This window comes from Mustelus asterias, unplaced genomic scaffold (assembly GCF_964213995.1).
Source record: "Mustelus asterias unplaced genomic scaffold, sMusAst1.hap1.1 HAP1_SCAFFOLD_129, whole genome shotgun sequence".
In the NCBI taxonomy this organism is placed as follows: Eukaryota; Metazoa; Chordata; class Chondrichthyes; order Carcharhiniformes; family Triakidae; genus Mustelus; species Mustelus asterias.
The window spans coordinates 652,500-782,995 of NW_027590163.1; the positions used below are offsets into that span (position 1 = coordinate 652,500).

The 130,496-nt window shown below is 46.5% G+C and overlaps 5 protein-coding genes and 2 pseudogenes across 6 annotated transcripts; 3 read left to right on the forward strand and 4 right to left on the reverse strand.

The window, feature by feature from the left end:
* Positions 1 to 1,593: 1,593 nt before the first annotated feature.
* LOC144484835 (uncharacterized) lies at positions 1,594 to 4,563 on the reverse strand (annotated as a pseudogene). The gene is made up of 2 exons (XR_013496117.1): positions 4,544 to 4,563; positions 1,594 to 3,050 (listed from the first exon to the last, which is right to left on the reverse strand). The product of XR_013496117.1 is annotated as an uncharacterized LOC144484835 (transcript).
* A 191-nt stretch (positions 4,564 to 4,754) lies between these two features.
* On the forward strand, positions 4,755 to 19,105 carry LOC144484827 (uncharacterized). Its single transcript, XM_078203187.1, has 4 exons — positions 4,755 to 4,873; positions 6,308 to 7,471; positions 18,197 to 18,415; positions 18,500 to 19,105. The coding sequence occupies exons 2-4, from the start codon at positions 6,497 to 6,499 to the stop codon at positions 19,103 to 19,105; spliced, it is 1,800 nt and encodes a 599-aa protein (XP_078059313.1). The 5' UTR covers positions 4,755 to 4,873; positions 6,308 to 6,496.
* Positions 19,106 to 20,384: 1,279 nt separating this feature from the next.
* On the reverse strand, positions 20,385 to 60,975 carry LOC144484828 (uncharacterized). Its single transcript, XM_078203188.1, is given in 8 exon segments — positions 20,385 to 20,478; positions 26,652 to 26,888; positions 26,890 to 27,882; positions 30,710 to 31,183; positions 49,945 to 50,039; positions 50,458 to 50,622; positions 57,010 to 58,445; positions 60,757 to 60,975. Coding segments are annotated over 7 exon segments (2,829 nt in total). The 5' UTR covers positions 57,781 to 58,445; positions 60,757 to 60,975.
* On the forward strand, positions 31,525 to 43,567 carry LOC144484816 (uncharacterized; annotated as a pseudogene).
* Positions 60,976 to 81,986: 21,011 nt separating the features above from the next.
* Positions 81,987 to 85,272, reverse strand: LOC144484840 (uncharacterized). The gene is made up of 2 exons (XM_078203206.1): positions 85,068 to 85,272; positions 81,987 to 83,793 (listed from the first exon to the last, which is right to left on the reverse strand). Exon 2 carries the CDS (start codon positions 83,427 to 83,429, stop codon positions 82,533 to 82,535), a length of 897 nt encoding a protein of 298 aa, XP_078059332.1. The 5' UTR covers positions 83,430 to 83,793; positions 85,068 to 85,272; the 3' UTR covers positions 81,987 to 82,532.
* A 12,143-nt stretch (positions 85,273 to 97,415) lies between these two features.
* LOC144484836 (uncharacterized) lies at positions 97,416 to 106,419 on the forward strand. The gene is made up of 2 exons (XM_078203198.1): positions 97,416 to 98,242; positions 104,314 to 106,419. Exon 2 carries the CDS (start codon positions 104,664 to 104,666, stop codon positions 105,756 to 105,758), a length of 1,095 nt encoding a protein of 364 aa, XP_078059324.1. The 5' UTR covers positions 97,416 to 98,242; positions 104,314 to 104,663; the 3' UTR covers positions 105,759 to 106,419.
* Positions 106,420 to 123,471: 17,052 nt separating this feature from the next.
* Positions 123,472 to 127,121, reverse strand: LOC144484833 (uncharacterized). Its single transcript, XM_078203194.1, has one exon. It carries the CDS (start codon positions 127,040 to 127,042, stop codon positions 124,937 to 124,939), a length of 2,106 nt encoding a protein of 701 aa, XP_078059320.1. The 5' UTR covers positions 127,043 to 127,121; the 3' UTR covers positions 123,472 to 124,936.
* Positions 127,122 to 130,496: the final 3,375 nt, after the last annotated feature.

Here is a 130,496-nt window from a genome sequence, read left to right on the forward strand (position 1 = left end):
ATCCCTCTGCCTATCAATACTCTGCAGGGTTCTGCCATTTACTGTATATTTCCTATCTGTATTAGACCTTCCAAAATGCATCACCTCACATTTGTCCGGATTAAACTCCATCTGCCATCTCTCCGCCCAAGTCTCCAACTGATCTATATCCTGCTGTATCCTCTGATGGTCCTCATTGCTATCCGCAAATCCACCAACCTTTGTGTCGTTCGCAAACTTACTAATCAATCCAGTTACATTTTCCTCCAAATCATTTACATATATTAGAAACAGCAAAGGTCCCAGCACTGATCCCTGAGGAACGCCACTTGTCACAGCTCTCCATTCAGAAATGCACCCTTCCACTGATACCCTCTGTCTTCTTTGACCAAGCCAGTTTTGTATCCACCTTGCCAGCTCACCTCTGATATCATGCGACTTCCCTTCTGCATCAGTCTGCCATGAGGGACCTTGTCAAAGGCCTTACTGAAGTCCATGTCGACAACATCCACTGCCCTACTCTCATCAATCATCTTCGTCACTTCCTCGAAAAACTCAATCAAGTTCGTGAGACACAACCTCCTCATCACAAACCATGTTGCCACTCACTTATAGGTCCACTTATTTCCAAGTGGGAATAAATCCTGTCGCGAAGAAGCCTCTCCAATAATTTCCCTATCACTGATGTAAGGCTCACCGGCCTGTAATTACCTGGATTATTCTTGCTACCCTTCTTAAACAAAGGAACAACATTGGCTATTCTCCAATCCTCTGGGACCTCCCCGGTAGCCAATGAGGATACAAAGATTTCTAATTTACTATCCATCTTTATCTTTCTAGCTGCCTTTCTCTCGTACTCCAATTCTTCTCCTTATTTAATCTTTTTATCATTCTTTGCTGTTTATATTCTGTCTAGTTTTCTGACCTGCCACCCATCTTTGTGCAATTGTTTACTTTTTTCTTTAAGTTTTATACTATCTTTAACTTTTTTCGTGAACCACGGATGGTGGGTTGTCCCCTTGGAATTTTTCTTCCTCATTGGAATGTACCTGTTCTGGGTTTTCTGAAATAACCCTTTCAAATCTGCCACTGCACCTCTATTGACCAGTTCCTTAACCTCATTTGCCAGTTCACTTACATTGAACACAGTTCGGTCCTCGATGTGATTGACAGAAAAGTCCAATCACTGTGGTTAGTTGTAAACTCGCTGGTGACTCAGCAGTGTGGATGGCCGAGTGAATCTCTTCCAAAACTCAGGGCAGTTAAATGGTTTCTCCCCAGTGTAATCAGCTCAGAAGACTGAGTAAATCCCTTCCCACACTCAGAGTGAGTGAATGGCCTTCCCCCAGTGTGAGTGCACCACTGAGTTTCCAGCTCTGACGGGTAACTGAGTCTCTCCTCACAGTCTCACATTTCCATGGTCTCTTCCTAATGTGACTGTGGTTGTAAATGGTGCTGTTTCCTTCCAGGTTCAAAAATCTCTGCTTTTCATGTTACGATAAATTGTGTGGCTCCATCCAATCCTGATCTGATGTTTGTGTGAGTTTCCTGACCCCAAATCCTCCCATTCTCAGACCAACAATATTAACACCTATACCAGGGCTGGAGTCACTTTTCAATTCAGCAGAAACAGACCCAAATGAACATGGTTCAGTCTGAATATGATTCACAGCAAAATTCAATCACAATAGTTCCTTGTGAATTCGCTGGTGTTTCAGCAGATTTGATGACTGACTGAATCCCTTCCCACACACAGAGCAAGTGAACGGCTTCTCCCCAGTGTGAACTCGTTGGTGAACCTGCAGCGTGTGTGAGTGAGCAAAGCCCTTCCCACATTGGGAACAAGTGAACATCCTCTCCCCAGTGTGAATCCGTTGGTGTATTGCTAGGTTGGATGATTGACTGAATCCCTTCCCACACTGGGAACAGATGAACGGTCTCTCCCCAGTGTGAACCCGCTGGTGTGTCCACAGATTGCCTGAGTGTGCAAATCCCTTCCCACACTGGGAGCAGCTGAAAGGCTTCTCCCCAGTGTGAGTTCGCTGGTGTGCCAGCAGGTGAGATGAGTCAGTGAATCGCTTCCCACACTGGGAGCAAGTTAACGGCCTCTCCCCAGTGTGAACTCGCAGGTGTATCAGGAGGTTGGATGAGCGAGCAAATCCCTTCCCACACTGGGAGCAAGTGAATGGCTTTTCCCCAGTGTGAACTTGCTGGTGTAATGTGAGGTTTGATGACTGACTGAATGCCTTCCCACAAACAGAACAGCTGAATGGTCTCTCCCCAGTGTGGGTCCTCTGGTGTATGTGTAAGCTGGATGACTGAGTGAATCCCTTCCCACACTGGGAGCAGATGAACGGCCTCTCCCCAGTGTGAATTCGCTGGTGTGTCAGGAGGTTGGCTGACAGCGCGAATCTCTTCCCACATTGAGAACAGCTGAATGGCCTCTCCCCATTGTGAACACGCTGGTGTTTTGTTAGCCCTTCCCACACACAGAGCAAGTGAATGGTCTGTCCTCACTGTGAATTCGCTGGTGTTTTGCTAGGTTTGATGACTGATTGAATCCCTTCCCACACACAGAGCAGGTGAATGGTTTCTCCCCCGTGTGAGTTCGCTTGTGCAATGCTAGGCTGAATGACCGATTGAATGCCTTCCCACACAGAGAGCAGGTGAATGGCCTCTCCTCAGTGTGAGTCCTCTGGTGTATATGTAAACTGGATGACTGAGTGAATCCTTTCCCACAGTGGGAGCAGGTGAATGGCCTCTCCCCTGTGTGACTACGTTGATGAATTTCCAGCAAGGATGGGGATTTGAATCCCTTCTCACAGTCCCCACATTTCCACAGTTTCTCTCTGTTGTGACTACAATTATGTTCCGAAAGGTCAGATGATTGGTTGAAGTCTTGTCCACACACAGAACATGTGTACAGTTTCTCTCCACTGTGAACGGTGCTATTTTCTTCCATGTTCAAAATACAATGATATTCAGGTTACAATAAATTGGCCGACTCCATAAGGTGCTGATACCAGGCTTGGTTTCAGTTTCCAAACTGCAAATCCTCCTCTTCTAATACCCTGTGAAATTGAATTAAAACAGAAAAAGGGAGTGAGAGAGAACCCACAAAAACACAAAGGCAGGTTGTGAAATTGAGCTGAATGAACCTGGTAATTTGTGGGGACAGCACTGGGAAAAAATGACCATGAAAACTGCTGGATTGTCAAAAAACCCAATTGATTTCCTAATGTCCTTCAGGGAAGGGAACCTGCCATCCAGCCTGGGCACTATGGGAAAAGACAGAGAGAAATAGGAGAGATCGGGAATGAAGGAGAGGGATTTTATACATTTACAACTCAATGAGAACATTGATAGAATCTCCCAAACCCTCAACCTCCACTACCTCGAAGGACCAAGATAGCAGGTAAATGTGAACATCATCAACTCCAAGTTCCCCTCCAACTCATATCTTGACTTGTCTGATATCCAGTACTAAAAAACAGAAATTTCTTTCAAAAAATACTGGGAAGTCTGAACCCATTGTGTTCAGTCCCCACTACAAACTGCACTCCCTCACCAGCAACTCTATCCCTCTTCCTGGCAATTGGCTGAAGCTGAATCGGCTGTTCACAACCCTGGTGAAATATTTCACTCTAGGATGAGCTTCCAGCCACATATCCACATCATCATCAAGACTGCTTATTTCCACCTTCTTTCATAGAAATCCTACAGTGTGAGGAGGCCATTCAGACCATCGAGCCTGACAACAATCCCACCCAGGCCCAATCATCCCCATTTATCCTACGTATTTACCCTGTTAATCCTGCTGATGCCAAGGGTTAATTTATCACGGCCAATCCATCTAACCTGCACATCTTTGGACTGTGGAAGGAAACCGGAACACCCGGAGGAAACCCACACAGACACGGGGGGAATGTAGAAACTCTGCACAGACAGCGACCTGAGGCTGGAATTGAACCCGGGTCCCTGGCGCTGTTAGGCAGCTGCACTAACCACTGTGCCACCGGGCCACATGTCAGAGCCATCGCCCGACTCCAGCCCAGTCTCAGCTCATCTGGAACTCTCACCCATTCCATTGTGATGTCACACCCTCACCCATTCCATTGTGACATCACACTCTCACCCATTCCATTGTGATGTCACACACTCACCCATTCCATTGTGATGTCACACTCTCACCCATTCCATTGTGATGTCACACACTCACCCATTCCATTTTGACCTCACACTCCGACCCATTCCATTGTGACGTCACACCCTCACCCATTCCATTGTGACGTCACACCCTCACCCATTCCATTGTGACATCACACTCTCACCCATTCCATGGTGACGTCAGGGCTTCACTCTCCGATCACAATCCCTGCCGGCCTCCCACATGCAGCCTCAATGGCGGCAGTCAGCCCGGGTCTAACACTACAAGCTACCGCTCCATTTGGTACAAAGGGGGGGACCGGGAAGTTCATTTCCGGGGTTTGGGTTTGAACAACATGTTTACAAAGTCTCTCCACCCACCCGCCATATTTATCATTCCCCGCGCGCCGCCCTCTACCTCGTATTGATCTCGCTTCCAAATTAAAACCGTCCGTCGCCATTACCCGCACTGCGCATGCTTCAGGTCCCGCCCCTCAGTCACTCCGATTGGTTGGAGGACCAGCTGCTCCCGCACTGTCCTCCAGCCCCGCCCCCTCTTCCTATTGGCCCGGAGCTGCCGTCAATCAGCCCCCGGGTATTGTGATGTGGAGCATGCGCAGTGTGTGTATGCAGCCAGTGAGTAAGTGCCGGGTGAGCGGGAAGGATGGCGTCGGAGGGAAAGGTTTAGAAATCAGTGGTGTCGGCCACAAAAACCAGAACAGAGGCGGTCGTGTTAAATATCAAGCGGGTGAGTAACGTCTGAGTGCGGAAGGGTGCTGGAGCCGGTGGGTGTGTGCCGATGTTTCAGATAATCCTCGATAGAGGCCTCAATCCCGGAATGAGAAGCAGCCGGTTCCACGGTTGAAAGACCCGGATACCGACCGCCATCTTTGTAGGGGGCAATGTGTAGAAAAGCGCATGCGTAGCGCCATCTTTATCAGTAGCAGTGCACCAGCGCGCGTGCGCAGTGCTCCCTTCAGCAGGAGGACTGAGTGATGGATTTTGGAAACTCTTTTACAAGGGGATGGTTTACACACAGCAAACTCAAATCAAGAGAATTATTTGTCTCTTCTGAATGGAATTAGCAGTTAGAATGTTTATTGATCTGTCTAATACTGGGAGCCATGAACACACAAACTTCTTATTGTTCTGTTCTCTACCTGAAGGCAGGTCTGACCCACAATGTCAGGATCTCTGCTATGGGTTGGGCAAAGAGGCAGAACCCAAATCCACCCCAGCCAGAATGGGGATTGAACCCCGTGCTGTTGGCACCAATCTCATCCACACCGGCCAGCTAGACCCCACAAGGAACCAGGCTACAGTGGCAACAGAAACTTTTATATCCGCTACCCGTGGAGCCATGGATAGTGATGGGAGAGGCTCCAAATTGTTTCCATCATATGACTGACCAGGAATCTCTCCTGCTCTTATTGTCTATCATTGGTGTATGTTCGAAGGGCAGCATGGTGGCACAGTGGTTAGCACTGCTGCCTCACAGCGCCAGGGATCCAGGTTCGATTCCTGGCCCGGGTCACTGTCTGTGTGGAGTTTGCACATTCTCAGTGTGTCTGCGTGGCTTTCCTCTGGGTGCTCTGGTTTCCTCCCACAGTCCAAAGATGTGCAAGTTAGGTGCATTGGCCATGCTAAATTGCCCTTTAGTATCAGGGGGACTAGTCTGGGTCAATGCCTGGGGATAGGGCAAGGGCGGGATTGTGGTCGGTGCAGACACGATGGGCCGAATGGCCTCTTTCTGCACTGTAGTGATTCTATGAATGATTTACAGTTTGGCCACATTATGAACACACCTTCCTCGGCCATGTACTCTGAGTGGGACTGGAAACCAGAGCTTCTGACTCAGAAGAAGGGTCACTCCCCACTGCACCACATCTTCACAGTGCACAATCCAGACTAATAAATCTAACAGGAAAACAGGAGACATTTCTTTTCACAAACAGTTGTTAAAATGTGGAACTGACTGGAAGTAGTTGAGACAGATAACTTAGATTTTTTCAAAAGGAAACTAGATGAGAATGAGAGAAAAGAGAAGCTGAAAAGCTGAGATGAGGTTAGCAGAATGGGAGGAGACTCGTGTGGAGTAGAAACTCCGTACAGACTAGATTGCCCGAATGGCCTGTTTGTGTATTATATAGTCTATGTAATTCTTTGTGAAATTATTTTGCAGGGTAATGGAAGAGGAGGATTTGCAGTCAGGAAAAACAAACCAAACTTTGTGTCACAATTGGAAAGTCAATTCATCAGGATGTGAAGATTTGTACACCTGAAGGGACTTAATTGACTGTCTCAGCAGGAAGCTGGTGAGAGTCTGTAAACCTGCTCTTCCTGTGGGAAGGGATTGATACAGTTGGTAAACATGCTGACACGACAGCGAACTCGCCATAGTGAGAGTCCGTTCATCTGCTCCGTGTGTGGAAAGAAGTTCATGTGTTCGTCCAACCTGCTGGCTCACCAACTCGATCACATTGATGAGGACCCTCTTCAAAGCTCTGACTCTGGGGACAGCGTTGAGACGCCTGAGGAACAGGCCCAACACCAGCTCCTTCACACTGACGAGAGACCGTTCAGTTGCTCCCACTGCGGGAAGAGGTTCAGCCAGTCCTCCCGCCTTGCAGAGCACCAGCTCCTTCACACACACGAGAGACCGTTCAGCTGCTCTCACTGTGGGGAGTCATTCAGCGACTCAGTGCATCTCACTGAGCACCAACAAGTTCACACCAAGGACAGGCCATTCAGCTGCGCCCAGTGTGGGAAGAGATTCACTCAGTCCTCCCACTGCACTGAGCACCAGCTCATTCATTCTGATGAGAGAAGTTTTAAATGCTCAGAGTGTGAGAAGACCTTTAAAACGAACAATAGTCTCCTGAGACACCAGTGCACTCACACTGGGGAGAGGCCGTTCCCGTGCTCTGTGTGTGGGAAGAGATTCAATTATTCATTCCATCTTCTGAGGCACAAACTTGTTCACACGGGGGAGAAACCATTCACCTGCTCCGAGTGTGGGAATGGATACACTCGCTCATCTCACCTTGTGATTCACCAACGAATTCACACCGGAGAAAGGCCGTTCACCTGCTCCGAGTGTGGGAGGGGATTCACTCGTTCAACGCACCTTGTGATGCACAAGCGGATTCACATTGGGGAGAGGCCATTCTCTTGCTCTGTGTGTGGGAAGAGATTCACTCAGTCATCCGCCCTGCGCACACACAAGCGAGTTCACACCGGGGAGAGGCCGTTCACCTGCTTCGTGTGTGGGAAGAGTTTCCCTCGTTTGTCCCATGTTGTGATACATGAGCGGGTTCACACCGGGGAGAGGCCGTACATTTGTCATGTGTGCGGGAGGGCCTTTACTTGTTTACACCACGTGCAGAAACACCAGCTTGTTCACACCGGGGAGAAGGCCTTCATCTGCTCCGTGTGTGGGAAGCGTTTCCCTGAGTCCTCCAGCCTCCAGAGACACGAACGCATCCACACTGGGGAGAAGCCCTTCACCTGCTGTGTGTGTGGGAAGGGATTTGTTCAGTCGTTCGACCTGGTTAAACACCGGCGAGTTCACACCAGGAAGAAGCTGCTCACCTGCTCTGTGTGTGAGAAGAGATTTACTCGGACATCCCGCCTGCTGAAACACCAGAAACTTCACATCTTACCGACAAAGCTGGACTCTGCTGTTGCTGCTGAGAATCACACCCAGAACTGAACCTTTTCTCCTTTCTAACTCGAGATCATTTCAGTCTCAAACCTTCCGTTACTCTCATGGACAAGTCCCAGCTCCCCATCCCTACCAGAGTGTCTCTCCCAGCCTCGAGATCCAGGGAAGGTTTCGGTAACATTCCTGGGATCAATGAACACAAAACACAGTTTGTGAATCACTTTCAGCTACTGGGCTCAGTGTGTGTCTCACAGGATCTCACTCACCTTCTGTATGTGAATGGAATGTCATGTCTGCAAACCGGGTTTAAACTGAATTTGATGTGATTTATTATAGTCACATGTATTAGTATTGTTTCTTGAACGCTATACAGACAAAGCATACCGTACATAGAGTACATAGGGGGAAAGGAATGATTTGATTTATTGTCACATGTATTGGGATACAGTGAAAAGTATTGTTTCTTGTGAACTATGCAGACAAAACATCCTGTTCATAAAGTACAAAGGGGAGACGGAAAGAAGATGTAGAATGTAATATTACAGTCATAGCTCGGGTGTAGAGAAAGATCAGCTTAATATGTGATAGGACCATTCAAAAGTCTGATGGCAGCAGGGAAAAAGCTGTTCTTGACTCGGTTGGTCCATGACCTCAGACTTTTATATCTTTTTCCTGGTGGAAGAGAGAATGTTCAGGGTGCGTGGGGTCCTTGATTATGCTGGCTGCTTTTCTGAGGCAGCGGGAAGTGTAGACAGAATCAATGGATGGGAGGCTGGTTTGCGTGATGGACTGGGCTACATTCCCAACTCTTTGTGGTTTCTTGCGGTCTTGGGAAGAGCAGGAGCCATACCAAGCTGTGATATAACCAGGAAGGATGCTTTCTATGGTGCATCTGTAAAAGTTGATGAGAGTCGTAGCCTTTTAGATCACAGCTGAGGAGAAGGGAGTTCTGAATCGACTGTATTATCTCTGTTCTCCAGATCGAATGACTATTTTAAAAATGTAATGGTATTTTATTCAAGAAATACACTCACAGCCCAAAGACTTAACTGCTGTGTAACTTACGTCAAAGATTCATAAAATTAAAGATACAAACAATGGAAATATGTGACAATCCTATAATAACAATAAACAAATTGATCAGGTAACAGGAAAGTGGTGGACATGATATTAAAAGAAGGAACATTGAATTAAAGTTACAGACCAATACACCATTCCTATGTTACAGGCTCTGAAATGCATATAAATGTTATCATTTCAGTACTTCGTTGAGCACTGGAACCATGTGAGGAATTACTCTGTCTGTATTATTGCAGCGCAGTTAATAAAGTCAGTAAAAGACAATCTGTTGTTGGGAATTTGATTATCTGGTGTTTGAAACCACAAGGTTCAATATTTAGAGTCAACAAGATGAACAAGGAAATACATCAGGGCCCAAAACTCCAGCTGGATATTCACAGGAGAAAGTCTGTTATTTAACACCAAGTGGACAGAAGAAAGATCTCAACTAAAAACCCTCCAATCATTTGTAAACATGTTTCAAATGCTGAGAGATTTCAACAGTGAGTTTCCATCACGTTGAAGTCAATGGAAGGTGAGAGATGGTTCAAGGTTCCAGACAGAAATGTAACTTGATGTTTCCATTGCCTTACATTGGTAGATTCAGGAATTCACACTAACGTTTTAAATCTCTACTTTTTTCAGACTGGAAACTTAAACCTGCCGTTTCACTCAGTCAGGAACAGATCCCAGTTTTACACCAATCTCTGAGTTGACAGCACGTTTCCAGCATTCACCATTGTTCTTCCTGACTCTAAACACAGTTGTAAAGGAGCTTTTGTTCCGTGTCCAGGAGCTCTGAACCATGGAAGAGAGCGGCTGGGACACATTTCTTACACACCTCAGGATTCACCCACACGTCCAATCCTAACTGCAGCATTCGCCAAATCCAACTCCTGCACTCATTTGTGAACTCACTGGTGTCTCAGTAGGTTGGATGATGGAGTGAGTCCCTTTCCCCCACACAGAGCAGGCGAATGCACCCTCCTCAGTGTGAACTTGCTCATACGTCAGCAGCTCAGATCAGTCAGCAAATTCCTTCCCTCACCTGGAGCATCTGAACAGCCTCTCCCCGAATGAACTTGCTGGTGTGCCGACAGACTGGATAACTGAGTAAATCCATCTCCACACATGGAGAAGGTGAAAGTTCTCTCCTCAGTGTGACTGTGTTGATCATTTCCCAGTTGAAACGGGTAAATGAATCACATCCCTCAATCCCCATATGTCCATGCTTTCTCCATGGTGCTGGTGTCCTTGTGTCTCTCCAGGTTGGATGATCAGTCAAAGGTTCATCCACACACACAACACGTATACAGTCTCTCCTCGCTGTGAATGCTGCGATGTATTTTCAGGCTGTGTAACTGGTTAAAGCTCTTTCCACACTCAGTTCACTGGAACACTCTCACTCGGGTGTGTCTCGGTGCTTTTCCAGTCACACTGATATTTGAAATAGGGCGGCACGGTAGCACAGTGGTTAGCACTGCTGCTTCACAGCTCCAGGGACCTGGGTTCGATTCCCAGCTTGGGTCACTGTCTGTGTGGAGTTTGCACATTCTCCTCGTGTCTGCGTGGGTTTCCTCCGGGTGTTCCGGTTTCCTCCCACAGTCCAAAAAACTGCGGGTTAGGTTGATTGGCCAGGTTAAAAATTGCTCCTTAGAGCCCTGAGATGTGTAGGTTAGAGGGATTAGCGGGTAAATATGTGGGGGTAGGGCCTGGGTGGGATTGTGGTCGGTGCAGAGTCGATGGGCCGAATGGCCTCCTTCTGCACTGTAGGGTTTCTATGAAATCTTTTCCCACAGACAGAACAAACAAACATTTCTCCTTCCACATTGAAAGGTTAATGATATTCAGGTCCTGATGAATCGAGTGATTCTGTTAGATCTCAATGTGATGTTTGGCTATAAGTTCCCTCCCTGTAAATTATTCCCTGCTAATACCCTGGGAATAATGTTCACAAGAATCATCAATAACCAGCCTCTTGTGCTGTTTGGGTTTCTGTTTCTCTTCCTGTACAATGTAACCCTGCCCTCATGTTCTACAGACATCCATTTCCCAAACACTGATCTGCTCGAGGGGGTTCCACCAACCCAAATGTCTGCCTCTGTACCAGGGTTAAATTCACGGCTGGGTGGCCTTGGAAAGGGAGCACGTGGTGTCCACTGCCACTGCCAGGCCTTCCATGACTGGTGGGTTCTTGTGGGGTCTGGGCTGCATCATCAATCCCGGCCCCCCAGTAATGACATTTTAGTCTCATTAGTTCCCTTTCACCCTGATTCTGTTTCATGTCACAGAATCATAGAATCCGTACAGTGCAGGAGGCCATCGGCCCATCGAGCTGCACCGACCACAATCCCACCCAAGCCCTATTCCCGTAACCCCACATATTTACTCTCCTAATCCCCCTGACACTAGGGTCAATTTAGCACAGCTGATCAACCTAACCTGCACATCTTTGGACTGTGGGAGGAAACCAGAGCACGTGGAGGAAACCCACACAGACACGGGGAGAACATGCAAACTCCACACAGACAGTGACCCAAGGCCAGAACTGAACCCAGGTCCCTGGCGCTGTGAGGCAGCAGTGCTAACCACTGTGCTGCCCATTCACTTTTGGTTTATATTAAACAACATTTTAATTAATTTTCATACATTTTCTTTGAAGTTCTGTCTTTTTGTTACAATGATGTTTTGAGGAGATTTCACTTGTTAATTAGTTTATTTGTTTACCTGGTATAAAAAACAGAACACAGATCAGAGACCTCACTGACTTCAGCCCAAAGTGGAACCACAGGAAGAGGAGACTCCACAAACATCCCTATTCTCAATGATGGGTCCAGCACATCAAGACTGGGTTTTGCTTTGACTGAGGCCGAGTGTGTTATCACTACCTTCACTGATTCCCCAGGTGAGGAGAGACGTTCTGGAAGGTCTGGGTCCAAGAGAATAGCTGAAGGTCCACAACTGAAATGATCCAGACAGTGAGAAAGGAGAAACACATACTCACAAATGGAGCAGCCAGTAACAGGATATCGAATAATCTCCTCTTATCCTGGAGAAATAAGAACATAAGAAATAGGAGCAGGAGTAGGCCATCTAGCCCCTCGAGCCTGCCCCGCCATTCAATAAGATCATGGCTGATCTGACGTGGATCAGTACCACTTACCCGCCTGATCCCCATAACCCTTAATTCCCTTACCGATCAGGAATCCATCCATCCGCGCTTTAAACATATTCAGCGAGGTAGCCTCCACCACCTCAGTGGGCAGAGAATTCCAGAGATTCACCACCCTCTGGGAAAAGAAGTTCCTCCTCAACTCTGTCTTAAACCGACCCCCCTTTATTTTGAGGCTGTGTCCTCTAGTTTTAACTTCCTTACTAAGTGGAAAGAATCTCTCCGCCTCCACCCTATCCAGCCCCCGCATTATCTTATAAGTCTCCATAAGATCCCCCCTCATCCTTCTAAACTCCAACGAGTACAAACCCAATCTCCTCAGCCTCTCCTCATAATCCAAACCCCTCATCTCCGGTATCAACCTGGTGAACCTTCTCTGCACTCCCTCCAATGCCAATATATCCTTCCTCATATAAGGGGACCAATACTGCACACAGTATTCCAGCTGCGGCCTCACCAATGCCCTGTACAGGTGCATCAAGACATTCCTGCTTTTATATTCTATCCCCCTCGCAATATAGGCCAACATCCCATTTGCCTTCTTGATCACCTGTTGTACCTGCAGACTGGGCTTTTGCGTCTCATGCACAAGGACCCCCAGGTCCCTTTGCACGGTAGCATGTTTTAATTTGTTTCCATTGAGATAGTAATCCCATTTGTTATTATTTCCTCCAAAGTGTATAACCTCGCATTTCTCAACGTTATACTCCATTTGCCATATCCTCGCCCACTCACTCAGCCTGTCCAAATCTCTCTGCAGATCTTCTCCATCCTCCACACGATTCACTTTTCCACTTATCTTTGTGTCGTCTGCAAACTTCGTTACCCTACACTCCGTCCCCTCCTCCAGATCATCTATATAAATGGTAAACAGTTGCGGCCCGAGTACCGATCCCTGCGGCACGCCACTAGTTACCTTCCTCCAACCGGAAAAACACCCATTTATTCCGACTCTTTGCTTCCTGTCGGATAGCCAGTCCCCAATCCACTTTAACACACTTTAACACACTACCCCCAAATAAAGGACCCGACTGTGTGTCTGAAATAATATTAGTTCATTTGACACGCATCGGAATACTAAACTGCAGCAAGTTATGAAGATTATTAACATCAGCATGAAGAAACTCCAGCTCTCAGGCTGAACATGTTTCAGGCTTGGATGTGATTAATCTGGAATTAAAAGTCAACTGATGACCATGACAATTGTCGGAAAAACCCATCTGGTTCACTAATGTCCTTTAGGGAAGGAAATCTGCCGCCCTTACCTGGTCTGGCCTACATGTGATCCCAGAGCTACAGCAATGTGGTTGACTCTTAGATGGCCTCTGAAATGGAGGGTAATTAGGGATGGGCGATAAATGCTCGGCCCAGTCAGCGACCCTCACGTCCTGTAAAATGAATTTTTAAAGATAACAGCAGAATCCAAATCCTTCTGTCATTTGTGAACTTTCTGGTGCCTCAAAAGATGGGATGAGTGGATGAATGTCTTCCCACAGTCGGAGCAAAGGAATGGCCTCTCCCCAGTGTGAACTCGCTGGTGTGTCAGAAGATTGGCTGAATGAATGAATCCTTTTCCACACGTGGAGCAGGTGAACGACCTCTCCCCAGTGTGAACTCGCTGGTGTTTCTGGAGGCTGGACGACAGAGTGAATCCTGTCCCACACACTGTACATCTGAATGGCCTCTCCCCATTGTGAACTCGCTGGTGTGTCAGCAGGTCAGTTGTGGTTCTGTAAGTCTTCTCACACTCAGAGCATTTGAAAAGTCTTTTATCCGTGTGAACCAGTTGGTGTTTAGCGAGGTGGGATGACCGTGCAAATGCCTTCTCACACACAGCGCAGATGAAGGGCCTCTCCCCAGTGTGAACCCGCTGGTGTATCAGCAATTCACTTGTGGTTTTATAACTCTTCTCACATTCAGTACACTTGAAAGGTCTGTTATCAGTGTGAACCAGACGATGTGTAGTGAGGTAGGATAATCGCGTGAATCCCTTCCCACACACAGAGCAGGTGAATGGCCTCTCCCCAGTGTGAGTGCGTTCATGTTCGATGAGGTTCTGTGATCGTATGAACCCCCTCCCACAGTGAGAGCAACTGAACTGTCTCTCAGTGTGAACAACCTGGTGCGTAACCAGGTCCTCCGAGATTTTAAAGTTGCTTTCACAGTCCGAGCGGTTTAACAGCTTCTCATCAAGGTGAACTTGCTGGTGTGAAAGCAGGTGGGATGACTGAATGAATCCCTTCCCACACATGGAGCAGGTGAATGGTCTCTCCCCAGTGTGACTGCGTTGATGATTTTTAAGCTGGGAAGGGTAACTGAACCCCTTAGCGCAATATGCACATTTCCACTGTTTCTCCATGGTGCTGGTGTCCTTGTGTATCTCCAGCTTGGATGATCAGTTGAAGCCTCATCCACACACAGAACACGTCATGTTTTCTCTTGGCTGTGAATGTTGTGATGTTTTTTTCAGGCTGTGTAACTGGTTAAAGCTCTTTCCACACTCAGTTCACTGGAACACTCTCACTCGGGTGTGTGTGTGTGTGTCTCGGTGCTTTTCCAGTCACACTGATGTTTGCAAAACATTTCTGCTTCCACATTCAAAGGTCGATGATAATCAGGTTCTGATGAATGGAACAATTTTGTTTTTTTTGTGTGATGTTGTGTTTGAGTTTCACATTTGCAAAACTTCCTCTTCTAATACCCTGTAAAAGGAGTTTACAAAAATTATCATTGTAACATGATAGAAATTCAGAACAGATATTTCATTTTTTATTGAATATTCTTTTCCCTTGTTTGTTTCCTCAAATATGTAGTCCAAACAAACTAAAAGAAGAAAAAGATCAGCAACAAAGTACCAACAAGAAGAAAGGTTAGCTTCCTAATGAACCAGAATGTTGTTTCCAATGTCTTGAAGTTACTTTGTACCCTGCGATGCTCATCAGTTGTGGAAGGTAGCAAGTGTATCAGTGGACACCACATGCTCCCTCTCCAGGAGAGACTGCAAGGATATGCGACATCCACCCAATTGCTATGGACACTGCTCATTCAGCTTCAACAAATTGTTGTTTGAATCTGGCCCAAGAGCAGGTCCAGGAGAAGATACTCTGATCTTGGTTAAGCTACATTTGGAGTATTGCATGCATTCCTGGCCACCATACTACCAGAAGGACCTGGAAGCTTTGGAGAGAGTGCAAAGAAGGTTCACCACGATGTTGCCTGGTCTCGAGGATGTTGGCGAGGAGAGGTTGAATAGGATTTTTCGCTGGAAAGACAGAGGCTGACGGGAGACCTGATAGAGGTCTACAAAGTTATGAGAGGCATTGACAGGGTGGATAGTCGGAGGTTTTTTTCTTAGGGTGGAATTATCAATTATAAGGTTCAAGATGAGAAGGGGAATGTTTAAGGGAGATGTGCAGTGAAAGTTTTTCACACAGAGTGGTGGGTGCCTGGAACATGCTGCCAAATAGGTGGTGGAAGCAGGCAGATTAGCAAAATTTAACAGGAATCTGGATGGGTACTTGAATAGGGAGGAATTAGAAATTATCGCTCGACTATTAATCCAGAAACTCAGCTAATGTTCTGGGGACCCGCGTTCAAATCCTGCCACGGCAGGTGGTGGAATTTGAATTCAACAAAAAATATCTGGAATTAAGAATCTACTGATGACCATGAAACCATTGTCGATTGTCGGAAAAATCCATCTGGTTCACTGATGTCTTTTAGGGAAGGAAATCTGCCGTCCTTTTCTGGTCAGGCCTACATGTGACTCCAGAGCCACAGCAATGTGGTTGACTCTCAACTGCCCTCTGAACAAGGGCAACTAGGGATGGGCAATAAATGCTGGCCAGCCAGTGACACCCATGTCCCACAAATTAATTTTTAAAAATCCCACCCAGGGCCAATTCCCGTAACCGCACACATTTACTTTACTAATTCTCCTGACACTCGGGTCAATTTATCATGGCCAATCAACCTAACCCGCACATCTTTGGACTGTGGGAGGAAACTGGAGCACCCGGAGGAAACCCACACAGACATGGAGAGAATGTGCAAACTCCACACAGAAAGTGACCCAAGGCCAGAATTAAACCTGGGACCCTGGAGCTCCAAGGCAGCAGTGCTAACCACTGTGCCACCGTGCTGCCCAAAGGGATACAGACCGAGCAAAGGCAGAAGGTTTTTTGTAAATTAGGGTATCATGATTGGCATAGACTTGGAGGACCAAAGGGTTTGTTCCTGTGCTGTACTTTTCTTTGTTCTCCCTAACTTCCCCCCACACAGCCAAAGACTAGGAGGTTGGGGCGAAAGTGTTAACAAAGGTTGCGGAGCAGCTCCTTCAGGTAACTATACAGGGCTGCAACATCTCACACTGAATATAGAATCCCTGCAGTGCAGAATGTGCCATTTGACCCATTGAGTATGCAATGACTCTCTGACAGAGCATCTTATCCAGGTGTTCTTCCTCACCCTATCCTGGTAACCTCACAATTTCCCATTTAACCTGCACGTCTTGGGACACTAAGAGGCAATTTAACATGGGCAATCCACATCTTTGGGCTATAATATAATATTAATATAATGTAAACATGGCCCATGGACTCCTTTGGGCTGCAAACATCAGCTGCAGCCTGGGAGTGGGTGAAGCTGTTTAAAATCTGTTAACACAGTAAGAAGTTTAACAACACCAGGTTAAAGTCCAACAGGTTTATTTGGTAGCAAAAGCCACACAAGCTTTCAGAGCTCCGAAAGCTTGTGTGGCTTTTGCTACCAAATAAACCTGTTGGACTTTAACCTGGTGTTGTTAAACTTCTTACTGTGTTTACCCCAGTCCAACGCCGGCATCTCCACATCATAAAATCTGTTAACTCAGCTATGTATCACCGGGCACTAGGACCCAGTTGGGAACAGAGACCCTGAGGCCCCGTCCACTCTGTTACGTCACCTGAACGAAGAGGCATGCGCACTCCTCGGCTTTGAACCAAGATGGCGGCCAGTAACCGGGGCCTCGTTTCGGTAAAAAGACCCGGAGCTGCAAACGCGGCACCTTCAGGTTCGTATAGGGGGTGAGAGCATTCACCCGGTGTTTACAAACTCTCCCCAACCAGAATCGCCTCCGTTACTCACTCCAGGTTTCCGCATCCTTACCGACTGCCTGTTAACCAAAGAAACGTCTTTGTCTCAGGAGACATCACTCATACTGCGCATGCTCCAACTGGATGAGCATTGGGCCTGCGCACTACTCTCCTGCAGTGTAGAAAGGGGACTTTCAGCACCGCGGGGAATGCTGGGTATAAAGCCCGCCATTGACAATCCCAATGAGTGAGTAGTGATTATTTTTGCTGTGTTGTGGAGATTGTGGCGGGTGGGGAAACCGATAAAATTAGGAACAAAATCATAAATTACACCAAGTGTACAGACCCTTAATTATCAACCAGAAAGAAGGAAAATGGGGATTGCTGAAAGACTGTCCTTTTAGGTATTGAAAATATATTTATAATGAGAAGAAAATCAATCTGTGTAGCTTTAGTGAACATCGATATGCAAAGAGTAAGATGAAAGACTTTTAATCACCTCAAACACTTGGCATAGAACTGTCTGAAACTCAAAACAGAAGCTTCAGGAAATCAATGATAAAATGAGCATTTATAAATATGTAAATATATATATATATATATATATAGATATATATAAATGAGCATTTACACCGTTGACAGAAGACATTTTTAAATGTAAATTATTTACACTCAATCATTTTTGTATTCATTTGTGGGACATGGGCGTCGCTGGTTGGACAGCATTTCTTGCCCATCTCTAGTTGCCCTTGGTGGGCACTTAAGATTCAACCACATTGCTGTGGCTTTGGTATCACATGTTTTAATGACAATGTTACAATCCATAATTATCCATGTGGCAGAATGTATCCCATCAGTGACTGGTTCTCTATTCTGAATTTCTGAGCTGAACTGACAGTGATGACATTTGCAAACTTCTTTTACAGGATATTAAAAGGGAAAAACTTGCCATAAGAAATCTCAAACCAAACTTCACACCAAGATCTGACAGAGTCACTCAATTTTATAGGATGGGGTAAACCATCACCCATTTTACCATCCCTGTGACTGGAAAAGCACCGAGACACAGACACCGACACCATGGGGAAACCGTGGAAATGTGAGGATTGTGGAAAGGGATTCAAGTCCCCATCTGAGTTGGAAATTCATCGACGCAGTCACACCGGGGAAAAACCATTCACCTGCTCTCAGTGTGGGAAGAGATTTACTAATGCATCCGACCTGCTTACACACCAGCGAGTTCACAGCGGAGAGAGGCCATTCACCTGCTCTGTGTGTGGGAAGAAATTCAGCATTTCATCCAACCTAGTGAGACATCATCGAGTTCACACAGGGATGAGACCATTCAGCTGCTCAGTGTGTGGAAAAAGATGCAGAGATTCATCCACCCTGCTGGCACACCAGCAGGTTCACACCAAGGAGAGGCAATTCATCTGCTCTGACTGTGGGAAGAGATTCACTCGGTCCTCCAGTCTGCAGAGGCACCATCGAGTTCACACTGGGGAGAGACCACTCACCTGCTCAGAGTGTGGGAAAGGATTCAGAGATTCACCTGACCTGCTGGCACATCAGCGAGTTCACACTGGAGAGAGGCCGTTCATCTGCTCCGTGTGTGGAAAAGGATTCGGAGATTCCTCCACCCTGCTGACACACCAGCGAGTTCACACTGGGGAGAGGCCGTTCACCTGCTCCAATTGTGGGAAGGGATTCACTCAGTTAGCCAACCTGCTGAGACACCAACAAATTCACAGCGGGGACAGGGAGAGGCCTTTCACCTGCTCAGAGTGTGAGATGGGATTCTGTGATTTACCTACCCTGCTGACACACCAGCGGGTTCACACTGGGGAGAAGCCATTTACCTGCTCCCAGTGTGGGAAGGGATTCAATCGGTCATCCAACCTGCTGACACACCAGCGAGTTCACACTGGGGAGAGACCATTTACCTGCTCTGTGTGTGGGAAGGGATTCACTCAGTCATCCCACCTGCTGAGACACCAGCGGGTTCACAAGTGATGACTGGGGTTGGATTCTGCTGTTATTGCTGCTGTTAATCACATCCAGGACTGAACCATGTTCATTCTGACAGTTGGTGAAGTGGGAGGGTCGGAGGGTTTCTTGCTGTTGGACTGGCCGGTCTCAATTTTCATTCCAGTGGCTGATTCTCTTTGAGTGAGGGCACATTTCCACTGAAATGATCCACAAAGGCAGATGTCAGATGAGACTGAGATGATGAAAAAAATCTTAACTCAAAGGACAGTGAACTTGTGGAATTCTCTACCACAGAAGGCTGTGGAATCCGAGTCACTGAATATGTTCAAGGAAGAGATAGATTTTATTTTAGATTTTAATGGCTTCAAGCGGTGTGGGGAGAATATGGCATTGAGATAGAGGATCAGCCGTGATCATATTGAATGGTGGAGCAGACTCAAATGGCCTGCTCTTAATTTCTTACAGTACATTGATTTTATCCTGAATAGTAAATAGTCTTTTTCCTCTCACTACAGGTCCCTTATCGCTCATCCATCCTCGTTCTGAGGATTGGCCGCGCTCTGAACAATCTTTCTCCACTGATTTCTCAGCTGCTCTCACTGCCTGTCCCATCGAGAGGCCGGTCCACATTCTGATATTATCCACACATCTCGGGCCTTCCTTGCACACATTTTCCAGGTGTTCTGTCTCACACGACCTCTTTTTCCAAACACTCCCTCCCTATTCACAACACATCTTATAGAGACATATTAGATAATGAAGGGGCTCGACAGGGTAGAGGCAGAGAGACTCTTTCCACTTAGAAAGGAAGCTAGAACTAGAGGACTCAGCCTCAAAATAAAGGGGAGTCAGTTTAGGACAGAGTTGAGGAGGAACTTCTTCTCTCAGAGAGTAGTGAATCTCTGGAATTCTCTGCCCATTGAAGCAGTGGAGGCTTCCTCGTTGAATATGTTTAAGTCACAGGTAGATAGATTTCTGATCAATAAGGGAATTAAGGGTTATGGGGAGCAGGCGGGTAAGTGGAACTGATTCACTTCAGATCAGCCATGATCTTATTGAATGGCGGGGCAGGCTCGAGGGGCTAGATGGCCTACTCCTGCTCCTATTTCTTATGTTCTTATGTCCAAAGTAAGTGAGCTTCCGGGGTGTCAGAGCCTCAAACAGGTTCCGGTGAACACCAGCTTTCTCCAGCACCCACTCATTCATCCACTTTGCCGTCCGTGACACACAGAATATCCGTCTGAGTCCTTTCATTTCAAACACTTTTATTGGAGCCTCGTCACTCTTATTGATGGTCCAGCTTTCACGGACACACATTGGCACCGGCCACACAAGGGCTTTCAGAAGATGAATATTCATTGTAACCGAGATGTTGTGGCTGCTCCACACTGTTTTCACTGAGATCACAACACCATGATCCTTAAGACTGGCCTGAGTTTGTTTGATCGATCCTGCTGTCAGATCTCAGATAAATACATGAGTCTCTGTTCCATTGAGTCTCCAGCACAGGGCCGGGCCAGCCGGCTCAATCGGTCTGTCAGTAATTTGCTCCACATCAGCCTCCACCTCCCCCACTGCATCTCCTCCCGATCAGCATATCCTTCTGTTACTGTGTCCCTCATGTGTGTATCTAACTTTCCTTTCAATGTATTCATGCTATTCACCTCAACCACTCACCATGGACCAAGTTCCATATTCTCTGTGATTTGGGGTCAATAATGAATTCCCCTTCTCTTTTTAACATTGAAATTTGGATCAAATTATCAAATTAAACAATCAAATGAATGGGAAGGCGGGCGGCGGGGGGAGGGGGGGTGGGGGAGGGGCGGGGGTGGGGGAGGGGTGGGGGGGGAGGGGTGGGGGTGGGGGGGTGGGGGGGGGGAGGGGTGGGGGTGGGGGGGGAGGGGTGGGGGTGGGGGGGGAGGGGCGGGGGGTGGGGGTGGGGGGGGGAGGGAGAATCCTTCAAAGGGACAGCCAAAAACTAAACCCTGAATGAAAAGTTCCAAACGTAAAACGATGATGTGGTTCTGGGGAGAAATGAAGCTCTCCAGCCCCCACAGTGCCCACTGAAGACCTTGTGTTGGTCGGCACCACATGCTTCCTTTCCAGGGACACCTGGTCGCAAACATGGGCTGACATGGTGGTTCGCACTGCTGTCTCACAGCTCCAGGGAGCCGAGTTCAATTCCAGCCTTGGGTGATTGTCTGGATGGAGTTTGCATGTTCTCCCCATGTCTGCATGGGCTTCCTCCGGTTAGTGTCACAAGTAGGTTTGCATTAACACTGCAATGAAGTCACTGTGAAAATCCCCTAGTCGCCACACTCCTGCACCTGTTCGGTGACACTGAGGGAGAATTTGGCACAGCCAATGCACCGAACCAGCACGTCTTTCAGACTGTGGGAGGTAACTGGAGCACCCGGAGGAAACCCACACAGACACGGGGAGAACACAGACAAGTGACCCAAGCTGGGAATCAAACTCAGGTCCCTGGCGCTGTGAGGCAGCTAACTGCTGTGCCACCGTGCCACCAATGATCCAGGTGAATGTTAAATAAGAGACAGAGCAGAATTATAATCTCTCAACTATTAGAATGGTTTATTCAAAAAGAGTAAATAATACGAGAGAAATTAAAACAATGAGTCTCACTGCCTTCTGCCTGTCGGGGACCCTTCTAACGACGCTGGTCTGGAGCTCGAGAGGTCCTGGCAACGTTCGTGATCCCGGTCCAAGGTGAAGACCAACGTACCCGGGTCGAAGCCCCGCCCCCCGTGTTTTACAGTGTGGCACAAACAACCTGACAGGAGATTTGGTCAATTCCCAGGCTTGGGAAACAATATACAAATACAGCACTGGAAGGTCAGCTTGTTTCTGTAGCACAGCTGCTTCTTTAGGTTCTCACAGCATGAATAAATGCTGAGTTGACTGGTGAATATCTTAACTCTTTACTTTCTATACATTCCACCCTGAGCTTCAGCAGCCAACGCAGCAATCCCATCTGTACCTGTATACGTTCCTTCACAACAATGACCTGTGTGAACAATGCACGCACTCTGTGCCACAAGACAATTAAAATGAACAAAAGGGTACAAAGTAGCAGTATGACAACAGGATGTAACATTAAAGTAAAAACAGCGGATGCTTTGGGTGACCATCCATTAAAAACACCCCACCAAAGATGAAAACTGAGGCAATTAAGTTCATCCGATGTTTGGTGAAGTTTGCCTTAAGCGTAGGTCGTTTCCACACTCTGCCTAAGAAAATGTTGCCTGTCTTGACTTAGATGTGTAGAAACGTGTGTATTTTGTTCAATAAGCCTGCATAATTTATTAAGTTCTATTAGTATGTACATCAAATATGTCCCATGCAGCTTTCCAACATTGGTTTACAGGGGGTTCAAGCTATCTGGCATTCAGATGCACATTGTGAGTGCTGGTAATGCAGACATAGTTTTTTTTAATTATTCGTGGAGTCACATGTGGGCTAGACCAGTTAAGGACGGCAGATTTCCTTCCCGAAAGGACATTGTGAATCAGATGTTTTTTTTCTGACAATCGACAATGGTTTCATGGTCATCAGTAGATTCTTATTTCCAGATCTTTTTCATTAAATTTCACTATCTGCTGTGGTGGGATTTGAACCTGGGTCCCCAGAACATTAGCTGAGTTCTGAATTAGTAATCTAGCGATAATATCACGAGGCCATCACCTCCCCACCAAACTTGCCCAATTTCATGCATAATAGTATCATTAACTGGCGATAATTCCTATTGACATTGGCCATGACTCAGGTGTAAGGTACAAGCTTCATGTATGAGGAGTTATGTAGAGGACATACCATTACAAAAGGCGATTGGCTACAATCCGCCACACTGAGCACGGATGCCTGGACAGTGATGTTATACAAATAATATTTCTGTCCTTCTCCACAAGTACATTTGTTTTGAGTGCATATTTTACTGGATGCCTTCCATCCCCCATGCATCGGGAGTGAACGCAGCTTAGGAGGTACAAGCCAAGCATGTCCAGCAGCAATTATTTCCCCTTTTCTGTGGGGTTTGGTTTGAGATATGTACCCACACCTTGCCACCCTTACATACAGGTGTGTCATATTCCCTGTCTGGAGGAAGAATTGAAGGGACAGGTTGTTTTATCATCTGACTCACGGGGTTTCATAGAATCCCTACAGTGCAGAAGGAGGCCATTCGGCCCATTGAATCTGCACCGACCACAATCCCATCCAGGCCCTATCCCCATAACCATACTTATTTACCCTATAACACCCTGACACTAAGAGGCAATTTAGCATGGCCAATCAACCTAACCCGCATCTTTGGAGTGTGGAAGGAAACCAGAGCACTTGGATGAAACCCACGCAGACACGGGGAGAATGTGCAAACTCCACACAGACGGTGACACAAGCCAGGAGTCAAACCCAGGTCCTTGGTGCTGTGAGGCTGCAGTGCTAACCACTGTGCCGCCGTGCCACCCCTCCTTTTTGTGGCCTATTATTCAAATTATATAAGGCCTGTGCCACTCTTTGAGTGTGTGGTCACTGGTCAAAAGTTTGATTTGTTGTTTCAATAGCCCATTCATGTGTTCAATCAGGCCAGGCTAGGGGATGTGCAATACCCAATGTATTCCATTCATTGACTCCTATGTGATACAAATGTCATCCCAACTTGATTTTTACACGGTGAGATCTTATTCCTTCGCACCTTATCACATTATTATTCTTGATCACTCGAGCTCTGATTTTTCACTGGCCATGCTAGGGTAGGATTATAACCATTCATTAGAATCTACTCTCGCTTTTCAGTCCAGTGCTACTTGGAGTATACCATCACTTCAGTGACCATCTGGTCATAGTCCCTCACAGTTCTCATCACAAATTTATGATAAAATAATTTAAACAATGCCTGAGAACGCTTCTGAACTTCTTAATCAACTACCTACCACTGTTTGTTGATTGGTCAGACCCTCTTTTCACAGATTCGGGTATCTCAGCCACTGAACACCAGCCAGTCCTGGAATAAGTTTAATTCTAACTCAATGAGGAAATATTCTCACCAGGTCCTCTGTCAGGGCACTGCTAAGCAGCTTTAATGGTCCATGATTGCAGAAACTGAGCTGTGGTCAAATTTGATTGAGTTTTTTGAAGGGGTAACTAAGTAGATGAGGGCAGTGCAGTTGATGTTGTCAACATGAACTTTAGCAAGATCTCTGACAAAGTACCGCATGGTAGGTTGTTGCATAAGGTTAAAATCTCATGGGATCCAGGGTGAGGTATCTAAATGGATACAAAATTGGCTTCTTGACAGAAGCCAGAGGGTGGCTGTAGGGGGTTGTTTTTCAAACTGGAGGACTGTGACCAGAAGTGTGCTTCAGGGATCAGTACTGGGTCCACTGTTATTTGTCATTTATATTAATGATTGGGACGAGAATATCAGAGGCATGGTTAGAAAGTTTGCAGATGACACCAAGATTGGTGGCATAGTGGACAGTGAAGAAAGTTATCTCCGATTGCAACGGGATCTTGATCAATTGTGCCAGTGGGCTGATGAATGGCAGATGGAGTTTAATTGAGACAAACGTGAGGTGATGCATTTTGGTAGATTGAGCTAGGGCAGGACTTACTCAGTTAATGGTAGGGCGTTGGGGAGTAACAGAACAAAGAGATCGAGGGGTACATGTTCATTGCTCCTTGAAAGTGGAGTCACAGGTGGACAGAATGCTGAAGAAGGCATTCGGCATGCTTGGTTTCATCGGTCAGAACATTGAATACAGGAGTTGGGATGTCTTGTTGAAGTTGTACAAGACATTGGTAAGGCCACACTTGGAATAGTGTGTGCAGTTCTGGTCATCCTATTATAGAAAGGGTATTATTAAACTAGAAATAGTGCAGAAAAGATTTACTAGGATGCAACTGGGACTGGATGATTTGAGTTATAAGGAGAGGCTGGATAGACTGAGACTTTTTTCTCTGGAGCGTATGAGGCTGAGGGGTGACCTTATAGAGCTCTATAAAATAATGAGGGGCATAGATCAGCTAGATAGTCAATCTATTTTCCCAAAAGTAGGGGAGTCTAAAACTAGAAGGCATAGGTTTAAGGTGAGAGGGGAGAGATACAAAAGTGTCGAAAGGGGTAATTTTTTCACACAGAGGGTGGTGAGTGTCTGGAACAAGCTGCCAGAGATAGCAGTAGAGGCGGGTACAATTTTGTCTTTTAAAAAGCTTTTAGATAGTTACATGGATAAGATGGGTATAGAGGGATATGGGCCAAATGCAGGCAATTGGGATTAGCTAAGGGATTTTTAAAAAAAGGCAGCATGGACACGTTGGGCCGATGGGTCTATTTCCATGCTGTAAACCTCTATGCCTCACATTCAAACTACAGTCCTTCAATTATAACAGAATATGTGGCTGTATGTAGCTGCCTCGGCCGTGGTCAACCCCAACACTGCCTTCTTGAACTGCTGCAATGCCTGAGGTATAGGTGACCCAAAGTGCTGTTAGGGAGGGATTTCCAGCTACACATTCCTGACTTTCATTAGAATGTAAGTGGGTTCCAGATTGATATATTCCATTCAACCACACCCAAGGTGAGTTATTCCAATTCCTTTATTGTCCAGGACAATATATTCACAATATCTTTAAAACAGAAATTAAACATTCCCATTTGATTTCAGGTACTAACATATTCTGTTCGATTGATCTTTATTGTCAATGTCAGGCTGGGGTTGTTCCCCTTGGAGCAAAGGAGGTTGAGGGGAGATTTGATAGAGGTGGACAAGATTCTGACAGGTTTAGATAAGGTGGACAAAGAAAATCTGTTCCTATTAGCTGATGGGACAAGGATGACAAGCAAATTTAAAGTTTTGGGTGGGATCACAGAATCAGAGAAACCCTACAGTGCAGAAAGAGGCCATTTGGCCCATCGGGTCTGCACCGACCACAATCCCACCCAGGCCCTACCCCCATATCCCTACACATTTACCCGCTAATCCCTCTAACCTACGCATCTCAGGACTCTAAGGGGCAATTTTTAGCATGCCCAATCAAACTAACCCGCACATCTTTGGACTGTGGGAGGAAACCAGAGCACCCGGAGGAAACCCACGCAGACACGAGGAGAATGTGCAAACTCCACACAGACTGTGACCCAAGCCGGGAATCGAATCCAGGTCCCTGGAGCTGTGAAGCAGCAGTGCTAACCACTGTGCTACCGTGCTGCCCATGTGAGGAATAATATTTTGATGCAGTGAATGGTAATGACCTGGAACTCGCTGCCTACGAGGGTGGAGGAAGTGGAGACAATAAACAATTACAAAGGAAATTGGATGGGCATTTGGGAGGTTTCAAACAGAAATGCTGACTAAATATCTCTGAACTTCCTCACACCCTGTCACTCTGTGATCCTTGTGAAATTTGAAACCAGGTATTCGCAACAAGACAAGAGCATCAGCCATTGGAGGCAAAGTTGTGAGACCGGTCAGTCCAGCAGAAACAAACCCTCCGACCCTCCCCATTGACCAATATAATTGAAAACAGAAACAATAACAGCAGAATCGACCACTGGAACCACTCGTGAACTCGCTGGTGTACCAATAGCTGAGATGAAAGACTGAATCTCTTCTCACACACAGAACAGCTGAACGGTCTCTCCCCAGTGTGAATTCCCTGGTGTGTCTGCAGGCAGAATAACCGAGAGAACCCCTTTCCACACACAGAGCAGGTGAACGGTTTCCACCCAGTGTGAACTCGCTGGTGTGTTTGCTGGCTGGATGAATCACTGAACCGCTTCCCACACAGAGTAGGTGAAAGGCCTCTCCCCAGTGTGAACTCGCTGGTGCCTCCGCAGGTGGGATGACTGAGTGAATCCCTTCCCACACAGAGAGCAGGTGAATGGTTTCTCCCCAGTGTGAACTCGCTGGTGTGTCCGCAGGCTGGATGAAGTTATGAATGCCTTCCCACACTGAGAGCAGGTGAACGGTCTCTCCCCAGTGTGAACTTGCTGGTGTGTCCGCAGGCTGGATGACCGAGTGAATCCCTTTCCACACTGAGAGCAGGTGAACGGTCTCTCCCCAGTGTGAACTCGCTGGTGTGTCCGCAGGCTGGATGAAGCTCTGAATCCCTCCCCACACTGAGAGCAGGTGAAGGGCCTCTCCCCGGTGTGAACTCGCTGGTGTCTCCACAGGTTGGAGGACCGAGTGAATTCCTTCCCACACAGAGAGCAGGCGATCGGCCTCTCCCCAGTGTGAACTTGCTGGTGTGTCCGCAGGTTGGATGAAGCTCTGAATCCCTTCCCACACTGAGAGCAGGTGAACGGCCTCTCCCCAGTATGAACCCGCTGGTGTGTCTGCAGGCTGGAAAACTGACTGAATCCCTTCCCACACTGAGAGCAGGTGAATGGCCTCTCCCCAGTGTGAACTCGCTGGTGTCTCCACATGTTCGATAACCGAGTGAAACCCTTCCCACACTGAGAGCAGGTGAATGGCCTCATCCCAGTGTGAACTCGCTGGTGTGTCCGCAGGCTGGACAACTGACTGAATCCTTTCCCACACTGAGAGCAGGTGAACGGCCTCTCCCCAGTGTGAACTCGCTGGTGTGTCTGCAGGCTGGATAACTGAGTGAATTTGTTCCCACACTGAGAGCAGGCGAATGGCCTCTCTCCAGTGTGAACTCGCTGGTGTGTCTGCAGGCTGGATGACAGAGTGAATCCCTTCCCACACTGAGAGCAGATGAACGGCCTCTCCCCAGTGTGACTGCGCCGATGAGCGCCCAGCTGAGATGGGGCGCTGTATCTCTTCCCACAATCCGCACATTTCCATGGTTTCTCCATGGTGCAGGTGTCCTTGCCACTCTCTTGGGTGGACAATCAGTTGAAACCTCGTCCAGGCACAACACCAGTACGGTCTGTCCTCACTGTGAATGGTGTGACATTTATTCAGGCTGTGTAACTGGTTAAAGCTCTTTAGTCAGTTCATTGGAATACTCTCACTCAAGTGTGGCAGTGTGTTGGTGCTTTTCCAGTCACACTGATGCTTGAATTTTTTTTCAAATCGACAGACTGGACAAACATTTCCCCTTCCAGATTCAAAGGCCAATGATATTTCACTCCCAAGGAATATGACTGCCAGATCTAGACGTGACATTTGAGATTTCAGCCTGTAATTCCTCTTTCAATATCCTGTAAAATGAGTTAGAAATAGAAATAGAAATTCAGAACAGACCATTCTAGTTTCTATGGAACATTCTTTCCTCTCTCATTGTGCAAAAGCTGTAAATCTCCATCCCACACACTCTCCCTCCATTCTCACTCTGCTGTATCTAATATTCACCCTCCCAATTTTCCTGAAGATGCTGATTGAGGCTGATTGACAGATCCATGCTCACTGCTTCCTGTCCAGCACAGAAATCATAACAAATTGGAGCTGTAGTTGGCCATTCAGCCCATCGAACTGCTTCAACCATTGATTGAGAATTGGCTGATCTACCTCACACTATTTCCATAGGACCAATATTTCCCAAACTATCCCCTAGGTTGCTCAATGCCTCAAAAGTTACCAATCTCTCTCTTGAAAATATTTGATGACTGAGGCTCCACAGCCCTCTGGAGCGCAGAATTCAAACACTTTACTCACAGACAATGGACCAAGCTCCGCGCAGCCATTGACATCAGGCCCGGACTCTGATTGGCTGGAGGACCAGCGCCCATCCGGTCCTCCACGCGTTGCCATTGGTTAATCTCCCGCATGTGGACAATGAGGGGGCGGAACCCGAGCCCACATGGGGGTGGGCGGTGCTTTGACCGCCGGCCGCGCTGAGCTGGTGTCCAATCCGCAGTGTGCTGCTTCTGTAACCAGTGATATTGCTGCCAATGGGACACTGTGTGCTGGGAACGCCCCTCTGAGTCATTGTGACGGCACAATGAGCCCTGCCTCAATCAGCCAATAGCAATCACTCTGCTCCGCGGTGACGTCTCCGGGTTCAGGCGCGCGGACCCGGGAGCCCCGCCCCCACCCATTGTTCCCCCAGTCTGTACATTCCACACATTGTTCGTCCAGTCAGATAGACATATATCTGTCTGGGAGCCTGCATGGAGATTTCCAGCTGTGTCCAGGACACAGAGAGCTGAAAGTGTCCAATACACATCTCTTTAGAAACTTACAAACCCTACAGTGCAGAAAGAGGCCATCTGGCCCACCGACCACAATCCCACCCAGACCCTACCCCCATATCCCTACATATTTACCCGCTGATCCCTCTAACCTACGCATCTCAGGACACTAAGGGGCAATTTTAGCATGGCCAATCAACCTAACCCGCACATCTTTGGACTGTGGGAGGAAACCGGAGCACCCGGAGGAAACCCACGCAGACACGAGGAGAATGTGCAAACTCAACACAGGCAGTGACCCAAGCCGGGAATCGAACCCAGGTCCCTGGAGCTGTGAAGCAGCAGTGCTAACCACTGTGCTACCGTGCCGCCTGTCTTGATGCTCTCTCCACTCACATTGTTTGTATCTTAAAGCCTTGATTAGTTGTAAGTATTCGCATTCCAAGCATTATTCTGTAAATTGTGTCTTTATACGCCCTGTTTGTGAACAGAATTCCCACTCACCTGAAGAAGGGGCTTAAGGCTCCGAAAGCTTGTGTGGCTTTTGCTACCAAATAAACCTGTTGGACTTTAACCTGGTGTTGTTAAACTTCTTACTGTGTTTACCCCAGTCCAACGCCGGCATCTCCACATTGTGTAAGTACATCCACAGTGATATTAGGGAAAGATTTCCAGCTACACATTCCAGACTTTCCCTAGACTGTAGGTGGATACCAGATTGATATATTCCATTCAACCACACCCAAGGTGAGTTATTCCAATTCCTTTATTGTCCAGGACAATATATTCACAATATCTTTAAAACAGAATTTAAACATTCCCATTTGATTTCAGGTACGAACATATTCTGTTAGTTTGTTCTTTATTGTCAATGTCAGGCTGGGGTTGTTCTCCTTGCAGCAAAGGACAAGATTCTGCCAGATTTAGATAAGGTGGACAAAGAAAAACTGTTCCCATTAGCTGATGGGAGAAGGAGAGGGGGACACAGAGTTAAAGTTTTGGGTCAGAGATGTAGGGGGGATGTGAGGAAGAATATTTTAATGCAGCGAATGGTAATGACCTGGAACTCGCTGCCTACGAGGGTGGAGGAAACGGAGACAATAACCAATTACAAAGGAAATTGGATGAGCATTGGGGGGTTTCAGACAGAAATGCTGACTAAATATCTCTGAACTTCCTCACACCCGGTCACTCTGTGATCCTTGAGAAATTTGAAACCATGTATTCGCAACAAGACACAAAGAGCATCAGCCCATTGGAGGCAAAGTTGTGAGACCGGCCAGTCCAGCAGAAAGAAACCCTCCGACCTTCCCCATTGACTAACTGTGAGAATGAACAAAATGCAGTCCTGGATGTACTTGAGAGCGGAAACAATAACAGCAGAATCCAACCCTGTGAACTTGTTGGTGTCTCAGCAGCTGGGATGAAATTCTGAACACTTTTTATACACTCAGCAGGTGAACGGTTTCTCCCCAGTGTAACCTCACTGATGTCTCAGCAGGTGGGATAACTGAGTGAATTCCTTCCCACACTGAGAGCAGGTAAACGGCCTCTCCCCGCTGTGAATGCGCTGATGTGTCCGCAGGACGGATGACCGAGTGAATCCCTTCCCACACTGAGAGCAGGTGAACGGCCTCTCCCCAGTGTGAACTCGCTGGTGTCTCTGCAGGTCGGATGACCAAGTGAATCTCTTCCCACACTGAGAGCAGGTGAATGGCCTCTCCCCAGTGTGAACTCGCTGGTGTCTCTGCAAGGCGGATGACACAGTGAATCCCTTTCCACACTGAGAGCAGGTGAATGGCCTCTCCCCAGTGTGAACGCGCTGATGTGTCTGCAGGTCAGATGACCGAGTGAATCCCTTCCCACACTGAGAGCAGATGAATGGCCTCTCCCCAGTGTGAATTCGCTGGTGTGTCCATAGATTGGATAGCTGGTTGAATCCCTTCCCACACTGAGGGCAGATGAATGGCCTCTCCCCAGTGTGGCTGCGCCGATGAGCATCAAGCAGAGAGGGGGCTCTGTATCTCTTCCCACAGTCCGCACATTTCCATGGTTTCTCCATGATGCAGGTGTCCTTGCCTCTACCTTGGGTGGACAATCAGCTGAAGCCTCATCCACACACACAACACGTGTACAGTGTCTCCCCGCTGTGAATGGTGTGATATTTATTCAGGCTGTGTAACTGGTTAAAGCTCTTCAGTCAGTGCACTGGAACACTCTCACTTGAATGTGGAAGTGTGTTGGTGCTTTTTCAGTCAGATTGATGTTTGAAATCTTTTCAAATTTTCCAGATTCAATGGCCGATGATATTCAGGTCCCAAGGAATATGACTCTGCCAGATCTCAACGTGACATTCGATATTTTAGCCTGTGATTCCTCTTTCAATATCCTGTAAAACAAGTTGACACAAGTCATCACTGTCAGTACAGGATCGAAAATCAGAACAGACAATTCCAGTTTCTATGGAACATTCTTTCTCTCTCATTCCCCAAAAGCTGTAAATCTCCATCCCACACACTCTCCCTCCATTCTCACTCTGCTGTATCTAATATTCACCCTCCCAATTCTCCTGAAGGTGCTGATTGAGGCTGATTGACAGATCCGTGCTCACTGCTTCCTGTCCTGGACACAGAGAGCTGAAAATCTCAATGCAGGCGGCCAGACAGATATATGCCCATATGACTGGACTAAAAATGTGTGGAATATACAGACTGGATTCACGACCTTACCCTTCAGTTGCTGCAAGTCCCCAATTTCCCCCAGAATGAGAAAAGAAACGGAAAGGGGGAAACATTGATTTCCTCCCAGATGTTGCAGAGGCGGAAGGTTTAATCTGAAGCTCATTGGCCAACTTCCGCATTGTGGCGTCACAATAGAGCCCTGCCTGAATCAGCCAATAGGAATCTCGCTGCTCTCCGGTGACGTCACTGCGGTTCCAATGCGCAGGCCCGGCCGTCCCCACCCTCTGTTGCCCCTCCCCCTCCTCCAGCCAAGGTTTCCAGGCAACCGGCTGACAGCTCCGGCCAGAGCGAGAAGCCGCTCGGTGATCTCCTCCCGCCGGCCCGGACTGCGCATGTTCAAGGGAGAGGGAAGCTGCACATGTGCGGGGGAGGTGCCCACCCGCTGACGAAGATACTGAGGTTTTGACCAATGGGAAGAGTTGGAGGACCGCAAGGAGTCTGGTCCTCCAGCCAATCAGAGCTCCCCATTGTCTGAATGCGGAAGTTGGTTGGCCAATGAGCTTCAGACCAAACCTCCTCCTCTGTTCTGTCAGTTTATTTTACTATTTATTGCCAATTTATGTACATCTGTGCTTTAAATCCTTGATGGATACAGCATCACACGAATCCTGTGCCCAATAGCCTTAGCGGGCAGGTTACTCCTGAACTTGGCACGCTTAAGAGCAGGAGGTATCGCTTCTCGGCCTTTTGGCGAAGATCAAGTGTAGTATTGACATGCTGTGCTTGGTTGAAGTCATTTGGTTACATTTTAGCTTCAATTGAAGCAGTTTTTAAAAGCGGCATCTCGGAATGCACAATGAATAGTCAGAGCCTCGGAGGTACAGAGGATCAGAGGGACCTTGGTGCGTATGTTCATAGATCTCTGAAGACAGTAGGACAGCGACATAAGGTGGTTCAGAAGGCACATGGGATACTTGCCTTCATTAACCGCGGCATTGAATATAAGAGCAGGGAGGTTATAATGGAGCTATACAAAACGCTGGTTGGCCACACTATGGTGGAGTACTGTGTGCAGTTCTGGTTGCCACACTATAGGAAGGATGTAATTGCACTGTAGAAGGTGCAGAGGAAATTCCCCAGGGTGTTGCCTGGGCTGGAGTGTTTCAGCTATCAAGAGAAACTGGATAGGCTGGCGTTGTTTTTCTTGGAGCAGAGAAGGGTGAGAGGGACCTTATTGAGGTGTATAAAATTCTGAGGGGCACAGATGGAGGGGGACAGGAAGGAACTTTTCTCTTTAGTCGAGGGGGCAATAACCAAAGGCATGGATTTAAGTTCAGGGGCAGTAGGTTTATAGGAGATGTGAGGAAAAACCTTTTCACTCAGACGGTGGTGGGAATCTGGAACTCACTGCCTGAAACATTTAAGAAGTATTTAGATGAGCTCTTGAAATGCCGTAGCATACAAGGTTACGCACCAAGAGTGGAAAATGGGATTAGAATAGAAAGGTGTTTGATGGTCGGCGCAAACACGATAGGCTGAAGGGCCTCTTTCCATGCTGTCAAACTCTATGACCACCCTCACAGGCAGCAAGTTCAAGACTATCATCAATCACAACCCCCTGTATCTTCACTAACTGAAACAATCCATTTAAAACATTCTTAGTCGAGGAATATCATCATATTTCTGTTCGGCCGGAAGCCTGCATGGAGATTTTCAGCTCTCTGTGTCCAGGACAGGAAGCAGTGGGCATGGATCTGTCAATCAGCCTCAATCAGCACCTTCAGGAGAATTGGGAGGGCGAATATTAGATACAGCAGAGTGAGAATGGAGGGAGAGTGTGTGGGATGAAGATTTACAGCTTTTGGGGAATGAGAGAAGAAAGAATGTTCCATAGAAACTAGAATTGTCCGTTCTGAATTTCTATGCTGTACTGACACTGATTAATTTTTCAAACTCGTTTTACAGGATATCAGAAGGTGAGGATTTACAGACAAAAACTCAAAACAAACATCACGTCAGCATTCAATTTATCGGGACCTGAATATCACTGACCTTTGATTCTAGAAGGTGAAATGTTTCTCTGTTCTTTCTGCTTCAGAAGATTCTCAACATCAGTGTGACTGGAAAAGCACCGAGACACACAGACACACCCGAGTGAGAGTGTTCCAGTGAACTGAGTGTGGAAAGAGCTTTAACCAGTTACACAGCCTGAAAATACATCGCAGCATTCACAGCGGGGAGAGACTGTACCCGTGTTCTGCGTGAGATTTAACTGATTGTTTAACCTGGAGAGTCACAAGGACACCCGCATCAGGGGAAAACCGTGGAAATGTGGGGACTGTGGAAAGGGATTCAATGTCCCATCAGAGCTGGAAATTCATCGACGCAGTCACACTGGAGAGAGACCGTTCAGCTGCTCTGATTGTGGGAAGGGATTCACTCAGTCATCCAGCCTGCAGAGACACCAGCGAGTTCACACCGGGGAGAGACCGTTCACCTGCTCTCAGTGTGGGAAGCGATTCACTCGCATTTCCCACCTGCTGAGTCACAAAGTCACTCACACCAATGAGAGACCCTTTAAATGTACTGACTGTGGGAGTGGATTTAAAAGTTCTCGAGAACTCATGTCCCACCAACGCACTCACACTGTGGAGAGACCGTTCTCCTGCTCTGACTGCACAAAAAAGTTTAGAACGTCATTCCACCTGCGGGAACACCAGCGAGTTCATACTGGGGAGAGGCCATTCACCTGCTCTGTGTGTGGGAACGGGTTCACTCAGCTATCCATCCTGCTGAGACACAATCTCATTCACACCAATGAGAGACCCTTTAAATGTTCTGACTGTGGGAGCAGATTCAAAAGCTCACGGGATCTGGTGTCCCACCAGCGCATTCACACTGAGGAGCGACCATTCAGTTGCACTCACTGCACAATGAGATTTAAATGGTCATCTGCACTGCAGACACACCAGCGAGTTCACACTGGGGAGAGACCGTTCGCCTGCTCTGTGTGTGGGAAGGGATTCACTCGGTCATCCAACCTGCAGAGACACCAACGGATTCACCAATGATTATCGAGTTGGTTTCTGCTGTTATTGCTGCTGTTAATCACATCCAGGACTGAACCACGTTCATTCTGACAGTTGGTGAAGTGGAACGTTGAAGGGTTTTCTTTCTGCTGGACTGGCCGGTATCACCCCTCTGCTTCCAATGAGCTGATGCTCTTTGAGCCTGGGAGAGCACATTTCCAATGAAATAAGAACAAAGAAAATTACAGCACAAGAACAGGCCCTCCAAGCCTGCACTGATCATGCTGCCTGACTTAACTAAAACCCCCTACCCTTCCGGGGACCATATTCCTCTATTCCCATCCTATTCATGTATTTGTCCAGATGCCCCTTAAAAGTCACTACCATATCCGCTTCCACTACCACCCCCGGCAGCGAGTTCCAGGCACCCACCACCCTCTGTGTACAAAATCTGCCTTATACATCTCCTTTAAACCTTGCCCCTCGCTCCTTAAAGCTGTGACTCTTCCACCCTGGGAAAAAGCGTTTGACTATCCATTCTGTCCATGCCCCTCATAATATTGTAGACTTCTATCAGGTCGCTCCTCAACCTCTGTTGTTCCAGTGAGAACAAACCAAGTTTCTCCAACCTCTCATCATAGCGAAACAAACAAATAAACAAAATGATCCACAAAAACTGACGAAAGACATTTATTTTATCCTGGATAGTAAATAGTGTTTTTCCTCCACTGCAAGTAGATCTAAAATAAATACAGAAAGAACTGGAAAAACACAGGTCTGGCAGCATCTGTGGGGAGGGAAACTGAGTTAATGTTTCACGTCCAATGTAACTCTACTTCAGAACTAGAGGGAGAAATGTGATGGGTTTGATACCGGTGAGAAAGAGGGGAGGGTCAGGTCGAACAAAAGGGAAAGTCGGGGATTGGTTAGAGGGCGACGAGATTAAATGTCAAAAATGTCCTGGAACAAAAGGCAAAGGGAGAGGTAATGGTTGTAGTGAAGAAAGAAAGCAGTTTTGTCACTGGATTAATTGTATCCTCAATTACTTGCCCCATTTTCTGTCATTATCAGGAATACAATAGAATAATTTCACACCATCCCTTTATCTGATTCTATACAATCCCTGTACAAATGTTGAGGCTAATCAGAGCTGGAAGGTCTCTCTCGCCAGTACATTTATCTTCACTGCACATTCTTTACATACACAGCAATTAAGCTTTTACATTTGACTGCAAATAAAACTCAATCTTTCATTACAACTACTGACTTATTATTGATTCATTAACTTTAACTCAATTATGGCTCACTACTTATTCACCCATCTGTTACTGACTGGTAGCTAATTGTTAGAGTAATCTTTAATTAATACATTTGATTAATACAAGATACAATGGTTCAAAAATATACTTTGTGAAAGACACAAAGCTTTCTTACTAATCTTGATCAGGTTGAACAATCAGCCTCATTCTTGAACCAGACTTTAGCAGAATATAATGTCTTCTAGCTTATCAAAATGATTGAAGAATTCCTTAATTGCTTGCTCAGCCGTGTCTAGAGGCTTTTAGCTTTATGATATAAAGTTCTCATCACATGTTCGAGTTTAACATGGCTTCCTTGACCAAGTTATATTTAACTGTTAATACAGATGAAAGTGATCATTTTCATTTCTGAGGCACCCCTACAGTTTCCCACATCATAACAGTGACCACACTTCAAAATAACTTGACCGTAAAACACTTTCCAAGATCTTGTGGTCATGCAAGAAGCTGCAGAAATGTAATTTCCTTTTTAGAAATAGTCCCCAACTTGGATACATCACACTCAGTCCGCTCATTGAGATCATTAATAAAGACTGAGTCTCAATTTTGAGAAACAACCATGTCTTTCACTCCGTTTCCAAATCCCCTGTGAAAATCCAAACACAATATATCGTGAAATTATTTGGTTTAAAACAGAATGAGTTGTTGTGATTTGGAATGCACTGTCTGAAAATGGTGCAGGAAGCAAATTAAACTGGATCTTTCAAAAGGGAATTGGACAGATTCGAAATGAAATATGGGATTAATGGAGGATCTTGTTCAAAGGGATATCATGGGTACAATGGCTGGAATGGCCTCCTTCTCTGCTCTCAGATTCATTTGCATCTGATGAAAGTGGTAAATATCTGGAACCCACTTCCGGCAAAGGGGAGAAGCAGAGATGATGGAATCTTTCCAAAAGGAAATTGGATGGGCAATTGAGGGAAATAAACCGACAGGGGTACGGGGATAGAACGGGGCAATGGTTTGATTCACAGGGAACCAGCATGGACTTAATGGGGCGGATGGCTGCATTCTCGACCCTAATTCCTGACTGATCTAAAGAGAGTATAACCTGATGTGTGACCATAAAGCAAATGAAGACAACAGCAAAGGCTGATGGTTAGAAGAGCTAACTCTGTATCAGGCTGAGTACAGTGCGAGGATCAGGCTGAAGGAGTTCTGCACTGAGGAATGGACACAGGAGCTCATTGATTGGGGGCAGTCGCTCTGCCTCGAACAGACATTGAGTGAACATAGACCCTTGTGTGTTGTGCTCCTGAGAGAAATGCCACCCCCTGAGAGAGGCATGACTCCCTCAGCCTTTGTGACTAAAAGACAGTGATCCATATGACCATAAGATATCAGAGCAGAATTAGACCATTTGGCCCATCGAGTCTGCTTTGCCATTCAATCATGGCTGATATGATTCTCATCCCCATTCTCCTTCCTTCTCCCCGTAACCTTTGATCCCCTTATTGATCAAGAACCTATCCATCTCTGTCTTAAAGACACTTAATGACCTGGCCTCCACAGCCCACTGTGGCAATGAGTTTCACATTCGCCACCCTCCTCTCAAGAAATTCCACCTCATCTCAGTTTTAAAGGAGCGTCCCTTCACTCTGAGGTTGTGACCTCGAGTTCTAGTCTGTCCCACTAGTGGAAACATCCTCTCCACGTCCATTCTATCTCGGTCTCTCAGTACTCTGTAAGTTTCAATTAGATCCCCTCTCATCCTTCTGAACTCCATCGACGATAGACCCAGACTCCTCAACTGCTCCTCATATGACAAACCCTTCATTCCTGGGATCATTCCTGTGAACCTCCTCTGGACCCCCTCCAAGGCCAGCACATCCTTCCTTAGGATGGGGCCCAAAACTGCTCACAATATTCCAAATGGGGTCTGACCAGAGCCTGATACCGCCTCAGCAGTACATCACTGCTCTTGTATTCTAGCCCTCTAGAAGTGAATGCTAGCATTGAATTTGCCTTCGTAACTGCCAACTGAACCTGCATGTTAACCTTAAGAGAGTCCAGAACCAGGACTCCCAAGTCCCTTTCTGCTTGAGATTTCCGAAGCCTTTCACCATTTGGAAAATAGTCTACGCCTTTATTCTTCCGACCAAAGTGCATAACCTCACACTTCCCCACGTTATATTCCATCTGGCACTTCTTTGCCCATTTGCCTAGCCTGTCCAAGTCATTCTGCAGCCTCCCGACTTCCTCAACACTACCAGTCCCTCTACATATCTTTGTATCATCCGCAAATTTAGAAAGGGTCAAGACCTTCAAGTTTTTAGGTGTCCAGATCACCAACAATCTGTCCTGGTCCCCCCATGCTGACACTATAGTTAAGAAAGCCCACAAATGCCTCTACTTTCTCAGAAGATTGAGGAAATTTGGCACGTCAGCTATGACTCTCACCAATTTTTACAGATGCACCACAGAAAGCATTCTTTCTGGTTGTATCACTTCTTGATATGGCTCCTGCTCTGCCCAAGGTCACAAGGAACTACAAAAGGTCGTAGTGTAGCCCAATCCATCATGCAAACTAAGCTGCCATCCATTGACTGTCTACATTTCCCGCTGCCTCGGCAAAGCAGCCAGCATAATTCAGGACCCCACGCACCCCAGATATTCTCTCTTCCACCTTCTTCCATTGGGAAAATGATGCAAAAGCCTGAGGTCACGTACCAACTGACTCAACAAAAGCTTCTTCCCTGCTGCCATCAGACTTTTGAATGGACTTACCTTGCATTAAGTTGCTCTTTCTCTATACCCAAGCTATGACTGTAACACTACATTCTGCACTCTCTCATTTCTTTCTCTATGTACGGTATGCTTTGTGTGTATAGCGCGCAAGAAACAGTACTTTTCACTGTATGCTAATACATGTGACAATAATAAATCAAAACAAAATCAAATCAAATCAAATTAAATTTAGCAATTATGCCCTCATTCCATCTTCCAGATCATTAATGTGTAACAGTGCATGTTCTGTGAATATGTGACTGAAAGCACATCTCAGCCAGCGAGACCCCGAGCAGAAGAAGATAAAGGAGATTTGCCAGTGTTGACCTGCAGGAACAACCAAAGCACAAAGAAAGGTCCCCAAGTCAGGAACTCAGAAATATTGGAACAAAAGCCTATCGGCAGGGAGCCTGATCAATTTGCCTTTTTGGTTTGATTTGATTTACTATTGTCACATGTATTAACATACAGTGAAAAGTTTTGTTTCTTGTGCGCTAAACAGACAAAACATACCATTCATAGAGAAGGAAATGAGAGAGTGCAGAATGTAGTGTTACAGTCACAGCTTGGGTGTAGAGAAAGATCAACTTAATGCAAGGGAAGTCCATTCAAAAGTCTGACAGCAGCAGGGAAAACTCTGTTCTGTTGGTACGTGACCTCAGACTTTTGTATCTTTTTCCCAACGGAAGAAAGGGGAAGAGAGAATGTCCGGGGTGCGTGGGGTGCTTAATTATGCTGGCTGCTTTGCCGAGGCAGCGGGAAGTGTAGACAGAGTCAATGGATGGGAGGCTGGTTTGCGTGATGTATTGGGCTACATTCAGTACCTTTGGTAGTTCCTTGCGGTCTTGGGCAGAGCAGGAGCCAGACCAAGCTGTGATATGGGACATCTGTAAAAGTTGGTGAGAGTCGTAGCTGACATGCCAAATTTCCTTAGTCTTCTGACAAAGTAGACGAGTTCCTTGCACTGGGTAGTATTTGAGTCCAAGCTGTGAGTTTTGTGTTTTTTAATCAGTATTTTAGCAAGTGCTGAGTAAAAAGGCAGTTTCAATGGTTTTTGAATGTTCGAAGACAATCGGCTTCCAGAAAGTTAAGAAAGGAATAGTTCATTGGTGAACCCTTCAGCATGCAGGTCAGCGGGAGCACCCCCGCACATGCGCAGCTTCCCCTCTCCCTTGGACATGCGCCGTCCCGGGCCGGGGGAAGGGGGCGATCACCGAGCGGCTTCTCGCTCTGTCCGGAGCCGCCAGCCGGTTGCCTGGAAACCTTGGCTCGAGGAGGTGCAGGGGGAGGGGAACAATTGGTGGGGGCGGGGCTCCCGGGTCCGCCCGGCGGAGATCCCACCCCCTGACCTTGATGCTGAGGGGCTGACCAATGGGAAGAATTGGAGGACCGGAAGGACACTGGTCCTCCAGCTGATCAGAGCGCTGGCTTTGCGTGAATGAAGATTGAGCTTCAGACAGACTGAAACTTCCTCCTGTCGCTAATATCTGTGAGTAAAACACTTTCTTTTCTCCCCCTTTCCATTTCTTTTCTCATTCTGGGGGAAATTGGGGACTTGCAGCAACTGAAGGGAAAGGAAGTGAATCCAGGGAGGCTGCAGACTCTGGAAAGGTTGGCCCAGGTTTCTCTCTCTCTCTCAAACCAGAAAATGATCCATTTCTGCCCACTGTTTGCTGTTAGCCAATTTTCTATCCACGCCAATATGTTATCCCCACAGCATGAATTTTTATTTGCTGCAATAATCTTTAATGTTTCACCTCATCAAATGTCTTCTGGAAATCTGAGTACAGCACATCCACCGGTTTCCCTTTATCCAATTCCCGATGGGGAATTTTAGAAAATTGAACAACACATCAACTATCTCACTCTGTTAAGACCCGAGAATGAAGCCCAGCAGGACCCGAGGACTCATCAGCCCACAGCTCCAACAGTTTGCTGAGGACCACTTCCCTGGTCATTGTGCTTTTTCAGAGTTCATCCCACACTTCTGTTTTCTGATTTCCAGCTGTTTCTGAGTTTTAACTGTATCCTCTATTGTGAACACCGAGGCAAAATACTTGTTCAATTAATTTCCCAGCTCCTTATTTTTCATTTTTAATTGCTGGACTCACTTTCTATAAGACTCTTAAGAAATGAAGTAGGGCAAGTGAATGAAGTGACAGTCGGAGAGCACTTTGTGTCCAGTGACCAGAACACTATTAGTTTTAAAATAGTTCTGGAAAAAGATAGGAGTGATCCACAGGTTAAGGCCCTAAACTGGAGCAGGGCCAATGTTGTGGGCATTAGGCAGGATCTAGCAGATGTTGATTATGTGAGTCTGTTTGAAGAGAAAAGAAGGACTGGCTAATGGGAGGCTTTTAAAAGTGTGATATCAAGAGTCCAGGAGAAGTATATTCCTGTTCAGATGAAGGGAAGGAATGGTAAACACACAGCCATGGAGCATTAAACTTGCCTCGCAGGGCCTCTCACATCAGCGCAAAGGCAGCTGCTTTGTGAGACTGCTGGCAGCACAGACAAGTCAGAGATAAGCGTGTCCTGAGAAGAGAGATTCATTGTGAAGGCTCAGGGACGGTTGATAAGATATAAGAATTCTATTATGTTAATGAACATTCTTTCCTCTCTCGTTCCCCAAAAGCTGCAAATCTCCATCCCACACACTCTCCCTCCATTCTCACTCTGCTGTATCTAATATTCACCCTCCCAATTCTCCTGAAGGTGCTGATTGAGGCTGATTGACAGATCCATGCTCACTGCTTCCTGTCCAGCAGTCAAAAATCCTAAGAATTCGGAGCTGCAGTTGGCCATTCAGCCCATCGAACTGCCTCAACCATTCATTGAGAATTGGCTGATCTACCACAGCATCATTTCCCACGCTATCCCCTAGATAGAGAGAGAATAGAGTCAACGTTTCGAGTCTGCAGAGAGGAAGGAATGTTCAATAGAAACTTGAATTGTCTGTTCTAAATTTCTATCCTGCACTGACACTGATGACTTCTGTAAACTCATTTTACAGGGTATCGAAAGAGGAATCACAGGCTGAAATCTCAAACATCATGGGCGGCACGGTAGCACAGTGGTTAGCACTGCTGCTTCACAGCTCCAGGGTCCCGGGTTCGATTCCCGGCTCGGGTCACTGTCTGTGTGGAGTTTGCACATTCTCCTCGTGTTTGCGTGGGTTTCCTCCGGGTGCTCCGGTTTCCTCCCACAGTCCAAAGATGTGCGGGTTAGGTTGATTGGCCAGGTTAAAATTGCCCCTGAGATGTGTAGGTTAGAGGGATTAGCGGGTAAATATGTGGGGGTAGGGCCTGGGTGGGATTGTGGTCGGTGCAGACTCGATGGGCCGAATGGCCTCCTTCTGCACTGTAGGGTTTCTATGATTTCTTTCTATGTCTAGATCTGACAGAGTCATATTCCTTGGGACCTGAATATCATCGGCCTTTGAATCTAGGAAAAATGGTTGTCCGGTCTGGTGACTTGAAAAGATTTCAAACATCAGTGTGACTGGAAAAGCGCCAACACATTGCCACACTGGAGTGAGTGTGTTCCAGTGCACTGAGCTTGAACCAGTTACACAGCCTGAATAAATATCACACCATTCACAGCGGTGGGGGAGGGGCGGGGGGGGGACTGTTCTGTGTGTGGACGAGTCTTCAACTGAAGAGAGAGGCAAGGACACCTGCACCATGGAGAAACCATGGAAATGTGGGGACTGTGGGAAGAGATACAGATACCCATCCCTGCTGGAAGCTCATCGGCGCAGCCACACTGGGGAGAGGCCATTCACCTGCTCTCACTGTGGGGCGGGATTCACTCGATTGTCCCAGCTGCAGACACACCAGCGAGTTCACACTGGAGAGAGGCCCTTCACCTGCTCTCAGTGTGGGGAGGGATTCAGTCAGTTATCCAGCCTGCAGGCACACCAGCGAGTTCACACTGGAGAGAGGCCCTTCACCTGCTCTCAGTGTGGGGAGGGATTCAGTCAGTTATCCAGCCTGCAGGCACACCAGCGAGTTCACACTGGAGAGAGACCGTTCACCTGCTCTCAGTGTGAGAAGGGGTTCAGTCAGTTATCTAACCTGCAGACACACCAGCGAGTTCACACTGGGGAGAAACCGTTCACCTGCTCTCAGTGTGAGAAGGGATTCACTCATTTATCCAGCCTCCAGACGCACCTGCGTGTTCACACTGGGGAGCGGCCGTTCACCTGCTCTCAGTGTGGGAAGGGATTCACTGATTTATCCACCCTGCGGAGACACCAGCGAGTTCACACTGGGGAGAGACCATTTATCTGCTCTCAGTGTGAGAAGGGGTTCAGCCAGTTATCCAACCTGCAGGCACACCAGCGAGTTCACACTGGGGAGAGGCCATTCATCTGCCCTCAGTGTGGGGAAGGATTCACTCGGTCATCCAACCTGCAGACACACCAGCGAGTTCACACTGGGGAGAAACCATTCACCTGCTCTCAGTGTGGGAAGGGATTCACTCGGTTATCCAACCTGGGGACACACCAGTGAGTTCACACTGGGGAGAGACTGTTCAGCTGCTCTCAGTGTGGGAAGGGATTCAAAGTTTCATCCCACCTGCTGAGACACCAAAAAGTTCATGAGTGATTCCAGGGGTTTGGATTCTGCTGTCATTGTTTCTGCTCTCAATTACATCCAGGACTGCATTTTGTTCATTCTCACAGTTGGTCAATGGGGAGGGTCGGAGGGTTTCTTTCTGCTGGACTGGCCGGTCTCACCACTTTGCCTCCAGTGGGCTGATGCTCTTTGAGTCTTGTTGCGAATACCTGGTTTCAAATTTCACACGGATCACAGAGTGACAGGGTGTGAGGAAGTTAAGAGTCACTATTTCTGTTTGAAACTTCCCAAATGCTCATCCAATTTCCTTTGTAATTGTTTATTGTCTCCACTTCCTCCACCCTCGTAGGCAGCGAGTTCCAGGTCATTACCATTCACTGCATCAAAATATTCTTCCTCACATCCGCCCCTGCATCTCTGACCCAAACCTTAAACCTGTGTCCCCCTCGTCCTTGTCCCATCAGCGAATGGGAACAGCTTTTCTTTGTCCACCTTATCTAAACCTGTCAGAATCTTGTCCACCTCCATCAAATCTCCCCTCAACCTCCTTTGCTCCAAGGGGAACAACCCCAGCCTGACATCGACAATAAAGAACAAACTAACAGAACATGTTAATACCTGAAATCAAATTGGAATGTTTAATATCTGTTTTAAAGATATTGTGAATATATTGTCCTGGACAATAAAGGAATTGGAATAACTCACCTTGGGTGTGGTTGAATGGAATATATCAATCTGGAACTACCTACAGTCTTGTGAAAGTCTGGAATGTGTAGCTGGAAATCCCTCCCTAACAGCACTGTGGGTGTACCTACACCCCAGGCATTGTAACAGTTCAAGAAGGCAGTGTTAGGGTTGACCACGGCCGAGGCAGCTACATACAGCCACATATTCTGTTATAATTGAAGGACTGCAGATTGAATGTGAGGCATTATAGGACTGGACTATCTTGACCACATTCCTGTGACTGCTCAGTTTCTGCAATCACGGACCATTAAAGCTGCTTAGCAGGGCCCCGACAGAGGACCTGCTGAGAATATTTACTCAGAATGAGTTAGAATTAAACTTATTTCAGGACCGGCTGGTGTTCAGCGACTGAGATATCCAAACCTGTAAAACGGGGTGTGACCAATCAACAAACAGCGGTAGGTAGTTGGTTAAGAAGCATTCTCAGGTATTGCTTCAATTATTTTATCATAAATTTGTGATAAGAACTGTGAGGGACTTGTGCCCCAATAGTCGGCAAAGCAGAGCCTCAAGGAACTTGGAATAACTGCGAGAATTCTATTGTGTTGTCATCTCAACCCCAGATAATGAACAAAGATTTTGCAGGTGGTAACGTGTTTGGGATTTTAAATCAACAAAGACCAATAAAATCAGGCCTTGGAAGTTGGCTTTAAAAAGGTTAAGTTAGAATGAAGGGGAATTAATAATCTTGTATCTTATTTCAATCAAGGTGTTGTGATCTTGTAGTGCTCTGTTGCTTTAAGCTGCGAGAGAGAATGCTGAGGATTCATTGTTTGAAATTTACAAGCTGTGAGAACCTGTGTTTCGTTTGTTTTATGTGGATGTTTGTAGATGTGTTTATCATTGTTTTGGGCGACATTTGTTAAGGTTTATCTTCCTCGAGAATTAACTTTATCTTTAATTAAAGGCATTTTTGAAAGTTTAACAACAGAACCACAAGAACGCTTAAGGAATTCATTCTGGTTATTGTTGTTGTAAAGCACATGCTATGTTTCTCTGCTTGTGTGTGGATGATATTTGTGGGTTGCTTCAAGCTTTGAGGTTTTCTGTCTGTGATTTAAATCAAACAGATTTTTTTAAAGTAAGTGTAATTGATAAAGTTTTTTTTTCAAAAGTTATGAACCTGGAACAATAATTACAGGATTCCAGGATATTTTACTAAACATGCAGGAATTTTAATCCGGATACAATTCACACATGTGAGAATGAGAGTTTTAATTTGTAATGGTTATTTAAAATTTGGGACATGTGAAATGATTCTGACCAATCCTATGTTGGATTAAACTTCCTGTCAGGTCCAAAGATTTATTGCTGACATAAGAATGGTTAAAATGCTGTGGGAATTATAAGTTTAAAAGGAGAGATTATTAAATAGAAATGATTCCCAGACCGTGTGGTCGTTAGACTAAAACAAAGGAAGGGTGCTGACGTCCATTTGAGAACTTTTAATCCACCCCTTTTCAAACTAAGGGAGTCTATGTACAAAGAAAACCCCAAGGATGGTAGATAAGGGTGTCTGGAAAACATCATGATGGGGGCACCGATCTGTTCACAAGATGCTCACAAAGCCCCATGATGCCCAGATACTAATTTAATTGCACCTATATATAATGTATGTAATCTATAACCATTCTGATTGGATTGTGTCCAGCCGGGATGGGCTGAGTAACTGGATAAGAATTGATGATTTTCTTTGTTGGGTGGAGTTGCACATGGTCAGCCCCTGTGGCTTCTCCCCGCTGGCCTCGCTCAATAAACTGTCTGTCGATTGAATCAGGTTTGAGTGTTGAATGATTCTTCTGAGTTCATTCCCCCCAACACACTGGGTACATTGCAAATTCATCCTTGGGAGTGGCCTGATAGGCCGTTGTCCAGACTACATGTGGCCCTTGGGGGGCCTTTCATGAATCACATGTTTGCTTGTTGTAGATGCACATTCAAAATGCTTGGAAGCACAGATCATGAGTAATATTACAGGGCAATTAGGACTAGCTTAGTGGTAAAAACTGTGCGACATGGACAAGTTGGGCTGAAGGGCCTGTTTCCATGCTGTAAACCTCTATGACTCTAACTACCTTTTTTGTGGCCTGAAGTTCCCACAATTGGAAAGCAGCCAGATTAGTTAAATAGACAGCCTTAATTGTGAGACAATTTAAATAATAAATGATTCATTAATATATATGTTATAAAGGCTGGAAATGTAAATTTGTTAGTTTATAACTTTTAGAATTATAAACACATTAAGAATGGTTAAAGTGCTGTGGGAATTATAAGATGTTCCCTTCTCATGCTGACAGAATAAAAAAAGCTGAAAGGACTTGTTAACCTTGACTGAAGGGAATGAATCGGCTCCTGTTCAAGATGTCTCAACATTGAATGACTGATGTGAACCAATTATCGGTCGACACTTTCTTTTCTCCCTCTTTCCATTTCTTTTCTCATTCTGGAGTTGAATTTTTAACTTCCAGGTCACCACTCGCTGCCTCAACAAAAATCCTCCTCACATTCTTCATGTCTCTCTAACCAGGTAATACAGTGCATTACACACATCATCAGTCTGCTTATTTATGTCCAAATGTAAAGCTTTAACGTGGCCGTCAGCTTGAAGATTTTCAGCTTTTTGTGTCCAGGACAGGAAGCAGTGAACATGGATCTGTCAATCAGCCTCAATCAGCACCTTCAGGAGAACTGGGAGGGTGAATATTAGATACAGCAGAGTGAGAATGGAGGGAGAGTGTGTGGGACGGAGATTTATGATTTTTGGGGAATGAGAGAGGAAAGAATGTTCCATAGAAACTGGAATTGTCAGTTCTGAATTTCTATCCTGTACTGACACTGATGACTTTTGTAAACTCCTTTTACAGGATATGAGAGGGTGAGGATTTACAGACAGTGTTCCAGTGTGCTGAGTGTGGAAAGAGCTTTAACCAGTTACACAGCCTGAAAAAAACATCTCAGCATTCACAGTGGGGAGAGACTGTACCCGTGTTCTGTGTGAGATTTAACTGATTGTTTAACCTGGAGAGTCACAAGGACACCCGCATCATGGAGAAACCATGGAAATGTGGGGACTGTGGGAAGGGATGCAGGTTCCCATCTCAGCTTGAAATTCATCGACACATTCGACTCCGTGAACAAAGTGATTGGATGTCTTTGAGGCTCTTGTCCTTTTGTCAAAAATGCCAGAATCCTCAGACACAATAAGGTCTTGCATCAATTGGAGGAGTATGCACACACACATCATTTTAAAGTTATTTCAGGACCCCCAATAAGAATGGCTAATAAAACAACTGTATAAACCCGATCTGGAATGGGAAAGAAGTTGCGGCTGTTGATATCACAACAAGAATTGAAGATAACAATAATTCCCTGGAAAGAGCATGGGATGAAAAGGTTAAGAAGTATCAACATCCAACTAAAGAGATTAAACAACGGACAGGTGAAGTTTTTTGGGTTTATTATAGGCGCCAGGGAAAATGATATACACAAAATGACCTGATGTTGAAATTCCTCAATATCCATTAATTTAAATTGTTTGTGGAACGAATCTGCTGACTGGCATTGTTACAGACGGTAAAAATGTTACAGATTTTTACAGACAAATCATGTTGCCTCATTGTTAACCACTTTTAATTATTTTTTTCTTTTTGTATGTTTTGACATTTTATATGGTGATTTGTATATCTTGGTCTTGTTTCTTTTCTTTTGATTTTAATTCATATTTAATAAAGTTTACTCTAATTTTATAAAATATGCAACATCAAAACACATATCAAATGATGAGGGATTTATATCGTTGTCAAGAGGCGTGTCTCATTAGCTCTGCATTACCCCACTTGGTTTTATTCTGCAGCAACAATGGCACTAATTTAATATTTACAATTTTATTTTAGTCCTGGATGGGTCGCCAGCATTAGGGCAGCAGAACCCTCCCGATACATCTTCTGTCAGAACACCGACATGCCCTGCCCCTGAACGGCCCTCCCCCCCACCCTCTTGGCAGAGATTTTCCCCCCCCCCCAAGCAAATCACAGCCCCCCCATGCAAGCTCCACTCTTGACAACCATACCCCTTGCAAAAGCCCCCCCCCCATCATGTTAAATACCTCTCCAGGCCCCACCACCACGCATGCCCCACCCCCTTGGCATTGTCCATGGTGCACTTATGGCACCCAACCAGACACTGCTAGGATGCCAGGTGGGCACTTGCCCAATTTGCACTGCCCAGACATGCCCCTCCATCACCTGGTGGTTTCAATGGCCTCCGATTCCCCCCCACCCCCCAGCGTGGCCCAAGCGCCTGGTCTCCACTGGTGAAGACCAGTAGTGATTCTCGCTGGTGTGACGTCTCACTGGCTGACGGGGGCTGGGGGGGGGTGGGGGGGGGGGGGGGGTTGCGGGTGAGAGCAACTGTACTGAACCTGCCAATCACATTGTAATGTAAGCAAATCTATGCAATTAGCCTTCACCCTCTTTCTGGTCATAAAACCATTCACGCCGGCAAAACACGGGCCGGGAAGATAGCAATTCTTTAGTCTCGCAAGCTATCTTCCCGGCTCACCACGTTGATCGAGCGGCGAGTCGAGCCGGTAAGATCGCCCCCTGTATCTTTCTTTCACACTCAGACTGAACCAATCAGCCTTATTTTTGAAGCAGATTTGACAGAATATAATGACTTCTCGCTGATCAAAAGGAAAGAAGAAATTCTTAGTTTAAACAGTTGCTGCTCGCTACACGGATTCCACAAGCATTTAGGTGAATACAGTATTCATTTTGAAATAAAGCTTCCAGTTGTGGAACACCTCTGCTCTGACCCTGACCTTCCGCTCGCTTGCCATTAGAATTCACCACCTTGCTCTCACGCTCACATTTCTGTCCTCAGCCTGCTGCAATGTTCCGGAGAAGCCCAACACAAGCTGGACAAACAGCCCCTCATCTTCCGATGAGGCATTTTACAGCCTTCTGGACTCAACATTGAGGTCAACAACTTCACCCCCTGAACTCTCTCCTACATTTTGATTTGTTTTTTTGCCGAGTGCCAGTCTGCATCTTGTTTTTGTTTTTTTGCTTCCAGACAGAGCTGTTCTTTATCCTGCCATTAACACTTACTCTGGACCAATGCTTTGTTTCTTTACCACAACCATTACCTCTCCCGTTGCCTTTTGTTCCGGACATTTTTATCATTTAATCTCACCCACCCTCTAACCAATCCCTGACTTTCCCTTTAGTTCTACCTGCCCCTCCCCCCTTTCTCAGCAGCATCAAACCCATCACATTTCTCCCTCTCTTTAGTTCTGAAGTAGAGTTACATTGGACGTAAAAGGTTATCTTTGTTTCTCTCTCCACAGATGCTGCCAGACCTGCTGCGATTTTCCAGTTCTTTCTGTGTTTATTTCAGAGCTAACTGTAGCAGTGGGAAAAACACTATTTATTATCCAGATAAAATAAATATCCTTCATCAGCTTTTGTGGATCATTTCAGTGGAAATGTGCTCTCCCAGGCACAAAGAGCTTCAGCCCACTGGAAGCAAAGTCATGAGACTGTCCAGTCCAGCAGAAAGAAACCCTCCGACCCTCCCACTTCACCAACTGTCAGAATGAACATGGTTCAGTCCTGGATGTGATTAACAGCAGCAAGAACAGCAGAAGCCCCTGTAATCACTTGTGAACTCGCTGGTGTTTCAGCAGGTGAGATGACTGAATGAATCTCTTCCCACACACAGAGCAGGTGAACGGCCTCTCCCCAGTGTGAACTCGCTGGTGTAGCTGCAGTGCGGATAACTGAGTGAATCCCTTTCCACACTGAGCGCAGCTAAACGGTCTGTCCTCAGTGTGAATGCGCTGGTGGGACATCAGTTCTCTCGACCTTTTGAAGCCGCTCCCAGTCAGAGCATTTAAAGGGTCTGTCCCGTGTGTGAGTGACTTTGTGTCTTAGCAGGTAGGATGAGGCAGTGAATCCCATCCCACACTCAGAGCAGGTAAACGGTCGCTCCCTGGAGTGAACTCGCTGGTGTACTCACAGGTTGGATGATGTTCTAAATCTCTTTGTGCAGTGAGAGCAGCTGAACGGTCTCTCCTCAGTGTGAATGCGCTGGTGGGACACCAGTTTTCCAGAGCTTTTGAATTCACTCCCACAGTCAGAGCATTTAAAGGGTCTCTCCAGGGTGTGAGTGACTTTATGCCTCAGCAGGTGGGATGACTGAATGAATCCCTTCCCACACACAGAGCAGGTGAATGGCTTCTCCCCAGTGTGATTGCGTCGATGAATTTCCAGCTCAGATGGAGAGATGAATCCCTTTCCACAATCCCCACATTTCCATGGTTTCTCCATGGTGTGAGTCTCCTTGTATCTCTCCTCATGCATCAATACAACACGGGTACAATCTCTCCCCGCTCTGAATGCTGCAATGTTTTTTTCAGGCTGTGTAACTGGATAAAGTTGGTTCCACACTCAGTGCACTGGAACACTCTCACTCGGGTGTGTGTATGTGTGTCGGTGCTTTTCCAGCCACACTGATCTTAGAATCTTAGAAACCCTACAGTACAGAAAGAGGCCATTTGGCCCATCGGGTCTGCACCGACCACAATCCCACCCAGGCCCAAACCCCATATTCCTACATATTTACCCCCTAATCCTTCTAACCTACCCATCTCAGGACTCTAAGGGGCAATTTTCAGCATCGCCAATCAACCTAACCCGCACATCTTTGGACTGTGGGAGGAAACCGGAGCTCCCGGAGGAAACCCACGCAGACACGAGGAGAATGTGCAAACTCCACACAGACAGTGACCGAAGCCGGGAATCGAACCCAGGTCCCTGGAGCTGTGAAGCAGCAGTGCTAACCACTGTGCTACCGTGCCGCCCAGATGTTTAAAATCTTCTGAAGCAGACAGAACAGAGAAACATTTCTCCTTCTAGATTCAAAGGCCGATGATATTCAGGTCCCGATAAATTGAGTGACTGTCAGATATTGACGTGAAGTTTGGTTTAAGATTTCTGTCTGTAAACCCTCATCTTCTGATATCCTGTAAAAGAAGTTTACAAAATTCATCACTGTCAGTGCAGGACAGAAATTCAGAACAGACAATTCTAGTTTCTATGGAGCATTCTTTCCTCTCTCATTCCCCAAAAGCTGTGAATCTCCATCCCACACACTCTCCCTCCATTCTCACTCTGCTGTATCTAATATTCACCCTCCCAATTCTCCTGAAAGTGCTGATTGAAGCTGATTGACAGATCCATGCTCACTGCTTCCTGTCCTGGAGTGGAGATGCCTGATGAAGGGGCAGCGCTTCGAAAGCTAGTGGCCTGTGCTACCAAATAAACCTGTTGGACTTTAACCTGGTGTTGTGCTTACCCCAGTCCAACGTCGGCATCTCCACATCCTGCCTTGGACACAGAGAGCTGGAAATCTCCATGCAGGCTGCCAGACAGATATATAGAATAGATAGATAGAAACCCTACAGTGCAGAAGGAGGCCATTCGGCCCATCGAGTCTGCACCGACCACAATCCCACCCAGGCCCTACCCCTATATGTCTATCTGACTGGACTAACAATGTGTGGAATGTACAGACTGGGGGAACAATGGGTGGGGGCGGGGCTCCCGGGTCCACGCGCCTGAACCCGGAGACGTCACCGCGGAGCAGAGTGATTGCTATTGGCTGATTCAGGCAGGGCTCCATTGTGCCGTCACAATGACTCAGAGGGGCGTTCCCAGCACACACTGTCCCATTGGCAGCAATATCACTGGTTACAGAAGCAGTCATGATGTGGAGATGCCAGCGTTGGACTGGGGTAAACACAGTAAGAAGTTTAACAACACCAGGTTAAAGTCCAACAGGTTTATTTGGTAGCAAAAGCCACACAAGCTTTCGAGGCTCTAAGCCCCTTCTTCAGGTGAGTATCCCACTCACCTGAAGAAGGGGCTGAGAGCCTCGAAAGCTTGTGTGGCTTTTGCTACCAAATAAACCTGTTGGACTTTAACCTGGTGTTGTTAAACTTCTTACTGTACAGAAGCAGCACACTGCGGATTGGACACCAGCTCAGCGCGGCTGGCGGTCAGAGCCCCGCCCACCCTCACGTGGGCTCAGGTTCCGTCCCGTCATTGTCTATATGCGGGAGACTGACCAATGGTAACGCGTGGAGGACCGGATGGACGCTGGTCCTCCTGCCAATCAGAGTCCGGGACTTGTGTCAATGGTCGCATGGAGCTTCCTTCATTGTTGCCCAGCAAAGCTGCTGCTGCTCTCTCTCTGAATGAAGATCGAGTTTCAGACAGACTCATACTGTACTGTAGCTGCGTTATATATTTCTAGTCTTTTTTTAATACTTTTCCAATTCAATCAAATCAAATCCAATTTCAGAGTCTCAACAAGTTGAGACATTTCAGATCCAGGCTGACAAGACAGGGCAAGCGACCAAACCACCCTGTCCTGGGCCCGATCTACATGAGCCAAGCTGATTGGAGAAGGGGGAGGTTCCTCCTCCAAGACTTGGGCTCATTTGCATCTTAGCCAAAAGGCCGAGATGCCGCTTTTAAAAATTGCTTCATATGAAACATATGAAGCTTCAATGTAACCCAATGACCTCAACCAAGTGCAGCATCCTCTCCATACTCCACCTGATCTTAGCCAAAAGGCCGAGAAGCTAGTCTTTCATCTCTTGCCCATTAGTGTCATGAGTCTTTGGATACAAATGGATACAAAATGGATCACAGAAGCCAGAGAGTGGTTGTAGAAGGTTGCTTTTCAAACTGGAGGCCTGTGACCAGCGGTGTGCCTCAGGGACCTGTGCTGGGTGCACTGTTATTTGTCATTTATATTAATGATTTGGAAGAGAATTTAGGAGGCAAGATTAGAAAGTTTGCAAATGATACCCAAAATTGGTGGCATAGTGGACAGTGAAGAAGGTTATCTCGGATTGCAATGGGATCTTGATCAATTGGGCCAGTGGACTGACGAATGGCAGAGGGAATTTAATTTAGATAAATGTCAGGTGATGCATTTTGGTAGATTGAATCAGGGCAGGACTTACTCAGTTAATGGTATAGCGTTGGGGAGAGTTATAGAATAAAGAGATCTAGGGGTACATGTTAATAGCTCATTGAAAGTGGAGCCACAGGTGGACAGAGTGGTGAAGAAGGCATTCGGTATGCTTTGTTTCATTGATCAGAACATTGAACACAGGAGTTGGAATGTCTTGTTGAAGTTGTACAAGACATTGGTAAGGCCACACTTGGAATACTGTGTACAGTTCTGGCCACACTATTATAGAAAGGATATTATTAAACTAGAAAGAGTGCAGAAAAGATTTACTAGGATGCTACTGGGACTTGATGGTTTGAGTTATAAGGAGAGACTGGATAGACTGGGACTTTTTTCTCTGGAGCGTAGGAGGCTGAGGGGTGATCTTATAGAGGTCTATAAAATAATGAGGGGCATAGATCAGCTGGATAGTCAATATCTTTTCCCAAAGGTAGGGGAGTCTAAAACTAGAGGGCATAGGTTTAAGGTGAGAGGGGAGAAATACAAAAGGGTCCAGAGGGACAATTTTTTCACACAGGGTGGGGAGTGTCTGGAACAAGCTGCCAGAGGTAGTAGTAGAGGCGGGTACAAATTTTGTTTTCTAAAAAGCATTTAGACAGTTACATGGGTAAGATGGCTATTGAGGGATATGGGCCAAAAACGGGCAATTGGGACAAGCTTAGTGATTTAAAAAAGGGCGGCAGGGACAAGTTGGGCTGAAATGGCCTGTTTCCATGCTGTAAACCTCTCTGACTCTATGATTTCTCGTCCACAGGGATCAGTGGAGGCTGAGGGTCATTGAATATATCCCAGGGTGATTTAGACGATTTTTGATTGATAAAGAAGTCAAGCTTTATGGAGAACAGGTCGGAAAATGGAAAGTAAATTAAAATGAAGAGGGATTTCCTCACTCAAGGATGTGGTGAAGTTTTGGAATTCTGGACCTCAGGGGACTGTGGAACCTCAGTCATCAAGAATTTAAGAGAGGGATTGATAGGTTTTGAAATATTGAAGACACCGAGTGATCTGGGGAATAGTTGGTTCGATTCTCTCTCTATCTGGGGGACAGTGTGGGAAATGGTGCTGCGGCAGATTGGCCAATTCTCAGTGAATGGTTGAGGCAGTTCGATGGGCTGAATGGCCAACTGCAGCTCCTGTTTCTTATGATTTCTGTGTCCAGGGCAGGAAGCAGTGAGCATGGATCTGTCAATCAGCCTCAATCAGCACCGACAGGAGAATTGGGAGGGTGAATATTAGATACAGCAGAGTGAGAATGGAGGGAGAGTGTGTGGGATGGAGATTCACAGCTTTTGGGGAATGAGAGAGGAAAGAATGTTCCATAGAAACTAGAATTGTCTGTTCTGAATTTCTATCCTGTTCCACTAGTGATGACTTTTGTAAACTCATTTTACAGGATATTGAAAGAGGAATCACAGGCCGAAATCTCAAACGTCACGTCTAGATCTGACAGAGTCATATTCCTTGGGAGCTGAATATCATCTGCCTTTGAATCTAGAAGGAGAAATGATTATCCGGCCTGTTGATTTGAAAAGATTTCAAACATCATTGTGACTGGAAAAGCACCAACACACTGCCACACTTGAGTGTGAGTGTTCCAGCGCACGGACTAAAGAGCTTTAACCAGTTACACAGCCTGAATAAATATCACACCATTCACAGAGGGGAGAGACTGTGTATTCGTGTTGTGTGGACCAACACTGAGTGGACCAACCCACTCAACAAAACAACTTACATTTATCCAGCACCTCCCCTGCAGACAGAACAACCAGCACAGGGTTCAGCGGTTACAATATTAACAGAGAAAATGCTGTGGATGCTAGGAATGTAAAATAAGAGTATAAATATAGGCTGGAAAATATTTGGCGTTAAAATCCATCAGATAGAGAAACAGATTTAACCTTTCAGGTCGATGACCTTTCTATTCTCCAATTGAGCTACCTTCTGTCTGATATCATCGACCTTCCATCAAGCTGAACCCTCTATTTCCCCCTTTGTAACATTGTCCAACTCCACTCCTCCCAGTGCATCTGCTGTTGAATCCCTCATTCACACCTTTCTTTCCTCCAAACCTGGCTATTCCCAACACATTCCTGGTTGGTCTCCTACATTGTACTATCTGTAAACTTCAGGTCACCCAAAATTATGCCATCTCGTGTCTTAACTTTCAGGCAGTTCCTCCATCCCCACAACCCTCTCCTTTAATTCTGGCTCCTTGTGCAACCCCACTGTAATCACTGCACCATTGGTGGCCCTGCCTTCAGTTGCCTAGAGCCCCAAGCTCTGGAATAGAGCTGACACCACTTAAATCTGACACTGTTTGTGAACAGTGTGGTTCAGTCTCAGAAAGTTCCCAGGGAATGGGATTTACTCGTTGGTGAGGGAACAGAATTTGTACTGCTGAATTGGAGAATTGGTGCAGGCATGATGGGCCACATGGTCTCCTCCTGCACCACAACAATTCTGTGATTGAAGACAATGGGGCTAGACAGGGTAGAAGCAGCGAGGTTATTTCCACTTACAATGGAAACAAGAACTAGGGGGCATAGCCTCAAAATACGGCGGAGTCAATTTAGAACAGAGTTGAAGAGGAACTTCTTCTCCCAGAGGGTAGTGAATCTTTGGAATTCTCTGCCCAATGAAGCAGTAGAGGCTACCTCGTTAAATGTGTTTAAGTCACAGGTAGATAGATTTTTAACCATTAAGGGAATTAAGGGTCATGGGGAGCGGGTGGGTAAGTGGAACTGAACCCACTATCAGATCAGCCATGATCTTATTGAAAGGCGGAGCAGGCTTGAGGGGCTCGATGGCCTACTCCTGCTCCTATTTCTTATGTTCTTATTTGGTCTTCCCCATATTTAATTGGAGTAAACTTCTGTTCATCCAGTACTGGATGTGGGATAAGCAGTTTGATAATTTAGTAACAATGGAGAAATGGAGAGGAATGGGGGTGATGTAGAGTTGTCAATGTGCACATGAAAGCTTTGAATAATATCACCCAGTGTGGCAGCATGTAGATGAGAAATAGGAGGGATCAAGGATTGGTCACTGGGGGACACCAAGTTCAAGGACTTTGGAGAAGAAAGGGATGTTGGTGATGGGACAATAGTGAGGAAGTCGGGATCTAGTTGTTTGTTTCAGGTAGGGTAATGGTTGTGCTTTTAAAGGAATGAGAGGCAAAACCAGAAGTGAGAAAGAACTGTTAACAATATCAGCTAATGTGGGGAAGTTAAACGGTCAGCAGGTTAGTGGGACTAGGAGATGGGCCTCATGGAGAAGATAAGCTCAGTCAGGGATTGATGGGAGTTAGGAGATAGACTGGAGGAAGGTGTGAGTCCAGGGCTCAGCCAAGGAGAAACATTCGGGATAGTTTGGCCCGGGTGGCTTGCGGCAGGGAGGAAAACAGCAGAGGCAGCTGATCAGATTGTCTCAATCTGACAAAGAAACTCCATGAGCTCCTCACACTTATTGTTGGAGGTGAGGATGGAGAAATGGGGAACAAAAGGAATGGATTTGTGTTCGGGATATTAAAAAGACCCAATATACTGTGTTCAACATAAAGCTTGTTTATTTGACTTTTATACAGAAAATTAACACGTATTGTTGGGGTTATTAACATCAATGACTACTGTTCAGTCCTAAATGTGATTAAGAAAATCCAACTCTCTCAATCACTGGTGAACTCTCTGGTGTCTCAGTAAGATGGATGACTGAGAGAATCCCTTCCCACACACAGAGCAGGTGAATGGCCTCTCCCCAGTGTGAATGCGTTGGTGGGTCAGCAGGTTGGATGACTGAGTGAACCCCTTCCCACACTGAGAGCAGCTGAACGGCTTCTCCCCAGTGTGGGTGCGCTGGTGTACAGTGAGATGAGATGATCGCCTGAACCCAGTCCCACAGTGAGAGCATCTAAACGGTCTCTCATCAGTGTGAACACGTTGATGGCGCATCAGTTCCCTTGTACTTTTATAGCACTTCCCGCAGTCTGGGCATTTAAAAGGTCTCTCGTCTGAGTGAACTTGCAGGTGTGTCAACAGGTTGGATGAACGAGTGAATCCTTTTCCACACTCTGAGCAGATGAATGGCCTCTCCCCAGTATGAACTAGCTTGTGTGCTGTGAATTGCGATGACTGAATGAATCTCTTCCCACACTCTGAGCAGGTGTACGGTCTCTCCCCAGTGTGAACCCGCTGGTGCACCGTGAGTTCAGATGATCTTCTGAACCCCATCCCACACTGAGAGCACCTGAACGGTCTCTGATCACGGTGAACATGTCGGTGGGACTTCAGGTCTCCAGAACCTTTAAAGCACTTCTTGCAGTCTGGGCATTTAAAAGGTCTCTCCTCACTGTGAACTCGCTGGTGTCTCAGCAGTTTGGATAAGTGAGTGAATCCTTTCCCACACTCGGAGCAGGTGAATGGCCTCTCTCCAGTGTGAACTAGCTTGTGTTCCATGAGGTGGGATGTCTGAGTGAATCTCTTCTCCTCTGGACAAATGAACAACTTCTCCCTAGTGTGACCTTGCTGGTGTAAAGTGAGGTGAGATGATTGCTGAACCCAGTCCCACGGTGAGAGCACTGGAACAGTCTCTTGTCAGTGTGAACACGTTGCTGGATATCACTTCCCTGGGACTTTTATAGCTTTTCTTGCAGTCTGGACAATTAAAAAAATCACTTCCGAGTATGAACTTGTTTGTGTGCCATAAGGTGGGATGACTGAGTGAATCCCTTTGCACCTCTGGAGAATTTGAACAATCTCCCCACAATGTGAATATGTCAGTGAGACAACAAGTTGGATGATGGAGTGAATCCCGTCCAACACACAGAGCAGGTGAATGGCTGCTCCCCGGTGTGACTGCGCGATGTGTTTCCAGTTCCGATGGATAACTGAATCCCTTCTCACAGTTCTCCTCAGTATATTTACATTTGTCGCTCCTGAGGCCAGATGATCAGCTGAAGCCTCGTCCACACAGAGAACGGTTCCATCCACTGTGAACAATGCTTTGTCCTTCAATGTTTAAAAGCCGAACGATAACCAGGTTCCAACGGGGCAATTCCATCAGATCCTGATGTGATATTTGGTCTAAGATTCTTGACTGCAAATTCTCCTCTTCTAACACTCTGTGAAATTAATTTAAAACAGAAAAAAGGAGTGAGAGAGAACCCACAAAAACAGGTTGTAAAATTGAGCTGAATGAATCTGGTAATTTGTGGGGCCGGCACTGGGAAAAGTAACCATGAGAACTGCTGGATTGTCATAAAAACCCAACTGGTTCACTAATGTCCATGATGTGGAGATGCCAGCGTTGGAACTCAAAAAAATGTCCTGCAGGGAAGGGAACCTACCACCCAGTCTGGGTCTGCAGAAGACACTGCCCTCTATGGGAGGAGAGAGAAAGAGGCAGGTGCAAAAGGTTGTGATTTTATTCTATATCACAACCAGAACTTTGACAGAGTATCCCAAACCCTCAACCTACGCCATCTGGAAGCACCAGAGTAGCAGGTGTATGTGAACACAATCAACCCCAGGTTACTCTCCAAGTCACACACACTCCTGACTTATCTGACACCCAGAACTGGACGAACAGAAATTTCATCCATTTAAATATTGGGAAGATGAGCTGAAAAAAAACTCCACGCTCCAGCCACTTACTCCATTTCTCTTCCAAGAAACTCTCTAAAACTGAACCAGACTGTTCACAACCTAAATGTCACGTTTTACCCCAAGCAGAGCTTCCAACCACATAACCATGTCATCACCAAGACCACCTAGTTCCACCTCGGGAACATTGTCTAATTCCACCCCAGCCTGAGCTCATCTGCTCCTGAAACTCTCTCCATTCCATTGTTACCTCCAGACTTTATAATCCTAATGCACGCCAAACCAACCCTCCACATCCATGCCCCCCACATTCTCCAGGTGACCATACAACCTGCTACCCATGTCCTTACTCACATCAAATTTTGTTCATATGTCAGCCCCTGTGCTCCCTTGAAGAAGGTCAAACATCATCTTCTCCACAGGTAACTGGGGATGGGGAATATTTGCTGCTGGTCTTGTTGGTGACCCCCAAATCCCAAGAACAAATTTCATAAGTATCGATGTAAAATAGATTAAAAATATCTGCAAAAAAAGTTGCTCTTAAAACAATAATCTTTGATATTGTGATCACACTATCCATTTAACAATCTGATCTACCTAGAATCTACCTCCATGGCCAATTTCACATTGGAAACTTCTGGGCCCAACTGAGTTCCAAATGCAGCAGTTTCCCCTTCATCTCCAGCTCCAACTGATACAAAAACCAAAGAGAATTTAACAAGCTGCTGAAGAGAAAAAAGAGACATGGGGTGTGAGGAAAGAGTAGGGGTGTCAGACTCATTGACTCTTCCTCCACAGAGCCTGGATGGGCTTAAATGGCCTTATGTTCTTTAACCATTTTAACACAGCATGGAAAAGGACGTGCGCTGGAGGTAGTGCGCAGCCTCTCCAACCAACACCCACCTCGACACAAATCTCGACACATGGACTTCATCAGTCCATCTCTGTTTCTAGATTTGTGCCATGAGCAATGCCTGAAATCAAACAAAAACCAAATACTGCAGTTGCTGGAAATTGGAAATAAAAAGGAGCAAGTGGTGGAAATACTCAATCGGTCGGGCAGAAACTGTGAAAGCAGAAAGAAAGTTAACATTTCAGGATGTGCTTCACAGAACCAGGGACCCGAGTTCGATTCCAGCCTTGGGTGACTGTCTGTGTGGAGTGTACATGTTCTCCCCATGTCTGCGTGGGTTTCCTCCGGGTGTTCCCGTTTCCTCCCATGGTCTACAGATTGGCAGGTTAGATGGATTGACCATGCTCAATATCCCCTGAGTGTCCAAAGATGTGTAAATTAAGTGGATTAGCCATGGTGAATATGCAGTGTTACGGGGATAGGGCGGAGGGAAGTGTCTGCGTTGGAAAGTCTGCCTTTTCGGAGAGATGGTGCAGACTTGATGGGATGGGTGGCCTCTTCCTGTATTCTAATTACGGGAAATAAAAATGGGGCAGATATTGATGGTCAATATAAGCCCAGAAGTGGAAGAGAAACAGACTTTAGCACAAGAAAAACAATTCCCCTGGCCATGGGAAGATAAAGCTGGCAAATCAACAGTGAACAGCCGGGGAGATGGGCAGTAATGGAAACCTCATTGAGACACAACTGGCAGGAATAACAATAAAATACTAAACATGGTTAAAATACAACCATTATCAGAGGCAGTGGAAGTTAGACAATGACAGAGTGGTGATTGGGGATGGCAGAGATGAAACAGGGCAATGGATAGACATGGAATAGGATCTACTGTAAATGAGTCACACCAGCCCCATAGACATGGAAACAGAGCAGCAGTAAAAGCTGTAAATTGTGCATGAATACTCAGTGATACTCACCTATTGAACAGATTATCAAATTTAAAATCTCCTGCTGGAGACTGAAGATGGAAATAAATCAGATGGATTGGAAGCAGAGAAAATCTGGTGGTCATCAAATCTTCTAACTCCCTGAAAAAGGAGATTACAAAAGTCATAAGTGTCAGTTGACTTAGGGGGCACGGTGGCGCAATGATTAGCACTGCTGCCTCACAGCACCTGGGACCCAGGTTCAATTCCGGCCTCGGGTGACTGTGTGGAGTTTGCACATTCTCCCCGTGTCTGCGAGGGTTTCATCCCACAGTGCAAAGATGTGTGGGTTAGGTAAATTTGCCATGCTAAATTTCCCCTAGGTGTCAGAGGGACTGGGAGGGTGAACATGTGGGGTTACGGGATGGGTGAGATTGTTGTTGGTGCAGACTCGATGGGCCGAGTGGCTGTATGTTAATACATGTGACGATAATAAATCAAATCAAAAATCAGTGAGTACTGGAGGTTGGGTCAATGAATTTATTCAAGGCTGAGTTGAACAGATTTTTGATCGACACAGGAGCCAAGGGGAGGGGTGGACAGAGTCAGGAAAGTAGAATGGAGATCAGCCAGGATCTTGCAGAATAGAACAACAGGATAAATAGGCCGAATGGCCTCCTCCTGGTCCTAATTCTGACGTTCATTCCATGGCCGGACATGCGCCCTTCGGCCAATGCCTGTCGTTAACCCTGGGCTGTCACCATGTGCTGTGCTCAGACTGAGAACAAAATCAATCCTTCCTCTCCTGGTCCCCACAACACGGAAACCCCGCCCACTCATTGTTACGTCATGCAGATCGCCGCGCATGCGCTTCACTCCTCTCTGAACAAAGATACTCTGGGCCTGTTTCCGGGAAAATCCCCGCGGTTCCAAACCGAGGAGCCGCAGGCCTAGCGGCCTCCAGCGGCTGTTAGTGAAGGCTCCGTTCCCTTCCCACTCCGACTCCCGGCTCCATTCCTCCCTCCGCCCCACCAACTCTCACCCGCTAAAAAAAACACCGTCCCTTGCACTCGCAGGGCTCCGAGCAAAGTGACATTGCGCATGCTCTAGATACAACTGCGCCTGCGCACTGGCTCCGGTGGCGTGATGACGTGGAGGTGCCGGCGTTGGACTGGGGTCAACACAGTAAGAAGTCTCACACCAGGTTAAAGTCCAACAGGTTTATTTGGCAGCAAAAGCCACGAGCTTTCGGAGCGCTGCCCCTTCGTCAGATGAGTGGGAATTCTGTTCACAAACAGGGCACAGAGACACAAACTCAATTTACAGAATAATGATTGGAATGCGAGTCTTCACAGGTAATCAAGTCTTAAAGGTACAGACAATGTGAGTGGAGAGAGCATCAAGCACAGGTTAAAGAGATGTGTATTGGCTCCAGACAGGACAGTTAGTGAGATTTTGCAAGCCCAGGCAAGTCATGGGGGTTACAGATAGTGTGACATGAACCCAAGATCCCGGTTGAGGCCGTCCTCATGTGTGTGGAACTTGGCTATCAGTCTCTGCTCAGTGATTCTGCGTTGTTGTGTGTCATGAAGGCCGCCTTGGAGAACGCTTACCCGAAGATCAGAGGCCGAATGCCTGTGACCGCTGAAGTGTTCCTCAACAGGAAGAGAACACTCTTGCCTGGTGATTGTCGAGCGGTGTTCATTCATCCGTAGTCGTAGCATCTGCATGGTCTCCCCATTGTACCATGCCTCGGGACATCCTTTCCTGGAGCGTATCAGGTAGACAACATTGGCCGAGTTGCAGGTGTATGTACCGTGTACCTGGTGGGTGGTGTTCTCACGTGAGATGATGGCATCCATGTCGATGATCCGGCACCCTGCTGTGGCAGGGTTGTGTAGTGTTGTGGTCACTGTTCTCTTGAAGGCTGTGTAGTTTGCTGTGGACAATGGTCTGTTTGAGGTTGTGCAGTTGTTTGAAGGCAAGAAGTGGAGGTGTGGGGATGGCCTTGGAGAGATGGACATCTTCATCAATAACATGTTGAAGGCTCCGGAGAAGATGTTGTAGCTTCTCCACTCCGGGGAAGTACTGGACGACGAAGGGTACTCTGTCCGCCGTGTCCCGTGTTTGTCTTCTGAGGAGGTCGGTGCGGTTTTTCGCTGTGGCGTGTCGCAACTGTCGATCGATGAGTCGAACGCCATATCCTGTTCTTATGAGGATATCTTTCAGCGTCTGGAGGTGTCTGTTGCGATCCTCCTCATCTGAGCAGATCCTGTGTATACGGAGGGCTTGTCCGTAGGGGATGACTTCTTTAACGTGTTTAGGGTGGAAGCTGGAGAAGTGGAGCATTCCGTGGGCTTGCGGTACAGTGAAGTGCTGCGGTGACCGTCCTTGATGGAGATGTGTGCGTCCAAAAATGCAACCGATTCCAGAGAGTAGTCCATGGTGTGTCTGATGGTGGGATGGAACTTGTTGATGTCATCATATAGTTGTTTCAGTGATTGTTCACCATGAGTCCGGTGGAGTGAACAGGGCACTTTCACACCCGCAGCGAATGCTGGGTAACTACAGCACCATTGAACCGTGATGCTAAGAATAGAAAATAATTTGTCACCTAACTGAGATAAATTACCTTTCAAAAAATGTGTGCTGTGTTATGCTTCATTTCTAAAAGTGATTTAAACCCCTGCTCTCCTCAGCAAATGAGCAGAGGTCTTTAAACTTTTCTAACTTTCACTCCCTTTCTCCTCCCCTGACCGTGCTCTGAATGGATTCAATCCCAGAATCATTGGTTTCTCTCACTTTTTCTCTCTATTCCCTGACGCTGACTGTTCATCCCATTCTACATGCAATCCATTCGGCCCTTCATCCCTATACTGGCTCTTTGGACAATCTATCAGATTAATTGCACTGTCAGAACAATTTATATCTGATGTAGCAGTGCAAGAGGTGAATGGGAAAGGTTTACCAGTTGATACTTCTAAGACATACAATCCTGTGGAAGGATCGACTGTCCAGTATATTAAGCAGATATTAAGGATTCACGAGTTAGTTAAGCACACAGACGAGCTGACAGAGCTGAATTCAATAACATCCCAGATACCTCAGTGACATGATTTCGAAAGAGTCAACATGGGGACTATTCTCAGTGCTATAGCGCAGATGAATTATGGAGTTAGCAGAGGCTGAAATATCCTGGAAGTTCACAATTACAAATTTTTAAAAAGTTTACTTATTTGTCACAAGTAGGTTTACATTAACTCTGCAAAGAAGTTACTGTGCATTTTGAAAGAATCCAATATACTTGTCAGGTGTCAGTGCAGACTCGATGGGCTGAATGGCCTCCTTCTGCACTGTGGAGTCTCTATGATTCTATGAACTGTCTAATTGCTTTTTAAAAGACAAAATTGTACCACTCTCGATTACAACCTCTGGCAATTTTTTCCAGACACTCATCACCCTCTATGTGAAAACGTTGCTCCTCTGGACCCTTTTGCATTTCTTTGCACTCACCTTAAACTATGCCCTCTAGTTTTAGACTCCCCTACCTTCGGGAAAAGATGTTGACTACCAAACTGATCTATGCCCCTCAATATTTTATAGACCTCTATAAGATCGCCCCTAAGCCTCCTACGCTCCAGGAAAAAGTCCCAGTCTATCCAGCCTCTCCTTATAACTCAAACTATCAAGTCCCGGTAGCATCCTGGTAAATACTTTCTGCTCTCATTCTAGTTTAATCATATCCTTTCTATAATAGGGTGACCAGAACTATACACAATATTCCAAGTGTGGCCTTACTAATGTATTGTACAGCTTCAACAAGACGTCCCAACTCCTGTATTCAATGTTCTGACCAATGAAACCAAGCATGCTGAATGTCTTCTTCACCACTCTGTCCACCTGTGACTCCACTTTCAAGGACCTATGAACATGTCCCCCTAGATCTCTTTGTTCTATAACTCTCCCCAGTGCCCTACCATTAACTGAGTAAGTCCTGCCCTATTATTATTAAATACCCACTAGCGCATTTAGCCCAGAGATCCGAGGTTACTGTGATAACAGCACTTCAAATCATTACTGATAGAATTACCATCTATTCTGAAAGCTCCTTTGGTTGTAACTCCCTCAGAGAACACTTATCTCACTGGCAAAATAAAACACACAGCTTCTCCACAGCAGAAAGGAAACCAGTCACTTACCATTCCAAACTCTGAATGATTGGGGATGTTGTGAGTAAGTGTCCAGGACAAACTGCTAATTGCAAGGTGAAAGTACTTCAGCAGCAGGACTTCATGAAGAGGGTGATGGTAGTAACCAGGCACATCAACCAGTGATGTGGAAAATACGGTTTGATGAATGTTTATAATATCTCTAACACAGGTTAGTTCCTACATTGGGTACACTGAGGGAGAATTTAGCACAGTACGAGGAAAAGGGAGCACCCAGAGGATAGGGGGAGAATGTGCAGACTCTGCGCAGATTGTGACCCAAGCTGGGAATCGAACCCAGATCCTTGGTACTGTGAGACAGCAGTGCTAACCACTGTGCCACCGTGTCGCCCGCCAGTCTGCATTTAAGTGTTCCTGGTGTGATAAACTGATCCAACTCTTCCCAGCTAACACCATTCCATATCCCCATCTGTGTTGCAGATTTTAATGTGATTGCCCAAAATAGGAAACGCACATCTTTTAACCATTTTGAATTAGTACATGCCCTCCATACACGCCAAAATAGATTGTCTTTAAGATCGGTTGTTCCTTTATAGTGTGTTTGTTCTGAATGTTGACAGTATTAACCTTCTCTCTAATCTGTCCTAAATAGCATGGATAGAGGATTGGTGAACTAACAGAAAGCAAAGAGTGGGGGTAAATGGGTGTTTTTCTGGTTGGCGATCAGTGACTAGTGGTGTGCCTCAGGGATCAGTGTTGGGACTGCAATTGTTTACGGTTTACATAGATGATTTGGAGTTGGGGACCAAGTGTAGTGTGTCAAAATTCGCAGATGACACTAAGATGGGTGGCAGAGCAAAGTGTGCAGAGGACGCTAAAAGTCTGCAAAGGGATATAGATAGTCTCAGTGAGTGGGCGAGGGTCTGGCAGATGGAGTACAATGTTGGTAATTGTGAGGTCATCCATTTTGATAGAAATAACAGCAAAACTGACTGTTATTTAAATGGTAAAAAATTGCAGCATGCTGTTGTGCAGAGGGACCTGGGTGTCCTTGTGCAGGAATCTCAAGGAGTTGGTTTGCAGGTGCAGCAGGTAATTAAGAAGGCAAATGGAATTTTGTCCTTCATTGCTAGAGGGATGGAGTTTAAAAACCATGAGGTTATGTTGCAGCTGTATAAGGTGCTGCTGAGGCCACACCTGGAGTACTGTGTACAGTTTTGGTCTCCTTACTTGAGAAAGGATATACTGGCTCTGGAGAGGGTGCAGAGGAGGTTCACTAGGTTGATTCCAGAGTTGAGAGGGTTGGCTTATGAGGAGAGACTGAGTAAATTGGGGCTATACTCATTGGAATTCAGAAGAATGAGAGGAGATCTTATAGAAACATATAAGATTATGAAGGGAATAGATAAGATAGAAGCAGGGAAGTTGTTTCCACTGGCGGGTGAAACTAGAACTTGGGGGCATAGCCTCAAAATAAGGGGAAGCAGATTTAGGACTGAGTTGAGGAGGAACTTCTTCACACAAAGGGTTGCGAATCTGTGGAATTCCCTGGCCAGTGAAGCAGTTGGGGCTACCTCATTGAATGTTTTTAAGGCAAGGATAGATAAATTATTGAACAGTAAAGGAATTAAGGGCTATGGTGAGCGGGCGGGTAAGTGGAGCTGAATCCACAAAAAGATCAGCCATGAGGCTCGAGGGGCCAGATGGCCTACTCCTGCTCCTAGTTCTTATGTTCTTCCCACAATCCCCACATTTCCATGGTATCTCCCTGTGACTGCAATTATGTTCCAAAAGGCCAGATGATTGGTTGAAGCTTTCACCACACCTGACTAAACCTCTGACTAACCTGACTAAAACTGAGGATAAAGTATTGGTGTCTGTAAGGGCTAAAACAATACCCTTGGCTTCCTTGTAGATCTGTGGCACCAAGTTCAAGACTCCTTCATGAATCATCCTCTTGGCCTCTTGCCTGTCAACTGTCCATGAGAATCTCATGTTTCAGAATGTTCACTGCTCATTCTTCCAAACCTAATGAGTATAGGTGCAACCCTTCCCCAAAAGACAACGAGTTGGATTCTGCGGCCTCACTTGCCCCAAAACTGGAGAATTCCCCTCGAGGTCAAAGGAGCTTTGTGTGGTCCACCCCCCGGCCTGCTACGATTCCTGTGGTGGGTGGGATGGGAGAATTCTCCCCTACACCTTCACAACCTTTCCTCAAAAGGCAACACCTTCATCTTAGGAATGGGCCTGGTGAACTTTCTCTGAACTCATTCCAATGAAAGCATGTCATTCCATAAGTAGGGAGACCAGAACCGTACACAGTATTCCAGCTGCTCTCTCAGCAATGTCCTGTGTAGGTGCAGCAAGTTCCCTTTTTCAAACTCCACCCCCTTGCAGTAAAGTCCAACACTCCATTTGCCTTCTTCTTTACTTGCTGTACCTTCATCCTATTTGTTCACGATTCATGTACAAGGTCACCCAGATTCCTCTCTACGGCAGTATTCTTCAGTTTCTGTATATTTAAACAATTTTTTGCTTCTCTATTCTTCCTGCCAAAGTGGAAAAGCTCCCACTTTTCCGCACTATACTCCATCTGCCATTTTTCTGTCCATTCAGGTAACTTATCTGTGCCCCTTACAGATTTTTTGTAATAACCTCACAACTTGCTTTTCTACCTATCTTTGTATCATCAAATCTGGCTTCATCCAAGTCATTGATCAAGGTGGCTGTTTTTCTCTCTCTCAGTTGTGGGTGATATTTGTCTCTATTCTCCTGGAAACTGAATGAATCTTGTTCCAAACTGGGTTCAATATCAGACATTTCAGGGAGTCAGGAATCATTCGCCCCTGAACCTACACTGGTAAAACCCCAGACAGTTCCTCAGTAAGGATTTTTCTGGTTCCTCACCATATATTAGTCAGGAGACTGAAACCCAGCCTTTTTTACAGTCCACTCCTGGAGGTCCCACTCCCTGAGCCGACAACATTCAGCAGTGTCAGTGCTGAAGTTTCACAGTGGGAGTGATTCCCAGAGTAACTGTCAATCAGATCACCATTGATGTCCAGGTTTGTGTATTTTTAGTTATCCGGATGTCTAACACACACACACATCAATAAAACAGGGAATTCCTGCAAACAAACTGCAGCGTCTTCTCTATCTGGAGATCCAATGCTTGTTGAATAATTGTCCCAGCGGTTAACAGGCTCCTGTGAACTCATCCAACTCGTATTTTAATACTGACTTTAACAAATATATTTTAAACAGGTTTATTTTAAATGAGTTAAAACCAGCCTTAAAATGGTATATATAGTATAACAACCATAGTACTTTCCAGACTGGAAACTTTAACCTGCTGTTTCACTTTGATTTAGGAGCAGATCCCAGTTTTACACCAATCTCTGATTCATGTATCCAGCATTCACCGTCATTCTAAAAACAGAAGTTGCTGCAAAATCTCAGTAAGTCTGACAGAATCTGTAAAGACAGGAACAGTTAATGTTTCCAGTTGAATGTGACTCTTCTTCAGTGTCAAAACATTAGCTCTGTTTCTCTCTCCAGAGATGCTGTCAGACCTGCTGAGTTTTTACAGCACTTCTTGTTTTTATTTACGAGTTCAGGACTCAGACAAGACAATCCACAATACAAATCTTACAACTGGGCCAGGGTTTATTAACATCAGCAGAAACAGACACCAATGAAAATGGTTGGGACCTCGATGTGATTAACAGCAAAATCCAGTCCTTGCAGTCACTCATGAACATGATGGTGTTTCAGCAGGTGAGGTGACTGAGTGAATCCCTTCCCACACACGGAGCAGGTGAATGGCCTGTCCCCAGTGTGAATTCGCTGGTGCTTTACCAGGTTGGATGATTGACTGAATCCCTTACCACAACTAGAGCAGGTGAATGGTCTCTCCCCGGTGTGAACTCGCTGGTGCCTCCGCAGGCTGGATGAACAAGTGAATCCCTCCCCACACTGAGGGCAGCTGAATGGCGTCTCCCCAGTGTGAACTCGCTGGTGTTTCCGCAGGTTGGATAACTGAGTGAATCCCTTCCCACACTGAGAGCAGCTGAATGGCCTCTCCCCAGTGTGAACTCGCTGGTGTGTCTGCAGGTGGGATGAACAAGTGAATCCCTTCCCACACTGAGGACATGTAAATGGTCTCTCCCCAGTGTGAACTCGCTGGTGCCTCCGCAGGTGGGATGAACAAGTGAATCCCTTCCCACACTGAGAGCAGGTGAACGGTCTCTCCCCAGTGTGAACTCGCTGGTGTGTCCGCAGGCTGGATAAATGACTGAATCCCTCCCCACACTGAGAGCAGTTGAATGGTCTCTCCCCAGTGTGGCTGCACCAATGAGTTTCCAGCTGAGAATGGGATCTGTATCTCTTCCCACAGTCCACACATTTCCATGGTATCTCCATGATGCAGGTGTCCTTGCCTCTCTCTTGGGTGGACAATCAGTTGAAGCCTCGTCCACACTCACATCACGGGTACAGTCTCTCCCCGCTGTGAATGGTGTGATATTTATTCAGGCTGTGTAACTGGTTAAAGCTCTTTAGTCAGTGCACTGGAAGACTCTCACTCGAGTGTGGCAGTGTGTTGGTGCTTTTCCAGTCACACTGATGGTCGAACTCTTTTCAAATCGACAAACTGGACAATAATTTCTCCTTCGAGATTCAATGGCTGATGATATTCAGCTCCCATGGAATATGACTCTGTCAGATCTAGACGTGACGTTTGAGATTTCAGTCTGTGATTCCTCTTTCAATATCCTGTGAAACAAGTTTACAAAAGTCATCAGTGTCAGTGCAGGATAGAAATTCAGAACAGACAAATCTAGTTTCTATCGAACATTCTTTCCTATTTCAGTCCCCAAAAAGGTGTAAATCTCCATCCCACACACTCTCCCTCCATTCTCACTCTGCTGTATCTAATATTCACCTCCTAATTCTCCTGAAGGTGCTGATTGAGGCTGATTGACAGATCCATGCTCACTGCTTCCTGTCCTGTACACAGAGACCATAACAAATAGGAGCTGCAGTCGGCTATTTGGCTCATCGCGTCTTTTAAACTATTCAGTGAGATAATTTGTTCATCTACCTCAGCATCATTCTCCCCACACTAAACCCATATCCCTTGATATCTTCAATATCTAGAAACCAATCAATCTCTCTCTTGAAAATAGTTGATGACTGAGGCTTCACTGTCCTCAGGGGTTGAGAATTCCAAATCTTCACCACATCCTTGAGTGAAGAAATCCCCCCACATCTTAGCTTTTGCTCCATCTTCTTGTCTGTTCCCCATAACCCTTGACACCCTTGTCAGTCAAAGATCTGTCTAACTGGAATATATTCAATGATCCTGAGTATAGGAGTTGGGTGTTATAGTTGTATGAGTCGTTGGTGAGGCTGCACTTGGAGCATTGTGTACAGTTTTTGTAACCCTGTAATAGGAAAGACATTGATAAACTGGAAAGAGTGCAAAGAAGATTTATGAGGATGTTGCCGACTGATCGCGAGAGGTTGGACAGGCTAGGGCTTTATTCCTTCGAACGTAGGAGAATGTGGGGTGACCATATTGAGGTGTATTAAATAATGAGGGGCATAGATAGGATGAACAGAGGGAAATATGATAGGATGAGGGATGAATTGGCTAAGGTAGACTGGGAGAGCAGGCTGGCAGGTAGGATAGCTGAGGAACAGTGGAGGATTTTTAAGGAGATCCTTTTCAGTTCTCAGCAAAAATATATTCCAGCAAAAAACAAGGATTGTAAGAAAAGGGAGAACCAGCCGTGGATAACAAAGGAAATAAAGGAGAGTATTAAAATAAAAACAGCTGCGTACAGAGTGGCCAAAATAGTGGAGAAACAAGTGATTGGGAAAAATTTAAGAAACAACAAAGAGAGACTACGAAAGCGATAAAGAAAGGAAGGATAGACTATGAAGCTAGGCTAGCAATTAATATAAAAAATGATAGTAAAAGTTTTTATAAATATATAAAAAGGAATAGAGTGGCTAGAGTTAATGTTGGACCCTTGGAGGACGAGAGGGGGGAGTTAATAGTGGGAAATGAGGATATGGCTGAGTCTTTAAATAAGTTTTTTGTGTCGGTCTTCACGGTGGAGGACACAAATAGTTTGCCAAATATTAACGATAGAGGGTTGGCAGCAGGAGAAATACTTAATACAATTAATGTTACCAGAGAGGCAGTGCTGGGTAGACTAATGGGACTGAAGGTGGACAAGTCCCCGGGTCCGGATGGAATGCATCCCAGGGTATTGAAAGAAATGTCAGAGGTAATAGTGGATGCGTTAGTGATTATTTATCAAAACTCGTTGCATTCTGGGGTAGTGCCGGTTGATTGGAAAACGGCTAATGTTACGCCGCTGTTTAAAAAAGGAAGGAGACAAAAGGCGGGTAACTATAGGCCAGTCAGCTTAACGTCTGTAGTAGGGAAAATGCTGGAATCCATTATTAAAGAGGAGATAGCAGGGCATCTGGATAGAAATGGTTCGATCAATCAAACGCAGCATGGATTCATGAGGGGAAAGTCGTGCTTGACGAACATGTTGGATTTTTATGAAGATGTGACTAGGGCGGTTGATGGAGGAGAACCGGTGGATGCGGTGTTTTTGGATTTCCAAAAGGCGTTTGATAAGGTGCCCCATAAAAGGCTGCTGAAGAAGATTAGGGCACACGGAGTTGGGGGTAGTGTGTTAAAGTGGATTGGGGACTGGCTATCCGACAGGAAGCAAAGAGTCGGAATAAATGGGTGTTTTTCCGGTTGGAGGAAGGTAACTAGTGGCGTGCCGCAGGGATCGGTACTCGGGTCGCAACTATTTACCATTTATATAGATGATCTGGAGGAGGGGACGGAGTGTAGGGTAATGAAGTTTGCAGACGACACAAAGATAAGTGGAAAAGTGAATCGTGTGGAGGACGGAGAAGATCTGCAGAGAGATTTGGACAGGCTGAGTGAGTGGGCGAGGATATGGCAAATGGAGTATAACGTTGAGAAATGCGAGGTTATACACTTTGGAGGAAATAATAACAAATGGGATTACTATCTCAATGGAAACAAATTAAAACATGCTACCGTGCAAAGGGACCTGGGGGTCCTTGTGCATGAGACGCAAAAGCCCAGTCTGCAGGTACAACAGGTGATCAAGAAGGCAAATGGGATGTTGGCCTATATTGCGAGGGGGATAGAATATAAAAGCAGGGATGTCTTGATGCACCTGTACAGGGCATTGGTGAGGCCGCAGCTGGAATACTGTGTGCAGTATTGGTCCCCTTATATGAGGAAGGATATATTGGCATTGGAGGGAGTGCAGAGAATGTTCACCAGGTTGATACCGGAGATGAGGGGTTTGGATTATGAGGAGAGGCTGAGGAGATTGGGTTTGGATGAGGGGGGATGAGGGGGGATCTTATGGAGACTTATAAGATAATGCGGGGGCTGGATAGGGTGGAGGCGGAGAGATTCTTTCCACTTAGTAAGGAAGTTAAAACTAGAGGACACAGCCTCAAAATAAAGGGGGGTCGGTTTAAGACAGAGTTGAGGAGGAACTTCTTCTCCCAGAGGGTGGTGAATCTCTGGAATTCTCTGCCCACTGAGGTGGTGGAGGCTACCTCGCTGAATATGTTTAAAGCGCGGATGGATGGATTCCTGATCGGTAAGGGAATTAAGGGTTATGGGGATCAGGCGGGTAAGTGGTACTGATCCACGTCAGATCAGCCATGATCTTATTGAATGGCGGGGCAGGCTCGAGGGGCTAGATGGCCTACTCCTGCTCCTATTTCTTATGTTCTTATGAACCCACATTGTCTTTTTGCCAGGGTAGGGGAATTGAAAACTAGAGGGCATAGGTTTAAGGTGAGAGGGGAAAGATTAAAAGGGACCTGAGGGGCAACTTGCAGAGGGTGGTGTGTACATGGAATGAGCTGCCAGAGAAAGTGGTTGAGGCAGGTTCAAACAGGAGGTTTAAACATTTAAAAAGCATTTGGATAAGTACATGAATTGGAAAGGATTAGAGGGATATGAGCCAAACATGGGCAATTGGGACTAGCTAGGAGGGCACCATGGTTGGCATGGATCAGTTGGGCCAAAGGGCCTGTTTCCGTGCTGTATTGCTCTGTGACTCTATGTGCTGGCTGCATCAGCATCTATTGCCCATAACTCATTGCCCTTGAACTGAGTGGTTTGCATTGCTGGGGGATGTGGTAGATTTCCTTCTTTAAAGGACATCATTAAATCGGATGGATTTTTACAACAATTGTCATCAATGGACTTCTAATTCTAGATTTGAACTGAATTCAAATTTCAATATTTGCCACTGTGAGATTCGAACCCAGGGTTCACAGTGTATTGCCCTGGATCCCTGTATTACTAATCCAATCACACTATCACTGCACCATTGCCTGCCCATCCATGGTAAAGGAGTCACAATAGCCCGAGATCCATGGAATCAGAGCATGCTCTGAATTTAAATTAATGCTCACTAACATTCACCCCAAAACAATTTCACTGTTTTCAACATTTTAAAATCTGCTGCAGCTGAAAAGATCTGAGAGAGATTGGTGTCTGGGAAAAATGTTGCAATCTTCAAATCTTCTCCCTGTAAATAAGGAAAGTTATAGGTGTAATTCAAGGTTAGAAATTCAAGACAGACAAACATTTCTTTTGGTCTGAGTTTGCTGTGTGTAAATCCTCCCCTTCTAACCCCCTGTAAAAGGAGTTTCCAAAATCCATCAGCATCTGCCCAGAACAGAGATTCAAAACATTCACTCCTCCTTTAACCTGGCACAGAATTACTTTAGCTGGGACAAAATTGCAGTGGAGGCAGTTCAGGGAAGGTCCAGTTGGTTGATTCCTGAATTGAGGAGTTTTATCTTTCAGGTTGAGCAGTTTGGGCCTGTACTCATTGGAGTTTAGAAGACTGAGAAGTAATCTGAATGAAACATCTGGGGATTTAAGGGCGGCATGGTGGCTAGCACTGCTGTCTCACAGCGCCAGGGTCCCAGGTTCAATTCCGGCCTTGGGTCACAGTCTGGATGGAGTTTGCACATTCTCCCCATGTCTGCGCGGGTTTCCTCCAGGTGCTCTGGTTTCCTCCCACAGTCCAAAGACTGTGGTTCGGTGGATTGGCTATGCTAAATTGACCCTAGTGTCAAATGCATGGGGTTGTGGGGATGGGGCCTGGGTGGGATTGTGGTCAGTACAGACTTGATGGGCCAAATGGCCTCCTTCTGCACTGTAGGGTTTCTATGATTCATATGATATAAGGTGCTTGACAAGGTCGATGCTGAGAGGATGTTTCCTCTGGTGTGGAAATCAAGTAAAAATAAAGGATCTCAAAATTAAGATGAAGATGAAGAGAGATCTTTTCTCTCAGCGGGTTGTTGATCTTTGGAACTCTGTCTTCACCAGTGAGGATTGGAGGCAGGTCATTGAATATATTCAAAGCTGAGGATTTGATCCACAAGAAAGTCAAGGGTATGGACGGGGTGGGGGAGCAAAGTAGACATGATCTTATTGAATGATGCAGCAGGCTCGATGGGCCGAATGACGGGCTCCTGTTCCGAATTCTTATTCCAATGCACTTGGATAGCTGCGCATGCGCCCTGCTACCTATTGTCCCTCTGAAGACAGAGGTTCTGAACCAGCCCCCGAAACCACGCCCATTGTGACCCGCCACCGACAGCAGCGCATGCGCTCTCCGTCTCCGCTGAAACAAGATGGCGGCCGATAACTGGGACCTGTTCCCGAGATCAAATGATCTTCTACAAAGATGCAAGAAAGCAGGCAAGATACTGAAAGGACGACAGATCACGAACCCACTCAGGTCAACCTGTAACACAGACTACGCTGAGAGACTTTGCCGTCGCACCTCTCTCACCCTCCTCAAACACCTCGTACACCAGCTCTACAGCAAACGCCGCAGCCTGGAAACCAAGATCGAATCCATATTCTCAACTTGCGCTCAGGATGCAGACCAGCTGCGAAACTCTGCCAAGCAGATGAGACAAAGGAACTACACCATCTACATGCACACCAAGAACAGGAAACTTGAGAAACTCGGCATCACCACCAGCAGCAACCAAGCCTCCCCCAGTACCACAGTAGAAAACATTACCACTGCAGGGAAGTCCATTGTCAACTTGTCCGACTGCACACTTCAACCAGATGAAATTGAAGTTCTCAGCCGAGGGCTTAATTTTTGCCCCACCACCAAAATAGACCCCATCAGTCTCGCAGCGGACACAGAGGAATTCATCAGGCGAATGTAGCTGTGGGAGTTCTTCCACAAACCCCAAGAGGCCAACAGCGAACACAATGAGACAGCCAATGAACCGGAACAGCCGACAGAGAGATCCGCAGTGCATCCGAAGAGGAAAGAGTCGAATTGGATTCCTCCGGAAGGCCGCTGCCCTCGACGTGACATGTATGCCCAAGCCATCAGGAGGTGCGTCAACACCAAATTCATCAGCCGCACTCACAAGACAGCCCCAAACATCACCCAAGCACAACGCAACGCCATCCACGCTCTCAAGACCAACCGCAACATTGTCATCAAACCAGCAGACAAAGGAGGGGCCATCGTCATACTGATCAGAACGGATTACTGCAAAGAAGTGTACCGACAACTAAACAATGAGGAACCCGTAGATCCGACCAAATAACACACCCGTCAACTCAACATTCTGATCAAGACCTTTGATCCGGACCTTCAGAGCACCCTCCGTGCTCTCATCCCACATACTCCCCATGTTGGAGATCTCTACTGCCTCCCGAAGATACACAAGGCCAACACACCCGGCCGTCCCATCGTATCAGGCAATGGGACCCTGTGCGAGAACCTCTCCGGCTATGTCAAGAGCATCCTGAATCCCATTGTACAAAGACCCCCAGCTTTTGTCGTGACACTACGGACTTCCTACAGAAACTCAGCGCACATGGAGCAGTTGAACCAGGAGCACTCCTCGTCACAATGGATGTCTCGGCACTCTACACCAGCATCCCCCACGACGATGGCATTGCCGAAACGGCCTCAGTACTCAATGCCGTCAACTGTCAGTTTCCAGATGCAATTTTACAACTCATCCGCTTCATCCTGGACCACAATATCTTCACCTTCAACAACCAGTTCTTCATCCAGACACACGGAACAGCCATGGGGACCAAATTCGCACCTCAATATGCCAACATCTTCATGCACAGGTTCAAACAAGACTTCTTCACTGCACGGGACCTTCAACCGATGCTATACACTAGATACATCAATGACATTTTCTTCCTTTGGACTCATGGTGAACAATCACTGAAACAACTATATGATGACATCAACAAGTTCCATCCCACCATCAGACTCACCATGGACTACTCTCCGGAATCGGTTGCATTCTTGGACACACGCATCTCCATTAAGGACAGTCACCTCAGCACCTCACTATACCGCAAGCCCACGGATAACCTCACGATGCTCCACTTCTCCAGCTTCCACCCTAAACACGATAAAGAAGCCATCCCCTATGGACAAGCACTCCGTATACACAGGATCTGCCCGGGTGAGGAGGATCGCAACAGACACCTGCAGACGCTGAAAGATGCCCTCATAAGAACAGGATACAGTGCTCGACTCATCGATCAACAGTTCCAACGTGCCACAGCGAAAAACCGCACCGACCTCCTCAGAAGACAAACACGGGACACGGTGGACAGAGTACCCTTCGTTGTCCAGTACTTCCCCGGAGCGGAGAAGCAACGGCATCTCCTCCGGAGCCTTCAACATGTCATTGATGAAGATGAACATCTCACCAAGGCCATCCTCACACCCCCACTTCTTGCCTTCAAACAACCGCACAACCTCAAACAGACCATTGTCCGCAGCAAACTACCCAGCCTTCAGGAGAACAGTGACCACGACACCACACAACCCTGCCACAGCAACCTCTGCAAGACATGCCGGATCATCGACACAGATGCCATCACCGCACGTGAGAACACCATCCACCAGGTACACGGTACATACTCTTGCAACTCGGCCAACATTGTCGACCTGTTACGCTGCAGGAAAGGATGTCCCGAGGCATGGTACATTGGGGAAACCATGCAGACGCTGCGACAATGGATGAATGAACACCGCTCGACAACCACCAGGCAAGACTGTTCTCTACCTGTTGGGGAGCACTTCAGCGGTCACGGGCATTCAGCCTCTGATATTCGGGTAAGCGTTCTCCAAGGCGGCCTTCACGACACACGACGGCACAGAGTCGCTGAGCAGAAACTGATAGCCAAGTTCTGCACACATGAGGACGGCCTCAACCGGGATATTGGGTTCATGTCACACTATTTGTAACCCCCACAGCCTGCCTGGACCTGCAGAGTTTCACTGGCTGTCCTGTCTGGAGACAATACACATCTCTTTAGCCTGTCTTGATGCTCTCTCCACTCACATTGTTTGTATCTTAAAGACTTGATTCCAACCATTATTCTGTAAATTGAGTTTGTGTCTTTATAAGCCCTGTTTGTGAGCAGAATTCCCACTCACCTGAAGAAGGGGCTTGGGGCTCCGAAAGCTTGTAAGGCTTTTGCTACCAAATAAATCTGTTGGACTTTAACCTGGTGTTGTTAAACTTCTTCCCGAGATTAAAGTCATGATGTGGAGATGCCGGCGTTGGACTGGGGTAAAGACAGGAAGAAGTTTAACAACACCAGGTTAAAGTCCAACAGGTTTATTTGGTAGTGTGGCTTGTGAGGCTTTTGCAACCAAATAAACCTGTTGGACTTTAACCTGGTGTTCAACTTCTTCCCGGGATTAAAGCGTGGGAGCTGTAAACCCGGGACCTGCAGGGTCGTATTCGGGCTGTGCGGCCTACAGCGGGTGTTTGTGAAGCCAGAGCTCCCTCCCGACCCCGACTCCCGGCTCCATTTCTCCCGCAGCCCCACCGACTCACCCACTGAAAAAAGCGGCTCCCGCACTCAGGGCTCCGAGCAAAGTGACACTGCGCACGCTCCAGATACATAACTGCGCTGCGCAATGGGCTCCTGTGGAATGAATAGGACACTTTCACACCCGCACGGGCACCTGGGTATTAACGGCGTCATTGTCAAAGACAATAATAGAAAATTATCTTGTGCAATTAGGATCAAATAATGTTTAAAAATGCATTCCTCGGAATTTGTGCGCTGCCATTCACTCTTTCTATAATTGATTTAAACCAGTGCTCTCCTGTGGGAATACCGCGAGTTTTTAAAACTTTTCCCACTGGTTTCCCTCTCTCTCTCTTCTCTCCTGAAGGAGCTCATACTGGTTGGGTAAATCCCACAGGGACTGGTTTCTTTCACTTTCTTTATCCTGATGCTGAATATTCTGTTTCATGGAATGATACATAACAGATGGAAACCATTTGGCTCGTCCTGCCCAGTCGGGCTGTCTTTAAGATCTATCCAATTAATCCCACAGCCCTGCTGGCAGAGTGAGAACAATGTATATATACTGCAGCAATGCAAGAGGTGAATGGAAAATGTTTTCCAGTTGCATACCTCTCAGACACACTCACCCCTAGAAAGATAAATTGACGTGTGTACTAAGCAGATATTGAGGTTCCACTTAAAATTAAAACAGAAGGTGCTGGAAAAATGTAGCAGTCACCGGGGCCGAGTTGATGGTCAAAATGATGGTGCTGAGCTGCTGTTAGAATGTAACCAGCAATTCAACAAGCCACTCAAAATATTGAATCAAATAAAATTGATCAAAGATTGAACCAAAGTATTCCGTTTTCCAACATGGTGCTATGATTTTTTGTGATGGTTTTAATGTTCTCACAATTACCTGGTGTAGTCTGGGTTTATTTTATACTCATTCCAACCCATCGCTGTTCATGAAGCACACTACCCCCACTCTGATTCCCCATCCCATCAGAGACAACTCAGTCACTGACTGGAAACTAGGGCTTTTCATGAGAGCTCTGACAACCGAGAATGCACAGTAGGCAGAATGAACCTGAGCTAACAAACCCCAGACAGTGAACATTATCTCCCAGACCCGAATATAAAGTAGTGAACATTCTCCCCACAGACCTGAATATAAAATAGCGAACATTATCCCCTCGACCCAATATAAAACAGTGAACATTATCCCCCCAGACCTGAATATAAAGCAGTGAACATTCTTCCCCCAGACCCGAATATAAAAGAGCGAACATTATACCCCCCAGACCCAAATATAAAACAATGAACATTATCCCCCCAGACCCGAATATAAAACAGTGAACATTATTCCCCCGACCCAAATATAAAACAATGAACATTATCCCCCAGACCTGAATATAAAACAGTGAACATTATCCCCCCCCAGACCCGAATATAAAACAGTAAACATTATCCCCCCTCAGACCCGAATATAAAACAATGAACATTATCCCCCCCAGACCCGAATATAAAACAGTGAACATTATCCCCCCAGACCCGAATATAAAACAGTGAACATTATCCCCCCAGACCCGAATATAAAACAGTGAACATTATCCCCTCCAGACACGAATATAAAACAGTGAACATTATCCCCCCAGACCAGAATATAAAACAGTGAACATTATCCCCCAGACCCGAATATAAAACAGTGAACATTATCCCCCCCAGACCCGAATATAAAACAGTGAACATTATCCTCCAGACCGGAATATAAAACAGTGAACATTATCCCCCCCCCAGACCCGAATATAAAACAGTGAACATTAGCCGCCCCAGACCCGAATATAAAACAGTGAACATTATCCCCCCCAGACCCGAATATAAAACAGTGAACATTATCCCCCAGACCCGAATATAAAAGAGTGAACATTATCCCCCCCCAGACCTGAATATAAAACAGTGAATATTATCCCCCCCAGACCCGAATATAAAACAGTGAACATTATCCCCCCCAGATCCGAATGTAAGAGTGAACATTGTCCCCCCCAGACCCGAATATAAAACAGTGAACATTATCCCCCCCCAGACCTGAATATAAAACAGTGAATATTATCCCCCCCAGACCCGAATATAAAACAGTGAACATTATCCCCCCCAGATCCGAATGTAAGAGTGAACATTGTCCCCCCCAGACCCGAATATAAAACAGTGAACATTATCCCCCCCCAGACCTGAATATAAAACAGTGAATATTATCCCCCCCAGACCCGAATATAAAACAGTGAACATTATCCCCCCCCAGACCTGAATATAAAACAGTGAATATTATCCCCCCCAGACCCGAATATAAAACAGTGAACATTATCCCCCCAAGACCCGAATATAAAACAGTGAACATTATTCCCCCAGACCCGAATATAAAACAGTGAACATTATCCCCTCCAGACCCGAATATAAAACAGTGAACATTATCCCCCCAGACCAGAATATAAAACAGTGAACATTATCCCCCAGACCCGAATATAAAACAGTGAACATTATCCCCCAGACCCAAATATAAAACAGTGAACATTATCCCCCCCAGACCCAAATATAAAACAGTGAACATTATCCCCCAGACCCGAATATAAAGCAGTGAACATTATCCCCCAGACCCGAATATAAAGCAGTGAACATTATCCCCCAGACCCGAATATAAAGCAGTGAACATTATCCCCCCCAGACCCGAATATAAAACAGTGAACATTATCCCGCCCAGACCCGAATATAAAACAGTGAACATTATCCCCCCCAGACCCGAATATAAAACAGTGAACATTATCCCCCAGACCCGAATATAAAACAGTGAACATTATCCCCCCCAGACCCGAATATAAAACAGTGAACATTATCCCCCAGACCCAAATATAAAACAGTGAACATTATCCCCCCCAGACCCGAATGTAAAACAGTGAACATTATCCCCCCCAGACCTGAATATAAAACAGTGAACATTATCCCCCAGACCCGGATATAAAACAGTGAACATTATCCCCCCCAGACCCGAATATAAAACAGTGAACATTATCCCCCAGACCGGAATATAAAACAGTGAACATTAACCCCCCCAGAACCGAATATAAAACAGTGAAGATTATCCCCCCCAGACCCGAATATAAAACAGTGAACATTATCCCCCAGACCCGAATATAAAACAGGGAACATTATCCCCCCCGGACCCGAATATAAAACAGTGAACATTATCCCTCAGACCCGAATATAAAACAGTGAACATTATCCCTCAGACCCGAATATAAAACAGTGAACATTATCCGCCAGATCCGAATATAAAACAGTGAACATTATCCCTCAGACCCGAATATAAAACAGTGAACATTATCCGCCAGATCCGAATATAAAGCAGTGAACATTATCCCCCCCCAGACCCGAATATAAAACAGTGAACATTATCCCCCCCAGACCCAAATATAAAACAGTGAACATTATCCCCCAGACCCGAATATAAAACAGTGAACATTATCCCCCCCAGACCCGAATATAAAACAGTGAACATTATCCCCCCAGACCCGAATATAAAACAGTGAACATTATTCCCCCCCAGACCCGAATATAAAACAGTGAACATTATCCCCCCCAGACCCGAATATAAAACAGTGAACATTATCCCCCCCAGACCCGAATATAAAACAGTGAACATTATCCACTCCACACTTGAATACAAAATTGTCCTGATGGATTCAGACAACATTATCACAATATTCCAAATGTGTTTTTTCCAGGAATAGATTCAGCGGCTGCATCACTGGAGGCCAGAGATACTCTCATACTCGGCTCATGTGAGGAATCCCTCCAATGAGGCTCAGGAATGCTGCAACCAGAGTCACGTGACCACCAAGTGTGTAACTGAACAAACTACCGCAACGTTGAAGATGTGTTTCAGTGAGAAATGATTTGCTTCACCTGTTGCTTCAGATGAGAGAGAAAATGTCCCTTTCTGGGGTAATTTGACCTTGACCCAGGCACTTTTCAGATCTGAAAGTGATGGCCTTTAGCACAATCACAAGGCTGCACAATACAGAGGGAACACTAATCTGTTTCATTCTGTGACTATGTCGTGGTTACACGAGTGATACTTTCCACTAATTAGCTGCCAGCACCAAAAAGGCATTCAGCCCCCCACACAAATGAGCAAGACTGGGTATGAATATCTTTATTTGGTAGCAAATACCATTAGCTTTCGGAGCGCTGCTCCTTCATCAGATAGAGCTCTCAAACAGGGCACAGAGACACAAAATCAAGTCACAGAATACTGATTAGAATGCGAATCTCTACTGCTAACCAGGTCTTAAAGATACAAACAATGTGAGTGGAGGGAGCATTAAGCACAGGTTAAAGAGATGTGTATTGTCTCCAGACAGTAACCCCCACAGCTTGCCTCCTGGACTTGCAGAATCTCACTGGCTGTCCTGTCTGGAGACAATTGGAAATCTTAAGCAGTGGAACCTTTCAGACACTGAATTGTACAGTTTGCACCAAACATCAATTTCAGATTTCAGGAAAAGTTCATAAACTTATTATCAACAAGTTCCTGTTGAGAGTTCCTGAATTTAAAAAATCACAGATGGTGCTTTTAAAAAGGGACACAGCAGCCCTGAAAATCAGTGACATCTCAGAACATTAAACTTCAGCCAGTTGTAGCGATTGTTAATGTCAGCAGAAACAAACCAAATATTGTCAGACTATCAATCCTGGATGTGATTAACAGCTGCAGTAACTGCAAAGTCCAACTCCTGCTGACAATTGTGAACTTGCAGATGTGTCAGCAAGTGGGATGACCGAGTGTATCCCTTCCCACACAGAGAGCAGGTGAATGGCCTCTCCCCAGTGTGCGTGAGCTCATGGAAATGCAGGCTGCCAGACTGAGTGAATCCCTTCCCACACATGGAGCAAGTGAATGGTCTCTCCCCAGTGTGAGTGCGTTGATGAGCAGTGAGGATTGATAACTGCCTGAAACTCTTTCCACAGTATGTGCAAATAAATGGCTTCTCCTCAGTGTGAATTCGCTGATGTGACAGGAGGCCGGATGAATTGGTGAATTCCCTCCCACACGTGGAACAGGTGAACAGCCTTTCCCCAGTGTGAACTCGCTTGTGTGCACTGAGGTTGGATGAAGACCTGAACCTCTTTCCACAGGAAGTGCAGCTGAACGGTCTCTCCTCTGTGTGAACTCGCTGGTGTGACAGCAGGTTAGATGACAGAGTGAATCTCTTACCACACACAGAACAGGTGAATGGCTTCTCTCCTGTGTGAATTCGCTGGTGTGACCAAAGACCGGATGGCCCAGCAAAATCCTTCCCACACAAGGAGCAGGTGAACGATCTCTCCCCAGTATGAACTCGCTGATGTGCACTGAGGTTGGATGAACATGAGAACCCCTTTCCACAGGTGGAGCAGCTGAACGGCCTCTCCTCAGTGTGAGTTCGCTGGTGTAACAGCAGGTGGGATGAGGTAGTGAATCCTTTCCCACACACAGAACAGATGAATGGCCTCTCTCCAGTGTGACTGTGTCTATGGTTTTCCAGCAAGTATGGATAATTGAATCCTTTACCACAATCCTCACATTTCCACGGTTTGTCCATGGTGCTGGTATCCTTCTGTCTCTCCAGGTTGGATGATTAGTTGAAGCCTCACCCACATACAGACCATGTGTATGGTTTCTCCCCACTGTGAATGGTGTAATGTCTTTCAGGATATGTAACTTGTTAAAGCTCTATCCACAGTCAGTTCACTGGAGCACTCTCACTTGGGTGTGTGTGTGTCTCCGTTCTTTTGCTGTCACATTGAATTTTGAAATTTTCTCCCACTGACAAAACAGGGAATGATTTCTCCCTCCACTGTCAAAAGCAATCATATTCAGGCCAGAATGAATCGAATGGCTCTGTCAGACTTTGATCTGAAGTTTAGTTTGAGTTTCCTGTCTGTGAATCCTCCTCATCAAGTTCCCTGCAAAAAGAGTTTTAAAAAACTAATTCAGAACAGACAATTTCAGTTTCCACGAAACATTTCTCTATCTCATTTATCTTGAGCTGTAATCCCCATCCCACACTCTCTCTCTTGTCCCCGAGCTGAAATCAAACTCATTGCCCCATCTCCACTCTGAGCCCAGCTTCCTCTCCCTCCAGCTGGATTCAGTCCTGCAGGCCATGTGCAGATTGAGAGTACAATCAAGGAGTCAATTATTTTCCTTCCAAGTCAGGGGACGTGCAGCCCCACTGACTCTGTTGTTACCACAATAGTCACATGTGCTCTGCCCACCAATGAAACACCACGGTGACCATTAACATGGGCCTGTTCCTAGGAAAGGCTTCATTTTATTTGTGCCACAACAGCAGGGGAATTACCTCCTGCACAGGCACAAAGGTATCATCAGTCACAGAAAATAATTGCAGCTGGTGTCTCAAACCTCATTTTACCATTTGCTCTCAGACATTCTCAATTCAATTTTGAAATGCAAACTGAAATCTGCAATTATGGGGTAAATTAAAACACATTTTAATGGTCATTTTCAGAATGACTATTCCTGAGAATTAATTCCCAAGTCAGTAAATTAAAATTCTCATCAGCAATGGAGGCGGCACAGTGGTTAGCACTGCTGCCTCACAGCTCCAGGGACCTGGGTTCGATTCCCAACTGGGGTTACTGTCCTTGTGTAGTCTGCCCGTTCTCCCCATGTCTGCGTGGGTTTTCTCCAGATGCTCCGGTTTCCTCCCATTGTCCAAAGAGATGCCAGTTGGGGGAATTGGCTATGCTAAATTGCCCCTTAGGGTCCTGGGATGAGTAGGTTAGAGGGATTAGCAGGTTACATATGTGGGGTTACGGGAACAGGGCCTAGGTGGGATTGTTGCCAGTGCAGACTCGATGGGCCGAATCACCTCCTTCAGCACTGTCGGGATTCTATGAAATACATTGGGAGAATTGCTATTTTAATGGGTATTTTCACAAGTGCTATAAAATGATTTTTCAAAACAAATTATTATTTTCTTCAACAGATGATTAATAAATAAACAGTATTTAATAAAACTACCACCCAATATGGGGTTCTGGATTCTAACTCAGGGTTTCTGAGCTCCAGGAACCACTAACTGAACCAACCGGGAATTGTCTCCGCAAAACTTCCCCAACTCCCTCCCGGGAAAAAGCTGCAAACCCGGGAGCTGCAGCTTTTTACTGGGGTTGTTGGGGCCTCCAGCGGGTGTTTGTGAATCCTCCCCACTCACCTGGGCCTGTTCCCGGGAGGGAGGGAGGGAGTGAGGGAGAAGCCCCGCAGCTGCAAACCAGGGAGCTGACAATGATTCTGAAGGGTTTGCGGATCCACAAAGTGTTTCCAAATCCTCCCAGCCACCGCCTAACGCTGACTCCGCTTCTCCGGGACAAACAAGCGCCAAGGACAGCAATGACACTGCGCATGCTCCACATCACAATGACCGAGGGACTGATTGACGGCAGCTCCGGACCAATAGGAAGAGGGGGCGGAGCTGGAGGACCGAGCGGGAGCGGCTGGTCCTCCAACCAATCGGAGTGAATGAGGGGCGCGACCTGAAGCATGCGCAGTGCGGGTAATGGCGACGGACGGCCGGTTTTAGTTTGGAAGCGAGATCAATACGAGGTAGAGGGCGGCGCGCGGGGAATGATAAATGTGGCGGGTGGGTGGAGAGACTTTGTAAACATGTTGTTCAAACCCAAACCCCGGAAATGAACTTCCCGGTCCCCCCCTTTGTACCCAATGGAGCGGCAGCTTGTAGTGTTAGACCCGGGCTGACTGCCGCCATTGAGGCTGCATGTGGGAGGCCGGCAGGGATTGTGATCGGAGAGGGAAGCCCTGACGTCACAATGGAATGGGTGAGAGTGTGACGTCACAATGGAATGGGTGAGGGTGTGTCGTCACAATGGAATGGGTGAGTGTGATGTCACAATGGAAGGGGTGAGAGTTCCAGATGAGCTGAGACTGGGCTGGAGTCGGGCGATGGCACTGACATGTGGCCCGGTGGCACAGTGGTTAGTGCAGCTGCCTAACAGCGCCAGGGACCCGGGTTCAATTCCAGCCTCGGGTCGCTGTCTGTGCAGAGTTTCTACATTCTACCCGTGTCTGTGTGGGTTTCCTCCGGGTGTTCCGGTTTCCTTCCACAGTCCAAAGATGTGCTGGTTAGACGGATTGGCCATGATAAATTGCCACTTGGTATCAGGGGGTTAACAGGTAAATATGTGGATAGGGCCTGGATGGGATTGTTGTCGGTGCAGGCTCGATGGGCTGAATGGCCTCCTTCTACGCTGTATTTTATTATTCATTATCATTAATTAATTACTATTAATGCTTCTATGAATGAAGGTGGTCTTGATGATGATGTGGACATGTGGCTGGAAGCTCATCTTGGGATGAACTATTTCACCCTGGTTATGAACAGCCTGGTCCAGCCTCAGACAGTTGCCAGGAGGAGAGATAAAGTTGTTGGTGAGGGAGTGGAGTTCATAGTGGGGACTGAACACAATGGGTTCAGTCTTCCCAGTATTTATATGAAATAAATTTCTGTTCTTTCAGTACCGGATGTCAGACAAGTCAGGATGGTGTGTGAGTTGGAGAGGAACTTGGAGCTGATGGTGTTCACAGGGTTTGGAAATTCTGTCAAAGTTCCTGTTGAGTTGTCGATGCATAAAATCTCTCTCCTCACCTCCGGCCTCTCCTACTTCTCTCTGTTTCCACTCAGGGTGTGGAGATGCCGGCGTTAGACTGGGGTAAGCATAGTAAGAAGTCTCACAACACCAGGTTAAAATCCAACAGGTTAATTTGGTAGCATAAGCCACAGGCTTTTGGAGTGCTGCCCCTTCATCAGATGAGTGTGAGTTCTGTTCACAAACAGGGCATATAAAGACACAAACTCAATTTACAAGGTAATGGTTGGAATGCGAGTCTTTACAGGGAATCAAGTCTTAAAGGTACAAACAATGTGAGTGGAGAGAGGGTTAAGCACAGGTTAAAGAGATGTGTATTGTCTCCAGCCAGGACAGTTGGTGAGATTTTGCAAGCCCAGGCATGTCGTGGGGATTACAGATAGTGTGACATGAACCCAAGATCCCGGTTGAGGCCGTCCTCATGTGTGATTGACAGATCCATGCTCACTGCTTCCTGCCCTGGACGCAGTGAGCTGAAAATTTCCATGCAGGCTGCCAGACAGATAGATGTCCACATTACTGGAGTAAAAATGTGTGGAATATACAGACCGAATTCACTTCATTCCCTTCAGTTGCTGCAAGTCCCCAATTTCCCCCAGAATGAGAAAAGAAATGGAAAGGGGGAAACATTGATTTCCTCCCAGATGTTGCCCAGAGGAGGAAGATTCACTCTGAAGCTCATTGGCCAACTTCTGCATTGTGACGTCACAATGGAGCCCTGCCTGAATCAGCCAATAGGAGTCACTCTGCTCCGCGGTGATGTCTCCGGGTTCCAGTGCGCAGGCCCGGGCGCGCGGACCCGGGAGCCCCGCCCCCATCCATTGTTCCCCATCCCCTTACACCTCCTTGAGTCAAGGTTTCCAGGCAACCGGCTGGCGGCTCCGGCCAGAACGAGAAGCCGCTCGGTGAGCTCCCCCTCCCCCTGGCCCGGGACTGCGCATGTGCGGGGGAGAGGGAAAGCTGCGCATGTGCGGGGGAGAACCCACCCTCTGATCTTCATGCTGAGGTGTTGACCAATGGGAATAGTTGGAGGACCGGAAGGATTCTGGTCTTCCGGCCAATCTGAGCGCAGGCTTTGTGTGAATGAAGATTGATCTTCAGACTGACTGAAACTTCCTCCTGTCACTAATATCTGTGAGTAAAACACTTTCTTTTCTCCCCCTTTCCATTTCTTTTCTCATTCTGGGGGAAATTGGGGACTTGCAGCAACTGAAGGGAAAGGAATTGAATCCAGGGAGGGTGCAGACTCTGGAAAGGTTGGCCCAGGTCTCTCTCTCTCTCTTAAACCAGAAAATGATCAATTTCTGCCCATTGTTTGCTGTTAGCCAATCTTCTATCCACGCCAATATGTTCCCCCCGCAGCATGAATTTTTATTTGCTGCAATAACCTTTGATGTGGCACCTCATCAAATGTCTTCTGGAAATCTGAGTACAGCGCATCCACCGGTTTCCCTTTATCCAATTCCCGATGGGGAATTTTAGAAAATTGAACAACACATCAACTATCTCACTCTGTTAAGACCCGAGAATGAAGCCCAGCAGGACCCGAGGACTCATCAGCCCACAGCTCCAACAGTTTGCTGAGGACCACTTCCCTGGGAATTGTGCTTTTTCAGAGTTCATCCCACACTTCTGTTTTCTGATTTCCAGCTGTTTCTGAGTTTTAACTGTATCCTCTATTGTGAACACCGAGGCAAAATACTTGCTCAATTCATCTCCCAGCTCCTTATTTTTCATTATCAATTCCTGGACTCACTTTCTATTAGACAGTTAAGAAATGAGGTGGAGCAAGTGACTGAAGTGTCAGTCGGGGAGCACTATTGGGAGCACCAATACTTTCAAAATAGTTCTGGAAAAAGATAGGACAGGTCCACAGGTCAAGGCCCTAAACTGGAGCAGGGCCACTTTTGTGGGCATTAGGCAGGATCGAGCAGATGTTGATTAGGTGAGTTTGTTTGAAGGGAAAGGAATGACTGGCAAATGGGAGGTTTTAAAAGTGTGATGGCAAGAGTCCAGGGGCAGTATATTCCTGTTAAGATGAAGAGAAAGAATGGTAAATTTAGGGATCTCTGGCAGACAAGGGACATTGAGGCTCTGGTCAGGTAAAAGAAGGAAGCATACATTGGGTTTAGGCAATCGGGGACAAGTGAATCACTCTGACTATAAAAAGTGTAAGAAAATACTGAAGAGGGAAATCAGGAGGACAAAAAGAGGGTCTGATATGGATCTGGCAGGTAAGATTAAAGAAAATTCCAAGAGGTTCTATCACGATATTAAGAGTAAAAGGGTGGCTAGAGAGAGAATAGATCCCCTTAAAAATCAGTATGGCCATCTGTGTGTGGAGCCACAGGAGATGGGTGAGATTTTTAATGAATACTTCTCCTCTGTGTTTACTGCGGAGAGCACCATGAGTGCTAAAGAAATAAGGGAAACAAGTGGTGATGTCTTGGGCACACGCACGTTACTTGGGAGGAGGCATCTGCAGCCTTATAAAAGGAAATTACTGCGGATGCTGGAATCTGAAACCAAGAGAGAAAATGCTGGAAAATCTCAGCAGGTCTGGCAGCATCTGCAAGGAGAAAAAAGAGCTGATGTTTCTTGTCTAGATGACCCTTTGTCAATGCTCTGGAACATCAGTTCTTTTCTCTCCATACAGATGCTGCCAGACCTGCTGAGAATGGGGAGAGAGTGTGTGGGGTGGAGATTTACAGCTTTTGGGGAATGAGAGAGGAAAGAATGTTCCATAGAAATTGTCTGTTCTGAATTTCTATCCTGTACTGACACTGATGACTTTTGTAAACTCATTTTACAGGATATTGAAAGAGAAACCACAGGCCGAAATCTCAAACGTCACGTCTCGATCAGACAGAGTCATATTCCTTGGGACCTCAATATCATCGGACTTTGAATCCAGAAGGAGAAGTGATTGTCCAGTCTGTCAATTTGAAAAGATTTGAAATGTCAGTGAGAGTGAAAAAGCATCGACACACTGCCACACTTGAGTGAGAGTGTTCCAATGCACTGACGAAAGAGCTTTAACCAGTTACACAGTCTGAATAAATATCACACCATTCACAGCAGGTGGAGACTGTAATCTTGTTCTGTGTGTGGACGAAGTTTCAACTAATTGTCCACCCAAGAGAGAGGTAAGGACACCTGCACCATGGAGAAACCATGGAAACGTGTGGACTGTAGGAAGAGATACAGATACCCGGTTGTGAACGTGCCCTCGTCATTCCACAGGAGCCTATTGCGCAGGCGCAGTGCTGTATCTGGAGCATGCGCAGTGTCACTTTGCTCGGAGTCCTGTGAATGGGGGAGACGCCTTTTTCAGCGGGTGAGTTGGTGGGGCTGCGGGAGAAATGTAGCCGGGAGTCGGGGTAGGGAGGGAGCTCTGGCTTCACAAACACCCGCTGTCGGCCGCACGGCCCGAATAGACCCTGCAGGTCCAGACATCTCTTCTCTCAGAGGATTTCTCTTCCACAGGGACCAGTGGAAGCTCAGGATCATTGAATATATTCCAGTTCGACAGATCTTTGACTGACAAGGGTGTCAAGGATTATGGGGAACAGACAAGAAGATGGAGCAAAAGCTAAGATGTGGGGGGATTTCTTCACTCAAGGATGTGGTAAATCTTTGGAATTCTCAATCCCTGAGGACCGTGAAACCTCAGTCATCAACTATTTTCAAGAGAGAGATTGATTGGTTTCTAGATATTGAAGATATCAAGGGATATGGGTTTAGTGTGGGGAGAATGATGCTGAGGTAGATGAACGAATTATCTCATTGAATAGTTTAAAAGACTCGATGGGCCAAATGGCCGACTGCAGCTCCTATTTGTTCTGGTCTCTGTGTCCAGGACAGGAAGCAGTGAGCATGGATCTGTCAATCAGCCTCAATCAGCACCTTCAGGAGAATTGGGAGGGTGAATATTAGATACAGCAGAGTGAGAATGGAGGGAGAGTGTGTGGGATGGAGATTTACAGCTTTTGGGGACTGAAATAGGAAAGAATGTTCCATAGAAACTAGAACCATAGAAAATTACAGCTCAGAAACAGGCCTTTTGGCCCTTCTTGTCTGTGCCGAATCATTTTATGCCTCGTCCCACTGACCTGCACTTGGACCATATCCCTCCACACCCCTCTCCATGAACCCGTCCAAGTTTTTCTTAAATGTTAAAAGCATTTAACTATTTTATTTGGCAGCTCATTCCACACTCCCACCACTCTCTGCGTGAAGAAGCCCCCCCTAATATTCCCTTTAAACTTTTCTCCTTTCACTCTTAACCCATGCCCTCTGGTTTTTTTCTCCCCGAGCCTCAGCGGAAAAAGCCTGCTTGCATTCACTCTATCTATACCCATCAAAATCTTATACACCTCTATCAAATCTCCCCTCAATCTTCTACGCTCCAGGGAATAAAGTCGCAACCTATTCAATCTCTCTCTGTAACTCAGCTTCTCAAGTCCCAGCAACATCCTTGTGAACCTTCTCTGCACTCTTTCAACCTTATTAACATCCTTCCTGTAACTAGGTGAGCAAAACTGTACACAATACTCCAGATTCGGCCTCACCAATGCCTTATATAACCTTACCATAACGCTCCAACTTTTATACTCGATACTCCGATTTATGAAGGCCAATGTACCAAAGACACTCTTTACGACCCTATCCACCTGTGACATCACTTTTAGGGAATTCTGTACCTGTATTCCCAGATCCCTCTGTTCAACTGCACTCTTCAGAGTCCTACCATTTACCCTGTACGTTCTTCTTTGGTTTGTCCTTCCAAAGTGCAATATCTCACACTTGTCTGCATTAAATTCCATTTGCCATTTTTCAGCCCATTTTTCTAGTTGGTCCAAATCCCTCTGCAAGCTTTGAAAACCTTCCTTACTGTCCACTACACCTCCAATCTTTGTATCATCAGCAAACTTGCTGATCCAATTGACCACATTATCATCCAGATCATTGATATAGATGACAAACAACAATGGACCCAACACCGATCCCTGCGGCACACCACTAGTCACAGGCCTCCACTCAGAGAAGCAATCCTAGAACTGTCTGTTCTGAATTTCTATCCTGTACTGACACTGATGACTTTTGTAAACCCATTTTACAGGATATTGAAAGAGGAATCACAGGCCGAAATCTCAAACGTCGCGTCTAGATCTGACAGAGTCATATTCCTTGGGAGCTGAATATCATCGGACTTTGAATCCAGAAGCAGAAATGATTTGAAAAGATTTCAAACATCAGTATGACTGGAAAAGTACCAACACTCTGCCACACTCGAGTGAGAGTGTTCCAGTGCACGGACTAAAGAGTTTCAACCAGTTCCACAGCCTGAATAAATATCACATCATTCACAGCGGGGAGAGACTGTACTTGTGTTGTGAGCGTGGACGAGGCTTCAACTGATTGTCCACCCAAGAAAGAGGCAAGGACACCTGCACCATGGAGAAACCATGGAAATGTGGGGACTGTGGGAAGAGATACAGTTACCCATCAGAGCTGGAAGCTCATCGGCGCAGCCACACTGGGGAGAGGCCATTCACCTGCTCGCAGTGTGAGAAGGGATTCATTCAGTCATCCAGCCTGCAGAGACACCAGCAAATTCACACTGGAGAGAGACTGTTCATCTGCTCTCAGTGTGGAAAGGGATTCACTCGGTCATCCCACCTGCAGACACACCAGAGAGTTCACACTGGAGAGAGACCGTTCACCTGCTCTCAGTGTGGGAAGGGATTCACTCAGTTATCCAGCCTGCAGACACACCAGCGAGTTCACACTGGGGAGAGGCCCTTCACCTGCTCTCAGTGTGGGGAGGGATTCACTTGTTCATCTAACCTGCAGGTGCACCAGCGAGTTCACACTGGGGAGAGGCCATTCACCTGCTCTCAGTGTGAGAAGGGATTCATTTGTTTATCCCGCCTGCGGAGGCACCAGCGAGTTCACACTGGGGAGAAACCATTCACCTGCTCTCAGTGTGGGAAGGGATTCACTGACTCATCCAGCCTGCGGATACACCAGCGAGTTCACACTGGGGAGAGGCCGTTCACCTGCTCTCAATGTGGGAAGGGATTCAGAGTTTCATCCCAGCTGCTGAGACACCAACAATTTCATGAGTGATTCCAGAGGTTGGATTCTGCTGTTATTGTTTCTGCTCTCAATTACATCCAGGACTGCATTTTGTTCATTCTCACAGTTGGTCAATGGGGAGGGTCAGGGGGTTTCTTTCTGCTGGACTGGCCGGTCTCACGACTTTGCCTCCAGTGGGCTGATTCTCTTTGAGTCTTGTTGCGAATACCTGGTTTCAGATTTCACAAGGATCACAGAGTGACAGGATGTTAGGAGGTTATAGAGGTTTAGAACATGGAAACAGGCCCTTCGGCCCAACTTGTCCATGCTGCTCAGTTTTTACCACTAAGCTAGTCCCAAAAGGGGCGGCACGGTGGCACAGTTAGCACTGCTCCTTCACAGCTCCAGGGACCTGGGTTCAATTCCCGGCTTGGGTCACTGTCTGTGTGGAGTTTGCACATTCTCCTCGTGTTTGCGTGGGTTTCCTCCGGGTGCTCCGGTTTCCTCCCACAGTCCAAAGATGTGCGGGTTCGGTTGATTGGCCATGCTAAAAATTGCCCTTAGTGTCCTGAGATGCGTAGGTTAGAAGGATTAGTGGGTAAATATGTAGGGATATGGGGATAGGGCCTGGGTGGGATTGTGGTCGGTGCAGACTCGATGGGCCGAATGGCCTCTTTCTGTACTGTAGGGTTTCTATGTTTCTGTGTTAATTGCCCGTATTTTGCCCATATCCCTCCATACCCATCTTACCCATGTAACTGTCTAAATGCTTTTGAAAAGACAGTATTGTACCCGCCTCTACTACTGCCTCTGGCAACTCGTTCCAGACACTCACCACCACCTGAGTGAAAAACTGCCCCTCTGGACCCTTTTGTAACTCTCCCCTCTCACTTTAAACCTAAAACTAAGAACAAGGAATGTATCGATAAAATGATTAGAGAACAGAGCCAACGTTTCGAGTCTGGATGACACTTCATATGAGCTGTTATGAAGGGTCATCCAGTATCAAAACATTAGCTATATTCTCTCTCCACAGATGCCGTCAGACCCGCTGAGATTTTCCAGCATTTTCTGTTTTTGTTTCAGATTCCAGCATCCGCAGTATTTTACTTTTATGATAAAATGATTAGTTCTGATTGGAATCCCCACGACCCTCCCGCAAGACAGGGGGAGTGATGGCAAAGGGAGAAAAAGGATAAGGATGATAAAGACTGCGTTCTGATTCTCGGTGCCCATGTAGTTTTAACAAAACGAGTGAACCAGTTTATAAAGAACAGAAGTTACCCATCGCTAACAAAAACTGATCAAATTAAAATAATTAGGTTGAGGAAGAGAACAAAAGAATTAATAGATGAAGTTTAAAATCAACTTTGTTTTGCTGTTAGAGAAGTTTTTAAAAATTATGTAAAGTGATGTAACTGTGTAACAAGTGTTTTCTGTTCACTCCCCGCTTTAGGTCCTGTAGAAAAGTTAACCCTTTCAGCAGACAGTTGATTTCGTCATAGAGTCATAGAGGTTTACAGCATGGAAACGGGCCCTTTGGCCCAACTTGTCCATGCCGCCCCTTTTTTAACCCCTAAGTTAGTCCCAATTGCCCGCGTTTGGCCCATATCCCTCTATACCCATCTTACCCATGTAATGGTCCAAACACTTTTTAAGGTTGAACCCACCTCTACTATTACTGCTAGCACGAGGGGACATAGCTTTAAATTGAGGGGTGAGAGTTCTTTACTAGAGAGTAGTAAGGGCGTGGAATGCCCTGCCTGCAGCAGTCGTGGACTCGTCAACATTAAGAGCATTCAAATGGTTATTGGATAAACATATGGATGATATTGGAATAGTGTAGATTAGAGGGGCTTTAGATTGGTTCCACTGGTCGGCGCAACATCGAGGGCCAAAGGGCCTGTACTGCGCTGTAATGTTTTATGTTCTATTACCTCTGGCAGCTTTTTCCAGACACTCATCACCCTCTGTTAGAAAGAAATGCCCCTCTGGACCCTTTTGTATCTCTCCCCTCTCTTAAACCTATGCTCTCTAGTTTTAGACTCCCCTACCTTTGGGAAAAGATGTTGACTATGTAGCTGATCTATGCTTCTCATTATTTTATAAACCTCTATAAGGTCATCCCTAAGCCTCCTACACTCCAGGGAAAAACGTCTCAGTCTATCCAGCCTCTCCTTATAACTCAAACCATCAAGTCCTGGTAGCATCCTTGTAAATCATTTCTGCACTCTTTCTAGTTTAATAATATCCTTTCCATAATAGGGTGACCAGAACTGTACACAGTATTCCACATGTGGTCTTCCCAATGTCTTGTACAACTTCAACAAGACATTCTAACTCCTGTATTCAATGTTCTGACCGATGAAACCAAGCATGCCGAATGCCTTCTTCACCACTCTGTCCATCTGTGACTCCACTTTCAAGGAGTTATGAACCTGTACCCCTCGATCTCTTTGTTCTTTAACTCTCCCCAACGCCCAACCATTAACCTGCCCAGGTTCGATCGACCAAAATGCATCACCTCGCATTTATCTAAATTAAACTCCATCTGCCATTCGTCAGCCCATTGGCCCAATTGATCAAGATCCTGTTGCAATCCTAGATAACCTTCTTCACTGTCCACTATGCCACCAATCTTGGTGCCATCTGAAAACTTACGATCCATGCCTCCTACATTGTCATCCAAATCATTCTTATAAATGTCAAATAACAGTGGACCCAGCAGCGATCCCTGAGGCACCCCGCTGGTCACAGGCCTTCAGTAGGGCAGATGGACGGCTGAATCCCTTCCCACACACACAGCAGGTGAAGGGCCTCTCCCCAGTGTGAATTCTCTGGTGGTTCAATAGGGCAGATGGGCGGCTGAATCCCTTCCCACACACACAGCAGGTGAATGGCCTCTCCCCAGTGTGAATTCTCTGGTGGTTCAATGGGGCAGATGGGCGGCTGAATCCCTTCCCACACACACAGCAGGTGAATGGCCTCTCCCCAGTGTGAGTATATTGGTGCTTTAGCAGATCCTTTTTGTTTTTAAAGCTCTTCTTACAGTCAGAACAATTAAAAAGTTTGTTGTCAGAGTGAATAAGTTGATGTGTCTGCAGGTAGGATGACTGAATGAATCCTTTCCCACACACAGAGCAGGTGAACGGTCTCTCCCCAGTGTGAATGCGTTGGTGTGTCAGCAGATCTTTTTTGCATTTAAAACTTTTCTCACAGTCAGAACACGTAAACAGTTTCTCATCCGTGTGAACAAGTTGGTGTGTCACAATGTGGGATGAGCGAGTGAATCCCTTCCCACACACAGGGCAGGTGAACAGCCTCTCCCCAGTGTGAACCTGTTGGTGTGTCAGAAGGTTGTATGAATGGGTGAATCCCTTCCCACAAACGGAGGAGGTGAACGGTCTCTCCCCAGTGTGACTGCACCAATGAACTTCCAGTTGTGATGGGAAACCGAATCCTTTCCCGCACTCCACACATTTCCACGGTTTCTCCATGGTGTTGGTGCCCTGGTGTTTCTCCAGGTTGGATGATCAGTTGAAACCTCGTCCACACACACAACATACATGTAGATTCACCCTGCTGTGAACTGTGTGATGTTTTTTCAGGCTGTGGACGAGTTAAAGCTCTTTCCACAGCCAGTTCACTGGAACACTCTCAATCGGGTGTGTGTTTGTTCCAATGCTTTTCCGGTCACACTGATGTTTAAAGTCTTTACTGACAGACAGAAGAGTCAAACATTTCTCCTCCCGCATTCAAAGACCGATGATATTCAGCTCCTAATGAACAAAATGACTTTGCCAGTCATGATGTTCGGTTTGAGTTTTCTGTCTGCCAATCCTCCACTTCCAATATCGTGTAAAAAAAAATTTGGAAAAGTCATCACTGTCAGTCCGGAATAGAAATCCTGAACAGACAATTCTAGTTTCTCCGGAACATTTTTTCCTCTCTTGTTCCCCAAAATCTGTAAATCCCCATCCCACACACTCTCCCTCCTCCCTGGGCTTAAACCCATCTCACCATCTGTACCATTTCTTTCCTCCACTCCCAGTTTTCTCCCTCCCTCTCCTCTGTCTGTGTTCAGTTCTCCAGCTCCTGTCTGCAGACTGACAATAAAACCAATGGCTCTTATTGGGGGTGTTGGGGCCTCCAGAGGGTGTTTGTGAATCCTCCCCGCCCACCTCCCAGGGTTTCCTTCCTTCCCAGAGATCAGAGTCCTCATTGATTTGAGGCCAAACTGTAACCTCTTATTTATTGTCCCCCTCCCCCATCCTCTGATGTGAACCATCCTCCAGTGGCTGAGCCAGGGTGGGGCCGTTAACCTGGGCCTGTTCCCGGGAGGGAGGGAGGGAGAAGCCCCGCAGCTGCAAACCAGGGAGCTGACAATGATTCTGAAGGGTTTGCGGATCCACAAAGTGTTTCCAAATCCTCCCAGCCACCGCCTAACGCTGACTCCGCTTCTCCGGGACAAACAAGCGCCAAGGACAGCAATGACACTGCGCATGCTCCACATCACAATGCCCGGGGACTGATTGACGGCAGCTCCGGACCAATAGGAAGAGGGAACGGGACTGGAGGACCGAGCGTGAGCGGCTGGTCCTCCAACCAATCGGAGTGGATGAGGGGCGGGACCTGAAGCATGCGCAGTGCGGGTAATGGCGACGGACGGACGGATGGTTTTAATTTGGAAGCGAGATCAATACGAGGTAGAGGGCGGCGTGCGGGGAATGATAAATGTGGCGGGTGGGTGGAGAGACCTTGTAAACATGTTGTTCAAACCCAAACCCCGGAAATGAACTTCCCGGTCCCCCCCTTTGTACCCAATGGAGCGGCAGCTTGTAGTGTTAGACCCGGGCTGACTGCCGCCATTGAGGCTGCATGTGGGAGGCCGGCAGGGATTGTGATCGGAGAGTGAAGCCCTGACGTCACAATGGAATGGGTGAGAGTGTGAGGTCACAATGGAATGGGTGAGAGTGTGACGTCACAATGGAAAGAGATAGGATCAGGCAGGCTAGGAAAGTGTTTCTCTGGAGTAAAGGGAAATACAGTGTCATCAGGGAGGAAATTAGACGGGTAAATTGGAAGGAGGCATTCTTGGGGAAAAGTACCGAAGGAAAGTGGAGGATTTTCAAGGAATGTTTGTCTGGAGCTCTGCATGACAACGTTCCGATGAGACAGGGGGGTGTTGGTAGGGTACGGGAACCGTGGTGCACGAAGGTTGTGATGAACCTGGTGAATAAGAAAAGAGAGGCGTACAGAAGGTTCAGAGAGCTAGGAGGTGTTAAGGATTTAGAAGAGTATACGGGATGTAGGAAGGAGCTTAAGAAGGAAATTAGGAGAGCGAGAAGGGGCCATGAGAAGGCCTTGGCGGGTAAGATTAAGGAGAATCCCAAGGCTTTCTACAAATATGTCAAGAGTAAAAGGATGAGATGTGAAGGCATAGGACCCTTAAAAGGTGAAGGGGGAAAAGTTTGTGTGGAACCGTTAGAAATGGCGGAGCTGCTTAATGAATACTTTACCTCGGTATTCACGGTGGAAAGGGATCTGGGTGGTTGTACTGCTGGTTTGCGGTGGACAGAAAGGATCGAGCATGTGGACATAAAGAAAGAGGATGTGTTGGAACTATTGAACGGCATCAAGGTTGGTAAGTCGCCGGGACCGGATGGGATGTACCCCAGGTTACTGTGGGAGACGAGGGAGGAGATTGCGGAGCCTTTGGCGATGATCTTTGCATCGTCGATGGAGACGGGAGAGGTTCCGGAGGATTGGAGGATTGCAGATGTGGTCCCTATATTCAAGAAAGGGAACAGGGACAGCCCGGGAAATTACCGACCGGTGAGTCTAACCTCAGTGGTTGGTAAGTTGATGGAGAGGATCCTGAGAGACAGGATTTATGATCATCGAGAGAAGTTTAGTATGATCAAAAGTAGTCAGCACGGCTTTGTCAAGGGCAGGTCGTGCCTTACGAGCCTGGTTGAGTTCTTTGAAAATGTGACCAAACACATTGACGAAGGAAGAGCGGTGGATGTGGTCTATATGGACTTCAGCAAGGCGTTCGATAAGGTCCCCCATGCAAGACTTCTTGAGAAAGTGAGAGGGCATGGGATCCAAGGGGCTGTTGCCTTGTGGATCCAGAACTGGCTTGCCTGCAGAAGGCAGAGAGTGGCTGTGGAGGGGTCTTTCTCTGCATGGAGGTCAGTGACCAGTGGAGTGCCCCAGGGATCTGTTCTGGGACCCTTGCTGTTTGTCATTTTCATAAATGACCTGGATGAGGAAGTGGAGGGATGGGTTGGTAAGTTTGCTGACGACACCAAGGTAGGTGGTGTTGTGGATAGTTTGGAGGGATGTCAGAAGTTGCAGCGAGACATAGATAGAATGCAAGACTGGGCGGAGAAATGGCAGATGGACTTCAACCCGGATAAGTGTGTGGTGATCCATTTTGGCAGATCCAATGGGATGAAGCAGCAGTATAATATGAAGGGTACCATTCTTAGCAGTGTAGAGGATCAGAAGGACCTTGGGGTCCGGGTCCATAGGACTCTTAAATCGGCCTCGCAGGTGGAGGATGCGGTCAAGAAGGCGTACGGCGTACTGGCCTTCATTAATCGAGGGATTGAGTTTAGGAGTCGGGAGATAATGCTGCAGCTTTATAGGACCCTGGTTAGACCCCACTTGGAGTACTGCGCGCAGTTCTGGTCCCCTAATTACAGGAAAGATGTTGAAGCCATTGAAAGGGTGCAGGGGAGATTTACAAGGATGTTGCCTGGATTGGGGGGCATGTCTTATGAGGATAGGTTGAGGGAGCTTGGTCTCTTCTCCCTGGAGAGACGAAGGATGAGAGGTGACCTGATAGAGGTTTACAAGATGTTGAGAGGTCTGGATAGGGTAGACTCTCAGAGGCTATTTCCAAGGGCTGAAATGGTTGCTACGAGAGGACACAGGTTTAAGGTGCTGGGGGGTAGATACAGAGGAGATGTCAGGGGTAAGTTTTTCACTCAGAGGGTGGTGGGTGAGTGGAATCGGCTGACGTCGGTGGTGGTGGAGGCAAACTCGTTGGGGTCTTTTAAGAGACTTCTGGATGAGTACATGGGATTTAATGGGATTGAGGGCTATAGATAGGCCTAGAGGTGGGGATGTGATCGGCGCAACTTGTGGGCCGAAGGGCCTGTTTGTGCTGTGGCTTTCTATGTTCTATGTCACAATGGAATGGGTGAGGGTGTGATGTCACAATGGAATGGGTGAGGGTGTGACGTCACAATGGAATGGGTGAGAGTGTGACGTCACAATGGAATGGGTGAGGGTTCCAGATGAGCTGACACTGGGCTGGAGTTGGGCGATGTCACTGACATGTGGCCCGGTGGCGCAGTGGTTAGTGCAGCTGCCTAACAGCGCCAGGGACCCGGGTTCAATTCCAGCCTCGGGTCGCTGTCTGTGCAGAGTTTCTACATTCTCCCCGTGTCTGTGTGGGTTTCCTCCGGGTGTTCCGGTTTCCTTCCACAGTCCAAAGCTGTGCCGGTTAGACGGATTGGCCATGATAAATTGCCACTTGGTATCAGGGGGATTAACAGGTAAATATGTGGATAGGGCCTGGATGGGATTGTTGCCGGTGCAGGCTCGATGGGCTAAATGGCCTTCTCCTACACTGTACTTTATTATTCATTATTATTAATTAATTACTATTAATACTTCTTGATGATGTGGACATGTGGCTGGAAGCTCATCTTGGGATGAGCTGAGACTGTATTAAGAGTAAAAGGGTGACTAGAGAGAGAATAGATCCCCTTAAAAATCAGTCTGGCCATCTGTGTGTGGAGCCACAGGAGATGGGTGAGATTTTTAATGAATACTTCTCCTCTGTGTTTACTGCGGAGAGCACCATGGGTACTAAAGAAATAAGGGAAACAAGTGGTGATGTCTTGGCCACACGCATGTTACTTGGGAGGAGGTATCTGCAGCCTTATAAAAGCAAATTACTGCGGATGCTGGAATCTGAAACCAAGAGAGAAAATGCTGGAAAATCTCAGCAGGTCTGGCAGCATCTGTAAGGAGAGAAAAGAGCTGATGTTTCTTGTCTCGATGACCCTTTGTCAAAGCTCTGAAACATCAGTTCTTTTCTCTCCATGCAGATGCTGCCAGACCTGCTGAGAATGGGGAGAGAGTGTGTGGGATGGAGATTTCCAGCTTTTGGGGAATGAGAGAGGAAAGAATGTTCCATAGAAATTGTCTGTTCTGAATTTCTATCCTGTACTGACACTGATGACTTTTGGAAACTCATTTTCCAGGATATTGAAAGAGGAATCACAGACTGAAATCTCAAACGTCACGTCTGAACGTGACAGAATCATATTCCTTGGGACCTCAATATCATCGGACTTTGAATCCAGAAGGAGAAATGATTGTCCAGTCTGTCGATTTGAAAAGATTTGAAATGTCAGTGTGAGTGAAAAAGCATCAACACACTGCCACACTTGGTGAGGGTGTTCCAATGCACTGACTAAAGAGCTTTAACCAGTTACACAGCCTGAGTAAATATCACACCATTCACAGCGGGTGGAGACGGTAATCTTGTTCTGTGTGTGGACAAAGTTTCAACAAATTGTTCACTCAAGAGAGAGGTAAGGACACCAGCACCATGGAGAAACCATGGAAATGTGTGGACTGTGGGAAGAGATACAGAGCCCCATATAAGCTGGAAGCTCATCGGCGCAGCCACACTGGGGAGAAGCTGTTCATCTGCTCTCAGTGTGAGAAGGGATTTAATCAGTTCCCCAGCTTACGGATACACCAGCGAGTTCACGCTGGGGAGAGACCATTCACCTGCTCTCAATGTGGGAAGGGATTCACTCGGTCATCCAGCCTGCAGACACACCAGCGAGTTCACACTGGGGAGAGACCATTCACCTGCTCTCAGTGTGGGAAGGGATTCACTCAGTCATCCGACCTGCAGACACACCAGCGAGTTCACACTGGGGAGAGGCCGTTCACCTGCTCTCAGTGTGGGAAGGGATTCAGAGTTTCATCCCGGCTGCTGAGACACCAGCAAGTTCACGAGTGATTCCAGGGATTGGATTCTGCTGTTCTTGTTTCTGCTCTCAGTTGCATCCAGGCTTGCATTTTGTTCATTCTCACAGTTGGTCAGTGGGGAGGGTCAGAGGGTTTCTTTGTGCTGGACTGGCTGGTCTCTGCCTCCAGTGGGCTGATGCTCTTTGAGTCTTTTTGCGAATACCTGGTTTCAAATGTCACAAGGATCACAGAATGACAGGGTGTTAGGAAGTTTAGAGATATTTAGTCAGAAGAAAACAGAGGTTGGAAGTGCAAAGGTACATTTCTGAATGGAGGGCTGTGACAACTGACATTGTGTGGAGATGCCGGCGTTGGACTGGGGTAAACACAGTAAGAAGTCTCACAACACCAGGTTAAAGTCCACCAGGTTTATTTGGTAGCAAATACCATAAGCTTTCGGAGCACTGCTCCTTCGTCAGATGGAGTGGAAATGTGCTCTCAAACAGTGCAAACAGACAGAATCAAGTTGCAGAATATTGATTAGAATGCGAATCCTACAGCCAGCCAGGTCTTAAATGTACAGACAATGTGGGTGGAGGGAACATTAAACACAGGTTAAAGAGATGTGTATTGTCTCCAGACAGAACAGCTCGTGAAATTCTGCAAGTCCAGGAGGCAAGCTGTGGGGGTTACTGATAATGTGACATAAATCCAACATCCCGGTTTAGGCCGTCCTCATGTGTGCGGAACTTGGCTATCAGTTTCTGCTCAGCGACTCTGCGCTGTCGTGTGTAGTGAAGGCCGCCTTGGAGAACGCTTACCTGAAGATCCAAGGCTGAATGCCCGTGACTGCTGAAGTGCTCCCCCACAGGAAGAGAACAGTCTTGCCTGGTGATTGTTGAGCGGTGTTCATTCATCCGTTGTCGTAGCGTCTGCATGGTTTCCCCAATGTACCATGCCTCGGGACATCCTTTCCTGCAGCGTATCAGGTAGACAACGTTGGCCGAGTTGCAAGAGTAGGTACCGTGTACCTGGTCGATGGTGTTCTCACATGAGATGATGGCATCTGTGTCGATGATCCGGCACGTCTTGCAGAGGTTGCTGTGGCAGGGTTGTGTGGTGTCGTGGTCACTGTTCTCCTGAAGGCTCGGTAGTTTGCTGCGGGACAATGGTCTGTTTGAGGTTGTGCGGTTGTTTGAAGGCAAGAAGTGGGGGTGTGGGGATGGCCTTGGCGAGATGTTCGTCTTCATCAATGACATGTTGAAGGCTCCAGAGGAGATGCCGTAGCTTCTCCGCTCCAGGGAAGTACTGGACGACGAAGGGTACTCTGTCCACCATGTCCCGTGTTTGTCTTTTGAGGAGGTTGGTGCGGTTTCAGGAGAACAGTGACCATGACACCACACAACCCAACTCAATAGCCTAATCCTGCTTTTTCCCTTAACCTTTGATCCCATTCGCCCCAAGTGCTTTATCCAGCCGCCTCTTGAATACATTCAATGTTTTGGCATCAACTACTTCCTGCGGTACTAAATTCGACAGGGTCACTATTCTTTGGGTGAAGAAATGTCTCCTCACCTCCGTCCTAAATGGTCTACCCTGAATCCTCAGACTGTAACCCCCGGTTCTGGACTCCCATCGGGAACATCCTCCCTGTATCTATCGTGTCTAGACCTGTTAGAATTTTATAAGTCTCATTGAGATCCCCCCTCATTCATCTGAACTCCAATGAAAACAATCCTAACCTAGTCAGTCTCTCCTCCTACATCAGTCCTGCGATTCCCTGAATCAGCCTGGTAAACATCCTTTGCTCCCTCAGCTTGACACATTTATTTGTCTGTCGAAAAGGATGGTCTTTTTCCTAATGTTCATAATTAAAGGGCAGCTTTCCCCAGGAGATGGCTGACATTTAAGGGGACAGTACATTAATATAGGACAGAGATATGTCTGGTGTTATATGGTACCCAGATTAGATATATTATTTATGTTTCTGTAATAAAATACATTTATTATTATTTCTTGCATTATAATATAATGCTGTAGCAACGTTATACATTTCCAGTCATAAAGTCATTACAGCACAGAAGGAATCCATTTGGTAACTCGAGTCCATGCTGACTCTCTGTATAACATTCCAGTCCCATTCCCACTCAATATCCCCATTCTCCTGAAAGTTTATTTCCTTCAAGTGCCCATCCACTTTCATTTTGAAATAGAATCCATAGATATGGATGGAGATTTACAACTTTTTGGGAATGAAATAGGAAAGAATCCCGAGGACAGTGAAGCCTCAGTCATCAACTATTTTCAAGAGAGAGATTGATTGGTTTCTAAATATTGAAGATATCAAGGGATATGGGTTTAGTGTGGGGAGAATGATGCTGAGGTAGATGAACGAATTATCTCATTGAATAGTTTAAAAGGCTCGATGGGCCAAATGGCCGACTGCAGCTCCTATTTGTTATGGTCTCTGTGTCCAGGACAGGAAGCAGTGAGCATGGATCTGTCAATCAGCCTCAATCAGCACCTTCAGGAGAATTGGGAGGGTGAATATTAGATACAACAGAGTGAGAATGGAGGGAGAGTGTGTGGGATGGAGATTTACAGCTTTTTGGGGAATGAGAGAGGAAAGAATGTTCGATAGAAACTAGAATTGTCTGTTCTGAATTTCTATCCTGTACTGACACTGATGACTTTCGTAAACTCATTTTACAGGATATTGGAAGAGGAATCACAGACTGAAATCTCAAACGTCACATCTAGATCTGACAGGGTCATATTCCTTGGGAGCTGAATATCATCGGCCTTTGAATCCAGAAGGAGAAATGATTGTCCGGATCTGTTGAATTGAAAAGATTTCAAACATCAGTGTGACTGGAAAAGCACCAACACACTGTCACACCCGAGTGAGAGTGTTCCAGTGCACTGACTGAAGAGCTTTAACCAGTTACACAGCCTGAATAAATATCATATCATTCACAGCAGGGAGAGACTACCCGTGTTCTGTGTGTGGACGAGGCTTCAACTGATTGTCCACCCAAGACAGAGGCAAGGACACCTGCACCATGGAGAAACCATGGAAATGTGGGGACTGTGGGAAGAGGTACAGAGTCCCATCAGAGCTGGAAGCTCATCGGCGCAGCCACACTGGGGAGAGACCATTCACCTGCTCTCAGTGTGGGGAAGGATTCACTCAGTCATTCAGCCTGCAGTCACACCAGCGAGTTCACACTGGGGAGAGGCCATTCACGTGTTCTCAGTGTGGGGAGGGATTCAGTCATTTATCCAGCCTGCGCAAACACCAGCGAGTTCACACTGGGGAGAGACTGTTCACCTGTGCTCAGTGTGGGAAGGGATTCACTTGTTCATCCAACCTGCGGAGACACCAGCCAGTTCACACAGGGGAGAGGCCATTCAGCTGCTCTCAGTGTGGGAAGGGATTCACTCTGTCATCCAGCCTGCGGGCACACAAGCGAGTTCACACTGGGGAGAGACCATTCACCTGCTCTCAGTGTGGGAAGGGATTCACTCTGTCATCCCACCTGCGGAGACACCAGCGAGTTCACACAGGGGAGAGACCGTTCACCTGCTCTCAGTGTGGGAAGGGATTCACTCAGTCATCCCACCTGCAGACACACCAGCGAGTTCACACTGGGGAGAGGCCATTCACCTGCTCTCAATGTGGGGAGGGATTCATTCGGTCATCCCAGCTGCAGATACACCAGCGAGTTCACACTGGGGAGAGGCCATTCACCTGCTCTCAGTGTGGGGAGGGATTCACTCAGTCATCCAGCCTGTGGACACACCAGCGAGTTCACACTGGGGAGAGGCCGTTCACCTGCTCTCAGTGTGGGAAGGGATTCACTCGATTAACCAGCCTGCGGATACACCAGCGAGTTCACACTGGGGAGAGGCCGTTCACCTGCTGTCAGTGTGGGAAGGGATTCAGTGATTCATCCAGCCTGCTGACACATCAGCGAGTTCACACTGGGGAGAGGCCATTTACCTGCTCTCAATGTGGGAAGGGATTCACTCGGTCATCCTGCCTGCAGACACACCAGCAGGTTCACACTGGGGAGAGGCCGTTCAGCTGCTCTGTGTGTGAGAAGAGATTCAGTCTTTCATCCCACCTGCTGAGACACCAACAAGTTCATGAGTGATTGCAGGGGTTGGATTCTGCTGTTATTGTTTCTGCTCTCAATTACATCCAGGACTGCATTTTGTTCATTCTCACAGTTGGTCAATGGGGAGGGTCGGAGGGTTTCTTTCTGCTGGACTGGCGGGTCTCATGACTTTGCCTCCAGTGGGCTGATGCTCTTTGAGTCTTGTTGCGAATACCTGGTTTCGAATTTCACAAGGATCACAGAGTGACAGGGTGTTAGGAAGTTAAGAGTCACTATTTCTGTTTGAAACCCCCCAGATGCCCATCCAATTTCCATTGTAATTGTTTATTGTCTCCACTTCCTCCTCCCTCGTAGGCAGCAAGTTCCAGGTCATTACCATTCGCTGCATCAAAATATTTTTCCTCACATCCCTTCCTGCATCTCTGATCCAAAACCATAAATCTGTGTCCCCCTCATCCTTGTCCCTTCAGCTAATGGGAACAGCTTTTCTTTGTCCACCTTGTCTAAACCTGTCAGAATCTTGTCCACCTCTATCAAATCTCCCCTCAACCTCCTTTGCTCCAAGGGGAACAACCCCAGCCTGATATCGACAATAAAGAACAAACTAACAGAATATGTTAATACCTGAAATCAAATGGGAATGTTTAATTTCTGTTTTAAAGATATTGTGAATATATTGTCCTGGACAATAAAGGAATTGGAATAACTCACCTTGGGTGTGGTTGAATGGAATATATCAATCTGGTATCCACCTACAGTCCAGTGAAAGTCTGGAATGTGTAGCTGGAAATCCCTCCCTAACAGCACTGTGGGTATACTTACACCTCAGGCATTGTAACAGTTCAGGAAGGCAGTGTTGGGGTTGACCATGGCCGAGGCAGCTACATACAGCCACATATTCTGTTATAATTGAAGGACTGCAGATTCAATGTGAGGCATTATGTGACTGGACTATCTTGACCACATTCCTGTGACTGCTCAGTTTCTGCAATCACGAACCATTAAAGCTGCTTAGCAGGGCCCCGACAGAGGACCTGGTGAGAATATTTACTCAGAATGAGCTAAAATTAAACTGGGGTGGCACGTTGGTACAGTGGTTAGCATTGCTGCCTCACAGCGCCAGGAACCCTGGTTTTATTCCCAGCTTGGGTCACTGTCTGTGTAGAGTTTGCACATTCTCCCCGTGTCTGTGTAGGTTTCCTCCAGGTGCTCCAGTTTTCTTCCACAGTACAAAGAAGTACGGGTTAGGTGGATTGGCCATGCTAAATTGCCCCTTTGTGTCAGGGGGTCTTGCGAGGGTAAATGCATGGGGTTATGGGGATAGGGTCGGTGGGATTGTGGTTGGTGCAGACTTGATGGGCTGAATGGCCTCCTTCTGCACTGTAGAGATTCTATGAGATTATTGCAGGACCGGCTGGTGTTCAGCGGCTGAGAAACCTGGAATCTGTAAAAAAGGGGGCTGACTAATCAACAGACGGGGGTAGGTAGCTGACCAAGAAGTTAAGAAGCGTTCTCAGGCATGTTTAAATTATTTCATCATAGATTTGTGATAAGAACTGTGAGGGACTTGTGACCCGGTAGTCGGTGAAGTGACGGTATACTCCAAGTAGCACTGGACTGAAAAGTGGACGTCTAAGAGTGGATTCTAATGGTTATAATCTGACCCAAGCATGGCCAGTGAAAAATTCAGAGCTCGAGTAGGGACTGGACAGATTTCTTACCTGTCTTTTGGAAACTAAGAACAAGGAACTTATCGATAAAATGATTTGAGAATAGAGCCAACATTTTGAGACTGGATGACACTTCATAGGAGCTCTCATGAAGGGTCATCCAGACTTCAAACGTTGGCTCTATTCTCTCCCTCCAGATGCTGTCAGATCTGCTGGGATTTTCCAGCATTTTCTGTTTTTGTTTTACCTTTATAATAAATGATTCGGTCTGATTGGAATCCCCACGATCCTCCCGCAAAACAGAGAGAAAGTGGTGGCAAAAGGAGAAAAAGGATATGGATGATAAAGTCTGGGTTCTGATTCTCCGAGCCCATGTTGGATTAACAAAATGAGTGAACCAGTTTATAAAGAACAGAAATTACCCATCCCTAACAAAAACTGATCAAATTAAAATAGGTTGAGAATATAACAAAAAAATTAATAGATGAAGTTTAAAATCAAGTTTCTTTTGTTGTTAGAGAGGGGATTTTTCACAGTAACTTCATTGCAGTGTTAATGTAAGCTTACTTGAGACTAATTATAAACTTTAAGTTTTTTAAAGTTATTTTGTTAGAGGGGTTCAGAATACCTTGAGATTAAAAACTAATAAAGGCTATTGAAACAGGGTGGACTGACTTAGACTAACGTAGAATAAGGATCACAATGTGCCTTATTTATATTATACAAAGGTACTGTCTGCATAGAGACACATATAACCACTGGTAGAGAATTTAAACATGTATTTCAGATTTAAATATGTACTTTTTGTACTGAAATGTATACCTTGGCCAAACTGCAGACTGCCCTAAAGCATAATGGGATAAAAGCTGAGTGAGACAGTCCACGTTCTGTCAGAACAGTGAACAGTGAAGCCACAGAGCACAGTTTTTATCAGTATGAGTTATAAGGGATGGCTCAGCAGACAGTGGAAAGGAACTTTTGAACCCTATAACCTTTGTAATAGAAGTTGCTGAGAGTCAGTTAGAAAGCAACCTTTGAACCCTATGGACCTACGTAAGTGAAAGTTGCAAAGTAACAGTGGGCAGGAACTTCCAGATTCTGCAGACCAATGAATTCCCATTCTTCCAGAAGATCGGATGTTATTGGCCAAGGTAAATATTGTGCACGAACATGATTGGAGCATCCAGTTAGGATGACAGAGTGGGTGGGTGAAATGAACTTTCAAAATAGTATAACTACACGGCCAATGTATTGTAACTTTAGAAAGGAGTTGGACTGCCCAGCTGCCTTTCTCCCAGCGCGTGTTGGTCAATAAAGAATGTCTTTAACCAGTATACTGTCTTTTGCAAATCTTTGTATTAACTGGGTTCAGCTCAATACTTCGCCTCCGAGAAAAACCCCCATCACATGTAAAGTGAAGTAATTGTGTGCCAAGTTTTTTCTGCTCACTCCCGACCCCTTTAGGTTCTGTAGAAAAGTTAACCCTTTCAGCAGACAGTTCATTTCTTTGTAAATCACCTGGAAACTCATGTGTCTATTTTAGTTTTTGATTGAGGATCTATGGGAACCAGTTAAATGTGGAAATTTTAAGCGGAGCCTGGAGGAATTTGGAAGAACTGTGAGAATTTTATATTGTTGTCACCTCAACCCCAGATAAAGAACAAAGATTTTGCAGCTGGCAACATGTTTGGGATTTTAAATCAACAAAGACTAGATGTTTCCTATAAAATCAGGCCTTGGAAGTTGGCTAAAAAAAGGTTAAGTTACAATGAAGGGGAATGAAGGATCTTGTGTCTTATTTTAATCAAGGAGTTGTGAGCTTAGACCATAAGACATAGGAGCAGAAATAGGCCACCAGACCCATCGAGTCTTCTCCGCTATTCAATCATGGCTGATATTTTTCTCATCCCCATTCTCCTACCTTTTCCCCATAACCCCTGAATAATCCCCTTAATAATCAAGAACCTATCTATCTCTGTCTTACAGACACTCAATGAACTGACCTCCACAGCCTTCTGCGGCAAAGAGTTCCACAGATTCACCACTCTCTGGCTGAAGAAATTCCTCCTCATCTCTGTTTTAAAGGATCATCCCTTTAGCCTGAGGTTGTACCCTCTGGTTCTAGTTTTTCCTACCAGTGGAAACATCCTCTCCACGTCCACTCTATCCAGGCCTCGCAGTATCCTGTAAGTTTTAATAAGGTACCCCCTCATCCTTCTAAACTCCAATGAGTACAGGCCCAGAGCCCTCAACCGTTCCTCATACGACCAGCTCTTCATTCCAGGGATCATTCTTGTGAACCTTCTCCGGACCCTTTCTAAGACCAGAATATCCTTCCTTAGATGTGCGGCCCAAAACTGCTCCGAATACTCCAAATGTGTCTGACCAGAGCCTCATACTGTCTCAGGAGTACATCCCTGCTGTTGTATTCTAGCCCTCTTGACATGAATGATAACATTGCATTTGCCTTCCTAACTGCCAACTAAACCTGCACATTAGCCTTAAGAGAATCTTGATCAATGACTCCCAAGTCCCTTTGTGCTTCTGATTTCCAAAGCATTTCCCCATTTAGGAAATAGTCTATGCCTCCATTCCTCCTACCCAAGTGCATAATCTCACACTTTTCCACATTGTACTCCATCTGCCACTTCTTTGCCCACTCTCCTGGCCCATCAAAGTCCTTCTGCAGCCCCCCTGCTCCTTCAATACTACCTGTCCCTCTACATATCTTTGTATCATCTGCAAACTTAGCAACAGTGCCTTCAGTTCCATCTTCCAAATCATTAATGTATATTGTGAAACGTTTGTTGTGCTCTGTCGCTTTAAGAAGCTATCACTGCGAGAGAGAATGCTGAGGATTCATTTGAAATTTACGAGCTGTGAGAATCTGTGTGTTTTGTTTGTTTTATGTGGATGTTTGTCGATGTGTTTTATCATTGTTTTGGGCTACATTTGTTAAGGTTTATCTTTCTGGAGAATTAACCTTCTCTTGAGTCTTTAATTAAAGGCATTTCTGGAAGTTTAGAAACAGAACCACAAGAACGCTTAAGGAATTAATTTCAGTTATTGTTGTAAAGCACATGCTAAGTTTCTCTGTTTGTGTGGATGATATTTGTGGGTTGAATGCTTCAAGCTTTGAGGTTTTCTGTCTGTGATTTAAATCAAACAGATTTAAATAAAGGACGTGTAATTAATGAAGCTTTTTTTCACAAAAGTTGTGAACCTAGAACCACATTCACTGGCCAGAGACATGATTCCAGGATACTGTGCTAAACTTGTGGGAATTTTAATCCGGATTCAAACTCACACATGTGAGAATGAGAGAGTTTTAATTGTAATGGTTATTTAAAATTTGGGACATGTGAAATAATTCTGACCATTCCTGTGTTCATTGAATCATAGAATCCCTCCAGTGCAGAAGGGACCATTCGGCCCATCAAGTCTGCACCGAGTCTCTAACAGAGCACCTTACCCAGGCCCTCTCTCCCTGTAACTTACACATTTACCATGGCTAACCTATCTAATCTGCACATCTTGGGACACTAAGAGGGAAATTAGCATTGCAAATCCACCTAACCCGCACATCTTTGGTCTGTTGGAGGAAACCGGAGCACCCGGAGGAAACCCACGCAAACATGGGGAGAACATGGAAAGTCCACATGGACACTCACCCAAGGCTGGAATTAAATGGGTCCCTGGCGCTGTGAGGCAGCTGCGCTGACCACTGTGCCACCATGCCACCCTATAGTTGAGGCCAAAACATTATCTGATTTCAAGAAGATATGAAATATAGCTCTTGGGGCTAAAGAAATCAAGGGATATGGAAGGAAAGTGGGAATCAGGAAATTGAATTCAATGATCAGCCATGATCAAGATGAATGGTGGAGCAGGCTCAAAGGGCTGAATGGCCTACTCCTGCTTCTAGTTTCTATGTTTCTCTCCACTGGGCCAGCATTCCACCCAGTGGCACAGTGGTTAGCACTGCTGCCTCAAAAAAGCAAATACAGCAATGGCTTTGGCATCTGCTACAATGTGACTGACAGTTTGACAACGGAGTCAAGGGCATCAGGAGCAAAAGATACCCTGGGAGGTGGAGAAGAATGTGATGGAGATTACGAGCGGGTCCTTGATAGGTTTTCTAAAGAGATTCAGAAAGGAAATAGCGAGTTGGAAAAAGTCCAGAATAAATTAATTTCCAGTTACATTGGAAACCTGTTGCCTCACAGCTGAGTACAAAATATAAAGAGTTGAGGGAACTGGTGGATAAGCTGCAGAATGGAGCTGATTGCTGGCAGGAGAGCACGTCTGACCTGGACAATCAGTTACATTGGAAACAGGGGGCAGATGATAGGGTGAGTGGAGCTCAGAAAAATCTACTGCTGTTCGGCCAAACTCTGGAACAAGATATTGATTTACAGTCAGAAAATATCAGATCAAGTGAAGAGTTAGAAAATGCAATGGGGATTTTGAGGAAGTTAACTCAGCCACAAAGAGACACCTCCCTGAGACAGACCACTCCCCGTGTTTAGCTAACATCAAACAACCTGAGACACAAATCAGTCACCGGTGAGAAGATGTCGTTGTTTTCTCCAAAAAAAAGAATCACTGAAAGCACTCCTCCCTCTCCTCTGCCTCTCCTGTGTGATAAGGGAATGCAGGTGTGTGAGGTTAGCCATGACTTCTGCACCGTCATGATCCACAACGCTTACTCCAAGTTGGTTTGCCCAGTTGAAGGAATACTGTACATTTGAGTCATAATTGTTGAAGCAGGGTGCTGTTTGAAAGCATCATAGATTCGAAGAATTAGTTTGGAAAGGGAATAAAAATTAATTTAAATTGCACTGCCGTGTGTTTCTGTTTGAAATAAATTCAGAATGTACTAAAATGTGAAAGGAATGTATTTGGGTTTGAATTGTGAAGGCCAATTTGCTCCCAAAACACAAAGATAAGGCTGCAGTTTGGCAGCAAACCAGTTCCAACTTTCCAAAACATCTGAGTTTAAATTGTTGAGATTCGGTTAACAACACATTTCACAAAGTATTTCTTTCAACTTTGATTAAGTAACAAATATTGAAAATTGAAATTGGTATTCAAAAATGGATAGAGAAAAGAGATGAAATTTGAACAAAATTGAAGAAAATAACATGAGGGAAGTTTTTTAAATTATGTAAGTTGATGCAATTGCCAAGTTTCCTCTGCCCACTCCCCGCCTCTCTCGGTTCCACAGAGAAGTTAACCCTTTCAGCCGACAGTCGATTTTTATAAATCTCCACACAGCCTTTGTTTTTTAATGTAACCTGTGATTGGACATATTAACTCACTGGGATCTTGGCCAGAGCCAGATGGATTGTTTGTGTTTTTTTTAAACAGGTGATGTTGTTTTCCAGCTCTGAGTGAAGTCAACAGTTTTGAGAATTAAAGCAGAGAATAAAATACTTTACTTTTCAGAAAACCACCAAGCCTGCTTAGGATATTGGAATTGATAAACATCTGACGTGAGTTGCTATTTCAAGCATTGAAAATGGAAATCACCTGTTGTTTAAGGGAAAGAACAAAGTTGATAATGCCTGGAATCAAACACAAATTTGGGGCAGCACGGTGGCACAATGGTTTGCACTGCTGCCTCACAGTGCCAGGGAACAGGTTCGATTCCCGACTTGGGTCACTGTCTGGGTGGAGTCTGCACATTCTCCCTGTGTCTGCGTGGATTTCCTCCGGGTGCTCCAGTTTCCTCCCAGAGTCGAAAAGACGTGCTGGTTAGGTGCATTGGCCATGCTAAATTCTCCCGCAGTGTGCCAGAGCAGGTGCCGGAGTGTGGCGACTAAGGGATTTTCGCAGTAACTTCATTGCAGTGTGAATGTAAGCCTACCTGTGACGAATGAATAAACTTTTACTTCAAATATTGTTAAAGTTTTTAAAGTTTATTTATTAGTGTCACAACTAGACTTACATTAACACTGCAATGAAGTTACTGTGAAATGTTTGGTTTCTTTTTAAAGTTATTATGAGTATATTTCATGTTTTAAAAGATTCTCCAGAACTCCGGAAATTGTAGTTTAAAGGAATGCATACATTCGGGTACGGAACATTCTGGTAAAGGGGAAGTATAGACGAGGTAAATGAGGTGGCACCTTTTTCTTGGAGATATTTAAAGTTTATTTATCAGTGTCACAAGTAATGCTTACTGCAACGACGTTACTGTGAAATTCCCCGAGTCACCACATTCCGGCGCCTGTTTGGGACAATGCTCCTAATCAGCACGTCTTTCAGTCTGTGGGAGGAAACCGGAGTACCCGGAGGAAACCGACGCAGAGACGGGGAGAATGTGCAAACTCCACACAGACAGTGACCCGAGCCGGGAATCAAACCCAGATCCCTGGTGCTGTGAGGCAGCAGTGCGAGCCACCGTGCCACCCCTTGTTTGTTTCTTTGTCCATGAACTGTTTGAGAGAAGTGAATTTTATAATCTGGCCACCATCTGAGACATTGGGATTGTGCAGGGGGAAATCAGCAAATATGTCGAGATGGAAAACCCCTTTGACCCCGGCTTTTGACTTTCTTTTGAAGTTTCCAGCAGAATTATTGAATGGTGCATCCTTTGAAAGAGAGTGGAATTCAGGATGATGATTGGTAAAATACCCAGCACCATCGCTATAGACCTGATAAACCTTTCACAAATACAAAACAAGGATTTGTGGGAGAGGACAGAGAGATAACAACAAGCAAGACAAAGTACATGTCTAGTTAATAACAACAACATGAGAGACAACATTTAACATGCAGGGAAATGTGTGAAGATGGCTTATGAATGTGAGACTCCAACAGAGAATTAAAGAAGGAATTGGAACACTGATGTGAGAGTACAGAATTGGTTTGTAAGTTGTGAATGAACTAACATCCGAGAGTGCACAGTGCAGCTGTGCTGAAGAATGAAGTGTGGCACGGTGGCACAATGGTTAGCAGTGCTTCATCACAGCGCCAAGGACCCGGGTTCAATTCTGGCCTCGGGTCACTGTCTGTGTGGAGTTTGCACAATCTCGCCGTATCTGCGTGGGTTTCCTCCAGGTGCTCCGGTTTCCTCCCACACTCCAAAGATATGCAGGTTAGGTTGATTGGCCATAGTAAATTGCTTCTGAGCGTCAGGCGAACTAGCAGGGTAAATAAATGGGGTTTTGGGGATAGAGCCTGGATGGGATTGTGGTCGGTGCAGACACGATGGGCCAAATGGCCTCCTTCTGCACTGTAATGATTCTATGATTCAAATGGGACTTTCTCAGCTGCTTGACTAACAGCGTGACATGAAATGGTTAATATGACCTGAAGAGTAAGAAATCATTTTGAAATGATCAAGGCACTGACACAGACTCCAGAGAAACTGACTGGAAGAACAAATTAAAGTAAATGGAATTTTGGACTGGGACAAATGAAGGCGCGGGAGAAATAATACTGAATAAGAATTATTACAAGATGGAGCAGGTTAAGGGACAGGTTGAGAATTGTTTTGAATCTATGCAATTTATACAGCAATTATATGTTATCACTGCTTTTATATCCAATTACACCATTTCAATTATGTCTGAAAATTAGTTGTGAGAAGGAGATTGTAAAGGGAATGGAAGTTGGCTACCTTGGGCTAAGCCAATGAGGAAAAGGGGGAAAATGCCAGAGTGAATGAATAGATTTAGTAAAAGGGGTGATAGATGTAACACCCCTGCATTAGAGTAAAATCACATGTTAATCAAATGCTCCACATCAAGGTTCTAATATCAGCAAGGTTGTTTACTTGTTTGAGGAACAAACAGTTTCTGGATTACAGACAAGTCTTTGGGTGAAGTTTTAATAATAAACCTACATAGGCAAAATAGGAATTTTTGAACAATGTTCTGTGCTCTGACTAACAGTATAACATTTATAGCTGTATTGGAGCTGGGAGCTGTGTTAGAATGCTCAGTGGGATTTGTGAGTGATCTTGGGCTTTGCAGGTTGGACTCTAGTTGTGGAGGTACTGAGTGCCCCTGGGGCAGGATTTTGGGAAATCGCCTTTGGTTCAGGACCCCGAGGAAGATTCACATTTCTACTTGGGGTGGTCACTCAATGGAGTTAGTGAAAGTCATTATTGTTATTCATAATTTTACCTTTCTAAAAATAAACTTTGAAATGGGAATGGGAAAATGAGCTGTAGTCCAGAAGCCAGTGTTGAGTGTTGTGAGGTACTGAGGAGGGTATCAAGGTTGCAGGAGTGTACCGGCAGACAGGAAGGTGGGTTGAAGTGTGTCTACTTCAATGCAAGGAGCATCTGGAATAAGGCAGGTGAACTTGGAGTGTGGATTGGTACTTGGGACTACAATGTTGTGGCCATTACGGAGACATGGTTAGAACAGGGACAGGAATGGTTGTTGGAAGTTCTGGGGTATAGATGTTTCAGTAAGAGTAGGGAAGGTGGTAAAAGAGGTGGAGGAGTAGCATTATTAATCAAGGATAGTTTAACGGCTGCAGAAAGACAGTTCGAGGGGGATCTGCCTACTGAGGTAATATGGGCTGAAGTTAGAAATAGGAAAGGAGCGGTCACGTTGTTAGGAGTTTTCTATAGGCCCCCAAATAGTAATAGAGATGTGGAGGAAGAAATTGCAAAGCAGATTATGGATAGGTGTGGAGGTCACAAGGTAGTTGTCATGGGTGACTTTAACTTTCCAAATATTGATTGGAACCTTTATAGGTCAAATAGTTCGGATGGGGCAGTTTTTGTACAGTGTGTGCAGGAGGGTTTCCTGACACAATATGTGGATAGGCCGACAAGAGGTGGGGCCACATTGGACTTGGCCCGTTTCATTACCCAGTACCAAGTGTTCGGTTTGTTTGTGGGAGAGCACTTTGGAGATAGTGACCACAATTCGGTGTCTTTCGTTATTGCAATGGAGAGGGATAGGGCCATACGGCAGGGCAAGGTTTACAATTGGGGGAGGTGGAATTATGATGGGATTATTTTGATGCAGCGAATGGTAATGACCTGGAACTCGCTGCCTACGAGGGTGGAGGAAGTGGAGACAATAAACAATTACAAAGGAAATTGGATGAGCGTTTGGGGCATTTCAAAAATAAATGCTGACTAAATATCTCTGAACTTCCTCACACCCGGTCACTCTGTCATTCTTGTGAAATTTGAAATCAGGTATTTGCAACAAGACTCAAAGAGCATCAGCCCACTGGAGGCAAAGTTGTGAGACCGGCCAGTCCAGCAGAAAGAAACCCTCCGACCCTCCCCAATGACCAACTGTGAGACTGAACAAAATGCAGTCCTGGATGTAATTGAGAGCAGAAACAATAACAGCAGACTCTCATCCCCATATTCACTTCTGAACTCGCTGGTGTCTCAGCAGATTCGATAACTGAGTGAATCTTTTCCCACATGCAGAGCAGTTGAATGGCCGCTCTCCTGTGTGAACTCGCTGGTGTTTCTGTAGGTTGGATGACTTACTGAATCCCTTCCCACATTGAAAGCAGCTGTATGGTCTCTCCCCTGTGTGATCTCGCTGGTGTGTCTGCAGGCTTCATATCCGAGTAAATCCCTTCCCACACTGACAGCAGGTGAATGCACTCTCACCAGTGTGAACTTGCTGGTGTCTCTGCAGAGTGGATGAATCAGTGAATCCCTTCCCACACACCCAGCAGGCGAACGGCCTCTCCCCAGTGTGGCTGTGCCGATGAGCTTCCAGTGGAGAGGGCACTTTGTATCTCTTCCCAGTGTGTTGTGCCTGATTCAATTGACAAACAGTTTATTGAGTTACGCCAGCGGGGAGAAGCCACAGGGACTGACCATGTGCAACTCCACCCAACAAAGAATATCATCAATTCTTATCCAGTTACTCAGCCCATCCCGGCTGGACACAATCCAATCAGAATGGCGATAGATTACATACATTATAGGTTCAATAAAATTAGTATCTGGGCATTATGGGGCTTTGTGATCATCTCATGGACAGGTGCCCCATCATGATGCTTTCCAGACCCCCCTTGGGGGGGGGTCTTTCTTGGGCTTTCTTTGTACATCGACTCCCTTAGTTAGAAATGGGGTGGATTAAAAGTTCTCAAATGGACGTCAGCACCCTTCCTTTGTTTTAATCGAATGACCACGTGGTCTGGGAATCATTTCTATTTAATACTCTCTCTTTTTAAACTCTTTTCTTCAGTATCCAATTCCAGAATTTTCCTTTCCTTTGTGTGACTTGTGTCAGGAATAAATCTTTGGACCTGACAGGAAGTTTAACCCAAGATCAATCCAGCACAGGATTGGTCAGAATCATTTCACATGTGTCAAATTTTAAAGAACCATTACAAATTAAAACTCTCATTCTCACATGGGTGAATTGTATCCGGATTAAAATTTCCAGATGTTTAGTAAAATATCCTGGAATCCTGTCTCTGGCCAGTAAATATGGCTCCAGGTTCATAACTTCTGAACAAAAAAAGTTTTATTGATCACACTTCCTTTTTTAAAAATCTGTTTGATTTAAATCACAGACAGAAAACCTCAAAGCTTGAAGCATTCAACCTACAAATATCATCCATACACAAACAGAGAAACTTAGCATATGCTTTACAACAACAATGACCAAAATTAATTACTTAAGCGTTCTTGTGATCCTGTTTTTAAACTTCCAAAAATGCCTTTAATTAAAGACTCAAGACAAGGTTAATTCCCCAGAAAGATAAACCTGAACAAATGTAGCCCAAAACAATGATAAAACACATCTACAAACATCCACAAAAAACAAATGAAACACACAGGTGGAAAAAGTGGTGAAGGCATATGGCATGCTTGCTTTTATTGGACGGGGCATAGAGTATAAAAGTTGGCACATGATGTTGCAGTTATATCGAACGTTGGTTAGGCCGCATTTGGAATACTGCGTCCAGTTCTGGTCACCACACTACCAGAGGACGTGGAGGCTTTGGAGAGAGTGCAGAAAAGGTTTACCAGGATGTTGCCTGGTATGGAGGGTATTAGCTAGGAGGAGAGATTGAGTAAACTAGGGTTGTTCTCTCTGGAAAGAGGTTGAGGGGGCAACCTAATAGAAGTTTATAACATTACGAAGGGCATAGATAGGGTGAACAGTTGGAAGCTTTTTCCCAGGTCAGAAATGACAAACACAAGGGGTCACAAGTTCAAGGTAAGGGGGGCAAGGTTCAATACAGATATGCGGGGGACGTATTTTACACAGAGGGTGGTGGGGGCCTGGAATGCACTGCCAAGCAAGGTGGTTGAGGCAGACACGCTAGGATCATTTAAGACTTATCTAGATAACCACATGAACAGACTGGGAATAGAGGGATACAAACGGATGGTATGTTAGGAATACATGATCGGTGCAGACTTGGAGGGCCGAAGGGCCTGTTCCTGTGCTGTATTGTTCTTTGTACATATTCCAGACTTTCACTCGACTGTCGGTGGATATCAGATTGGTATATTCCATTATAGGGTCTGTTCTGTGCTGTACTGTTCTATGTTCTATAACATCTTTGTTGATTTAAAACCCCAAACACGTTACACCCAAACACCGGCAAAATCTTTGTTCTTTATCTGGGGATAAAATTCTCAGTTATTCCAAATTCCTCCAGGCTATGCTTAATATTTCCACATTTAACTTATTCCCAGAAATCCTCAATTATAAACTAAAATAGACACATGAGTTTCCGGGCAGTCTCAGGAATATGGTCAAGATAGTCCAGTCCCACAATGCCTCACATTCAATCTGCAGTCCTTCAATTATAACAGAATATGTGGCTGTATGTAGCTGCCTTGGCCATGGTCAACCCCAACCCCAAGGGTGCCTTCTTGAACTGCTGCAATGCCTGAGGTGTACGTACACCCACAGTGCTGTTAGGAAGGGACTTCCATCGAAACACAGAAAAACTACAGCACAATACCAGCCCTTCAGCCCACAAAGTTGTGCCGAACATGTCCCTACCTTAGCGATTACTAGGCTTACCTATAACCCTCTATCTTACTAAGTTCCATGTACTTATCTAAAAGTCTCTTAAAAGATCCAATCGAATCCGCCTCCACCACCGTTGCTGGCAGCCCATTCCTCGCACCCACCAACCTCTGAGTGAAAAACTTACCCCTGACATCTCCTCTGTACCTACTCCCCAGCACCTTAAACCTGTGTGGTCTTGTGGCAACCATTTCAGCCCTGGGAAAAAGCCTCTGACTATCCACTCGATCAATACCTCTCAACATCTTATACACCTCTATCAGGTCACCCCTCATCCTTCATGTCTCCAAGGAGAAAAGACTGAGCTCACTCAACCTATCCTCATAAGGCATGTCACCTAATCCAGGCAACATCCTTGTAAATCTCCTCTGCACCCTTTCTATGATTTCCACATCCTTCTGTAATGAGGCGACCAGAACTGAGCACAGTACCCCAAGTGTGGTCTGACCAGGGTCTTATATAGCTGCAACATTATCTCACGACTCCTAAACTCAATTCCTCGATTGATGAAGGCCAGTACACCATCCACCTTCTTAACCACAGCCTCAACCTGCACAGCTGCTTTGAGCGTCTTACGAACTCTGACCCCAAGATCTTTCTGATCTTCCACTCTGCCAAGAGTCCTACCATTAATATTATATTCCGCCATCCTATTTGACCTGCCAAATGAACCACCTCACACTTACCTGGGTTGAACTCCATCTGCCACTTCTCCACCCAGTTTTGCATCCTATCAATGTCTCGCTGCACCTTCTGACATCTCTCCACACTATCCACAACACCTCCAACCTTTGTGTCATCAGCAAACTTGCCAACCCATCCTTTCACTTCCTCATGGAATTGCGGATAGCGAAGAGCATTGTCGGGCAATACAGCAGGATATAGATAGGCTGGAAAATTGGGCGGAGAGGTGGCAGATGGAATTTAATCCGAATAAATGCGAAGTGATGCATTTTGGAAGAAATAATGTAGGGAGGAGTTATACAATAAATGGCAGAGTCATCAGGAGTATAGAAACACAGAGGGACCTAGGTGTGCAAGTCCACAAATCCTTGAAGGTGGCAACACAGGTGGAGAAGGTGGTGAAGAAGGCATATGGTATGCTTGCCTTTATAGGACGGGGTATAGAGTATAAAAGCTGGAGTCTGATGATGCAGCTGTATAGAACGCTGGTTAGGCCACATTTGGAGTACTGCGTCCAGTTCTGGACGCCGCACTACCAGAAGGACGTGGAGGCATTGGAGAGAGTGCAGAGAAGGTTTACCAGGATGTTGCCTGGTATGGAGGGTCTTAGCTATGAGGAGAGATTGGGTAGACTGGGGTTGTTCTCCTTGGAAAGACAGAGAATGAGGGGAGATCTAATAGAGGTGTACAAGATTATGAAGGGTATAGATAGGGTGAACAGTGGGAAGCTTTTTCCCAGGTCGGAGGTGACGATCACGAGGGGTCATGGGCTCAAGCTGAGAGGGGCGAAGTATAACTCAGACATCAGAGGGACGTTTTTTACACAGAGGGTGGTGGGGGCCTGGAATGCGCTGCCAAGTAGGGTGGTGGAGGCAGGCACGCTGACATCGTTTAAGACTTACCTGGATAGTCACATGAGCAGCCTGGGAATGGAGGGATACAAACGATTGGTCTAGTTGGACCAAGGAGCAGCACAGGCTTGGAGGGCCGAAGGGCCTGTTTCCTGTGCTGTACTGTTCTTTGTTCATCCAGGTCATTTATAAAAATCACAAAGAGTAAGGGTCCCAGAACAGATCCCTGGGGCACTCCACTGGTGACCGACCTCCATGCTGAATATGACCCGTCTATAACCACTCTTTGCCTTCTGTGGGCAAGCCAGTTCTGGATCCACAAAGCAATGTCCCCTTGGATCCCATGCCCCCTCACTTTCTCAATAAGCCTTGCATGGGGCACCTTATCAAGTTTCCAGTTACTGAGAGAGACAAGAGATGAAATTGCTGGGCCTCTCACAAAAATCTTTGTTTCTTCATTGGACACAGGTGAGGTCCCAGAGGATTGGAGGATAGCAAATGTGGTCCCGTTATTTAAGAAGGGTAGCAAGGATAACCCGGGTAATTATAGGCCAGTGAACTTGATGTCCGTGGTAGGGAAATTGTTGGAGAAGATTCTTAGAGATAGGATCTATACACATTTAGAACTGAATAATCTCATTAGCGATAGACAACATGGTTTTGTACAAGGGAGGTCATGCCTCATAAATTTGGTTGAGTTTTTTGAGGAGGTGACAAAAATGACTGACGAGGGAAGGGCCGTGGATGTCGTCGACATGGATTTTAGTAAAGCGTTTGACAACGTCCCTCATGGAAGGCTGGTGCAAAAGGTTAAATCTCATGGGATCAAAGGTGAACCAGCTAGATGGGTACAGAACTGGCTTAGCCATAGAAGACAGAGGGTAGCAGTGGAGGGGTCTTTTTCTGATTGGAGGTCTGTGACTAGCGGTGTTCTACAGGGCTCTGTACTGGGACCTCTGCTGTTTGTGATATATATAAATGATTTGGAGGAAGATGTAGCTGGTGTGATCAGTAAGTTTGCGGACGACACAAAGATTGCTGGAGTTGTGGATTGTGATGAACATTGTCAGAGAATACAGCAGGATATAGATAGGCTGGAAAATTGGGTGGAGAAATGGCAGATGGAATTTAATCCAAATAAATGTGAAGTGATGCATTTTGGTAGATCTAATGCAGGGGGGAGCTATACAATAAATGGCAGAACCATCAGGAGTATAGACACACAGAGGGATCTGGGTGTGCAAGTCCACGATCCTTAAAGGTGGCAGCACAGGTGGAAAAGGTGGTGAAGAAGGCATATGGCATGCTTGCCTTTATTGGGCCATAGAGTATAAAAGTTGGCACATGGTGTTGCAGTTATATGGAACGTTGGTTCGGCCGCATTTGGAATACTGTGTCCAGTTCTGGTCACCACACTACCAGAAGGACGCGGAGACTTTGGAGAGAGTACAGAAAAGGTTTACCAGGATGTTGCCTGGTATGGAGGGTATTAGCTATGAGGAGAGATTGAGTAAACTCGGGTTGTTCTCCCTGGAAAGACGGAGGTTGAGGGGCGACCTAATAGAAGTTTACAAAATTACGAAGGGCATAGATAGGGTGAACAGTTGGAAGCTTTTTTCCAGGTCAGCAATGACAAACACAAGGGGTCACAAGTTCAAGGTAAGGGGGGCAAGGTTCAATACAGATATGCGGGGGACGTATTTTACACAGAGGGTGGTGGGGGCCTGGAGTGCACTACCAAGCAAGGTGGTTGAGGCAGACACGCGAGAAACATTTAAGACTCATCTTGATAACCACATGAACGACTAGGAATAGAGGGATACAAATGGATGGTCTAGTTAGGAACACATGATCAGCGCAGGCTTGGAGGGCCGAAGGGCCTGTTCCTGTGCTGTATTGTTCTTTGTGCTTTAAAATAGACACATGAGTTTCCGGGCAGTCACAGGAATGTGGTCAAGATAGTCCAGTCCCACAATGCCTCACATTCAATCTGCAGTCCTTCAATTATAACAGAATATGTGGCTGTATGGAGCTGCCTTGGCCGTGGTCAACCCCAACCCCAAGGGTGCCTTCCTGAACTGCTGCAATGCCTGAGGTGTACGTACACCCACATTGCTGTTAGGAAGGGACTTCCAGCTACATATTCCAGACTTTCACTGGACTGTAGGTGAATATCAGATTGATATATTCCATTCAACCACACCCAAGGTGTGTTATTCCAATTCCTTTATTGTCCAGGACAATACATTCACAATATCTTTCAAACAGAAATTAAACATTCCCATTTGATTTCAGACAGTAACATATTCTGTTAGTTTGTTCTTTATTGTCAATGTCAGGCTGGGGTTGTTTTCCTTGGAGCAAAGGAGGTTGAGGGGAGATTTGATAGATGGGGGACAAGATTCTGACAGGTTTAGATAAGGTGGACAAAGAAAAGCTGTTCCCATTAGCTGATGGAACAAGGACGAGGGGGGACACAGATTTCTTGTTTTGGGTTAGAGATGCAAGGGAGGGGGGAGGGGGGAGTGGGGGGCTGGGGGGGGGGGGGGCAGTGGGGTGGGGGGGGAATTGAGGGGGGAGATGTGAGGAAGAATATTCTGATGCAGTGAATGGTAATGACCTGAAACTCGCTGTCTATGAGGGTGGAGGAAGTGGAGACAATAAACAATTAAAAAGGAAATTGGATGGGCATTTGGGATGTTCCAAACAGAACGAAGAACAAAGAAAATTACAGCACAGAAACAAGCCCTTTGGCCCTCCAAGCCTGCAGCAACCATGCTGCCCGTCTGAACTAAAACCCCCTACCTTTCCAGGACCATATCCCTCTATTCCTATGCTATTCATATATTTGTCAAGACACATCTTAAAAGTCACTATCGTATCTGCTTCCACTACCTTCCCCGGCAACGAGTTCCAGGCACCCACCACCCTCTGTGTAAAAAACCTGCCTTGTACATCTCCTTTAAACCTTGCCCCTCGCACCTTAAACCTATGCCCCCCAGTAACTGACTCTTCCACTCTGGGAAAAAGCTTCTGACTATCCACTCTGTCCATGCCCCTCATAATCTTGGAGACTTCTATCAGGTCTCCCCTCAACCTCCGTCGTTCCAGTGAGAACAGACCAGGTTTCTCCAAACTCTCCTCATAGCTAATGCCCTCCACACCAGGCAACATCCTGATAAATATTTTCCGTACCCTCTCCAAAGCCTCCACATTCTTCGGGTAGTGTGGTGACCAGAATTGAACACTAGATTCCAAGTGCGGTCAAACTAAGGTTCTATAAAGCTGCAACATGACTTGCCAATTTTTAAACTCAATGCCCCGGCCGATGAAGGCAAGCATGCCATATGCTTTCTTGACTACCTTCTCCACCTGCATTACCACTTTCAATGACCTGTGTACCTGTACACCGAGATCCCTCTGCCTATGAATGCTCTTAAGGGTTCTGCCATTTACTGTATATTTCCATTCTGTATTAGACCTTCCAAAATGCATTACCTCACATTTGTCCGGATTAAACTTCATCTGCCATCTCTCCGCCCAATTCTCCAACTACTCTATATCCTGCTGTATCCTTTGCCGTTCCCCATCGCTATCCGCAATTCCACCAACCTTTGTGTCGTCCACAAACTTACCAATCAAACCAGTTACATTTTCCTCCAAATCATTTATATATATTACAAACAGCAAAAGTCCCAGCACTGATCCCTGCGGAATGTCACTTGTCACAGCCCTCCATTCAGAAAGGTACCTTTGCACTGCCAACCTCTGTTTTCTTCTGACTAAATATCTCTAAACTTCCTAACACCCTGTCACTCTGTGATCCTTGTGACATTTGAAACCAGGTATTTGCAAAAAGACTCAAAGAGCATCAACCCACTGGAGGCTGAGACCAGCCAGTCCAGCACAAAGAAACCCTCTGACCCTTCCCATTGACCAACTGTGAGAATGAACAAAATGCAATCCTGGATGTAATTGAGAGCAGGAACAATAACAGCAGAATCCAACCTCTGGAATCACTCGTGAACTTGCTGGTGCCTCAGCAGCCGGGATGAAACGCTGAAACCCTTCCCACACACAGAGCAGGTGAACGGCCTCTCCCCAGTGTGAACTCGCTCGTGCGTCTGCAGGTTGGATAACTGAGTGAATTCTTGCCCGCACTGAGAGCAGGTGAACGGCCTCTCCCCAGTGTGAACTCGCTGGTGTGTTTGCAGGTTGGAAAGCTGAGTGAATCCCTTCCCACACTGAGAGCAGGTGAACGGCCTCTCCCCTGTGTGAACTCGCTGGTGTGCCCGCAGGCTGGATGACTGAGTGAATCCCTGCCCACACTGAGAGCAGGTGAATGGTTTCTCCCCTGTGTGAACCCGCTGGTGTGTCCGCAGGTCGGATGACCGAGTGAATCCCTTCCCACACTGAGAGCAGGTGAATGGTCTCTCCCCAGTGTGAACTCGCTGGTGTGTCTGCAGGCTGGATAACCGAGTGAATCCCTTCCCACACTGAGGGCAGGTGAACGGTCTCTCTCCAGTGTGAACCCGCTGGTGTGTCCGCAGATGGGTTGACCGAGTGAATCCCTTCCCACACTGAGAGCAGGTGAACGGCCTTTCCCCAGTGTGAACTCGCTGGTGTGTCTGCAGGCTGGATAACTGAGTGAATCCCTTCCCACACTGAGAGCAGGTGAACGGCCTCTCTCCAGTGTGAACTCGCTGGTGTCTCTGCAGGCTGGATAACTGAATGAATCCCTTCGCACACTGAGAGCAGGTGAATGGTCTCTCTCCGGTGTGAACTCGCTGATGTGTCTGCAAGTGGGATGACAGAGTGAATCCCTTCTCACATTGAGAGCAGGTGAACGGTCTCTCCCCAGTGTGAACTCGCTGATGTCTCTGCAGGTGGGATGACCGAGTGAATCCCTTCCCACACTGAGAGCAGGTGAATGGGGGCTTCTCCCCAGTGTGAACTCGCTGGTGTGCCCGCAGGTCGGATGACCGAGTGAATCCCTTCCCACACTGAGAGCAGGTGAACGGCCTCTCCCCAGTGTGAACTCGCTGGTGTGCCTGCAGGTTGGATAACTGATTGAATCCCTTCCCACACTGAGAGCAGGTGAACGGCCTCTCCCCAGTGTGAATTCGCTGGTGTGTCAGCAGGCTGGATGACCGAGTGAATCCCTCCCCACACTGAGAGCAAGTGAATGGCCTCTCCCCTGTATGAACTCGCTGGTGTGTCCGCAGCTCGGATAACTGAATGAATCCCTTCCCACACTGAGAGCAGGTGAATGGCCTCTCCCCAGTGTGAACTCGCTGGTGTCTCTGCAGGCTGGATAACTGAGTGAACCTCTTACCACACTGAGAGCAGGTAAATGGCCTCTCTCCAGTGTGAACTCGCTGGTGTCTCTGCAGGCGGGATGACTGAGTGAATCCATCCCCACACTGAGAGCAGGTGAACGGCCTCTCCCCAGTGTGAACTCGCTGGTGTATCTGCAGGCTGGATAAATGAGTGAATTCCTTCTCACACTGAGAGCAAGTGAACGGCCTCTCTCCAGTGTGAACTCGCTGGTGTCTCTGCAGGTGGGATGACTGAGTGAATCCCTCCCCACATTGAGAACAGGTGAACGGCCTCTCTCCAGTGTGAACTCGCTGGTGTGACTGCAGGCGGGATGACCGAGTGAATCCCTCCCCACACTGAGAGCAGGTGAATGGCCTCTCCCCAGTGTGAACTCGCTGGTGTGTCTGCAGGCTGGATAAATAAGTGAATTCCTTCTCACACTGAGAGCAAGTGAACGGCCTCTCTCCAGTGTGAACTCGCTGGTGTCTCTGCAGGCTGGATATCCGAGTGAATCCCTTCCCACACTGAGAGCAGGTGAAGGGCCTCTCCCCAGTGTGAACTCGCTGGTGTCTCTGCAGGTGGGATGACTGAGTGAATCCCTCCCCACATTGAGAGCAGGTGAACGGCCTCTCCCCAGTGTGAACTCGCTGGTGTCTCTGCAGGTTGGATAACTGACTGAATCCCTTCCCACATTGAGAGCAGATGAACGGCCTCTCCCCAGTGTGGCTGCGCCGATGAGCTTCCAGCTCTGATGGGGTTCCGTATCCCTTCCCACAGTCCGCACATTTCCATGGTTTCGCCATGGTGCAGGTGTCCTTACCTCACTCTTGAGTGGACAATTAGTTGAAACTTCGTCCACACACAGAACAAGATTACAGTCTCCACCTGCTGTGAATGGTGTGATATTTATTCAGACTGTGTAACTGGTGAAAGCTCTTTAGTCAGTGCATTGGAACACACTCACTCGAGTGTGGCAGTGTGTTGACGCTTTTTCACTCACACTGACATTTCAAATCTTTTCAAATCGACAGACTGGACAATCATTTCTCCTTCTGGATTCAAAGTCCGATGATATTGAGGTCCCAAGGAATATGACTCTGTCAGATCTAGACGTGACGTTTGAGATTTCAGCCTGTGATTCCTCTTTCAATATCCTGGAAAATGAGTTTCCAAAAGTCATCAGTGTCAGTACAGGATAGAAATTCAGAACAGACAATTTCTATGGAACATTCTTTCCTCTCTCATTCAGAGGGTGGGTTCTCCCCCGCATATGCACAGCTTCCCCTCTCCCTCGCACATTTTGCAGTCCCGGGCGGGGGGAGGGGGAGATCACCGAGCGGCTTCTCGCTCTGGCCAGAGCCGTCAGCCGGTTGCCTGGAAACCTTGGCTCGATGTGGTGTAGGGGGAGGGGAACAATGGGTGGGGGCAGGGCTCCCGGGTCCGCGCGCCCGGGCCTGCACCATGGAACCCGGAGACATCACCGCGGAGCGCAGTGATTCCTATTGGCTGATTCAGGCAGGGTTCTATCGTAGCGTCACAATGCGGAAGTTGTCCAATGAGCTTCAGAGTGAAATTTCGCTCTCCGATCACATTCCATTGTGACGTCACACACTCACCCATTCCATTGTGATGTCACACCCTCACCCATTCCATTGTGACCTCACACTCTCACCCATTCCATTGTGACGTCAGGGCTTCCCTCTCCGATCACAATCCCTGCCGGCCTCCCACATGCAGCCTCAATGGCGGCAGTCAGCCCGGGTCTAACACTACAAGCTGCCGCTCCATTTGGTACAAAGGGGGGACCGGGAAGTTCATTTCCGGGGTCTGGGTTTGAACAACATGTTTACAAAGTCTCTCCACCCACTCGCCACATTTATCATTCCCCGCGCGCCGCCCCCTACCTAGTATTGATCTCGCCTCCAAATTAAAACCGCCCGTCTACCCGTCGCCATTACCCGCACTGCGCATGCTTCAGGTCCCGCCTCTCATTCACTCCGATTGGTTGGAGGATCAGCCGCTCCCGCTCGGTCCTCCAGTCCCGCCCCTCGTTCACTCCGATTGGTTGGAGGACCAGCCGCTCCCGCTCGGTCGGCCAGTCCCGCCCCCTCTTCCTATTGGTCCGGAGCTGCCGTCAATCAGTCCCCGGGCATTGTGATGTGGAGCATGCGCAGTGTCATTGCTGTCCTTGGCGCTTGTTTGTCCCGGAGAAGCGGAGTCAGCGTTAGGCGGTGGCTGGGAGGATTTGGAAACACTTTGTGGATCCGCAAACCCTTCAGAATCATTGTCAGCTCCCTGGTTTGCAGCTGCGGGGCTTCTCCCTCCCTCCCTCCCTCCCTCCCGGGAACAGGCCCAGGTTAACGGCCCCATCCTGGCTCAGCCACTGGAGGATGGTTCACATCAGAGGATGGGGGAGGGGGACAATAAATAAGAGGTTACACTTTGGCCTCAAATCAATGAGGACTCTGATCTCTGGGAAGGAAGGAAACCCTGGGAGGTGGGCGGGGAGGATTCACAAACACCCGCTGGAGGCCCCAACACCCCCAATAAGACCCATTGGTTTTATTGTCAGTCTGCAGACAGCAGCTGGAGAACTGAACCCAGTAAGAAGTCTCACAACGCCAGGTTAAAGACCAACAGGTTTATTTGGTAGCAAAAGCCACTCGCTTTCGGATCACTGCTCCTTCATCAGGTGAGTCGGACTTGTGTTCATAAACGGGGCATATATATTGACACAAACTCAATTTACAAGATAATGGTTGGAATGTGAGTCTTTACAGGCAATCAAGTCTTAAAGGTACAGACAATGTGAGTGGAGAGAGGGTTAAGCACAGGTTAAAGAGATGTGTACTGTCTCCAGCCAGGACAGTTAGTGAGATTTCCACATCAAGAACTGAACCCAGACAGAGGAGAGGGAGGGGGAAAACTGGGAGTGGAGGGAAGAAATGGTGGAGATGTTGAGATGGGTTTGGATTTCAGTCCAGGGGAGGAGGTAGAGTGTGTGGGACGGGGATTTATAGATTTGGGGGAACAAGAGAGGAAAATATGTTCCAGAGAAACTATGAATTGTCTGTTCAGAATTTCTATCCTGCACTGACAGTGATGGTATTTGTAAACTGTTTTTGCAGGGTATTATGAAGCAGGATTTACAGATGTGAAACTCAAACCAAACTTCACATCAAGATCTGTTTCAGTGATTTGATTCATCAGAAACTGAATATCATCAGCCTTTGTCTACAGAAGGAGAAATGTTCATTCTGTCTGCGGGCAAAGATTTCAAACATCAGTGTGACTGAAAAAGCACCTAGACACACAAACACACCTGAGAGTTTCCAATGTGCTGAATGTGGAAAGTGGTTTAACAAGTCTGAAAAATAATCACATCATTCTCAGTGAGTAGTGACCCGACACACATTCTGTGTAAACGTGGCTTCAACTCATCATCCAACCTGGAGTCACATGAGGACACCCGCACCACAGAGAAACCACTGAAATGTGTGGACTGTGGGAGGGGATTCAATTACCCGTCCGAATTGGATATTCATCGTCGCATTCACACTGGAGAGAGGCCGTTCACCTGCTCTGAGTGTGGGAAAGGATTTGCTTACTCATCCAGCCTCTATACACACCGGCGTGTTCACACTGGTGAGAGGCCGTTCACCTGCCTCGAATGTGGGAGGGGATGTCATGCTTTATCAAGCCTCCTGATTCACTGGCAGGTTCACTCCGATCAGAGACTGTTTCAGTGTTCTGATTGTGAGAAAAGCTTTAAAAGCACAAAGGACCTCCTGAGACACCAGCGCACTCACATGGCGGTGAGACCATTCACCTGCTCAGTGTGTGGGAAGGGATTCACTCAGTCATCCCACCTTCTGACACACCAACTTGTTCACACTGATCAGAGACCATTTAAATGTTCTGACTGTGAGAAGAGATTTAAAAGTAAAAGTGATTTACAAGTCCATCAGCGCACTCACACTGGGGAGAAGCCATTCACCTGCTCCGTGTGTGAGAGGAGATTCGGACGTTTATCCCAGCTGCAAACACACCAGCGAGTTCACTCTGATAAGAGACCGTTTCAGTGTTCTGACTGTGAGAAGAGCTTTAAAAGTAAACAGGATTTGGTGACACACCAGCGAGTTCACACTGGGGAGAAACCGTTCACCTGCTCGGTGTGTGGGATGGGATTCACCCATTCATCCCACTGTCTGAGACACCAGCGAGTTCACACCGGGGAGAAACCATTCATTTGCTGTG

What these genes read in the sequence shown, in the direction of transcription:
- LOC144484827 (XM_078203187.1), top strand. Translation starts at nt 6,497, where the DNA reads ATGCTGACACGACAGCGAACTCGCCATAGTGAGAGTCCGTTCATCTGC. An exon ending in AGAGGCCGTACATTTGTCAT is followed by an intron (nt 7,472 to 18,196) that starts GTGTGCGGGAGG and finishes TGGAAATGTGAG; the next exon opens with GATTGTGGAAAGGGATTCAA. An exon ending in ACCTAGTGAGACATCATCGA is followed by an intron (nt 18,416 to 18,499) that starts GTTCACACAGGG and finishes GCACACCAGCAG; the next exon opens with GTTCACACCAAGGAGAGGCA.
- LOC144484840 (XM_078203206.1), bottom strand. Translation starts at nt 83,429, where the DNA reads ATGGACAAACCGTGGAAATGTGAGGATTGTGGTAAAGGATTCAATTAT.
- LOC144484836 (XM_078203198.1), top strand. Translation starts at nt 104,664, where the DNA reads ATGGAGAAACCATGGAAATGTGGGGACTGTGGGAAGAGGTACAGAGTC.
- LOC144484833 (XM_078203194.1), bottom strand. Translation starts at nt 127,042, where the DNA reads ATGGCGAAACCATGGAAATGTGCGGACTGTGGGAAGGGATACGGAACC.